The sequence below is a fragment of the Simochromis diagramma genome, unplaced genomic scaffold, assembly GCF_900408965.1.
Source record: "Simochromis diagramma unplaced genomic scaffold, fSimDia1.1 OVJJ01000631.1, whole genome shotgun sequence".
Classification (NCBI taxonomy): domain Eukaryota; kingdom Metazoa; phylum Chordata; class Actinopteri; order Cichliformes; family Cichlidae; genus Simochromis; species Simochromis diagramma.
Genome location: NW_024387500.1, coordinates 9,358 through 139,509, shown reverse-complemented (window position 1 = coordinate 139,509; position 130,152 = coordinate 9,358). Strand labels below are relative to the sequence as shown.

At 42.1% G+C, this 130,152-nt stretch overlaps 1 protein-coding gene, 3 long non-coding RNA genes and 1 pseudogene across 6 annotated transcripts; 1 reads left to right on the top strand and 4 right to left on the bottom strand.

The window, feature by feature from the left end:
• Positions 1 to 882: 882 nt before the first annotated feature.
• LOC120725672 lies at positions 883 to 1,298 on the top strand. The gene is made up of 2 exons (XR_005694172.1): positions 883 to 980; positions 1,074 to 1,298. It is a non-coding gene; the product is annotated as an uncharacterized LOC120725672 (long non-coding RNA).
• A 7,283-nt stretch (positions 1,299 to 8,581) lies between these two features.
• On the bottom strand, positions 8,582 to 22,157 carry LOC120725671 (annotated as a pseudogene).
• A 6,180-nt stretch (positions 22,158 to 28,337) lies between these two features.
• Positions 28,338 to 32,092, bottom strand: LOC120725664. Its single transcript, XR_005694170.1, has 3 exons — positions 31,796 to 32,092; positions 30,071 to 31,676; positions 28,338 to 29,969 (listed from the first exon to the last, which is right to left on the bottom strand). It is a non-coding gene; the product is annotated as an uncharacterized LOC120725664 (long non-coding RNA).
• Positions 32,093 to 34,740: 2,648 nt separating this feature from the next.
• LOC120725684 lies at positions 34,741 to 38,225 on the bottom strand. Its single transcript, XR_005694180.1, has 3 exons — positions 37,603 to 38,225; positions 37,219 to 37,273; positions 34,741 to 35,939 (listed from the first exon to the last, which is right to left on the bottom strand). It is a non-coding gene; the product is annotated as an uncharacterized LOC120725684 (long non-coding RNA).
• Positions 38,226 to 45,816: 7,591 nt separating this feature from the next.
• On the bottom strand, positions 45,817 to 110,299 carry LOC120725670 (SRC kinase signaling inhibitor 1-like). Of its 3 annotated transcripts, none has more exons than XM_040018651.1 (23): positions 110,066 to 110,299; positions 104,313 to 104,511; positions 98,907 to 99,105; positions 94,955 to 95,048; positions 90,065 to 90,341; positions 89,242 to 89,518; positions 84,015 to 84,335; positions 82,913 to 83,008; positions 82,640 to 82,677; positions 82,379 to 82,548; positions 79,799 to 79,974; positions 76,110 to 76,246; positions 73,440 to 73,587; positions 73,049 to 73,367; positions 71,307 to 71,429; positions 65,488 to 65,779; positions 64,474 to 64,569; positions 62,846 to 63,050; positions 62,671 to 62,755; positions 53,701 to 53,913; positions 50,455 to 52,365; positions 49,474 to 49,596; positions 45,817 to 47,624 (listed from the first exon to the last, which is right to left on the bottom strand). In XM_040018651.1, the coding sequence occupies exons 2-23, from the start codon at positions 104,422 to 104,424 to the stop codon at positions 47,598 to 47,600; spliced, it is 5,439 nt and encodes a 1,812-aa protein (XP_039874585.1). In that variant the 5' UTR covers positions 104,425 to 104,511; positions 110,066 to 110,299; the 3' UTR covers positions 45,817 to 47,597. The 3 variants fall into 3 exon arrangements, with proteins under 3 accessions (XP_039874585.1, XP_039874587.1, XP_039874588.1); XM_040018653.1 differs by having other exon boundaries at positions 53,701 to 53,910; XM_040018654.1 differs by lacking the exon at positions 50,455 to 52,365 and having other exon boundaries at positions 110,066 to 110,294.
• Positions 110,300 to 130,152: the final 19,853 nt, after the last annotated feature.

Sequence of the window (130,152 nt, the reverse complement as noted above, 5' to 3'; positions counted from 1 at the left end):
CAGAAAATGACGAGTATCTCGCCTTCCACACAGTGAGCCTTTTCTCTTCATTCAGATTGTATCATGGACTTAAGATCTGTTGTTTGATCTTTTCCTTCCACCTCTCCTGGTTCATTTCTCACTGATCTCACTTGCTACAGTGACTACAATAAAAACATCCTGTTTGTGGAACAGCACGTGTGTCTGATCACTCTGCACTGCACGCTCAATACAAATCTCACCGCCAGTATGGACCTCAGTCCACAAGAGAAAACCTCAACACATACTACACACATACATGAATCCCAGCTGTCATGATGTGCACCAAAAAGGGATTAATCCTGTTTTTTCTCAGTCCTTGCAGCGCTTTCTGTCACCTAGAGCCAGTTAATGTCTCCAGATCAGCCCTAAAGAAGTGCTGATCTTTGAAAATGAATCCACTGTGAGTGAGTGGACAAATGTCATTGTTTTTAAGCCCCACCGATACAATCATAGTCTAACTGTACAATGCAATGTAGTCCAAATAATCCAGCACATATACAGCAGTGAAGAGACAGAGGGGTCAGTGAGCAGGGACCTTTCACAATGCTACATTTTAGGTTTTATCTTTGGCAGAATCACACTCTTACTTTTCTGTGTTCGTGTATTTGAAGTGAAATTAAAGCTAATTAGAGCTTAATGGCATGAAAGTGAAAGTGGAAAGTGCTAAAAATACAGAATTATCCTTTCAAGTGAATCTAAATATTTTCCTTCCTCTGTCTAAAAGAAGCTTCATCTCCTCTCTCTGTTTATACCAACTCTACTGTCTGACTGGCTTCTGGAGACTCAGATTTGAAGTTTGCCAAACAGAAAAATTGATATTGTTCACTGAATGTTTTCTAACAGTAAACATTTTTCTAACATTTGTTCCCAGTTTCTGTCTTTCCATGTGTTGTCCCATAATCTGAACTGGAACCCAATGAAGCAGAGTGTAATCACCTCCTACGAGCCATCCTGCCACAGTGAGTGGAAGCTACAGTATCTCTTTGTCATTTACAATGTGAGCTATTCATGGTGGCCTAAAACAAACTGTGTGCATGCTCTTGTTGTTAAAGGGAATCATCCTGCAAAGCCACAAGTCAGCGTCACCTCTGTTTCCTGCTTGTCCAAAGTGAACCGTGATGAAAAGATCAAGTCATACAGAAGTGAAGCAGCAGGATCAGTCATGGACGCACGAGTTTGTTTGTTTTGTGGCACCACAAGGGAGCCTGGAGTGACTGGAGCTCCACTGGATCATCACCAGTAGGAAGAAAAAAAACAACCACGTGGAACATTTTTGTAGAATCGTTGCAAATTTTCCAGCACACACTGGATGTGATCTGGGAATGCAGTTTCTTCCAACGTGTACTCAGATATTTATGCAATACTTCTGTAAGAATGCTGTTTGTTGACTTCAGCTCAGCATTCAGTACAGTCATTCCCTCCAAGCTGATCACCAAACTTGTGGATTTTGGACTCAGCAACTCCAGGCGACCGTGGTTCAGGGGATTGGGAAGCTCATCTATAACCGAAAGGTTGCCGGTTTGATCCCCCTGGTCGTTGTGTCCTTGGGCAAGACGCTATATAAATGCAATCCATTATTATTATTATTATTATCTGTACCTGGATCATGGACTTTCTGACCAACAGACCCTGGCATGTAAGGTCAGGCCATAACTGCTCTACCACCATCACACTCAACACTGGCACTCCACAGGGCTGTGTGCTGAGCCCGTTCCTCTATGACTGCAGACCTCGGTCCGGATCCAACTCCATCATCCAGTCTGCAGATGACACCGCGGTGACTGTCTCATCAGAGACAATGATGAGTCTGCTACTGGGAAGAGTAAAGCACCTAGCTGTGTGGTGCTGACAATAACCTGCTCCTGAATACCAGCAAAACCAAAGAGCTCATTGTGGATTTCAGGAGGGAGAACAGAGACCCCCATGTCCCCATCTACATAAATGGCACAGCTGTTGAACAGGTCTCCAGCTTCAAGTTCTTGGGGACTCACATCTCTGAGAATCTCACCTGGTAAACTAACACCTCCAGCCTGGTCAAGAAGGCCCCTCAGCGCCTCTTTTTCTTGAGGACACTGAAGAAGAACCACCTGTCTGCTGACATACTGGTTAACTTCTACCACTATGTGATAGAGAGCATCCTGACCTACTGTGTCACAGTGTGGTATGGGAACTGCTCTGTTGCTGGCCACAAGGCACTGGTTGGGCAGTTTTCACCACAGGGACTCCACTTCCTGCCATTGAGGATGTCCACAAGAAGAGATGTCTATGCCGAGCATGCATCATTCTCAGGGACTCCTCTCATCCTGCCAATAAACTCTTCCAGCTCCTCTCCTCCAGAAGGTGTTACAGGAGCCTTCAGACTAAAGCCAGCAGGTTTAGGAAGAGCTCCTCCCCCACAGCTGTCACCCTACTGAACTCAGTTCACTCACTGAACCCTTCTACACTCCTCCTCCCAGTGACCATGATCATTTCATTCTCAACATTCACCACATGCTCACATTGGTTACTGCTATAGTTTTAGGACACTGACAGAGTCTCTGTTATAGTGCCTACACTGTTCACTGTTACAGTCTGTTCAGAGAGCTATGCTTCCACTGCTGTAGATATATTCATAGCACTCTGTAGATCTGTTTACCTCACACCGATACATCTGTATATATGTAGCACATCTGTATATTTGTTCACAGTACACCTGTATATCTGCCCATCTGTACAGCAATACAGAACATCTGTATGCTACACCATCTGTATGTCTGTACATATGTATACAACAGTACATCTGTATATCTGCTCTCTACTGAACTTATACATAATCTGCTCTTATTGCACTTACTGATTAGATGCAAACTGTATTTTGTTACCCTGTATTTAGACATGTGTAATGACAAACGTTGAATTCTAAATGCTATCCTAAACATTTAAACAGCTACAGGAGAAGTTTTTAGAAGACCAGTAAAGAGAGCATGGAGGCAGATGGAGGAAGCCAAGTCCACTGAATCTACACACTTCCTGTTTCCACCTCATCCTTCCAGTGCTTTACTACTATGGGCTCAATTGTGGTCATAAATATTTTGTACTTGTAAATCAGGATTTGTGTGTGTAAAAAAGATTTGTGTGTGGACTTATCCAAAAAATATGTGTGAAAGTCTGCACTAAACTTTCAAGTTACAAGTACGAATTTTGACCCTACTTTTCTTCCTCTCATCTGATTGGCCAATGTCATGTCAATCACAAATTAAACTATCCAATCAGAGAACGCGATTGCGTGTCCCGCGAAAATTTGGAAGCAGATTTGTATCGCGAAAACGTGTGAAACGGGCATCAGTGTACCGCGTCTGGCACGTTTGGCTCGCGAATAAAACCACGCGCGTCAGTTTTTGTGTTGCATTTTGTGCATACGCGCGTTTCGCGTCTACTGCTCAAGTTGGAAAAATCTGAACTCCAGCGTCAAATCGCACCGTGACAACCAATCAGGAGCCTGGTGACGTGGCTCTGACCTAGGTCAAAGGGGCAGATCCAGCCAAAGCCCTTCATTCTTCATTCAGTATGGAGGAAAAGCTCATCACTGCCGTGGACCCTAGCAAACAGTCGTTTTCTGATGAGGCAGCAGCTCTCCAGGGCAGAAACAATGCTGTTATTTTTCTCCTCCTTCTCCCTGAGGCTCTTCCACTCCAAGCTGGGTCCTTTTTATTCCTGTCTCTCTGTAAATAGTTACATTTTATATATTTATGTTTAATGTTTTTGTTACTGAATTTATATATTTTTTCCAATAAACATTTGTAATGACTAATGTCTCAGTTCTACTACACAGCAAATATTATACTAATGACAAAACATTCTAATACAGTGGGAGGCAAAAGTTTGGGCAACCTTGTGAAAAGTCATTATTTTCCTGTACAAATCGTTGGTTGTTACAATAAAAATTGTCAGTTAAATACATCATATAGGAGACACACACGGTGATATTTGAGAAGTGAAATGAAGTTCACTGGATTTACAGAAAGTGTGCAATAATTGTTTAAACAAAATCAAGCAGGTGCATAAATTGGCAACACAAAAAAAGAGAAATGAAATGAATATTTAATGTATATCAATGTGTGTGTCTCCTATATGATATATGCAAGTGACATTTTTTACTGTAACAGCGATTCATACAGGAAAATAATGACTATTAATAAGGTTGCCCAAACGGTTGCATCACACTGGTTATAGGAACATAGTGAAGACAAGTTATTTAAGAGTAAAAAGAGGTTAGTTTATTTTGGAGTAGAGCTGCATTTATTAAGAAAAACTAAAAAAGACAGGAACACTCTTTAGAGGTTTGTGGGTGGCTCTTAAAAGAGCCGTTGTAGGGAAGTCACTCAGACTTCAAACAGGCTACTCCTTTGGTTGCCAAGACACGGCTCCCTCCGCCGAGAAGTGAGCCATGAACTTCTCCCCCACCAGGACAGCCTCTCTGGAGGAGTTGTTTGCTGCTACACGACCCAGGCCTTGCAACGGCTCCACCACAGCAGGTGCCACACCCCTCACAGCAGGTGCCACACCCGTCACAGCAGGTGCCACACCCCTCACAGCAGGTGCCCTCTCTCGTTCAAACAGCGCAGAAAATTGTGGAGAACACACGTTGCCTTCGCACACTTCTCCGCAATTTCAGGACGGAGCTCCATGGAGCGCAGATACAACCTCTACTGTGAGGGAGAGAGGGAAGTTCCAGCGCTCCTGGAATCCCTCTGCAATGCACCGCCAGTCTGCAGTTGAAGGCACAGCCATGAAGTCGTCCACTAGACAGTCCCAGATGGACGTCGCTACCTGGGGGGTGATCTGGCTCACCGTGGACACACCAGCTCGAAAACTGAATGTGATGGTCCTGAAGGAGTCCCCGGTGGCAAGGAACCTGGACAAAATGCTGCAGTTACAAAATACATTATTCAATTCCAAAATACTTTTGTGATGTCAGATTTAAATTACAAAACATAAATCTTACATAAAACCTTTTGTAATTTATAAGGATAATTACATGATATATATTAGATATAATCTAAAAACAGTCTGCTGGGATTATATACAAATATTCAACTATCCCAGAATTAAACCAGGTCTAATAAAAAGAAAGGAGTGAGTATCACTACAAAGATTAACCCACAGTGGTCCTCATACCACAGTTTGATATCAGCAAACAGCGAGAGCATACACTGATATGACACCACAGCCATGCTATCATTCAAACAACTGATAACGGCATAAATCGAATTAAATCGGGACTTGATGAGACCTGAGTATCACTAGAAATATATAAACAGTCGTCTCCGTTACCACAGCTTGCTATCAGTAAACACCGACAGCATTCCATTGATAGCATTAGCACATCCATGTAGCACAGTATCAATAAAGGACTACCGTAATTAAACACTACTACCTCAGGCAGATGGACAGGCGCTCTGCAGGTGGGATTGAGCGTCTGTAGTTGGTGTCTAGGGCGGCGATGCTGGGACCAACCGCGGGACAGCAGGTCCTCAAACTGGGCGAGTGAAAGACGGTGGTATTGCTGGAATCGGCCGTCTCCAGGCGCAGCTCCTGGAGCAATGGTGAAACTCACCAAATGCTCACGCGTCTGGGGACCTGATGGACCCAGCCCCCCCCCCCCCCCCCCTGCAGGGTGTTTTTGGTGACGTGGAGGTTTGCACAGTTGTTGCCTGTGGTGTGTGTAGAAATGTTCATGTTCTAGTCCCACTGTGAAGCACATAGACGTGTCCTGACTTCCTGTCTGTCCCACACTCTGTTGTCTCTGTTTGTTGCTGCCAACAGTCCAAATCATCTTTGCAGATTTTACTGGATTAACAAAAACATGTTTACTGAAAGACTTATTCAGTAAACATGTTTGTTACACTTAGACTGAAAAGGAGATCCCTGTTTACGCTCATAGAAAACGAGCCTCTGTTTTACTTTATTGAAATCATTTCTAATCACAGACAGGATCAGCAGCGTGCAGCTGCAGTGAGGTGTTAGTAGAGGAGCTGTGTTTGTGAGCTGTAGTCTGTATCAGGTCTCTGTGGGAGACTCGGTTACAGTACTTCTGAATATCCACGTGTCGACCTCACACAGCACATTTCTTCAGAATGGGTTGCTGTTTGCTAACATTTGACCTTTGCCCTTTTAGGCTGCCCTTCTGGCGCCTGTCGATTAGGACTTGGGATCTGACAAGAAGCAAACTGGGGGAAGCAGCAGAGTACCAGACTTCCCTCCTCCAGCAGGCCGGGAGATCTTGTTGCGCACCTGTGTGCCGCGACCAGCAGCGTACTCCAAGGCGCTGCCTCAGCGGCTCTTCTGTGTCCTGATGAGGGAGGAGTTTAGGTTGGCCGGAGCCTTTTCCACAGACACGTCCTTCTTTTAAGTCCTGTGAACAATTCACACCTGGGATAAAGATAAGTGAAGGACACAGGATGGAGACTTTCACATGTATGAACGTGGCCATGGAGTAAGATCATAGAAATACACTTCTTCATTTATTTGCTTTATTTGTAAGAACGGTGCAATATTTCAGCATCTACGGCTCGCCCAAGCTTAAAAGCAGGAAGCAGTATATTACTGGCATTGATTAAGAAGCATTTCTGGCTTTGTCTGGAAATATGTGAAACTACATCCTTCTGTGTATTCATAAAGCTGCAGCTTCCTGCAGCTGTGATAAAATAGTTTCACACTAAAACCTTCATTTTACCTTCAAAGCTTCTCTTGATGCCTTTTTAAGGAAATGAAATTTGTCGTTAGGATGGAGTTCCCCATCCTGCACTCACCACACGCTAAAACAACCTTCTCAACTCTGATATTTAGTAGATTATATTTCAGTTGCAGGGATTGGTCCTGATGGTAAACATGAGAGTCGGTGAGGACTTCATGGGTCGTTTCAGCTGAGCTCCATCCTCCAGCATGTCCTGCTGCTGCTGCTGGATTAACACACAGCTGTTTGTTTGCATCCAACCAGAACCAGACCGTGCAGTTCTTATTCCTGTTCATAACCTGATTGTTCAAACATGAAGCTCTTTGACGTTGTATAAAAACTGAAACGACACTTTACAGCTGACTGTGATGTTTTAAATCGAGCTGGTTCCACGAGGCCGTCGGCGCGTCCGACAGCATGAGGGGAAAATTGGTTTTGTAATATTTTCTTTGTTTTGTAAAGGGTGTATCTATCCCATGATACAGACACTTTTAACGACAGGGCGTTTTCTGATTTGCTTTCAGTGTTCATTTGATTTGTTACTAGAGTAGCAGTCAGTGCTTTACAGTTGGTTCACTGTCGTCTTGTTTCCTCCCTCGTCCCGCTGACCACCCCACACGCCGCCTCCTGTTGAAGGCTAACATGAGTCCTTCCACCCACAGCTGCAGCGCACACGCAGGATTTTTGATTTGGGGAATGTTCTCTGTAAGATTGTAGAGCTGACTGCTGTTGTTGGCACTGTAAAACAATAAAGCTGAATTGAACTAAAGTGAATAATTTGAAAATGACTCAGTGTTTTATCAGCGACACGTTACCGCAGCCTTTTAAGATCACTGAACCTGTTACTTCAAAAAACAACATGTAATGTTGAAGGGGACAAAGAGTTAGTTCATGTTTGACACTGATGTTAATCAAAACTTCTAAGATCCAGGTTGAATCAAACAGCATTAGGTGTGTGATTTCACTCTGCTCCACACACCTGCGTGCTCCAATCAGAGACACCAGAGGAACAGGTGATGAATGTGATGGGGAAGTATACGCAGATGTGACATACAGAGCCGTGGGAATTACAGGACATTATTACTGTTGATATATTCTCAGCGATCAGCTGTTAGTGAAGAGCATGAAAACCTTACTGCACGTCGGTCCGCTCAACTTAGTTCGCTGGATAATTTACTCGTCAGCTTGAAAACATTTAACTTTAACAAAATGTTCACCAACATAGGGGTCAGTGCAGGTCACCGAGTCATCCTGCACACTAGCCCTGCCCCGCCCACCTGTTTATACACCTCTGCAGCCCCTCCTCTTTCAGACATTTCTTCTAAATCCTTTAAAGGAGCCTTCACTCACAAACTCGTGGTGGAATAAACTCGGCTTTCTAACATGCAGCTAAAGTTCAGTCTGCATGCTCGACCCACATACTCCTGGCAGCTGAAGTGAAATACTGCTGTGCGTAAGGGTCGAGTGGGTGACCACGTCACCTGGTCATGGGGTAAATGCCGCGGCCGGGTTCAACTCTGACCTGAGGCCCTTTATTTCTCCCTCCCTGCTTTGCTGTCTTGTCTTCATTGTGCTATTAAATACAGATGACAAAGTTTGTTGTTGTTCTCCTTCCATCACCACCTTTGTTGCATGTAGAAAAGTGTCATATAGAACCAGTCCAGTTACTTTAATGGGCCAACAGGATTTGTGTTTCAGTCCCTGATAAACAGACCCATCCTCTAAAAAACAAAACCCAAAAACTATATTTCCAAGATAAATGATCAGAAATAGTAACGACAACAAAAGCACAGGAATCATAGATCCAACGGGACAGGCTCGTTACAATGAAGGAAAACACTGAGCGACTGTTGAGGCCTTTATTAGTCCTACAAAACATAACAGAAATATTACAATAAAACACAGAGGCCTTTATTGTCACGTCCATCGTACTGTGACTCCTCAGCACATTCATCTCCAATCAGCAGCTTCCTTCACTGACCCAATCACAGGTCTCAGGCCAGCTGTTGTACTCAGGTTTGGATTATTTGCTGAGGTTTTAGATCTCTGGACCAAAGCCTTTAAAAGGAAACAGTCTCTCAGAGGTTATATCAGTAAATATGATCTCACTGTTACAGTGATCATTCACCATCTCTGATTAACCTCTGAAGAGACACATTTGGTCCTTAGCGACGCCTCTGTCACAGGCGTCTGTCAGAACAACAGCGTGTGTTTGATACAGTCCATCATGAAGAGAAGCAGTTTTTCTTCTGAATTAGTGAAATAACTGGTCTGTAAATTACAGTAACACGAGTGTCATTGTTAAAACACAGTTTATGAAACACTTAATTTGTTGTTAACTTATTGACAACGTAAACATTTGCTGGTTGCCACAGTAACTGATGAATGTGTGGTCACATGACTGAAAAGTAAACAAATGTCACAAAATAAAGAAATGCCTCCAACTTGTGTTACGAGTAGTTAGTGTGCAGAAACACGGCTGCAGGGTCAGCCCTCCACAGTCGCTCATCAGGCTGGTCGCAGCGCGTTTGCCTGTCTACTGATGTCTGCATGAGCAGAAACACCAATTTAAGTGATGTTATGTAATTCAGGATTCAATCAATGTGTCAGTGTTTGTTACTTTGTTACATTCATTTTTTAACCACGTTATTTTGTTGTGGGATGAACTTCTGCAAACAACAACATATGGCAACAAAAAACAAAACTTGCAGTTGGAATCGATGGAGCTGTGAGATGATGGGATGTCGACTGGTTCACTAACCATTAACATTTGGGATATTAGGATAACAGTAGCGTGTAAACATAAGCAGTGCAAAGACTTCCTATAACGACACATTTACAGTCTAGTTTGAGGAATTAGGGTGAAGAGACGGTTGATGTTTAACCCTCCCTTGGTTTGACAGCTCGCTCAGCCAGTGAGTTATGAATGATGTTCTTGATAGACTCCGCCCCTGCGCCTTCTAGGAAAGTGCGGTGATCTCCCTCGATGACGTGGACCGACACCTCGCCATCACAGACCTGAAGAAAGACGCAGTACACAGTTTGAACATTGGAAGGCTCAGACTGAGAGTTTATAGAAAAACACGCACAGTGAAGATAAGTACTACAGACTGATGTAAATGTGCATCGTTACCTCGCTGAGCTTATAGTCAGCTCCCAGGTTTTGCTCATATTCGCTGCTGGTTTCGGCGCGCAGCAGCTTCACGCTGCCGTGGTGGTTTGCAGTAGGTACATATGCATCAGCAGCCTTTAGCTTGTAGTAGAAGGCCGAGGCTGCAAAGTGCAGTGAGTCTCGGTCGATGTCCTTGTGAGTGGAGGTGATTAGGTCCACGGCCACACTGACGCGTGCATTCAGGTCTGACAGCGGGAGCAGAGTCTCCAAAAGCTGTAGGATGTAACCATGGAGACGACTGTAAGTTCATAGCAAACGTTACCGCGTGCTCGCGGAGATATTATTGTTTTCAGAAAAGTAAGTGACACATAATTAATGAACATCACAGATCTTATATATATGAAAATGCAAAATGAAGATGTTTTGATATTCAGGAGTTACAAATGTCAGCTTTCAGTGAGAAACTGTACGAAGCTTTGATTTAACCGCATGCTTTACTTTAGTCTCCATAACAGCTCCAAACATCACATCATTGTTGAGTCAAACCTGCACCACACACAGACTGTGCTGGAACAGCAGCTCCAGACTGTGTTACAGTCACCATCTTTACCTTACAGGCGCCGTGAGGCAAAAGCTCAGGTTGTGTGGCCTTTAACGCTGATGCCACATAAAGGAATACTTGTGTGTGAACCTGTGGGTCAGAGACAGTATACCTTGTTGTATTCAATGCCAGTGAACTGCTGGATGAAGGCACACAAGGCTTCAGTCTCAGCCTCAGACTCGTTGCCGGGTGTTAGCTTGGCTCTGTAGCTCTGCAAATCAAAAACACAGTTAAACCTGTTCACATGCAGATCATGTGACCAGAGCTCATCCTTCAAAACCAACATCACACACGCTATACAGCATATACATGAAATAAAGATGCGCGAGTGTTTCTCTGACCTGTGTGTACGCCGCCACATATGAATGTGAGCCATCAAAGAGAAACAGGAACTCCACAGGCTGATTCTGGGTCTGCAGCTGAGAGCACATTTCAAATGCTACACAGGCACCAGAAGAATATCCAGCGACTCTGTGCAGGCCGTCCGGCTGCACCTGCCTGACGCAGCTCACATAGTAGGCAGCCAGGGACTCAATGCTATCCAGAGGAGCAGCTGCAAAGGAAACACATGAGGGGAGTTAGTTTGGCTGCACAGTGACATAAACAGCTGATGCACAACATGTGAGTGACAAAGGTCTGAGAACAGAACCACAAACTTTTAAACTGTGACTGTGAAACAAAGAAAACATGAAATCACATCAGGTCTTTGATTTTCCTCAGGCCATTATGGAGGGAGCTGTACATGTACAAGTGTTTGTAGTTTCACCTTTGAACAGTCAGACTTTCAGCTTTAACACATTTTGCTGTTTAACAGTTACACACGTTTTGATACACATGATTGTGACACCTGGTGAGGACGCACACTCATCATTTGATGACGATGGTTCAAAGTGTTGATTTTGTATTTTAAAGTTTTTCTCTGTGACTGTAAAGTCATTTTAATATGAGCCCCATTATGCTGACAAACCCACACAGACGATGCACACAGCTCAGCAACACCAACAAGCCTGAAACTCAAACGACATGAAAAGTTATCCATGAGGCGCCAAAAAACAACAACAGCTGCAGCAAAGGCTCTTTGTACTGTAAGATGAAGATCCTACAAAAGTAGGAAGCCTCACAAACCACATGTAGACTGGTTGTGCAAACGCCCACAGACCCTGCAGTCGAGAGGATAACAAGCTGCTCCAGTGATCATGACCAGGACACAAACTGCTTCCTCCTGAATCAGAGGCCTGACTGACAGACACACCCTGGCATAGAGGAGGCTGAGGAGTGTGACAGTTGGAGCACACGCTCAGGTCTAGGTCTTTAAACAGGGGAACCACCACCCCAGTGTGCCAGTCCAGAGGCAGCATCCCAGAGCTTTACGCAGCGCCGTGTCAGCCAGGACGGCCCTGCAACACCCAGATCCTTCTCATCAGCCTCAGGTCTGTCCTAAACCCTAGCAGGAGCTACCACGACGCGTACCACAAAATGCATCGCACTGGTTCTTCCCAGTAGTTCAACTCCTTGGAACTGGTTGTCTGCTTGCCAATGAATCCTGCTTATTGGTTCCACTTGTGCTACAATCAGGACGAATTGTAGTGGCGCAGTCTAAAGCTGGATATGAATATTACTTTTATGTTTATTGCACAAAAGGACGCGAGTGCTAAGGTGCAAACTGCGCCTGGACAGACAGCATGCTAGCTCCAAGCTAGAGCTCAGAGCGATGAGGAAGCTGAGCTTCAGCAGGTAACAGAGGCGGTGATGATCAGTCGAGCTGTCGCCTCTGATCATGTTTCTACGGCACCAGCACAAACACACAGTGTGTTTGTGTGACTGCAGGTTTATATTGTGAAATGTAATCATGAGACAGCGCGCTTCACAAAGAAAGCACTGTAACAAGTAACTAATAGACAAGTAACTAATTACTTTGTCTTGGGAGTAATTAAGATAGAACACTTCTAAAAAGTAATGCAGTATGTAACAGAGTACACCCATGACCCAAACACTGATCACACCTCCAACATACACAAACATTTGACATCATATAACTGATTCATAATGAATGTGTTTGACTGTTCTCTCACAGTGGAGCCGATAAGAATCAATAATAGAATCAATAAAGGAATTGATTCCATGAGTGACGTCAATAATGGAGTCCGTTTCCATCCGCAGACACACTGCAACACTATCAGCCCAGAACCCGGACCTGGACCCGGCAGTGTGGGATCCTGCTGAGCTGTGGACGTCCTGAAGGATTCTAGATTTGATTGACTTCAATCACAAAAAGCTTCCTCAGAGTCGAGGCTGTGCTGAGGAAGGCGGACACACCAAATACTGACTGAAGTCTACAAACTGTTCCTGACTGCATCCACCTGAGTCTGCACACGTTTCATAAACGACTCTGCATATTTCCTTTCAAAATGCAAAGTGCACAGTAGCTCCTGCCTGTTGTGCAGGACTCGGTATTTTCATTGTCTTTAAAGTATAACAAACCTTTGGTGCACTGCAAGCCGTAGCAAGGCACGCTGAGCTTAGAAGCAAGTGTCTTAAAGGCTGCGATGGAGCCCTCGATGGGATGTACCAGGAACAGCGGCCCGTCCTGGCTCTTCACCTTGTTCAGTGACATCACAGTAGGGCTGCTGGGGCTGACCATCAGCTTGGTCAGATCAGACTCCAACACAGAGCGAACGCCGTCCTTCTTAGCTGTGGTGTGTGGAGATGTACTCAGTTATGTTTGTACACATGATAACACATTTCATACTAACAAGAGTCTTAACAGCTCGATTTAAACAAATACATAAGTGCTTTTTTACAACCTGAAACCTTTTCAAAGATCTTTCTGCATTTAAAAAGCAGCTCTTCATACCGCTTTGTCCTTCTGGCTTGCTATTGGCCAGCTCTCACAACTTGTTAATGGTGAGCTGGCGGATATCCCTCATGGCCATGACGATGTCATAGTCGCGTTCCAGAGTCTGGCGAACCTCAACGCCCATCAAAGAGTCCAGACCCAAATCAGCCAATGAGGTGTCAGCATTCAGACTGCTGACATCCCGCACACCTGTGATTGAGAAGAAGTTAAAAACAACGAAGAAATGAGTCGATGTCTGTGATACAAAGTAACCTCAAAGATCACCAAAGCGACTCAGGACGGCGGTCTTTTCTTATATAACACCTTTATGAACGCTAGTTTGGTATAACCTGACGCTTACCTAGAATGTGAGCTACAGCGTCCACCAAGTCTTTCCGGTTTCCTGCTTCACTCTTTACGACCGTCCTCTCCGCCAGCACAAAGCTGGACACCACTGGGTGCTGCTGGCACAGGAAGAAGTCCAGCACTTCCAGACAGGAGGCCATGCGCTGCGGGAGGCTGCCACCGATCACAACGTCATTCCCACCCATGGTCTCTAGAACCACCCCAACATCACCAATGGCACCCCACTGGACTGCAAGTCCAGGCAGGCCATCATAGCGGCGCTTCTCACACACGCGCTCAATCGCAGAGTTGGCGTAGCCATAATTACTTTGGCCAGCGTTGCCACGGCCACAGCTGACTGAAGAGAAGGCCACAAAGTGTCTGAGCTCTGGACACAGTTTCCTTGTTACTCTAGAGAGGGGATGGAAACATCCAGAGATCAGCTCATGATGGTGCCCAGTGACACACAGAGGGAGGAGCCACTCTTCTCACTTACCTGTCCAGGTTGATGGTGCCGTCATTTTTAGGTTTGTTAACTTTGAGATAAAGCTGAGGAGTTAAATTCTCCAACATACCGTCTTTCAACACCTGAATGCAAACAAACATCAACAAACGGTCACTTTAAACGTTAACTGGCAGTAGTTTAGCTGTTAGCATGTTAGCATCTGATAATTGAGAAAATTGAGTCGACATTGTTAGCATCGTTCTTGCTTTTGTTTTCGTTGCATGTCATGTGACACTGCAGCTACTGAAGTCCAACAAAGGGATCTGACCATCATTCTAGTTTGCAGTAATAATGCAGTAATAATGCAGGATCCAAACACTGACAGCAACGTCAGCATTAGACAGCGAGTGAGGCGGCTGCTGGAAGGTGGACAACGTCGTAAATGTAAACAAACCGTCTTGACAGAGAAGTTACTTTAGAAAATAAAACTCTGAATGTATTGTTTCAAAATAAAAGTAAAGAAAGAAAGCTACTGTTAGGTACTAGCACTGGTACAAACATGAAAGGTAGCACTCTCCCCTGCTCGATGTAAAAAGTCACTGCTGCCTCTAACACATCCACGGCTTGTTTCTGGGAGGGGCAGTTACCCCCCCCATGGTTAGTTAGTGACACTGAAGAGCAAAAGTATGGAGGGCTCGGCTCAGTGACAGCTGCAGCAGCCAAAGTGCACGAACCAGATACTGTATATGTAGTCCAAATTTAGGAAGGACCATAAAACCTGTGAAACATGATTTTTCCAAGGTGACACATATAAATAACTAAAGGGACTCTGACCATGGCTAGGTGAAAGTGAAACTGTGCACATCAGTAGGAGCACCGTGTCATCGTGCATTACCGTTTCTCACGCCTGATCTAGAAGTCAGCACCAGTTTGCGGGCTCCCCTCTCCATCAGCCACTGAGCAAGCTCCAAACCAAACCCCCCGAGCCCCCCAGTTATAATGTAGGAGTGGGACAAGTGGCAGAAGGTGCGACAGATAGCTGGCAGAGACAGAGGGGAAGCAGCCTGTACAGCTGCTCCCTGTTCCTCACAACGGACCTGTGAGAAAAGAAAAGCTGGTCAGAAGATAAGCAGCAGTCCAGCCACTCTGCAGTCACAGTAACATACCAACCACATGCATGTAGGGATGGGCAGGTCCAGTACAAACACCTCACTCACCTGAACCAGGACCTTGCCGATGTGCTTGCCCTGAGCCATGTATCTGAATGCTTGCTCCACTTGGTCCTTATCGAACACTGTGGTTCTCAGAGGCTGAACTACTCCTCCCACAATGCCCTGCTGCAGACACTGGGACACCTCCTCCCACTCTTGGTTGCCCTCTTCAAAGAGAGCATCCAGCAGGATACCATGGAAAGCCACATTCTTAAGGAATAACGCCATGCCTGAAGGAATCACAGCAACGTGACAGCGTTTGTCAAGGCTTCAAGAATCATTTATGACAACAAAACTCTGGTTAACACCTGCAGGAACCTTAAAAAAACTAATAAAACATGTTTATATATTTATCTATCCTGTTGTCAATAAACACCACATCCACTGACCCAGAGGAGTGTTGTTGGAAAGGTCATATTTGCCGATCTCCAGGAATCGTGCGTGTCGAGCGAGGCAGCGAACACTGGCCTGCAGCTTCTCCTCGGCCAGAGAATTCAGCACCACATCCACGCCTGAAACACACGCAGCAAACACGACGCCACATACAGTCAGTGTATAACATGGAAGTATAACTGAGTGGGGATTACTCAGTTCACACAACTGTTACTTGTTAAACTCAAAAACCTGCTAAAGCTTTGTGTGCATAAGTCTTGTTCCAGGACATTCTTGAGTTCCTCAACATGGAGCAAAGTGTCTGCAGTACACGTGCCGTGTTCCACACCGGCTTTAAAGTCCCACAGAGGAAACATCAAACATGTTAGAGGAGGCGGAGCTGACAACGACGAACAGCACCAGTGCTCACACAGAAGCACACACAGTCATCGATGCAGCACTGGGAGGAAACACACTGGCACCGGTGCACGATGCACATTTCACCAATGAGTTTACAGTGCTGCTGAGCAGCAGCACTGTGACCGGACGGGGAAAATTACTACTGAAAGAAAGACGAGAGATTCTGGACTTAATGTCCGTCTCTGGATCCAGGACCTCGACACAGGAAGTCTGGACCGGCTCTCTGTTCAAACAGTCCAGCCTCTGATCCTTTGAGTATAATCCATAAGGCGGTGCAGAGCCTGGATGGAGCCGACGGGTGGGGGCACTGCCTCTGGCCTTCACATATCTCGCCTGCCTACTCAAGCCGGGCCCCGAGCAGCTTTGCAGGCCCAGCTTTCATCAGCCACTCACAGCAGCTCCTCTGCTCTTGGAATACGACTGTGTTCAAAGGCTGGAGTAACCTGTAAGTGCCATTTATACTAATGTATATCAATACTCAGGGAATATTGTTTGGAAGAATGGTCTTCCATCCCTGCAGCAGAGCACAGGGAATGATTGCTGACTGCTAATCCAAGATATCTGATGTCATGTCAATCGTCCCCTGAAGCACTGAGCAGCTACCTTTGCCTTGTGTGGGGAGCAGAATGTGCCGTTCAAAGGAAGTATCTCTGGAGTTGGTGAAAGCCTCTGCTGATAGCTGAGGGAATCTCTTCTGCAGGTACGTCCGCTTCCCCATTGAGCCTAGACAAGAGGCCCCGCCCCCAAAGTTGGGGTAAAAAGACATGAGATATAATTACAACTTATTAGCAAGAGGCTTTAAAAGAATCTATAATAAGAGTTTGATGTTGTTACTGTGAGTCTGTGTGCGAGTGTTACATACTCACCGACTGTAGTGAACACTCTGCACTTCTTACTGAGCGCTATGGCGATGGCAGCCTGGCCCACGCCTCCTGACCCCGAGTGGATGAGCACGGTCTCTCCAGGGCGTAATCTGCCACGCACTACCAGGGAGTAATACGCTGTGGCATAAACCACTGGCACAGAAGCTGCTTGCTCCAGTGTCCTGCAAACACACACACACACACACACAATAAGTGTGTGGTTTATGTAGCAGGATGTAACTGTGCTGTATGCTGGAGAAACTGCACAGCAGCAGCTTCATGAATGAGACTAATGAATAAATGAATCCTGTGTCAGTGCTCCGCCTTCAGGCTTGGACACTGAAGACTGTCTCACCTAATAATCGAGTACTTACACAACGCCTGTCTGCTCATTCACACACACATTCATACAGTGATTCTTTTATCTAAAACACGGACACACACGGACGCACACACACACACGTCACCATATCAGCAGGTGTCTGTGAGGGTTCAGCTAAAGAGGATCTTTGTGTTACAGATGTGTAGGACGTGCTGTTACTGTGTATCTGCAGAGTTGATACAATGTTTCTGATCACGCGTTTAGTTTGAACTTTCAGCACAAACAGCTTCATGTGTGCAAACAGACTGAGGACCACTGCCAGTTAAACTAGTAACTACTGGCATCAGGTGAGCTTCTATGAAGGCTGCTGATGATTAAAAAAAAGATTTCTTGTATTTTAATGTTCATGTTAAACCTGCTGAGAACGTTCAGAGTTCTCCGCACACTGACCAGCTGTGGGGAACCTCCCAGAGGAACCTTCTGTCAGCGTCCACGACCGTCGCCAGGCCTTTGGCAGGCAACAGCCCCATCACACGACGCCCGCTGGGGTCGCAACCAGAAAACTCCATACCCAGCATGCACTGCTTTAAAGCCTGGTCCCCTTTACAACAAATAACAAATGGAAAAGGTTTGTCATGTGACTGTGAATGTTCAACAACAGCATCACACACTACGACCCAGCAGAGTGTGGCATTACTTGGTGTGTACAGACACACTACCTGGGATGGCGTCAGGCGGCAGCTTGCCAGTGGCCAGCATGATGTCTCTGAAGTTGAGCGAGCTGTAGTAGACGTGGCACAGCTGCACAGCAGGGCTGCTGCTCACAAAGTGGCGAAGCGGGGACGCGATCCAGGGCAGAGACGACAGGTCACCGCGTGTCAGCACGTTGACGTAAGCGGCCTCGGTCGGCGCTTCATTTACATCTGAAACAGCAAGCAGACAAGCCTCAGTGAGCGCGGGAACCAAGAGGGAACCAAGAGGGAACGAGGCAGTACTGTCTAACTCACTGCTGGGTTCAAACACCTGCAGCAGGTGCGCCTTACAGAGCTTTGTGAGAGAGCACAGCTCTACAATTAAAAGTCATTCTGACGACTGTTTGTTCCATGTAAAATTACAGTTTTGCAGATTTTACGGGTTCATTTTTGTAAAAGTGCAGCTGAATCTCAACTCTCAGAGTGTTGCAGCGTCTTGAAATAGAAGTGTAAATAACAAAGTCATTATTATTCTTTATGTTTGTGATGTCATTCATAGGAAGTGCGTCCTCCACACGTTTAGAGCGCAGGCCGAGACATGTAAAGTGACCTGGACCAAACATGAGTGGATCCTGACACGTGACCATCTACAGCTCATTCGCCTCCTTAAATACGCCGTATGAGTGCGAGTCGAACCATGAGTGATGAGCTGGTGTCTGAAGGTGCCCCAGCGTCCATCCCTGAACATGTTCATGACCAGATCCTTCTGCAGTACTGACTGGATGGACTGGTGCTGCTGAAGACTCGTTTAGATTGGACACAAACACACAGCTGGTGGCAAAGCGAGAGAAGAAACACAAACAGGCATAAAGACACGTTTGTCCTGCTGTAACACATGAATAATACAACAGTGAACCCAAAGTGTTGAACCAGGGCAGACTGAGCGTGACAGACTTTAGCTGGCCTGAAAGCAGAGAACGAGTCCTCAGAGGTTTGAGCCTCTGACTGAGGCCTGTGGGAAAAACTGATCCTTATCATTTGACTTTACACAGAAATATAAGCAACAGAAAGGATCCACTATGTTTCCACTGTACAATGAAGTGTTAACGTCTGAGGAAGCCTCACTGATTACACTCGTGCTGAGTCTATTAGAAACCTGTGCTCTGGCACATTAGTGATCATCAGTAAGACCCAGCAGTGCTAACATGGACTCTAAATCCTGACTGAAAGTCCTGGTGTGATCCTTTCTACATAAAAGCTGCAGTGTGAGAACAACGAGCTGTTAACGATGTCGTACCATATCCGGTTGCCACCAGGCTCTTGCCGTAAACAGTTGACAATTCCCACAATCCCACACTCTGCCTGAGAAGCAGTCAGCCACACTGGATGGTCTGAGGACTCTGACATCACTTCCTGCTGCAGAGCAGAGTCCCCACAGTTAGACTTTTAAACAGCTCAGATCTCTCTCATATATACTTTATGATAACACAGAGAAAACAGCCAATCAGACGAGCCCGATGAGCGAGCTGTGAGTGTTCGGGGACAACGACAGACAGAGAGACGAAAGTGGGACTGACCTTGAGCGTTTCCACCCACTGATAGTCTTTGCTGTCCACAGGCAGGAAAACCGGCTGTTTGCTCACAGACTGACGGCGACACAGAAAGAGGGCGGAGCCGTAGAAAGACTTCCTGACAGCCACCAGGTTAAGAGAAGCCTCTGAGAGCACTTCCTCCCACTCAGCCTTCCAACAAGATCAGAATAATCAAAACTCAGCTGACAGCACGTCACAGCAGGGTGGAAAAATGTTCTGTTTAAACACACCTGTGTGAGGAGTCCCTGCTGGCTGCTGCTCTGAGCAGTGCTGGACAGGAGCGTGCGGAGGAGAACAAACCCACTTTCTTTGGCTCCAGATGCCAGATTTGCTACCAGCAGCCTGGGCTCTGTCCTCACTGGACCCCATGCATGGTTACACAGCACCAGGTCCGCCCCCACAGCAACGTCTCCAGCAGCTGGGCCGGTCAGAGGATCCCACTGAGCCGCAGCAACACCGAGCTCCTCCAGGGGAGCCTGGTGGGGGGCCAGAAGCTCCAGACTGGCCGCAGTCGCAGTGTAGTCCACACGGAGCATGGGCTGGATGTTGAGCAGGGGCACGACGCGACAGAAGAGCTGGCCGTCGTCTGAGAGAGCCTGCAGGAGTCAGAGACGTGAAAATGATGAGTGTGTGGAAATAATCCAGCTAAATCCAGCTGTTTGAGAGTCTTACCTCCAACACTTTGATCCTGCCAGGTGTGCTGTTTTCCACCGTGATGTCGAGGCAATGTCTCAGGGCGTCGTCGACCAGCAGACCCTAGAGCAGGTCGTCTTTAAGCAGGCACAGCCGCTCCTTCTGCACCACCTGCTCCAGCTCAGAGTGGAGGTTCCCATTGAACTCGAGGCCACAGAGCAGGGTTAGCAGCCGCAGCAGGCTGGGCTCAGAAGGCTCACCGCTGGGAGGAGGTGCATCAGAGCCCCCCTGTAACCCCGGGATGGAGAGCTTGACACCATGAGGGGCCATCTTCTGCTGCAGTGTGTGGATCAAAACTGGACACGGAGGACAGGAGAGAAGACGGACTTTAGCACAATGTTTGGTTTGATGTTCGTCATCTCCTCACAAGGAGATCAAAACAAGTCTAACAGGTAACAGCTCTTAAATACATACAGGGAGAAAGATGTGAACAACCAGACAATCCCATCATATCCGTCTCCTCACACAGTTTGGATCAGATCACACGTGCAAACATTATTTTGATCCAGTTATCACTCATATGTTTACTGCATGTGAGTGATGGAGAGATTGTCTGTACCTTTGCAAAGCCTCAGCTGCTCTGCCAGCTTCCCATTGGCTGTAAGGCAGTCCGTCTCCACATCAGGAACAAACAGGAACTCCTCCAGTGTGGGCGGGCTCTGCAGCTGCTGCCGGCGAGGGGCTACTGTGGCGTGCAGGCCACAGATCTGGACTCCACCAGCAGTGATGTTGTCAAGGTAACGGCTTACGTGGACATCAACCGCTGCAGGAATCAAACAGAGTCAAACATCGAGCTGAAGGGGACCAAACGCTGAGAGCGAACAGCAGCCGGTGTTTTACACATAAAACAGTCACATCATGTTGACATGACAGCCACAAACCGCTAAGTAACGATCAGGAGGATCACTGCTGCTGATCTGAAGTGAGAGAGGCAAACACACCTTGCTTTCCTTCAGCGTGCTCGCTGACTTTTTCCAGGTGTGCAGCAGGATGGACGCACACGGAGCGGATTCTGGTCGGCAAACGCAAACCTCCACCCGGCAGCCCCAAGACGATCATCTGCAACATGGTGTCCAGAAACGTCACCCAGTTTCCTGTCCATTCCAGCTTCCCACGGTCTCCTAGAAACAGCCAATCAGATTATTAGAAAAACAGTCCTACCAACATTTATCTGAGTGTAACTAGAATCATGTCCTTTTATGTCCCAGCAGGACAATAAGCCACAGCTCCAGCGTACCTGCTGTGTTTGACTCCAAGATGCCCTGAAAGGTTTTTCCATAGTCGTAACCTCGCAGTCTGAGCTCCTTGTAGATCTCGTGTGCGTTAAGCTTCATCGAGGCGTCGCTCCTGTCGGCAGCTTCCCGGCTGATCTCACTGTTGAATGAATCGAGTGCCGAATCCTCCAGGATGCTCACCTTACCTGAAAACCAGCGATTCTAAATATTCACGAGTTCATACTGAAAGTCAAAAGTCTGCAGATGAGTTTTACTCTGTCGCTGGAAACACTAACAGACCTCTGAGGTTTTGTTGCTCTGGTCACAGAGCTTCACCTCAGCCTGATGGATGCAGCTCGGTGTCATGTGACCTGAGCTACAGCCGGCCTGTGCTGAACCAATCAGCAGCCGAGCGACACGGGAAACCCGTTTAAACGATGCTGCACTAAATAATAAACAATATGTTTGTGGATATAATGTTGTGTGATATTCAGCTACAAATGTAAATGATGTGTAAACTTTGGGATCATTATCAGCAGCTCAGCCTGAACAGTCTGTGTGCTGATGATGACGTACCGCTGACAGTCAGGCTCCCGTTCTCCGAAACCTCAAACCTGCTGGTGGCGGGCATGAGACGCACCTCCAACTGGACCGCACCTGTGACAAACAGTCAACAGCTTCATCCACTGTAACAATAACAATAATAATAACAATAATAATGCACTTATCAAAATCAGGGTTTTTCACAATAAAAATCACAAAAAAAACAATTAAATGTAAAAGATGTTGCTGTTGATTATTTTAGTAATGAAGTCGTCTGTCAGTGACTCCATCGAGTCTGAAACAAAATACTTTTGTCTTATTAATGAAGAAAAATAATTATTCAGAAGAAAATCAGACTGAGCTGCTGGTGCGAGCAGCGTCTAACCCTCATGTGACACAGTGAAGCTCGTTTGTTAAAGACAACATCTGTAAAATGATCTCAAAGGTCAAATTCAACTAGAATAACATCGATATGCAACCGAAACAAAGATGTACATCAGTCTCCTTGAAGGTTTCTGAATTTAATACGGTGGAAGGAAGGAAGGAAGGAAGATTTTCAAACATTAATGCCAATATTGATATTATTTCACTTTCAATCTGAAAAATGTTACAAAAGCCTCGTTTGACGTGGTTTAACACGTCGGTGCGCCGCAGAGTGCCGGCGTGTTAAACGAAGCATGGCAGCCAATAACGAGCGTCGAGGATTTCATCATCCAATCACGCAGTGAGTTCAGGGATTTAAACGTGTGAAATCGTCAGTGTGGCGTAACTAAGACGCTCGGCGGGTCTTACAGAGCTGTAACAATCTCACCGCCTCCACATCTCTTACTGGTTAAAGTGGGACTGACAGGATAGGCACTGGGCCGATCACATGACCTCACCTGCTCGACGAGGTCAGGTGAGGTCCAATAATAGACCAATGCGTTTCGGCTTGTGGCCTTCATCAGGGCCACAAGCCGAAACGCATTGGTCTATTATTAAAGTTGTTCATCTTCCCTCAAGTGTTGCTGGAGTTCCTGCTTTGTGAATTCTTTTATCCTCTCCATGCACCTTGGAAGCAGGTGAAGTTGTGCCAGAAAACTTTTTTTTTTGCTACTTCTAACATTACACAAAGCAAAGGTCTCCATCAGTGTTCATGAAATGCTGGATTCATCCTTCTTGTGAGGGAGTTGCTGGTGAAGATCACGAGCCCTGCTTGATCCCGGCGATGAGTTTCAGTCTTCCTGGTGTTTCTGAAATGATGCCTCTCACTGTGGGTCAACAGAACATCTGGCACAGGACAGCTGTAATGAAATAAATTGAAGAAGTTTTGAAAAAAAATCTTGGAAATGCCCTATATGTGAGAAGCAGATTTTGTAGATAACTAACAAGATAACTAAAAGTATAATTTTCACCATACATTTACTAACCTTGTCATCTCCTGCACTGTCTGTTTTGGGGCGTGTCTTTCCCAGCGCTCATGAGACTGCTTTGCTGCACTGTGGTATGAGGTGCTAACCTGTTGACAGTGTTAATTTTAAAATGTATTCCACCAAAGATTACAGAAGTAACGTATTCTGAATACTTTACAACTACATGAATGTACTATTGCTGTGTGATTTATTACTATTACTGAAGGTTACTCTCCATACCAACACCAACTAGATGTTTAAATCTTAATATAAATGAGTAACAGTAGGTGCACATCAGGTAAGGCTGCACTTTTTGCAGCAATCTCGTATATAAAACAGGTCGCGGCTCCGAACCGTAGTAAAGGGACCTCTGGCTAATACGTCGGGGTCTTTTTTTTTTCCTGGATCACCTGTTGAGAAAGAAAAAAGAAAACAAGCAGAAGAAGACTAGAGCAATAAAATAAACAACACCATGATGATCTATGGGAATATAACAGTAAATACTAAATGTTAAACATTATTGTGCAGCACGTAAGATCGACAGCGCACAGTGTGCTTTAAGGTAGGAGCCAAAAAGGAGCAGAGCAGCGGCGTTAAGGACGTCCTGGCCGTACCTGGGTCCATCAGGTCCTCCAGACGCGTGAGCAGTTTGGTGAGTTTCACCATTTGCTCCAGGAGCTGCGCCTGGATGACGGCCGATCCCAGCAATACCACCGTCTTTCACTCGCCCAGTTTGAGGACCTGCTGTCCCGCGTTGGTCCCAGCATTGCCCGCCTAGACACCAACTACAGACGCTCAATCCCACCTGCAGAGCGCCTGTCCATCTGCTTGAGGTTAGTGTTTAATACGGTAGTCCTTTATTGATACCTGTGCTAACATGGATGTGCTATGCTATCAATGAATGCTGTCGGTGTTTACTGATAGCAAGCTGTGGTACGGAGACGACTGTTTATAATATTTCTAGTGATACTCAGGTCTCATCAAGTCCCGATTTAATTCGATTTATGCCGTTATCAGTGTTTGAATGATAGCATGGCTGTGGTGTCATATCAGTGTATGCTCTCGCTGTTTGCTGATATCAAACTGTGGTATGAGGACCACTGTGGGTTAATCTTTGTAGTGATACTCACTCCTTTCTTTTTATTTAGACCTGGTTTAATTCTGGGATAGTTGAATATTTGTATATAATCCCAGCAGACTGTTTTAGATTATATCTAATATATATCATGTAATTATCCTTATAATTACAAAAGGTTTTATGTAAGATTTATGTTTTGTAATTTAAATCTGACATCACAAAAGTATTTTGGAATTTGAATAATGTATTTTGTAACTGCAGCATTTTGTCCAGGTTCCTTGCCACCAAGGACTCCTTCAGGACCATCGCATTCAGTTTTCGAGTTGGCGTGTCCTTGGTGAGCCAGATCACCCCCCAGGTAGCGACGTCCATCTGGGACTGTCTAGTGGACGACTTCATGGCTGTGCCTTCAACTGCAGACTGGCGGTGCATTGCAGAGGGATTCCAGGAGCGCTGGAACTTCCCTCTCTCCCTCACAGTAGAGGTTGTATCTGCGCTCCATGGAGCTCCGTCCTGAAATTGCGGAGAAGTGTGTGAAGGCAACGTGTGTTCTCCACAATTTTCTGCGCTGTTTGGACAAGAGAGGGGCACCTGCTGTGAGGGGTGTGGCACCTGCTGTGGTGGAGCCGTTGCAAGGCCTGGGTCGTGTAGCAGCAAACAACTCCTCCAGAGAGGCTGTCCTGGTGGGGGAGAAGTTCATGGCCCACTTCTCGGCGGAGGGAGCCGTGTCTTGGCAACCAAAGGAGTAGCCTGTTTGAAGTCTGAGTGACTTCCCCACAACGGCTCTTTTAAGAGCCACCCACAAACCTCTAAAGAGTGTTCCTGTCTTTTTAAAATTTTCTTAATAAATGCAGCTCTACTCCAAAATAAAATAACATCTTTTTACTCTTAAATAACTTGTCTTCACTATGTTCCTATAACCAGTGTGATGCAACCATTTGGGCAACCTTATTAATAGTCATTATTTTCCTGTATGAATCGCTGTTACAGTAAAAAATGTCACTTGCATATATCATATAGGAGACACACACATTGATATATACACTAAATATTCATTTCATTTCTCTATTTTTGTGTTGCCAATTTATGCACCTGCTTGATTTTGTTTAAACAATTATTGCACACTTTCTGTAAATCCAGTGAACTTCATTTCACTTCTCAAATATCACTGTGTGTGTCTCCTATATGATGTATTTAACTGACAATTTTTATTGTGACAACCAACGATTTGTACAGGAAAATAATGACTTTTCACAAGGTTGCCCAAACTTTTGCCTCCCACTGTATTAGAATGTTTTGTCATTAGTATAATATTTGCTGTGTAGTAGAACTGAGACATTAGTCATTACAAATGTTTATTGGAAAAAATATATAAATTCACTAACAAAAACATTAAACATAAATATATAAAATGTAACTATTTACAGAGAGACAGGAATAAAAAGGACTCAGCTTGGAGTGGAAGAGCCTCAGGGAGAAGGAGGAGAAAAATAACAGCATTGTTTCTGCCCTGGAGAGCTGCTGCCTCATCAGACAACGACTGATTGCTAGGGTCCACGGCAGTGATGAGCTTTTCCTCCATACTGAATGAAGAATGAAGGGCTTTGGCTGGATCTGCCCCTTTGACCTAGGTCAGAGCCACGTCACCAGGCTCCTGATTGGTTGTCACGGTGCGATTTGACGCTGGAGTTCAGATTTTTCCAACTTGAGCAGTAGACGCGAAACGCGCGTATGCACAAAATGCAACACAAAAACAGACGCGCGTGGTTTTATTCGTGAGCCAAACGTGCCAGACGCGCTACACTGATGCCCGTTTCACACGTTTTCGCGATACAAATCTGCTTCCAAATTTTCGCGGGACACGCAATCGCGTTCTCTGATTGGATAGTTAAATTTGTGATTGACATGATCTTGGCCAATCAGATGAGAGGAAGAAAAATAGGGTCAAAATTCGTACTTGTAACTTGAAAGTTTAGTGCAGACTTTCACACGTATTTTTTGGATAAGTCCACACACAAATCTTTTTTACACACACAAATCCTGATTTACAAGTACAAAATATTTATGACCACAATTGAGCCCATAGTAGTAAAGCACTGGAAGGATGAGGTGGAAACAGGAAGTGTGTAGATTCAGTGGACTTGGCATCCTCCATCTGCCTCCATGCTCTCTTTACTGGTCTTCTAAAAACTTCTCCTGTAGCTGTTTAAATGTTTAGGATAGCATTTAGAATTCAACGTTTGTCATTACACATGTCTAAATACAGGGTAACAAAATACAGTTTGCATCTAATCAGTAAGTGCAATAAGAGCAGATCATGTATAAGTTCAGTAGAGAGCAGATATACAGATGTACTGTTGTATACATATGTACAGATATACAGATGGTGTAGCATACAGATGTTCTGTATTGCTGTACAGATGGGCAGATCGTCACAGACGTGCCTTCATCTCCTCAACATCAATCACTCACTTGGCACAGAATCGGGAATATGTTAAATGTCTTCAGACTACAGCTCTGCATTAACCCATATCCCTCACTCACCACCAGCTGGAGCATGGGACTAGCGCATTATTGTTCAGTGGATTCAACTCCTACTAGACCACGGAGAAGTGGGTCAGCTCAGCCCCACCACTCTCGCAGGCCCCCGGGTGTGTTCTGAGCCCCTGCTGTACTCTTTGTACACTATGACTGTGTGCCATACCAGCTCCACCACTATCAGTTGCTGACGACCCGTCGTGGGGGCTGATCTCTATCAGAGACGGCTACCTGAAGAGATTAGGTCTGAGAACTGGTGCCGGAAAACCTTTCTAAACGCAGTAGACAAAGGAGTGATAGTGGACTTCAGCACTAAGCAGGAGAGGAACTACCAGACCCCCGTCATCAACGAGTGCCCAGTGGAGAGAGTGGACAGCTTCAAATACCTCGGAGTTCACATCACGCAGGACCTGTCATGGTCCTGTCACATCAACACCGTGGTGAAAAAGGCCCGACAGCGTCTCTACCACCTCAGACGCTTGAGAGACTTCCAACTGCCCTCCAAGGTGCTCAGGAACTTTTACTCGTGCACCATAGAGAGCATCCTGGCGGGAAACATCTTAACCTGGTTCGGGAACAGCACCATGCAGGACAGACGAGCTCTACAGAGGGTTGTGCGGTCAGCTGAGCGCACCATCCGCTCCGAGCTCCCTGACCTGCACTCAATCTACAGCAGGCGGTGCTGGACCAAGGCCAGGAAGATCGTGAAGGACCTCAGCCATCCCAACAACGGACTGTTCTCTCTGTTGAGGTCAGGAAAGCGATTCCGCTCCCTGAAGACCAACACAGAGAGACTGAGGAGGAGCTTCTTCCCGCAGGCGATACGGTCTCTCAATCACACCACCACACAGTACTGACCCACACATACAGTTCTTACACACACTGGACTTTCTGGACTTTGTTTTTGCACAACACTGGTCACTATATTCTTCATTTCCGGTTAATACTTGTACAGCTGCTGTTATTGTGTATATATTTATTTATATTTAGATTTCTTCATACATTCTTATATAGTTCTATATTGTGTATTGTGTATTTTGTTGTACAGTTATTTTATTTTCAACTTTAATTTATATATTTTATCTTATTCTTCCCAGTTAAATTTACCCTTCATTCTAATTTGTGTTGTACAGTTATTTCATTTTTAACCTTAATTTATATTTTATTCCTTCCTAGTTAAATTTACCCTTTTTAATTTTTCATATTTATTTCCTATCTTATTCATAGCCTTTTCCTTTTTGTTTTCTTTAGGTCACGAGCAGTTGTCCAAGCATTTCACTACATATCGTACTGTGTATGACTACAGGTACTGTGAACAAATATACAGATGTGCTACATATATGCAGATGTATCGGTGTGAGGTAAACAGATCTACAGAGTGCTATGAATATATCTACAGCAGTGGAAGCGTAGCTCTCTGAACAGACTGTAACAGTGAACAGTGTAGGCACTATAACAGAGACTCTGTCAGTGTCCTAAAACTATAGCAGTAACCAATGTGAGCATGTGGTGAATGTTGAGAATGAAATGATCATGGTCACTGGGAGGAGGAGTGTAGAAGGGTTCAGTGAGTGTGGATGGAAAGGCTCAGCGGGGGCTGAGTTCAGTAGGGTGACAGCTGTGGGGGAGGAGCTCTTCCTAAACCTGCTGGTTTTAGTCTGAAGGCTCCTGTAGCACCTTCTAGGGGGGAGGAGCTGGAGGAGTTTATTGGCAGGATGAGAGGAGTCCCTGAGAATGATGCGTGCTCGGCATAGACATCTCTTCTTGTGGACATCCTCAATGGCAGGAAGTGGAGTCCCTGTGGTGAAAACTGCCCAACCCGCTGCAGTGCCTTGTGGCCAGCAACAGAGCAGTTCCCATACCACACTGTGACACAGTTGGTCAGGATGCTCTCTATCACATAGTGGTAGAAGTTAACCAGTATGTCAGCAGACATGTGGTTCTTCAGTGTCCTCAAGAAAAAGAGGTGCTGATGGGCCTTCTTGACCAGGCTGGAGGTGTTAGTTTACCAGGTGAGATTCTCAGAGATGTGGATCCCCAAGAACTTGAAGCTGGAGACCCGTTCAACAGCTGTGCCATTTATGTAGGTGGGGACATGGGGGTCTCTGTTCTCCCTCCTGAAGTCCACAATGAGCTCTTTGGTTTTGCTGGTATTCAGGAGCAGGTTATTGTCAGCACCACACAGCTAGGTGCTTTACTCTTCCCAGTAGCAGACTCATCATTGTCTCTGATGAGACAGTCACCGCGGTGTCATCTGCAGACTGGATGATGGAGTTGGATCCGGACCGAGGTCTGCAGTCATAGAGGAACGGGCTCAGCACACAGCCCTGTGGAGTGCCAGTGTTGAGTGTGATGGTGGTAGAGCAGTTATGGCCTGACCTTACATGCTGGGGTCTGTTGGTCAGAAAGTCCATGATCCAGGTACAGATAATAATAATAATAATGGATTGCATTTATATAGTGTCTTGCCCAAGGACACAACGACCAGGGGGATCAAATCGGCAACTTTCCGGTTATAGATGAGCTTCCCAATCCCCTGAACCACGGTCGCCTGGAGTTGCTGAGTCCAAAATCCACAAGTTTGGTGATCAGCTTGGAGGGAATGACTGTACTGAATGCTGAGCTGAAGTCAACAAACAGCATTCTTACAGAAGTATTGCATAAATATCTGAGTACACGTTGGAAGAAACTGCATTCCCAGATCACATCCAGTGTGTGCTGGAAAATTTGCAACGATTCTACAAAAATGTTCCACGTGGTTGTTTTTTTTCTTCCTACTGGTGATGATCCAGTGGAGCTCCAGTCACTCCAGGCTCCCTTGTGGTGCCACAAAACAAACAAACTCGTGCGTTCATGACTGATCCTGCTGCTTCACTTCTGTATGACTTGATCTTTTCATCACGGTTCACTTTGGACAAGCAGGAAACAGAGGTGACGCTGACTTGTGGCTTTGCAGGATGATTCCCTTTAACAACAAGAGCATGCACACAGTTTGTTTTAGGCCACCATGAATAGCTCACATTGTAAATGACAGAGCCAGTATATTATACTGCAGCTTCCACTCACTGTGACAGGATGGCTCGTAGGAGGTGATTACACTCTGCTTCATTGGGTTCCAGTTCAGATTACGGGACAACACATGGAAAGACAGAAACTGGGAACAAATGTTAGAAAAATGTTTACTGTTAGAAAACATTCAGTGAACAATATCAATTTTTCTGTTTGGCAAACTTCAAATCTGAGTCTCCAGAAGCCAGTCAGACAGTAGAGTTGGTATAAACAGAGAGAGGAGATGAAGCTTCTTTTAGACAGAGGAAGGAAAATATTTAGATTCACTTGAAAGGATAATTCTGTATTTTTAGCACTTTCCACTTTCACTTTCATGCCATTAAGCTCTAATTAGCTTTAATTTCACTTCAAATACACGAACACAGAAAAGTAAGAGTGTGATTCTGCCAAAGATAAAACCTAAAATGTAGCATTTTGAAAGGTCCCTGCTCACTGACCCCTCTGTCTCTTCACTGCTGTATATGTGCTGGATTATTTGGACTACATTGCATTGTACAGTTAGACTATGATTGTATCGGTGGGGCTTAAAAACAATGACATTTGTCCACTCACTCACAGTGGATTCATTTTCAAAGATCAGCACTTCTTTAGGGCTGATCTGGAGACATTAACTGGCTCTAGGTGACAGAAAGCGCTGCAAGGACTGAGAAAAAACAGGATTAATCCCTTTTTGGTGCACATCATGACAGCTGGGATTCATGTATTGTGTATATTATGTGTTGAGGTTTTCTCTTTGTGACTGAGGTCCATACTGGCGGTGAGATTTGTATTGAGCGTGCAGTGCAGAGTGATCAGACACACGTGCTGTTCCACAAACAGGATGTTTTTATTATAGTCACTGTAGCAAGTGAGATCAGTGAGAAATAAACCAGGAGAGGTGGAAGGAAAAGATCAAACAACAGATCTTAAGTCCATGATACAATCTGAATGAAGAGAAAAGGCTCACTGTGTGGAAGGCTGAGATACTCGTCACTTCTGCAGACGAGCAGCAGAGACAGTTCAACAGGCCACAGAGTATTTTCCCAAAAGTTTTGGGGATCATCGCGATGCTTTCTGGCAGAACTGAGAGCAGCCTTTGTTCCTTTTGCTCAGCAAGGTTTTCATCTTACAGTGTGATTTAGCAGGTGGGGGAACCTAAAATCAGCTGCAGGGGCTCTTTGTAGAAACTGAAATCAACAACATGTAAGCAGGTATTTCTGTCCTGGCTGATTTCCACCCTCTACACTGACAGTTCACTGTTTACACCATCTTTTTTCTACATTTAAGCATCACCAGCTGAAATTCATATTCATCTCTGTTACACTTGATGTAACAGACCACGAGCACCACAGCCATTGAGCATCAGTCACACAGTTCTTTACTGTAAACTAACCTGATTATCCTGCACTAACCTGCAGAGGACTTTCATGTGCTCTTTAAGTAACACAGTTAGTTTGCTTTACAGCGTGTTTCACAATATGAGAACATGAAGACTTCCATGTAAGCTTTCAGTTTATATCAAATGCCACTGAGCAGTCCTTACCTTTAAATATAAGCTCTCCTCTTCCTGTCCTGTATTCTTTCTCCATCTCTGCGTGAAGTTATTTCAAACTCGTTTCTGTCCCTGTGAAATACAGCAGCGGGACCTTTAGCTGCAACACACTGTGAGAGAAACTACACAAAAACAGCTTGTGTGTTTGCTGATGTTTGTTGGGCTGATAGAAACGTTGCGTTTGAAATTACCTGCCACAACATGTTACTCCCTTTATGCTTGATAGTCTTCTGTAGGGCTCGTTAGATGGCCCACTTGGACCTGTTACTGTGGCACACGTCATCTCTTTGTATGTAACGTCCCCTGGTGATTATTTCAAAGAGGACTGTACGCTCAGAGTGACAGAAACAATAACCCCCTGCAAATTTGTTAAATCAAAAGTAAAAACAAAATGTAAGAAGTCCAAAGTACAGTTATTTGTTTACAATGTAATGAGGAAAAGTAAAAAATACTCCAGTAAAGCACAGATATCTGAAAGTTCTACTTTAGTACAGTAGAGTACAAAGTATTTGTACTTTGTTACTTCCCGTTTGTGACGAACCTTTACTGAGGCGAGTGAGTCTCAGCTCTTTGTTCTGGGCTGTTTGGTGACCTCTTGGATGCGTCGTGGCTGGATGCCCGGCCGCTCCGAGGAAGGTTCACCTCTGTTCCGTGTTTTCCATTTGTGGATAATGGCTCTCACTGTGGTTTGGTGGAGTCCCATAGCTTTAGACATGGCTTTATAACCCTGTCCACACTGACAGGTCTCAATTCACTTGTTTCTGAATCTCTTAGGATGCTGGCATGATGTCTGTCTTTGGAGGATCTTCTGGTCTGTGACACGCCACAGTTAATTTATCTTAATAATAAACACTTTCATTTAGAAAGTGCATTTTGTGTTGACTTGTGTTGTTGTTGTGTAATATTTAAATGTGATGATCTGAAACATTTAAGTGTGACACTTTTTCACACCACTGTATGTTAAGTTATTTTTTATATATTTCTGTCTTTTTCTGGAGTGATCATGATCGGCCACCTAGACCAAAACTGCCAGGGCCGATTTCCTCCCAGTCCAGCCCTGATTCCTCAATCATTCTTGTGGGCTACATCTCTCAGACCATGAAGATTTATACTCATTTTACATAGCGGGCCACATACAGCCCACTGTATGCCAGACCAGTGAAACTCCCCTTACTGTGTAAAGAAGTGACATATTTAACTGTTTTTCTACATGATAAAGAAAAAGCTGCTGTGACAAAGACAGAAATCTGTTGGCACGGCTCTTTGTGCTTAAATCATAAGAAATAAACGTGTAAAAGCCCTGACAGCTCATTGCCCACACTGCACAGTTTTTTCCTTTCGTTTTTTAAACTGTAGTCGTGAAAAAAACAGAAATTTCTGTAGTAAAAACTTTTAATTGTCATTTGCTTGATGATTTTGTGTAGTGTTAAATATCAACACTTCACCGAGTTCCTTTGATTCCTCCGAGGCATCCGATGGAAGACAAAACACTGCTCAGTAGACCATTTAGCTCTTTATTACATCTAGGAGGGAGATGCGTCCTGCACGACACGTTGATCTCAAAATGCTGGTGCGCCCCTGACAGTTTTATTACAGACGCTCTCTCACTCTAGTCTAAACAACAGTGTGTCAGTAACTTTCCACCAGAGATGGTCCCGTCTTATCTACTTTTTCCCAGGCAAGCGTGAGTGAGAGTCTGCAGCGTTTGACTTCCAGGGACACTTGTCTAATGCCTTTATTTTTTAGGGCCGTGTCCAGTTAACACTACACTATATGGTTATATGGCAGAATTGAGGCACTTCAAATAATTTAATCCCAGCAGTAGCATGAATTACAATAGAGGTTTTTATCACTAGGAAAGCTGTAAAACTTCTCGGGGGCCAAATATAATTGTATGAAACAGTTGTGGTTTCGAGCCTGTTTCTACCCAATAAACCGTCACACAGACCCACTGAAAGCTTCACACATGTCTCAGGTTATCTGTGTGCAGTTACCTGGAGCGTCAGAAGCTTGAAACTTGCTCCACTCTGTCTTCATCGCTGTGCTCTGCACACTGGTTGCTCACCGCATCATGTGCATGTTCTCAGGTGCTTTTGGCTAGAATTCATAGGATGGACAGACAGGGTTCATGAATTATTGCCTGTATCATAAAATAATGGAACGGGCAGAATACATATATTCTCAAAATCATTCATATTTCCTGCTTTTCAGGAATTGAGGTGATAATTAGCCTTTGGCGCAGTTTTTGACCCATAACCAATGATGAGCAGCTTACATCACTGTCACTGGCACAGTGCTGCACTGATGCCTTCCTGAGAGCCAATGCAAGCACAGAGAGTTAAGTCAGGAGTTTTTTCATGCGCTTTCATTATTTCTTTTAACTAAGGGGGAGTGAGGTCAAATTTGACCTCAGGCATGTCATGAATACTGAAACCTGGGCTGACTGAACTGACCACAGCTTCTGACTTCAGCATCACTGTGTACTTTACACAAGAGGCCGACTATATTATATTATATATATTATAGTCTATTTCTATGCAAAACAAGAGGAACTTCAATACACAGCAGTATATTCACAGTTTAAACCACACTGTAAAATAACTTGTTTCAACTTAAAAATATCAGGTAAAGGGCTGCCTTAAAATTTTAAGTTAAGTCAAGAAAGAGTTTGTTCTTGTAACACAACCAAATGTTATGTTGATGAAAAATCACATGTTGTCTAAACTTCCGTCTTAGTTTAGTTGACTGAGATTTGTTAGCCAGTTCAACTCCTTTAATTGTCATTTTTACTTGGGAAAACCCTTTCAGCTAAATTAAAATAATCTATTGTTTAAACTCTTGTCCTAGTTCAGTTGACTTGGGTTTTTTAGTTAATTCAAATACTTTAGTTCTTTTAACTTAGGAATCTATTTTAGCTTAACTAACATAATCTGTTAGCTAAGTTGATTTAAGTTTATTAATTAACCGAGCTCCATAAGGTAGCTGAGTGAACTTGTAAATCAGTTTCATTTTAATTATCAGAGTTGACTGACTGGATGTAAAGAAAAATGTGTATTGAACATCTTAAGTTTTTTTTTAAGCTTTCTAACATCCATTTCAGCAAAACTACCTGTTAGGTTTAAATATCTACATTCCTTTAAATTAATTTTCTGTTGTTTACAGAAAAAAAAATAAAAACCCACAGATTCCATTAAAGTGTATCTGATCAATTCAGGTAGAAAGTTTGTTTTAGGAACATGACAAGACAATTACTCATGAGCACGCAACATTCAACATTTATTGTGCCATCTTAGTCATCTGAGAAACAGAAATCAGTGACGTAGCTCATCAGGCTCACAATCCATCAAAACTCAAGGGTTGCTCCCTGTGAAACAATAAATTTGAACTTGGTCTTGAGCCCAGTTTGGGGGAAGATTAAATTCTGACCAATACTCTAGGAGCAGTAGTGATTCTTGTGAAGTAACAACATAAAGTCTGCATTATTGTAATGTATCAACGGGACACTTGCTATTTTAGAAAAGTTATTCTTTACATTTGCAAAATTTTTAAACTTCATTGTGCTCAGTCACACCTGTTAGCATAAAACTTGAAATATTAAAATGGTACAAAACCTTTGATAAGTGACAGTAAAGATCAGTTTATAACAACTAAGACATCAAACTCTTCCATTTGTCTTCGTTTACAATTGCAACAAATTCCACCAATATCTCTGAAAATGAGTGCATGCTTCTGAAACATTTGATAATATGAATATGTCAGAAACAGTGAGTCTGCTCAATTGCAAAACAAAGGAAAAACTACTGACTTGATGAGATAAGCATCTGCAGAGTCCACCATTATATTGTTGTTCACATAAGTTTCTTAAACCATGAACAAATGAGTAATTGTCTAATCTGGAATGTAAAGTGTAGTCATTTAGTGACATACAAAAGTGAGAATGAGAACTTGCAAGAATAAAAACAAACAAACAGTAAAATAAAAACTGTCCTTAACACTAAGGCAATTGTATGCTGTGAGCATACAATTACAGTTCTGCATGGCTTTCTGCAAGAGTCTGTTTCTTAGACCATGCACTAGTGAGACGCACTGCCTTCCACCAATGTTCATTAGGATGTTCTGAATGACTTCAAAGATGCCCTTAAGTTCCGTTGGATAGTCTATGTTGAGGGCAAAGAGAAGGCCCATCAGCATGGAAATGGCACTTGAGACATCCCTCAGATTAGACAGGATTACTGCCGCCTCAAGGACAACCAACACATCGACGATGTCTTCTTCTTTCACCATCACAATGGCAACTTTCATCCTCTTAGAAAACGTGTCTTCAGTACCTGTCGGCTATAAAAGGGTTCAAAGACAAAAAATAAAATAAAATTACACAATATCCCTCGTGCTTAAGAATTCATGTCTTTCCAAAGAAGAGCCATACCGATGCCTTGGATGATGGTGATTGGCTTTGGGTAACACTTATTAGTTGTTAACGTTTTTTCAGAATGAGATATGCACCCCCATGTTACAAATCCATTTCTTGCTTTAAATAAATGACCATGTTCATAAATAACTGAGCATGTCTTCAATTGCAGAATTCAAACAAAATTTTCCATTTAAATGGTAAATGGCCTGTATTTGTAAAGCGCTTTATTAGTACCTTAAGGACTCAAAAGCGCTTTACACATCCAGTCATTCACACACATGGGTGGATGACTGAATCGTGGCTCAAGAGTTGACATTTCGTCTTATAATCGGAAGGTTGCCAGTTCGAGCCCCGGCTCCAACAGTTTCAGTCGTTGTGTCCTTGGGCAAGACACTTCACCTGTTGCTTACTGGTGGTGGTCAGAGGGCCCGGTGGTGCCAGTGTCCGGCAGCCTCGCCTCTGTCAGTGCGCCCCAGGGTGGCTGTGGCTACAACGTAAATTGCCATCATCAGTGTGTGTGAATTTAAATCTACTTATGCTAAATATTGGCTGTGCTCTAAACCAAATCTGTCTGAGAATACATGAACTGTGCAAACTGCAGCTACACTACAGGATCAGATTGTGGCTCCATAGACAATGCTTCTTTAATCAGTTTATTGATTAAAGTTTATTTTTTCTCCCGATGTTAACAGCATAAAAAGAGCACATAGACATGGCTGAACAGGTTGCATAATTGGCACTGAATATCAACATCCACCTTTACCCAGCTGCCCAATGACTCTGGGCCAGTAACCTTTAATTGCTTACCCAGTCTACACAGTCTCTTTTCCAGGGTCCAGGACATTTCACCAAAGTATTGCCCCCCACAGCTGTAGCAGCCACTGCAGGCCCTTAAATATCCTAATATCTCTCCCATTACAATATACAATGTGAGAAATCAAACGTAAAGCTGAAGTGAACAGTACAGCAGCGAAATGTCAAAGACCCTGGTGAAGACACGAATAAACACAAGACACTAATAATATCAATGCTAGCTTGCCAGTTTGTTTCTCTGAAACCCAGACCATCTGCAGTGTCAAAGATCTTGTAATAATACATTTGGTGAGGAAGAAGTACACATGTTATCATGTGGCATCTATTGTTTCATTTAAAATCCACTGTGGTGCTGTCATTATTAAATTTACTAAAAGAAACAATGCTAACCTTCACAGTCTTGAGAGTGTGTGAGGTCCTCTGTCCTCTTCCTTTGTGTAGGGCTCTGGTCAAAGAAGTCAAAAAGAAAACAAAAACACTTTAAACAGTGTTTATGAAGCATGCAGACAGCTCCAAATTCACAGCTTTTTGATACATAACTCCATCAATATATGATTATCATTAGAGATTTTGAATCAGGCTTATCAGGACATTCAAGTAGAATATGATATCCAACCTACCACCAATATACACAGTAAAAGTTACCACACTAAATGTCCAGTTGTGAAATATGATGACAGACTTTACTTATCAGCTTTCTTTCAATGAGTTCATCAGTTGAACTGGATAACCTAAAACTTAAACAAGGACTAGATTTCGCAGTTGAACACTTACATCATCACCGAAGCATTTTATGAGCCTAGTTAGCCCTCCTATGCCGCTCTTGATTTTGTACAGCTCCACGAACCTCTCCATAATGGTCAAGCACAGCAAAAAGGAACCCTTTCAGGTCAACAGATGTAAGACGGTCAAGTCCTGCTTCAACCTGAGCAACAGAAGAAGAGGGGTGGGGAGTACAGGCAGAATAAAAAAAAAAGGATTCTTTGAGACCCAAATTTAAGCAAACCGTCATCTGAGACCTATTAGAGAAAACACAAACACACAAAAGCAAACAAACAAAAAGATGCACTTTACCTGCCGTTCAGCGAACAAGGAAGTTCAGAGAACAATAAGCTCTGTCTTGCAATCTTTTAAAGTAGAATGATTGTGAAAATGACTTATGTGATGTAAAACTTTAGTAAATGTGCGATTAAAAGAACACTGAGTAAAAGGACAAGTAACAATTTCCTTATTCCTCAGATGTTTACCTTGATGAGCAATACTGCTTTAGTCCAACTGTCTCATTAAAGTTACACAACAGGATTTTTACATTAAAGCCAGCAAGTCCATTACATACTCCCTTTTTATATCTGAAATACTGTGCACATTCTGTGTATATGTAGTGGACAGCAATTTACCCAAAAGAGTCCAAAGTTTGCAAGTCCACCTCATTTAAATGACAAAGTCAGATGTGATCATCTAGACCTGTGAAAATAAATTAATGACAAACCTGCAGTTATGGATGTTATTACAACCACAAGAACCTAAACAGTCTGCTCCATTGCTTTGTTAATGAATCATGTGTTGGTAGCACGTCTGAATATTTAGTTTATGCCACCTGCATGCGATCATCAATAGTGCAATATTACTTCTTAAGAAGGACCCTGACACCACAATCTTTATATCATTTGTTCTACAGAGCTATTAAGTTACAATATAATCTGTGGTGTTTCCAATATGACAAAATGCACAAATTGTAACTTACCATTTGACTCCACTGACAAAAATAAATCCCCAGCATCAAGTTTGGCTTCACAGACCTAAAATAAGTAAAATAAAAATATATGTTATAATTATATTGTTTTCGCCATTTATTCATGTTTGCTAATTTTCTGACATATAAACAATGTTAGTTTTGTTACAATACAGGGAACGCAGTTTAATTAAAAGGTAAATTATGCAACAACAAAAAAAAACCCCAAAAAACCTTCTGCAGTATATCATGCCAAAAATCAGTGTCTCTTATGCCAATTATTTTATAACTACAGCTCTTTCAGTATGGAAACTCACACAATCTGGTCATACTGATCACAAGAGTTCAAAAATAAGTTAAAATAGCGAGCTGTTGTTAAGCATAAAGCATTTCAGGGTAACAAATAACTGCACAATATAATTAAAGCAAAAAATAAACACACTGGAGGACTATCTGATAAAAACTAATATAATGCTGGTTTGTGGACCATATTTTGTCTCAATCCTCAGTGCACTCTTGCAGCTTAGCATGCAGCAGTTAATAACAACTTAAGTGATTGCATAAGGGTAAACAGATGACAACAAGCATAGCAGTCCTGCCAAAAAGTTCTTTTTGAACCCAGTCAGTTATTGGAAATACTGCCAAAATGAACTTCCACCAAAATACAACAGCCTGTTGTTACAAGTACAGAGACAATATGAAATGAGCTTTATTAATTAGCTGAGTTAGCTTGCTAATATCGCAGCAGTGGTTGAGTGCACAACCTTAAAGCTAGCGGCACAATACTTGTGATTTGGTCAGTGCCACATTAAACCCATAAAAAGGCCATGTGTCAGTTTATTAGGTCAAGTTTGGTCATGACACAAGCTGGACCTTGTGGGCTAAAGTTACATTAGCTAAAGCAAACATTTCGCTAAAAGAGAAAACCCACGTCATGCCATAAATTCAAAACATGTTCCAACTTTCGTAGCTCTCTTTCCTTATAGTTATAACCAATGTTACTCACCGTGAAAGCAGATTCCAAAGAAGACGATTAGAAAACGTCCAAGTAAAGTGAGCATGTCGTTAACCGCCAATTCCCCATGATGCACCTCGATAGCAGTCACGTGGGACAGTTTTGAATCCTGCTGTGCTCAACTTCCCCACATTGTCAAGTTCACATAAGTTGCTGATTTAGCTGGACATGAGTTTTCAAGTTAGCTTTTTTTGGTGTAATTGGGACGTTTTTAACTTGTAATTCTATGTTATAACAACAACTTCAGTCATCTATCGTCAAACTGATATAGAATAATATGTTGAAATAACAAACATCTAGAATTAAGATAAGATAAGATAAGATAACCTTTATTAGTCCCACACGTGGGAAATTTGTTTTGTCACAGCAGGAAGTGGACAGTGCAAAAGTTATGAGGCAAAAATTTGAATACAATAAGAATAAATACAGTACACAACTGTACAGAATAGAATAAAATACTATATACAGTAGAATAAAATAAAATAAATATACAATAAGATAAAAATAGAATACAAATACAAATACTATATACACAACTGAGTAAAAAATACAACGATGACAGAAAGGATTATTGCACTTAGTATTATTGCACATGTATGGATGTGTGTGCTTGATCAGTTAAAGTCTTTATTATGGAGTCTGACAGCAGTGGGGAGGAAAGACCTGCGAAATCTCTCCGTCCCACACCGTGGGTGCCGCAGCCTGCCACTGAAGGAGCTGCTCAGTGCTGTCACAGTCTGCTGCATGGGGTGGGAGATGTTGTCCAACAGGGATGACAGCTTAGCCGCCGTTCTCCTGTCACTCACCACCTCCACTGGGTCCAGAGGGCATCCTAGAACAGAGCTGGCCCTGCGGATCAGCCTGTTCAGTCTCTTCCTGTCCCCAGCAGAGATGCTGCCGCCCCAGCAGACCACGCCATAAAAGATAGCAGAAGCCACAACAGAGTCATAGAAGGTCTTCAGGAGTGGGCCCTCCACTCCAAACGACCTGAGTCTCCGCAGCAGGTACAGCCTGCTCTGCCCTTTCCTGTAGAGGGCGTCTGAGTTATGAGTCCAGTCCAGTCTGTTGTTCAGATGAACACCAAGGTACCTGTAGCTGTCCACAGCCTCAATGTCCATACCTTGGATGTTCAGTGGTTGCAGTGGAGAATGCTTGTGCCTGCGGAAGTCTACCACCAGTTCCTTGGTTTTACTGGCGTTGATCTGGAGGTAGTTCAGCTGGCACCAGTCCACAAAGTCTTGGGTCAGACCTCTGTACTCCTTGTCGTCCCCATCAGTGATGAGGCCGACTATTGCAGAGTCATCAGAGAACTTCTGCAGGAAGCACTGGGTGGAATTGTGGGAGAAGTTTGCAGTGTAGATGGTGAAGAGGAACGGAGCCAGAACCGTTCCCTGTGGGGCCCCCGTACTGCAGACGACCCTGTCCGACACACAGCCCTGAGTCCTCACATACTGTGGTCGGTCGGTGAGGTAGTCCAGGATCCAGGTAGTGAGGTGATGGTCCACCAATTACATTTTACAGTGCACAAAGACATAAACACAAAGCGTTTATGGATCACGGATCAGGATCAGTGAGATGTGGCTTTCTCACCCGACAGCACGGACACGGTCGTGGCTGAAAGCCGACAGCTCGCTGATTCTGATCCGTCGGCCGGTCCGCGTTTTGTGTTTACGCCCTTTTTGCGCTGATTCTGAAGCTGCAGCTTTTATCTCTGTCCAAACAATATTGACTGAACTGTGGTGTAATCTATATGGATGTACATGCATGCGCCACTAGGCGGCAGTACTTACCCACAAACAGGAAATGGGTTGGCACATGAACAGCCACGAGAAAAACTGCATTAAAGATTGTTGTTGCTCCACGTTATCACTTGAGCAGGAGTTTTATTCAAGAGCCCAACACAACATGAAGCAGCAGCCAAAGAAGATCCAAACTACGCTTCACATAAACATCGTCATGAATTCACTCTGACTTTTGCTGTTTCGCTTCGAGCGCCATAAAAATCACACTTCATGCACAGCTCTCTCGCTCTCTCTCTCTCTCTCTCTCTCTGTGATGGATGCATGCAACCACACAACTGAGATACTTAGGTAATATTCATTTGGTCTTTTGTCTTATGTTTACATTATGCTCTAAAGCATAGGCGTCAAACTCTGGCCCGCGGGCCAATTTTGGCCCGCAGCCTAATTACATTTGGCCCGCAAAGCCAATACTAAATTATTATTAGAGCTGGCCTACTGGTATTATACAGCTAATATATATATTGTTTAGTATTAAGCTTTGCTTGTTCCATATTCAGTTTTTCAGCAAAACTTGTTTGAGTCCATAAGAAGAGATTCATTCTTAAATCTGGAGGAAGATTTTTTTTTCAATAAATATTAATGTTAGCCCGCGACCTTGTTCCAGTTTTGAATTTTGGCCCACTGGGTATTTGAGTTTGACACCCCTGCTCTAAAGCTTCCGTGATCATAAGTTAACTAATTTGATATTTTGAGTTTACCTGTAATGCATGACAGCACTAAGCTATAGCCCAAATGGTGGCATAGACTTTGCTTTGCATTGTTTGTTATTTTATATAGGTATGCTATATTGATTATATTTCTGCTCTTTCTGAGTTACCTGACCTCCACTCCAGTCCTTCCTGGTTTGGCTGAAAGAGGAGGCTGAGGGTGGAGCTGGTTTAAATGCAGAAGCCAATAAAGTGGACTGGACCATCTATTGTGATCATGCAGGGGGGATGGGGTTCTTCTTGAATGATGGTTAGCTGTTATCTCTTTAGTTTTCACCTTTGGTGTATATAATGGTTTATTCATTTGCTATATAACTGGAGCTGTTTCTCATTTGGGCAGGTCAGTTTGTTGGGTTATGTTTTTGTTAAGTGACTTTTCAGTAGTGTTCTGTTAAGTTAACCTCTTTTATGGGCCCACTTGGTTCTTAAAAACTTTATTTTTTGTTATTTTGAATTTTTGTAATCATCTTGTCCTTTTTGGGGGTATAATAAAACCCTTTTTTTGAAGATTACATTTGTGCCTGTGTTCCTGGCTGCTTGGATCATGACTCTCTCTCTGTACTTCAAGAACAGTTTCCCGTCTAAAAATCTGTTTTCTGCATTATTCGCTTGCTTGTTACGCACAAGTCTACCGTTGTTTACAGCCTGTCGGACGCTGTTTGTTTCCTTTCACTTACTTCCAAAGAGAAAGCCTAATTTCTACTGTTCAATACTGAACATATTTAAACTTTTTAAAAATTAAAAACTTTTGCTGTGTCTCTAATCCAACCTCTGTAACCTTGCTTCACTTCAGCAGCATCAGGTAATGTTCAGATGTTGATTCATGGTTTTCTTTTGTTTTTGATTTACTGCAGAATATTTTTATAAAATCCAGGCCAGGAAAATCACCTTCATGTTTTTCTGTTTTATCCTCAGCTACTTTGACACAAAGGCCTCTGCTGTGATGTTTACACCTTTGATAAAGTCTGGCAAGTGTCAGCTTTCTTTTTTATAGATATAAAAAATATGGATATGTAGTGATGCATGATCAGAATCCAATCGTGGAATCGATTCTAGAAATCAGTGACGATACCGAGCCCTAACAGTTACACAATCATATCAAAACTCTGTCCTGATAGTTTCCACTTTCTCTTTTGTATCAGACACACTGAGAAAATATTCGGGATAAATAACCATGAAAAGAACGTATATATTCAGTTTAGAGGTTTACACATCACATCATTATAATCACAGAGCCTGTTTCACTAGAATCGTCCACTTGATGGCGCAGTAGAGCAAATGAATCATCACAATGCTTCAAACCATAAATCGACCAGTTGGATAGAAGCTTCAGTTTATCACGAGGCTTCATCTCACCAACACTACTCACCAAGTCCCGTTCAGTTATGTTCTTATTATAGTTATAATAAGAGTCTGAACACATATTTTACCTGAATTAACACGAAAACACAGTGAAGCCACAAGTTTTTTAACCTTTAACATGTCTGGGCCTCTTTGCTTAGGCTGCTGCCCCCGCGACCCGGCCTCGGATAAAGCGGATGAAGATGGATGGATGTTTTTAAACACAAATGAAACACTATACCATGAATTGCATCATTGTTGTTGTTTTTTAATTAGTTTTTTAACCATTATGATCTATTTATTGATTATTTATCACCTGTAATATATTTCTTATGACTGTTTTTACTAGCAGGCTTTATTTATTGACAGCTATGTTTACCAGGGTTACATAGAGCTGCTCAAAGCTCATTCCTGTCTGCAGAGCTCAGTGCAGGAGGCCACTAGAGGGCGCTGTTACACAGGCACACACTCACATTTAAACATTCAAACATTTAACAGAAAAGTGTGAGCGACAGAGACTTTAAACGAGAACCTGAACATGAAAACAGAAACACTGTGACCACAAACACCGATGACACACTGTGGATGTGACGTCACAGTGGGCAGTTACACACTCTTTAACACACACCTCTCTGATTTCACCTGAACTCACACTTTAATAAATTCACCTGCTGATCTTTATTCACACACAAGATACACGGCTTGTAATTCCTTCCGCAATGAGAAATGAAGTGCTGGAAAAACTACACGAAGGAAATCAAGGTGTTGTAAAATGTAAAGCTCGTGTACGCCAAACAGTGTGGTGGCCCGGGCTGAGTCAACAAAACTCTGAGATGGTGATGCAGAACATGCATTCAAGAAAGACACAATCACAGTGAGCCACTCATGCCAACAGGATACCCTGCCCGCCCATGGCAGAGTGGGGGAAAACGTACCTTCTTGCTGTTGACTAGCACTCTAGATTTGTTGAGATTGCTTTGTTAAACAAAATCAAACAATGTCATTACTCACCTGAAATCTTTCTTCGCCCGTCATGGCATCCCAGAGGTCTTCATGTCTGGTAATAGGCGACAGTATTCAGGTCAAACCTTTGCAGACTTCACAGCAGCGTACGGCTTTAAGCACATCACAAGCAGTCCTAAGTTTCCGCAAAGTAATGGAGAAGCACAAGGTGCTGTACAGACTGAAAAAAAGCAGCTGATCCTTATCGAGCTCTTCTTGCCTATAAAGCTACACCACTGCACCACGTCTGCGAACCACACTGCCGATACTTCCATCGCAGCTGGAGCCGACACTGCCGGACGGCGCACTGCTCGCTCCAAAGGAAAGGGAGAAAAAAAATATTCAGTTTTTGTTTAAAAGGGGAGATGTGGTGTATTCATAATTGTCCCTGGTTGTGGCATCGCAAGAAATTAGTTGTTTTTATAAATATATGGGTATGCATAATAGTTATTATTCATAGATACCTACATCCCAAGTTCCTGTTATTCATCTGAAAGAAGCAGATAGAATGACTGTTGTTACAATGGTACTGCCAGGAGAGGCAGTATTGGTTCTGTGTTACATTAATGTTGTAAGAAAGAGGAAGAAGAGAGGGTCCTGTAGGACGCAGTAAAATGGACACTGATGTTCTGAACATGCACTGAAAAGAAGGTTCAGTAAACAAGTCGCAACGATACTCCGGTGTAAGGCTCAGTTATCTATTTTTGTTTTTGAAGATGCAACATTTGTTGTATGGGCTGTATGTGTTTATTGTTCGATTGTGTAATTACGTGTTGCACACTGGCAATGCATGCAGGCGGAAATAAAGTGAGTAAAGAGTTGGTCTTAGTGCACACAGTTGTCCCGCGTACTTATTCCGATTCAGAGTAAGAATCACACACAAACTATAACATGACAACACTGACTGGGTAGTTATCAGTGAAAGCAAAAACATTAACAACATTAAATGGAGTTAACAAGGAGCATATTACTGTTTTTAATGGTACAGTCACAGTAAGTGGGCAAAGAACTGCACATCAAAAATGACAGGAAGGTACCAATGGAAGCAACAGCTGAAGTCAATATGACATTAAAACACCGATCCTGTGGTAAATATCAGAGAGCAACACTGACCTCTGTATATTCTTTTTACTGTTTAAATTTGAAATGTTTTTGCTTTAGTTCTTCAACCACGTGGCGCGTCCGTGTGGTCATTCTTTACTTCTGCTTGAGCCGAGTGATTCTTCTCACTGGACTCCTATAATGGTCTAATGATCATACTTGAAAGTGCAATAAAAGCCATCATAAAACATTAAGTGCATTCATTTTGAGTCACTACAAACAAATGGAAATGAGCACAGTATGCACCAGCTACAGTACAGTGCAAGCAAAAAAAACCTACTCAGGGCATCAGTTTTTAACAGTTTAGTTTTAATACCTGAAACATTTGCACAGCACTTCATGTTAACAGTAGCTACATAAAAGCTCTATACTGACAGTTTTACACATTAAATTCTTAAACAGCTTACAGTCTGTATGGGATTGTCTTTTGGATAAACTCTGATAGTCACAACTTCAATATTCAGCAGTATTGAACCCGCAAAACAGAAAGCTCTCTGCTGTAACCTAAACAAACACCAGGAAAAGCTTCTGGAAAAATGGTTTTGAAAAATACTAAACCATGGCTCCATTATGATGACTACAGCAACTACAGTGTGTTATTTGATTCAATTTCTCTTCTGAAGAACTGACCAATGGGTGTAAATGTTGTGGGCATGTTGTGAAGTTAACTCATAGACGAAGATAATATGACAGGCAGAAAAAAAAAAACGGCGCCCAACCAATGGGCAATCCAGTCCAATGGATTTCAGCTGATTTATCAACGAATGGTAACTCAATGGAGCAGACTAAACCATAGCAACGTCTGTCTTTCACTGAAAGTCTCGTGAACTCTTTATGGACATCTTTGCAGTTCTTTCAGGAGGAAGAAGTGTTAGGATTTTTTTTAAACTAAGCATTTCAAATTTGCAGCAAAGAGGAAAAATATCTTAAAAATGTTTTCTACAGTAACAATCAAAATATTCACTGACAAACACCAGGGCTGAAAGAAGTATTTGGTTTAATAAATGCCCCAGCAGTATACAAACACTCCACTAGAAGTAAACCTTGCTAGGTTGTGAGCATCATTAATAAAGGTAATTACTCTGTTAAAAATATTCCCTGTGTTCCTGTTATATATTATGCTAATGAACTAAACTAGCCCTAGCATTTATATTCAGTTCATGAAATTACTTAAGCAATTTAGTGCAGTGGACGAGTGAAGCGAGTGATTTGAAGTCATTTACAATCTGCTGGGAAATATTTTCACTTGATTATCTGCAGTCGTTGAGCTCATGAGAACATCTGCATGGAGATCGTGTAAAAGAAATATCTATGGATTAAAGTTAATATACGGAGACAATTTTATTCAACATTACTGGTTACATTTTTGACATGCAGGTTGAAGACTGGTGAAGAATGTTAAATTTAACACACTGTTCTAACATCTGGACCTCTCTGTGAAGGACTGAAGAGCTAAAGAAATGCCGTCTTCACTGGACCTTAATTTCTTGTCATCTCACATTTTGATAACGGTGATTAGGGGATAAACACATGTTGAGAATAATTTGCTTGTTTATGTGCATGGATAAAATCATACATGTAGCACTTGGAAAGAAAGCAACTGGGCATCTTTATGACACTTTTATTTATTGTGTATCTTTGCATTTGGGATTTTTTAGACACATTTTTTTTCTCGGTTACTTTTTTGGCCTGTGTGGTCTTGTGTGGCATTTTCTCTCATAGTAATATTGTTCAGGGATTTTGTGTTTCCAGATGCCATTAAATGCCATCATACATGCATTATACACAATGATATGTCTGTATCCTTTGAAGCCATGACAGTGCCCGTCATGCACACGTACAGCTTGGCTCCCTGTGCGTTTCTTGCTACATCCTGCAGAGTTGGGGTTGGATGCTGGGGTTGGTACACTCTTTGCCCCTTGAGTCACTGTGATGGGGGGAGAAGAAAATGGGGAAGAAGTCGAGACAGAGGAGGAGGGTGAGGAGTAATATTAGCCGAGGTGGAGGTGAAGAAGAGGCGATGCCGACACTTGCCATTGCTGCGAAGCCCACGGTGGGCTGGACTCATGTTAAGGTGGTGTGCTGACAAGGCGTGGCTAGAAGAAGGGAGGAGACGACTCAGATTCAGAGATGGGATAAAAGTTTTGTGAGGACAAGGAAATGGAAGGAAATGAAGAGGACGGAGAGGGCGATCAAGGTGAAGAGCCTGATGGACAAACTGAAGGAGTTTTTCAGCAAAAAGTTCAGGAACGACAGGTAGGCACATCTGAAGGAGGCAGAGAAGGCTGAAAGTGAAGAAGCAGTGGAGGAGCAGGAAGAGGACAGGTTTGGAGGTCATCAGTGGCATCTGGGCAGTGAGAAGTGGACAGATGGGTGTTTCCTCGAGCTAGGCTTTAATCAGAGAAGCACGCAAAGCAACAAAACAATGCTTTACTGCTTCTGCTGACAGCCTGCAAACACACACCGCGGGTTACAACAAATCAGTGGCAGTGACATGCACACGACAGGAGAACATCACTTGATATATTTAAAAGTAGAATGGGAGGCAGAGCCTTCAGTTTTCAGGTCCATCTTTTATGGAACCAGCTTCCAGTTTGGATTCAGGAGACAGACACTATCTCTACTTTTAAGATTAGGCTTCTTTTTGACAAAGCTTATGACAAAGCTGGATCAGTTATGCTGCAGTAGACCGGTTGCTGGGGGCTTCTAATGATTCACTGAGCGTTTCTCCTTTTCTCACCCCTTTTCACTCACCATGTGTTTATAAATCACTCTGTTTTGGAGTTTGTAAGTGCTTTGTCTCTTTGTCTCTAGGGGCCACCGTAGATTTATGCAGTCAAACTAATTTCTAGAATAGAAACCAATGAGCAGTTTATTTGAAAGACTTGTGTTTTTTCTCTTTTGAATATTTATTATTTCTCATTAAGTACATACAAAATTATTTCCTATCGGATTAATCAATGGAATGATCAATAGATTATTTGATTACTAAAATAATCAATAGCTGCAGCCCTTTTTCAATGCATCACTAAACAAGAACGGTAAAACATCCATGCAGTGCTTAAAGGATGGGAAACCTCTTCATGCCATAAACATGAAGTGAATCAGTGGCAGATGTTTCCACAGAATTATTCATTTCTGTAAATGATGAATCCTGATGTGTTTGCGTCTAAAGAAATGGAGTTCTGAACTCAGAAAAACTCACTGCCAGATGAAGGATAGTTGTACAGGTTACATGCAGGTCAAGATTCACTCACTGATGTAGAAACTTCAGTGTCAAATTTGTCTAGTTTCAAGACATTACATGTTTAATTTCGATATAGGAGATGTCACTAAAGCTCTAATGTATACAGGGAGTGTATCTTGACAGTACAGGGTACATCTAGAAACTTTAGGACGACGCACATCTGAAAAAAGAAGAACAGGACAAAAATCCACTGCAGAACACACACAAGTGCAATCAAAACATCAAACTCAATTTAAGGTCATTTCCTTGTCCATTATTACACAGCACCCAGCTATCCTGCTCCATTTGGACCACTTTGTGGACTCTCTCTCTACACACACAGTAGGTAGATAGATGTGGTTGAAACAGCACCAGAGTCATGCAGTGCTTACATTTCTATCATGTAGAGCATGGTTTCTGCTTTTCTAATAGCACAGTTATATTGACTCTTGTCCCATATAGTTACAAGTATAGGTTTATTGACTTGAGTTAGAGACAACTGAATTGAATTGAAGCTTCAGTATATTTATTATAAAACTATCATTTATGTTTTTGCACTGCGAGGTGCAACTGTAGAAGAATATAATGATGGTTGACACAAAAAACCAAACAAAAAAACACCAAACAAGAATACAAATCCTTGAAACATTAGATGAACTCCTCTTTAGTCTACGATGACTCAGAGCTGTTAACCTCAGGTGTCCTCAAACTTCATTTACCTGGCTGGCCTGTTTCTGGGTGAACTGCTGCTGGCCCTTAGGAGTCTTTTCTGGTGATCCAGAGGCACGGTGAGATTTGGCATGAGATCGCAGAGCAGAAGAGCTGGAGGTGCTGCTGGAGGTCTGCCATTTACAAAAGTAAACAAAAGGTTAGTATGAGACAGTGGTGGATAAACTACATTTATATAGCCCTTTTACTAGTCAAAGCTAAAAACTATACTGTGTGTTGCTGAAAAACATGTAGGAGATACAGAATGTTTTTACAAGATTCAATTAGAAGCAGTCAAGAGCTTTAGATCAAAGCATAAATCAAGATTACAGATGACATCGGACATTTAATGACACTGTAGAAAAAATAAAAATGCATGAAAATCAATGCTGCTGCCAATCACTGACCCATCTCAGGGGAGCTGCCATTTTTTCTTTCTTTTTGGTTTTTACGATAAAAAAACAAGCAATGAAGCTGTGTATTCATACTGGCCTTTAGAGTAAAAAGAATTATAACTAATTTTTGGTATCTACTGAAGTAGTTTTAAAAGACTGAGTCATTTAAAGTGGAAAAAATCTTGACTTCTTCTTCTTCTTCTTCTAAAGCAGTAGAAGAGTCGGGATTTTTAAGGTTCATCTATGAGTTAAATAAGTCACCCTCTCACATAGTACTGTTTTCCTTTTCAAACATCAACAACAGCAGCAAAGAATTTCCCTAAAAGGCACACACGAAGAAGAAAAAGGCAAACAGCAATGCAGAACCCACACTTGTGTTCAGAAAACCTAGGTTATGGTAGGAAAACAACTTTCCATCAGAGATGTGATTAAATGCATCAGTTTTCTTGTTAATTTTGGGTAGTTTGAAGATTTGTCTGTGAGAGGAATTCAAAGCTGGTGAAAGACAAATTCAAAGAACACAGAGGTAGATGGTAACGCTGCCCACCACCATCCCAGCAAACTGCAGTGAAACAGCTGGGCAGAGGAATATCAGACCTGTTTCTTGATGCCGTTTCTTTCGCTGGCGCGTGCAGTCTGGGGTTTGGCTCTCTTACTCTCAGGTGGATTTGGACCCTTAGTGATCTGAGTCGCTGACCTTTTGGACGGACTTCTCTCTCGTTCTTGTTTGACTTTTCTTTTAAGCTGAGCTTTGTCAGCTGAGTCACATAAAGAAGCAGGGGCAGTTATACTCTCCACGCTGATTTCCAACTGTTTAATCGACTTCTCGAGACTGTCTATAGAGTCGAACGCATTTTTGCAGAGCTCCTCTACCCGGTTATGTGACTCTGAATGTCTGGTATTAATATAAGAGGAGATATTGTCTCTGTCGCAGGCATTGCTTTCGTCCAACTTCATTTGTTCCATTTTATTAATTTTAAACATCTGTGATTTATTTGTCTGGCTCTTGGTCTCCTTGACTGTTGTGCCACATGCTGCTACTTCCTCCTCATCAACAACAACTTCTTCCCTGTTTTGTTTGCCCCTGTTCGCTGTTTTGATAGCCTGGCTAAATGCTGTCAGTCTTTTTTTAGGGAACTTGAATTTGAATTTCCTTTTTGTCTCAGTTTTTTTAAGTGAAGGTGATTCAGTCTGGCCCTGGTTTTCAAGAGCGGAGCTTTTATCTGTTGAAGGTCCTTCATGCTGTATTTGTGGAGGATTCTGACCATCTCCTGTCGTGAGTGATCCCATATTAATATTCACGATACCACTTTTTCTAATACCCTGTTCCTCTTCCTCCTGGTTTGAAATGCTCTCTGGAGAAAAAATCCCACCAGTATCTTCCTCACTTTCAAAGATTGTAGACAGCCGCTTGTAGGCCGACTGAAAGTCCACGGGCTGGTTCAAGAAAACAATAATAGGTTTTCTGTCAAACTGATCATTACCGTCCTCAAAACCGTGGTTCTCATGTCCTACATAGGTGGGCTCACCAGCGGTGTCCCCAGATACTGTTTGTATTTGAGAGCCATTCATTTTGGCTGAGGTTTCCTCTTTGGACTGTGGTCTGACTCTGGTCTTGGAGATTATACGGCTATATTTACAAATCTGAGGCGGTGGAGGGGGCGGTCCCTCACCAGCCTCATCACAGCTCAGGCTACCTCCGTCTTCTGTGTATTGCAGCTGGTTACCAGATACTAGCACTGTTTGTTCCCGGTTCCCCTGCTTGCTACTACAATCTAAGATGGGTGACAATGGGGAAGGTTTTGTAACGGAGGTTGAAGTTACACACTCCTGGTCAGGCCTCAGTGACGCATTCTGCTGGACTGGTGGACCTGATGTCCTCTCTTTTTCTCTGGTTTCTAAAGTTACAACTACCATCACATTAGACTTCTTCTCTGACGCTTCTTTGGCGGTTTCATTCACGTCTTTGGGACTTTTGGCACATCCTTGAATGTTTTCTTTCTGTAGAGTAACAACTGTTGTAACCTTGACCTTCTTTTCTTTTGTGGCTGGCGACGATACCTGTCCAACAAACTCTTTCACTTGATTGGGAGTTCTAACATTTTCTTTCTGTGAAACTCTTCCTACTCTAAGTTCATCTAGTTTTATATCTTTGTCCTGACTTGATGTTGGCTCCTCCTCATCAGTCTGGAAACGTTTAACATCTTTTAAAGTTCCCAGTGGAAATATCTCCACATCCTTTACTGTTGGACAAGAAGGCACTTGATCAATTACAGTCTCCACTTTGTTCTCAGTGAGACTGTTTCCCCCACCTTCTCTGTTTGCTTTTAGTCCAGCTGCTGCTATGAGTTTAAGAGGGTAGTCATTTGTAAAGCACAGCTGAGGGTCTGACTGTTGGTCACATATTGCTAACTCATTAGCTACTTGTGAGTTTAGAGACGTCCTCTCCTTTTTTGCATTTTGTTTATTTCCAACTGATGAGTGATTCTTATTTGTCAGTTCTGTCACCTATGAACAGAAAAGGTAAAATGAAACAACAAAAGAAACAGTACATATTTCGCCTTTTCTGCACAATAATTACTTTAAATTTACATCCATGTTTTCTCAGTACAATCATTCATTATTTTACTTTAAATGTAATACAGCAATGATCAGAGCCGATATATGACAATGATGATTTTTTGAATAGCTCTTGAGACAGAATAAATGACTTTTTTTCCTTAGAGAAGGCTTTGGCACACTAATTCTCTATTGTGATGCATGGTGCTGCCACCACCATATTTAACCCATAAACTGATATGAAAAAACCCACAACTCTGTGTTTAGCAATAAATGGTTTAAGGGTGAAACAAAGTTTGATCCCAGTTTAAAAGGAAATGAATTATTTGAAGAGTCAAAGAACGCGAACAGCTACAGTTTATTTTTCCAAAAAGGTAGGTACAGAGCACGAACAGCACGGGCAGCATGTTTATGAAGAAAGGAACCTTCTCATATGGGCTAAGAAAAACTAAAACTTCATTTTACTCCTAATTCCTCACTGTAATCTTTTTCTTCTTCTTGTTTTTGTAATAGGAAATTAAAAAATCAAAGTGACAGGAATATAATGCAAACAGTTCATTTCAGCCACGATTTAAACAGAATTACATGAGAATGTAACAAACTTCCAGATGAGTTAAACCAGAGCTAACAAAAAACACATAAAGGTCAACCTCTATATTGCAACAATATTTCACACTGCACATAATGACAAATGGTAAAGTAAATGGACTGGTTCTTATAAAGAGCTTTTACTCTACCTGAGCACTGAAAACACAACATGCCTCATTGACCCATTCATACAAGCACGTTTTTAGGCTTAAGTGCTTTCAAGCTAACATTCACACTTGGAGGGATGCATCAGAGGAGTCAGGGACTGAACCACTGAATAGTAAATGATCTGCTCTACCTCCTGAGCTACAGCCACCCCATATGTTTACACAGTGTCCATCTCTAACTACAAAAATCAGTATCTTACAGCAAATACAGCAGAACACTGTCCAGTGATGCTCACTGGAAATTTATTTTTCTGAAACAGGTTTAATGTTTTTTTGTCATGACAAATTCATCATTAACAGGAAAACAAGTAAAGTTCAGCTTTTGTCAGTTAAAAGCAGAGAAAATCCTGAAATTATTAGTCAAAGCAGAAGCATGTTTAGTCCACTTAGGGCAGGCTAAACTAAAACACAAACCTGGATTTTTAACTGTTAGATTTAGCTTTCCACAGGCTCATCTCAGTATTAGCAACATGGTGTTTTTCTTCAGATTAAAAATTTTATCTTAAAAATAACTATTTATTTAGTATACCTGCAGTTCTTTCAAGACTTTCTCCTCTTCCTCTTCCTCCTCCTCCTCTTGTCTTTGTGCTGACACTGCAGCAGAGGCAGAGGTGGATATAGCCAGATGTGCAGCAGTGCACATCTGGGATTTGTGTTTGACCTCTGGTGGCTGTCGTGGAGGTTTGAGCTGAGGAACTAGAGGTAGCTCTTTTCCTTTATCAGCTTCATCCTGTGCAGACTGCTTGTGAAACACAGAACAGAATGAATTTAGGTGTCTTCTGTCACTGAGAAAGCTCATTGTCTAAAACCCCTGGAGTCACTTCATCTTTTTTAAACAAGAATGCGCTGTTGGCTGTTGTGAAAGGATGTGTAACATTAATTAAACTACAATTTGAAGTCATAGGTTTAACATTTTGTCACCCTGACCAGTTCGCCAAAGGGCTAACACAGACACTAGTAATAAACTACTACTAATAAAAACCATACAACTGTCGCTCTAACTTCAGGGTTTGTTGTACTAAAATTAATCTGTGGTTTGATTTATTTACTCAGTTACTCTTTTGAACATAGTGCAGTGTTTCAATGTTAAGTGTGAAGAACTAAAAAGAAAGTGCTTATTTGTTGCTTAGATTGTCTGATTGGGAGACAGACTGTTGGAGTCAAATTGTTAAATGCTGTCAGTGTGTTACTTAAATTTGTAAGTCTTGGTTCAAACTGTATGATCGAAGACCTTCCTTTGTTTCTGACCACCTCTCCAGCCAGTCTGTTGGTGGGGGAGGCTGCAGTGTTTTATTATAGGACATCCTATGTGAAGATTTTTTCTTGTTTAGTAAACTTCCTGCTTTTATGACCCTTTTGTGGGCAGGAGGTCACACAAACGCACCTCCAAACACAAACACACACTCACGTGCACCTACACATACACACACACACACACTCTCGCGCAAGCATACACACACACACACACACACACACGCACACACACACGTGCTTACACGTGCACACACATACACACATAGTATCTTATCTTTTAGAACCATAGGGGGGTTTACAATGGGTGGTGCTTGTGTGTACTGTAACTGTTTTCAGTTAAAGGCAGCAAGGAAGGCTGTTTATTTGATGCTGGCTAGGATGCGGGTGAGGAGCGTTCAGCTCCAAGAGCCTGGTTCCGACCAGCCTCCCTTGCTAGCAAGTAAAACCGGTTAAAGCTGTTCGTCTTGCTTCCTTGCTTCGTTAATGGGAATAAGTTTCTAAACCAGCGGGGCCTGTGGAAGTGCAGACCCAAGACAGACACCCTCTCTGCTTTTAAGACTAGGCTTAAGGCTTTCCTTTTTTTACAAAGCTTATAGTTCAGGCTGGATCAGGTGACCCTGAATCCTCCCTTAGTTATGCTACAATAGACTTAGGCTGCTGTGGGCTTTCCATGATGCACTGAGCATTTCTCCTTCTCTCACTCACACTGCATTTAATTATGAGTTATTATTAATCTCTGGCTCTCTTCCAGGGCACGTTTTATGACTTGTCTCCTTTCTCTCACCCCAACCAGTTGCGGCAGCTAGTTGCCCTTCCCTGAGCCTGGTTTCTTCCTGTTAAACTGGAGTTTTTCCTTCCTTGTTGGGGTTACATGTGTTTTCTTTGTGTTACCTTAGTCTTTACCTTACATTATAAACCACCCTGAGGCAACTGAATTGAATCGAACTCTTTTTTTATGGAGAATTTTGACTATTCTTTCAGAATTGCAGGTTAGACACTGACGTTGGATGAGAAGTCTCCGCTCTAATTCATCCCAAAGGTGTTCTATCGGGTTGAGGTCAGGATTCTGTGAGGCCACACATCAAACTTCTGCAGCCATGGCTTAATGGATGTTGCTTTGTGCACTGGTGTGCAGTCATGTTTGAACGGGAAGATGTTCCCACAAGTTTGGAGGATGAAAATGTCTTGGTATGCTGAAGCATTAAGACTTCCTGTCACGCGAACTAAGGGATTTAGCCCAGCACCTGAAAAACAACCCTTCACCAGACTTTACACTGTTCTCCTGGAAACCACCAAACCCAGGCTCCTCCATCAGATTGCCAGATGGAGAAGCGTGATTTGTCACTCCAGAGAACACGTCTGCTCAAGAGTACAGTGGTGGCGGGGGTTGACGTAGGAGCAGCGACATGTAAAGACGCGTGGCTGAGTTGCTCTGTGGGGATACGCTATTTTTTCATATAAATACTGTGACATTGGGCACTAACGCGTTATCGGTCATCAGCTGAGTTACCACTGCAAATGTGCGCATCGTCCCAAGGGAACTTTACAACAATGTCAGGGTCCAAAAACACCAGAAAGACTGATGGAGCCAAGGCAATTGATAGCAATGCTACATCCCCGGACACGGCTGCGCTAATGGCTGCCATAGCTAACTCGGAGAAGAATGTAGTCGCCAAAATTTCTACACTGGAAGCAAAAGTCGAGACCAAGTGCCAAGCTCTCAATGAGCTGATCGATTCGCTTTGCAGCAATGTTTCTGACCAAATAGATGAAGTGCGGACTGAACTTTGTGCTAAGATTGATGCTCTAGCAACTACCTGCACTGACCACCATAGCCGGCTAACTAGCCTGGAAGAAGATGCAAACACGTATTCGGACCGGGCTGTGGACTTGGAGAAGCAAGTTCACGATCTGAAAGAAATTGTGTCAGCTCTTTCGGACAACACCGAAGACCTTGAGGGGAGACAGCGCAGATGCAACATTCGAATATTTGGCGTGAGAGAGCACTTTGAGACTGGGACGCACCCTGTCAACTCTGTGGCCCAGCTACTAAAGGAGGTTTTGGCCCTGGATACCGCTCCGACACTGGATCGGGCACATCGCAGCCTCCAGCCCATCCCTGCGAGAGACCAGAGACCCAGGCCACTTATTGTCAAATTTCATTACGTTCAAGAAAAGGAGGAGGTAAACAGTCCCCTGACGCATGATGGAGTCAAAATCCTAATTTTCCCGGACCTGCCATCTGCAGTCGCAAAGAGACGGGGGGCCTTTAAAGAAGTTAAAGATCTACTGCGCGGATGTCGGGGTGTGAGATTCCAGATGCTGTACCCAGCGAAGCTGAGGATTTCTTCTCCTCTTGGTGAGGAAATATTCACCAATCCAACGGCTGCTAAAGACTATGTCAAGAATCGCATCTTGGCTGTGTGTGGGAATCAAGACACGGGCTGAGTGGACTGTGCGACCTCAGTTGCTTTTTGACTCTCTATTGTTCACTGACTCAGACTGCACTTTAGAGAGGTTTGAACTTTTGCTTCTTTCATAATTTAATAGGTCTGCAAATAATTGTTTATCACTGAGTGAAGTAATCGACCAAGAGAAGTCATGTGTGTCTTTCCAATCTGCCAGATGTCTAACAACTGGGTCATAGTTGGCGTTCCCTGCTAGGGGCAACTTTTGTATTTGGGGAGTGAAGAGACATGTTGGATATAAGCTCTTTTTGTTTTTGTTTTTGTCTGTCCCGTTTGGATCTTTTGCCATCACAATTATTGTCTAAAGGCAAAGAAAGATGCCCAACTGATTTACTGTACCAAATGGACCATCCCAGCCTTGCCGTAGTGGTCTATTTGATTCACCTTTGCTTTTATTGTTTATTTCATTTTCATTTTCTGAGCACGGGACAGACTTGACTGGGGAGAAGAAAAGGGAGAAAGAAGGAGGGAAAGAAAAAGAGCGGGGGATATAAGCTCTTTTGGGGGGCAGGGCGTAGTTTGCTCCCGATTTGTGGGAGTTACGTTTATAGTTACTCTGGGTTTTTACTTTTGCTCTTTTGTTTTTTAAATTTTTTAAATTTCTTTTTTTCTTGTTGGCTGCAGTTTTGTGTGTATACTTACCCCAAATTATTGTTTGGCTTGCCTGTCATGACTGTCTTGAAAGTGTGAATATGGCCAACTATGTAACCAAAAGTGCTGCAACTACACCTGATTCTACTAAATTTATTACATGGAATGTGAAAGGCCTAAATAATTTTAGAAAATGCAAAAGGATATTCACTCATGTGTCAACTTTCAAACCGGACATTGTCTTTCTACAGGAGACACATCTGTGTTCCACGCAAAGCAAGAGGCTGACACAAAGTTGGGTTTCCCAGGTCTACCATTCTGGATTTAAATCGCGGGGGTTGCCATTCTTGTTAGGAAAAATTTTCCCTTCATCACCTCAAATGTAAAATGTGATGTGAATGGTCTCTTTCTGATAGTTACTTGTAAGCTCCACAACACTCCAGTTATCTTGGTAAATACTTATGCACCAACTTGGGACAATCCACAATTTTTTATAAGACTAATTGGCCTGCTGCCAGACTTCAATACGCATCACCTGATTATGGGCGGGGATCTGAATCTGGTATTCGATCCCAACCTTGACAGGTCTAAGCCGCGTCAGTCTACTGGGACCTCCAGATCAGTGTCCGTTCTGAACACATTTCTTCAAAACTGTGGCATTTCAGATCCACTGCGTATCACTGAGCCCTTAGCAAAATACGATTCCTTCTTCTCCCCCGTGCATCATTCGTATTCCAGGATTGATTATTTCCTTCTGGATATTTTATTATTATCCCAAGGGTCACTATGTGTAAATATCATGTAATTGTAATTTCTGATCATGACCCAGCATTAATGTCAGATGAGGAGTTTTGCAACTTCATTGAACACCACATCGAGCTTTTTCTGGAAACAAATAACACTCCAGATGTTTCAAAATCTATAATTTGGGAGTCGCTAAAAGCATATCTGCGGGGCCAAATTATTTCTTTTTCGTCTTATAAGAATAAAAAGCAAAACAAACGGCTCTGAGAGCTGACAGAGCTCATAGCTAACATTGACACACAATATGCTACCTGTCCAACCGCTGATTTATATAAGCAGAAGGTACTGCTGCAGTCTGAATTTGACACCCTCTCAATTAAAGAAACTGAGAAGCTCCTACTTAGATCAAGACATCATAAATATGAGCATGGTGAAAAAGCAGGTAGATATCTTTCGCATCAGCTTCGTCAATCCGCCGCAGCTCAGTCTATACCCGACATACAGTTAGACTCCGGTCAGGTGGTAACACACCCTGACGGAATTAATGCTGCTTTCAAGTTATTTTATCAGGATCTCTATACTTCCTGCACTGATTATTCAGAGGCTGACTTGGATTCCTTTTTGAGGAACATAGATACTCCCACTATTAACCCAGACCAACGTGAGCTACTAGAAAGACCTATTACCTCTGTGGAAATATTGCAGGAAGTTAATTCCTTGTAAAATGGCAAGGCACCGGGCCCAGACGGCTTCTCGTGTGATTTCTATAAATGCTTTGCTGGCAAGTTAGTTTCTTTACTGTCTGAGGTTTTTTCAGAAATTCAGGCAACAAGCACGTTGCCTCAAACTCTGTCCCAAGCCACTGTCTCTGTAATACTCAAAAAAGACAAGGACCCTCAAAAATGTGGATCCTATCGCCCCATTAGTCTACTGAATGTGGATTATAAGATCCTCACAAAAGCTCTTGCACTTCGTATTGAGAAGGTAGTACCTTCTATTATACATGAGGACCAAACAGGCTTTATAGTGAACCACCAGTCATATTTCAATATCAGGCGGCTGTTAAATATCCTATATTCTGACCATTCAGTTGATCACTCCCGAGATAATAGTCTCACTGGATGTCGAGAAGGCTTTTGACTGCGTGGATTGGCAATATCTGTTCTCCGTTTTGAAAAATATTTGGCTTCGGTTCTAATTTTATTTCATGGATCAGGACTCTGTACTCAGCGCCCCTGTCTTCAGTCTGCACCAATAAGACTATTTCAGAATACTTTTCCGTACATAGAGGCACCCGACAGGGATGCTCCTTAAGCCCCCTGCTATTCAATCTGGCAATAGAGCCGCTGGCAGCAGCATTGAGAACGGACCCCAGAATAAGGGGGATCACTATTCATAAGTGCTCCTTGTATGCAGACGATCTCCTTCTGTATATTACAGATCCGGAGGCATCAATTCCTTCAGTTCTGGACCTCATTGGATCCTTTGGCTGCCTGTCTGGTTACAGTTTGAACCTGGCTAAAAGCACACTGTTCCCTATTAACAGTCTGGCAAAGGAGGCTGACTACTCAGCCTTTCAGTTTAGACTGGAACACTCCTCATTCACCTATTTGGGTATTCAAATCACAGACACTTATCAGGATCTTTTTAAATAAAATTTTACCCGTTTATTAGAGAAAACAAAATCGGATTTGGCACGCTGGTCAGCATTACCCATCTCTCTTGCTGGGCGGGTCAACACAATTAAAATGGTAGTCTTGCCTCGATACATGTACCTCTTCCAGATGATACCCCTTTTTCTTCCTAAAACCTTTTTCACCCAGTTAGACGGACTCATATCATCTTTTATTTGGGATAAAAAAGTTCCAAGAAAATCCCTGTTACAGTGTTCTAAGTCGGAAGGCGGCCTGGCCCTACCAAACTTTATGTATTATTGTTGGGCTGCCAATATTGTGAAACTATCCACCTGGATGTGGGCTTTTAGGGAGGGCAGAGGGCCGCCTTGGTCCACTATGGAGCTAGACGGTAATCTCACCATATGCACTGTTGCAATACTGTGTTCAGATCTACCAGTCAGTCGCAATGTTAATTTTAAAAATCCTGTGGTTAAGAACTCTCTCAATGTCTGGTTTCAGGGTCGACGACATTTCGGGCTGAGGCGGTCACTTGTCTGCTCCCCTATTGCGTCAAATCATCTTTTTTTACCAGCTCAGAGCGATGCAGGGTTCAAGGTTTGGTACAGCAGAGGAATTATCTGCTTCTCTGATCTGTTTGTTAAAGGGTCATTTTTATCCTTTGAAACATTATCTAAAGATTTTGGAGTGCTTTACCTTGTAAAGCACTTTGTGACATATGTCTGTGAAAGGTGCTATATAAATAAACTTTACTTACTTACTTACTAATTCCAAAGACTCACTTCTTTAGATACTTACAAGCGCGTAGCTTTGTAGTTAAAAACTTCATTTCTTATCCAAGTCTACCTAATGACTGTCCACTTGAGGATTGTCTGCAATTTCGATCTATTGCTAGAGGCCACATCTCTAAAATATATAGCACACAGCAGCATATAAAGGCAGACTGTGTCCACAGCCAGAAACGCCTGGGAGCTGGACTTAAACCTCCAGATCCCAGACGACCTATGGGACCTTAGTGTGAGCAGGATGCATGAATCCTCAATCTGTATACGGCATTGTATAATACAGTTTAAAATTCTTCACCGGGCGTACCTAACCAAAGCTAAACTAGCCAAAATATACAATACCTCTGATGATAGATGTCCGAGGTGCAAACAATCACCCACCACTATGAGCCATATGTTCTGGACCTGCTCTGATTTGAACCGGTTCTGGGAATTCGTTTGTAAGGTTCTTTCATATGTGTGTGGGAAAACAATTGATCCTAATCCGATGACAGCAGTCTTTGGTGTACTCCCAAACCAACACGGGATAACTTCTTATCAACTGAATGCAGTGGCTTTCTCATCTGTCCTGGCACGCAGGCTAATTCTTCTTAAATGGAAGGATTCAGGTCCGCCAGTGTTTGTTCAGTGGGTTCAAGGTTCAAGGTTCTTTATTTGTCACATGCATAGTTTATAGTGGGTGAGAGAGGTGATGAGGTGCTTGCAGATAGAGCATCTGAGATACAGTTTGAGAGGGTCTCAAAGTAAATACTACAAAACCTGGTCATCCTTTGTTGAATATGTGGAGAAGTTGTCATTTACTGAAGTATTACTGCCTTTATCTGTGTTTGTTTTGTTCTTTGGTGGGTTTTGTGGTGTGTTTGTTTTTTTTTTTTTTGGGGGGGGGGGGGGGGGGGTTGTTGTTTTTTTTTTTTTTTTTGCCTTGTTCACATGGTAGTTTTTTTTGTTTGTGCCCATAGATTATACATTTTCCTGCATCCAACTGGTTTGCACTGTGTGGCTGTCAATGGAAAATTGTATTTAGTAGTCAGTATAATCTTTTAGTGATATAAGTTTGCATATGGTAGAATACTGCATGTAGTGATTTGTATTAGGAAATATTCAACCATGTATACTTAGAGGCATATAATCAATTGTGTGTGATCTCTAACAGGCTGCAGGCTTGGCGTGCACCCCAGGAATGCACCCCCACGTCCTGGGAGAACGAGAGCTTGTACCTGGTTTTATTGTTTTATGGCAGGATTAACGTAGTTACGTTTGTTTTAGTCTAAGTGCTTTAACTGCTGGACTTCCTCACCCTTCTCCTGACCAAGGATGTACCTTTTATGACCCTTTGATCAGCAGGGCACACGCACACACGCGCACACACACACACACACACGTTCAATGGAGTATAAAATAAAGACCGGGGCAAAGCTCAGCGCGAGTCTCAGTCTGGAGGCTGCCCTTGCTAGCAAGAAGTTCTGTGTGTTTCTCTTCTCTGAGTCTTTACTGAAGAAGTGTTTTAGAACATTTTCCTTAACAGTGGCGCAACCGGTTTCACAATGGCTGTGTTTGTAATCGCAATTTGAGTTGTATTTTTCTGTACTTTTGTCATATTGGAAAATCATAAATAAAGTTGTCAAAAAAAAAGAGTACTGCATCCAACACTTTACATTGTACTTGTGATATAAAGCTTCAGAAATGTTCGTAGTGCTTTTGCACAAGTCTGCTTGGTGCTTGATTCTGTGTGTGATTGGAACACCTGAATTTAATGTGGATGAGTGAATCCCTCCAACAAAATAGTGTTCAGGGTGTTTTCATTCTTTTCTCCTAGCTTGTTCTTTATTGTGACTCTTCTTTATATAATGTAAAACATTTCAAAAACAAAAGATAGTATTTTAAGAAAGTATTTTTGTGGGAAAATGTATAATGTACTTCCACTTGGCAATAGTTAGCGTGTAAAGTTATTCATGTCAGGAGGGTGACGGGCCAGACTGGAAGTGTCCATGGTACACCTGTCTTAGCTGAAGGGACAACAAACCTGGGCTCCAACAGGCTCTTTCCTAGTTACAAAGACCACCTCTCCTGACCTTCCTGTTGTGAGACCTGAAGTGACAGCATGAATTCTGAGAAGACAATAAAACAAATATAAATATTAGGTGAATTGTGATTTTAACCAGTAGAAAGTCCTTCCCGATGCTCAGTGATCAACTGACCTCCGTGGAGGAGGAGGAGGAGGGCTCTTGCCTGCCCTGTCTGGACTGTGCTTCATCTCCTTGTCTAAGCTGGAGCGGCGTGGTTTTTCCACCTGTGGCCGGCTGCTGCACTTGGCACCAAGAGAAGCTGATGAGGTAGCTGAAAGACCAACCGATGACTGAAGGTCCACAGCGGCTGCAGGAAGCTGTGACACTGCTGCTGGAGCTAAACACATCACAATGCTGTCATTTAATAAATTGTCTTTCATATAAATGACAAAGAAAGTAGATTAATGTCTGCCTATTTTGAAATGTTTAATCAGCCTGGTTTCATCATGATGCCATTCAAGATGATCTTGAAACTGCTTTGAGAAGCTACTCTGCTCACTTAAAGGAACAATGAATGAAATTAACAACATGTGCACTAGAGGGACAACTGTGAGACAACTCCCAAAACAGGAAAGGTTTTATAGGTGGAAGCCACTGACATTTTTCCTCTCCTCATCTTTTCTGACTGTTGTTTCAGTAGTTTTGCATTTGGCTAGAGTCAGTGTGCCTACTGGTGCCACAAGGTGATACTTGGACCCTACAGAAGTCACAAAGGTAGTCCAACTCCTCCAGGATCGTCTTTCAGCAGAGTCTCAAGAGCATGGAGGGGATTCCATGAGACAGGCAGTTACCCTATGAGAGAAGGAGGGGGCCGTCGAAAATCCTTAACCCATCAGCAAGGTCAGCAAGGAATAGCGTGAGTGCTGACAAAGTTACAAAATGACCTCCATCAGGCCACTGGTGTGAATGTCTCTGATCAAACAATCAGAAACAGACCTCATGAAGGTGGCCTGAGGACCCGACATTCGCTACTGTGCTTATTGCCCAGCGCTGTGGAGCCCGACTGACATTTTCAAAAGAATAATAACTGGCAGCTGCACCACAGCTGCTTTTCACAGACGAGCAGGTTCACCCTGAGCACATGTGACAGATGCAAAAGGGTCACAGGGAGAAGCAAAGAAGAATGTTATGCTGCCTGTAACATCGCTCAACATGACCAGTTTTTTGGTGGGTCAGTGGCAGTCTGGGGAGGCATATCACACAGACCTCTACTGGCTAGGCAAGGCAGCCTGACTTTCATCAAGCATCAGGATGAAAACCTTGGACCCATTGTCAGACCATGTGCTGGTGCTGGGGTTTCTGGGTTCCTCATGGTGCCCAACAATGCCCAGCTTCATGTAAGAGTATGGTGGCAGTTCCTGAGTTTGAAGGAATTGATTGACCTGCCTCTGTGCCTGCCTGTCTTAAATCCTGTACAACATCTGTCTTCTCATTTGGAGCACCAATGTTGTCAATCATGTATATAAGCATGTGGGGACCATAATAACTATTGAGTACCATCTTGAGTTGCTGTAACTACTGTGCCAAATCATTTTTTGACTGTGATTTTCGAGGTGTCTTTGAATTCAGTCCTCTTTATATTGATTATTTTAATTTCCATCAAACACTGCAGCATCCTTTTGTTTCTAACACATTATATATCCATATCAGTACCTTTTTGAGCAGTGTAAATGACCTTGATAAGAATGAAAAGAGTTGTATTAACGTACTACAAGGAGGTGATATCTAAGGTGATATCTTTCTTCAAACTGGAGTCATACCTGTGTTTGGGGGTTTTAAATCAGTGGAGTCCCCTTGATCACTTTGTTTGGAAGGTGTGTCTTGCTGGGTGGCAAACACAAGTGCCTGATCCTCCCCTGAGATTTTAGCACAAACACAAAGTATCAGTATTAGCTGGTCACAACCACACTACCACTTTACCATTACTTTAGTGGTAATACTGTGAAAGTTATTATAGTTCACCATTAGAGACTGATTATTGAAGCCATAATGTTTCATATTGTTTGGGCAGCCAGACACGAGTCCCATGGTCAAATACAAAAATATTTCAAGTGAAAAGTTAAGAACTGTTGAATTTAAACACAACAACAAAGGGTTTCATGCATGCCTTAACATATTTATGACACTATACAGTGCTGATTGGCAAAAAACCCCAAAACAGTTTTCTTCAAATTTGAAGGGTTATAATAATAGACCAGCGGGGGAGCTGGCTCTAGCCCCTCCCTCACAGACACACACTATCTTGGTTGGCTGCTGCCTCTAAACATATTGTGCGTTGTCAGTCTTGTGTGCCGGTCAGTAACATTCAATATTTATTAGTTACTGTTACTGTGTTGTTCTCTTTTTGCTTGTTGTTTGTTTTTCAGCAGGCGATCAAACAGATTTTTAGTGTCGTTTCTCTCTGGCTCTCGTCTCCTGTCTTTTTCTTTCCCTCTCTTTCTGTTGAGTCTCTTTCCAACTTTTCTTCTCTTTGTCTTTCTCTTTCCCGTCTCCCAGTAATGTCCATTCTGATTGTAATAACTTAAAAGTAAAAAAATAAATACATCAACAATAAAGATCAAATAAACTATGATAATCAAGTGGACCAGTATAGCAAAAGCTGTATTGATCCACTTGGGAAAATAAATCTGTTGGGCATTTTTTGTGCCTATAGACAATAATTCTGATTGTTAGAGTGCTGGACAGGACCGCAACCCCCCCGAAAAAAACAAAACAAAACAAAAAACAAAACAAAACAAAGAACAAACTGCATGAGAAGCATTGTGGGACTCTACCTTGCAGTGTCAGGTTCAGAAGTGTGTTCTGTTCTGATTTCGATGCAAGTCGAGCTGTATGTTGTGAGGCAGAATTGTTCACTCTGAATTCTGACACATCCAAACTAGGGATAGACTCCATTACGCTGGCCTGGACCTCTTGTAGGACCTGGTTAAAGCCGATACTGGTGCTGGGAGGTTGAGTGTGGCTAGAATTGAAGGTGGCTGGTTGTTTCACTCGGCTGGGACTGGACTTACTCATACAGCTGGCTTTTCCACTGAGGCCGCCCCCTTGAGTTTGTTTCTCTGTTGTCTGTGGAGAATAGTGAAAGTTTGTTTCAAACTAGGCACAAAACTGAATGAGAGCTTTTTTAAAATACCACAAGAATGCAGTTTAGACAGACAATCGTGGTCTGAACCAGACTGACAACAATTACTCTAAAACAGATTGGAAACAATTTCTAAATACGACCTAAATATCCCCCAACCCCGGAAAAAAAAGCCAGTGCTTGTGATATCATGACAGTAGGGATAACACAGCCCGGGATGAGGCGAGGCGGGTCAGGTGGGTTGGAACTCTGCATTATCCCTGACATGTGTAGAAACCTCTAAAACTTTGAACATGCTGATGGCAACAGATATATGCAATTTTTTCCAGGATATATTTATTGAGCAATTGTCTGTATGACAATGGAATTTACAGCATGAGATAGTTGCTCTGTTTTTGTACATTAACATCACATAGCATAACAAAATATAACAAAACGTAACATAACATGGTACAATACCCTCCCACACGCCCACAACCCCAGTCCCAGCTGTCCAGCTAGCTTGTCATAATGAGAAGCCAAAAATCAGATTGCTGATTGTGCAAAGGCCTGTTTCCAAAGTCTAAATGTATTGTCTAGAATAGACGGTTTAAAAGATGGATTCCCTACAATAGGTGTAATAGGTGATAGAGACTTCAAATCAAAGTGTAGTTTAATCTGCTTAAGAATACGTCATATATATACTTATCAATGGGCAGGGGAGACAGCAGTATAGCTTCTATACAGTAATGCTGACAAGCTTCCAGCTCCAGTTGCAACCATGTGAGGGGGTTGCTGTTGTCAACTAACCAGTACGTCATGAATTTTATATGCGAAGCCCAGTAATAAAACAGGAGATTCGGAAGCGCTAACCCTCCTGCTTTTTAGACTTGCAAAGATGTTTCCCAGCAATTCTGTGTGTTTTATTGCCCCATTAAAAAGGTAAGATGAGTGAATTTAGGTTTTTAAAAAATGTTTTAGGAAGGAACACAGGGAGATTGGGAAATAAGTGCAACCACTTAGGCAAAACTATCATCTTTATAGCATTAACTCTGCCAATGAGTGATATAGGAAGCGTATTCCAGAACTGTATACTTGACTGAAGCTCAGATATTAAGGGAGAGAAGTTAGATTTTAATAGAGAGGAATTGCTTTTTGTAACCTGAATACCCAGATAAGTGAGCTTCTCATAAGCTATACTGAATGGGAGGTTTTGCAGCCATGATGGGTTACTCACATGTATAGCCATTAGTTCACTTTTATTCAGATTTATCCTGTATCCAAAGACCCAAAGAACTTAATTTTGTCTAATATGGCAGGAATAGTCTTTCCTGGTTGGGTGATATATAAAAATATAGAGTGAGATTTTATTAGTAGTTGTATCAGTATTACAACCAAAAATAGTTGGATCTTTGCGTATGCTTTCAGCAAAGGGCTCTATTGCCAAGGCAAATATCAGTGGGGAGAGGGCATCCCTGCTTTGTCCCTCTGCATAAGCCAAAGGATGGTGATAGAATCTGGTTGGTAAGAACGCGAGCATGAGGACTGACATAAAGCAACTCCACCATTGACATACATTTCTTACTCAATTTAAATCTTTCCAATATTTTGAACAAATAGGGCCATTCAATCTGGTCAAATGCCTTCTCAGCGTCGAGTGCCAAAACTGCCAACTCTTCTTTGGGTCTGGCAGTGGAGTAAATAATGTTGAATAGTCACCTGAGATTAAAAGATGAATTTCTCTGGGGTATAAATCCAGTTTGATCAGGGTGTACTAAAGGGGGCTTAATCTACTGGCAAATACTTTAGACAATAGTTTCCCATCCAGATTTAGCAAGGTGATGGGACGATAAGAACCTACATTCTCAGCATTCCTACCTTTTTTATAAATAACAGTTATAATTGCCTCTGTAAGGGTGGGAGGGAGGACTTTATCTGCTAGAGCTTGAGTGAATGTTTTATGCAGGTATGGGCACAAAATCTCACTAAATTCAAAGCTCAGAGTATTTCTGCTTGGTGCACAAAAAGGCTTTACTGATTTTTGCTGAGAGTAGATTATTATATTCATATTTTAAAGACAGTATTTTCTTAGGTAGCATTGTGGATGGCGTTTGGGCATTCTCTTTATCCAGATCTTTAATTTGTTTGTCCAAGTCAAGGAGCTTAGCCCGGTTTCTCTTCCTTCTGGCTGATTTAAAAGAGATAATAGTACCCCTTAAATAGGCTCCCAAAGTGTAGCAGGCTTAGTTTCTGAGTTGCCATTTCCATCAATACGGAGAGATCTGTGTTTCTAAATATTCATGAAAATCCTTCTCGCGTAACAATAGAGGGTTAAGCCTCCATATTTGCTGCGGCCTAGTTGCATTTTAGATGTTTTAGGTTAATGTGACAGGGGAGTGATCTGAGATGACATGATACAGTGGCTTGCAAAAGTATTCGGCCCCCTTGAACTTTCCCACATTTTGTCACATTACAGCCACAAACATGAATCAATGTTATTGGAATTCCAGGTGAAAGACCAACACAAAGTGGTGCACACGTGAGAAGTGGAATGAAAATCAGACATGATTCCAAACATTTTTTACAAATAAATAACTGCAAAGTGGGGTGTGTGTAATTATTCAGCCCCCTGAGTCAATACTTTGTAGAACCAGCTTTTGCTGCAGTTCCAGCTGCCAGTCTTTTAGGGTCTGTCTCTACCAGCTTTGCACATCTACAGACTGAAATCTTTGCCCATTCTTCTTTGCAAAACAACTCCAGCTCAGTCAGATTAGATGGACAGCGTTTGTGATAGAGATGGACTGATCCGATATTAAGTATCGGTATCGGTCTGATACTGACGCAAATTACTGAATCGGATATCGGAGAGAAATAGAAAATGTAATCCGATCCATTAAATATCAAAAAAGCACCTCAGAAAACTTGCGACATGGCCTAACTCGGCTCATAACCTCAGCACGTCGGAGCAGTATGCGTCACGTGATAGAGCGGCTGTGGCGTGAGAGACCTGTCGGCGGTCTGGTTGAGCATTTGGAGTCTCACTACCATTTCATCTCCGACAAAGTGATCCCAGAGAGAAGTAAAGCAAGTGTGTAAGTTCATCTCTGAATGTTTGTAAAGCATTCCAGCGTTACGTTTAACAACCGATATATGGAGCGACTGCCTCTTCTTGCTACTACTTCAACCATGAAACTGATCAATGATCAGCTGATCGGCTTTTCTGTCGCGAGTCCGTCTCTCTTGTTTGTTTATTGCTCACTTCCTGCCAGAAAGAGGAAACCAGCGGCTGAACAACAGCAGCACATTTAAGCTTGATCAGCTGTTGTTAGAATGCATTTAATATTACTTTCTACACCAGGATCTTTTTCTACAGCTGACGGCTGGTAACTGTTGTTTTGATTTGGTGCTGTATAAATAAAATTGAATTGAATTGACTATTGCTAACTTTATCTCATAATTAAAGCGTCTGTCCTCTCTTGTCTGTTTAATTGTATTCTTGAGCTCGGTTGTCTGTTTTCTTATCTTTTGTTCAGTTCTGTTGTTTTTATTTGTTGTTTTTATTTTTAATGGTGATGTTACTGTAAAAGATAAAGTTTAAAACTCAATAAAGACAACAAAAAAAAAAGAAGGCAAATCCAATCAAATTCAATTCAACATTATTTATAAAGCACTTTGTAATAGCCAGCATAGGACCAAAGTGCTGTACAGTATCTAGTTAGGAATAATAGATAAAACACTCGCGTCGGACAGCTTGGGTTGTGTCATTCAGCCAGGGATCAGATTGACTTTTAGGCTGCCTGGTTTTTAATGAAGCCACAGTGTCCAAAGCAGTCTGGCAGGTGGAATAAAACCATGAGCTCAGTTCCTCAGTCCGGCTGCATAAAAACTCCAGGATTATACAGTTTGGGTTAAAAACTGCTGAAAGCTGCTCAACAGTGGAGGAGTTAAAAACGCAACAGCAGCAGCGCTGCTACAGGCAAGAGGAACTTCAAAAATAACAATACTATGGTCAGAAAACACAGCATCACAAATCTCTACGTTGAAAACAGAAAAAACGAGATAAAACAAGATCAAGTGTGTTTCCACGTTCATGTGTGTGACAGGTCACACATTCCACAAGATTTAAAAAAATCGCTGAGGTTTAAAAAGCCCTTTGCCATGGGCATATCAGGGCAACACGTGAATATTAAAATCCCCAACAAGAAGAACACAATCATATTTTGGCATGCCAAGAAGTCATTCACAAAGTCTTTATTGTATTCTGGAGGACAATTGTTAGAGCCAATGCATAGAAAAATATTTTTGGTACCGTTTCAGTTATTATGTTACATGTTTGGTTTATATAAGACGTTATCAGAGAATATATGCTGCGTGTTTAATTTTTGTCTGGAAAGATAAAAATGATGGCGCATGTGTGGTAGCAGGTTAGAATGAGCCAGTACGGCAATGGAAATGTGCGCTGTAGCAGCAAAGAGCTTTTTGACTGTGACATCGTTTGTTTGTATGTACGAGTCAGAAGTGGAAGAATTATTTTTTCATGGCTTGGGACAGAAATTCGCCACTACAATGATAAACCACCGCGCACAACACTGTGTGAGAGCAGCCCTGCTCAAACAGCCAGTTCAAAGCTGCTGAATGGTGTGGATAACTGCTTACATTTAAAATGACCTTTAAAAATCATTGCAGCCCAACATCTGCGGTGAATTAAAATAGCAGCAATCGTCAGGTTGTTCAGAGAAGATGCTACATTTAACAGTGCTCAGACACGTCTCACACACGCACAGAAAATCCAGTCCTCGGGATATGAAGAGAGCCTTCAGAATAAAAGTTTTGTTTGCTAGGGACCTAGCATTTACCAGACCAATCTTGACAGTAAGCGGTGAATCTGCGTTGTTAGCCATCCTAGAAACCCGACACAGAGGCCACAGGTTCTGCAAATTCACTCCAAGCCAGCTGGGACAAGCAGAGCAGGGTTTTCGGGGCTGGAACGTCCCATCCAGACTGGCGACAGGTACCAGCCAGTCATCGACAGGTTCCAGTGAATGCAGAGAGATAGAGAAGCGAGGCACCGCTCCGTGTTTTTTGGATAAGGGAGTACAAGAGCACCTTAAAGAAACTTCCAGCTTCACCAGGCAGCCATTACAGCGCCCCCGGTGACGGGGCACTTACGCCGGAGAGGTAGAGCTGGGATATGGCACAGCGGAGTTGGGATCTCAAATTTTTATGTCCAGCTTGGTTCAACTTTGCCAGATCTTTGGCAGAAAGTCAAAAAGCATCCATGTGAGTGAAAACTGATGAAACCCATCTTTATATATTTTTAATTTCTTGATTTTATTAAATTTACAGAACTCAAGTAGCCTTGGGATCTGCCAACAATGATTCCTGCAACATTTTCAATCAATAACATGATAAATGATGCCAAAGTGACACAGATTGTTGACATTTACATTTCTGTAAAGAGGTCCAGAGGTTTATCTACAAGTGAATGAGAGTTTAGTGTTGACCTCTAACCTGTGTGTCTTTGTGTCTTACCACGGTCCGCTCACTGTGGGTGTGTTCTGCTGTTGTTGGTGCAAGTTGGTCCAGTTCGTCAGACTCCTGAAGACCTGTTCTCCTCTGCAGGGCGGGACTGCCCTCTCTGCTGCGAGGATGCACCTTCACAACATGACAACATGTCTTACAAACCGCAGACAAAAAAAGGTGCTCACATTTTGCTGCTTTACAGTTGTTACTGCCATACCGCTAGTTAATGTATTTTGTTTTGCACTATGCATATTTTATATGTCATCAGCAGAGATGGGCAGTAACGCATTACTTGTAACGCGTTACTGTAATCTGATTACTTTTTTCAGGTAATGAGTAAAGTAAGGGGTTACTATTGCAAAAACAGTAATTAGATTACCGTTACTTTCCCGTAGGAACGCTGCGTTACTGCGTCACTAAAACCGTGATTTTTTGCGAGAATGTCTCACGACAGTGACGTAAGCGAGTGCGCCGTTGGTGACAACAGCTGTGTGCAGATCAACAATGGATAATATAAGGAGTGTGGGAGAGAGTATGAGCGTGCGGCGTTTAAAGCGTGGAACTACTGACCTTACTTTGAGTTTGATTCCATAAAAAGTGACAAAAACATTAGTGTCCGTTGTGCGTGGGAAGAAAACTTCTTTTTACAGCGAAAAAACCCCTAAATTTCCGAGCAAGCACCGAGTAGCTACGACGTAATGGGAAACTCACAGAGAAACTCGCGGATTCTTCCACTGACCGCTGCGGCACACCTGCAACCTCCGCCTACCCCAGTCCTGCTTTACAGGTGAAAATAGAGCAACAGCAGCGCTGAGTCTTTGACTTTATTTATTTTCTGCTGTGTTTTACTTGCATCTATTTGAAAGAGTGAGTGTAAACACAAAAAAATATATATTTTCTGTGCTGGAATGTGCAGAAAATAGGTTTAAATGTTAAACAAATTTCTTCCAGTCAGAGAATGTTGCATATAATTTAATTTTTGCTTGATGCATAAAGTTAAAAGATTAAAAAGAGTTTTAAAAAGAGACTTTTCCATTTGATTACATTTTGTACGATGGATTATGCAGGAAAAGTAGAATTGGGCTGAAAGATCTATCGCTTTATCACCTATTCAGGTTGTAAATCGTGTTTTTAAAAAGTAACTAAGTAACTAAGTAATTAATTACTTTTGAAAATAAGTAATCAGTAAAGTAACAGGATTACTTTTTTGGGGAAGTAATCGGTAATTAGTTACTGATTACTTTTTTCAAGTAACTTGACCAACACTGGTCATCAGGTCATTTATTTTGGAAATTCTCATGTAGGAACTATTGTACTGCATGTTGTTTCCGCTGGAGCACCTGAGTGACATGCACGCCCATGTTGAAGTATGAACATGGCAAGTTGAAGCAGGAGAGGGCAACTTAAGTCAGCGGAAGTTAAAGTGTTCTTAAAAGTATCTGTAAAGTGCTCATTTCTGCCTCTAAGCATGGGTCAGCCTGCGAGGTATGTTGTATATGTTATATAGATCATTTTATGTCTGTGTTTTACTCGTCTTACTATCTCATTGAATTTTATGTTGGTTTTTTTTCAGCGGTGGCCTCGTTTGTGACCAAGGTGCTATAACAATATCAATCCCAAGATTGTACAATTCATATGAAAGCCACCTTCATGCCATCAGTAAAAAGAACTCTTAAAGAGTTCTTTAATGACTTTAAGAAGAGGTGGAAGTGATCAGTTATGCAGCCCAAGAACTATTATCCATATGGTACCTTAGCCACAGTGGGTGAGTGCCGTCCGGGGATGGGTTTCAGAGGGAGACCGGGGGAATGTTGGGAGGTCTGGACCACAGAAGGTGCTGTGCTCTTCGTTCCGTGGGCCACAATCAGAGACGGCAAGCCCACCAACCTGGTCTCAGCCTGGCTCCCAGAGAGAGAAGGAGTGAGCTGAGGCAGCCTGACTGAGGACCGAGGTTGGGGTTTTGGGGAGTTCTGAAGACTCTGGGTCTTTGCTGGTCCGTTGCCCAGTTCAACAGCTTCTACCGGCTCTAACTGGGCTGATCTGGGTGATGGGACCGACTCTGACACACACCTGGTGAAAACAGGAGCATTTTCAAGAGCGTTTTCTTGAGCAGTTTTAACTCTGAGTGAAAGTACTGAGTACCTGCGGAGAGAGCTGAGGGTGTCAGTCAGGGCTTTGACCCTCTTTAACATGGAGTCCATCTTAAGAGGCGCCTCCTTCAGGAAACGCATTGCCTCTACCTCCTGCCTCAACACCAAGCGCATCTTCATCTGCAGCTCTGGAAACTCACCTGGAAGATACCAAACATGGAAGGGAACTTTACTCTGAGTACACTACCAAAATCTACATGACATATCAGGTTAATTATTTATTTCATTATTTCAATAACTCCCAGAGGTGACTGATTGAATTTTTTGAGTTTTTAATTAATTAATTATTAAAATCACTATAATATTTATTAGAACATTACATGACCAAACCATTCATATATCAAAATACAGATCTAATGCACCTATTACATGTTGGCCAATAAAATGATTTGGTTCAACCTTTCACTGAGTCACCCTAAACCAGGTGTCGGCAACCTTTAACACCCAAACACCCGGGTGTCCAAATGAGCCATTTGGACACCCGGGTCCATGGAAAAGAAAATACTGGGAGCCGCAAATACTTTTTGACATCTTAAATGAAGATAACACTGCATATTGTTTTTTCATCTTTGCACTTTGTATAAAAGTGTGTTGCTTTTGAAATCCACGAGGTGCTACAGAGAAAGTTAAATTTTACTTACGTAATGAACACATTTTGAAGATAAATCAATAATAACAAAAACGAAACTTGTCGACTTGAAGGTGTTTTTCAAATGAGTTAAAAAGCTGAACTTAAATCATCCATGTAGCAAACAAAAAATTTCATGTCACAAAAAATGTCACAAAAATGTCATTTTTATATCGCCTTTGACCAGAAATGACCAGAATTTATAAAATATAATAGAAAAAAAAGGTCTATGTCACTAAACAATTAAAAATTAATGTCTGCAAAATATCAGCATAAATATTTATTTCACCTGGGTAATGTTCCTGAACATTTGCTCACAGCGTCTGCAAAGCAGGGCTGTGCGAGGTCACTTTCATCTTTATGCAGGACTGTAAGCTGTGGTCTGTGAGGTGTGAGCGGTGTTTGTGGAGAACATGTATACGTGGATCCGAAGATCGACCGGACTCCAAATGCATATTTCTTCGTGTTTATGTGTCGGGGATGGCATTCCATGTTTGTCCGGTCTTCAAAGGGTGTCAACATCACTCCATTTGTGATCCTGAACAAGAGTGGCCTTCTGATGGGCAACATCTTGACCCTCTGTCAAGCGTTTGAATTCGTACACCCACATATCTTTGTCAGCTATGTCAGCCAGCTCCAGATCAGGTTGACTTACACCTGCAAATGCAGGGAGGGAGGGATCGATGGTCAGGGGAGTGATAATGTGTTTTTTCCTCTCCGAACTCTTGGAATTGTTTCCCAAAACGATGCTTGCATCGTGGTGATTGCAGACTGCAAATATTCTGCATTTATTACCCTGTGACCTTGTTTAAACTCTCTTAAAGAGGGGAAGTGAGACAGTGTGTCTCTCTGTAAATCTCTGACTAAAACTGTCGGCTTGTGCTCAAGCCCTAACACCACCTCCAGCATGTGTAGCACTGTGCCTCCCCTGAAGAGTTGTATTCAGCTTGTTCAGGTTTGCTATCATGTCCACCGTCAAGTGCAGCCTTTCCAGCCACTCTGGCTGTTCAGAAAAGGCGAGCCCTTTGCTGCTCATGAAAGTTTTCACCTCTTCCAGACGTGCACCAAAGCGTTTCAGCACCTCTCCTCTGGACAGCCACCGGACTCTGTTATACATGAGGAGATCAGAGTACGTGCTCTGCATCTCATCCAATAACAAATGGAACTGATGGTGATTTAAACATTTTGCTATTATTTTATTGCTAATCTGAATGACAACATTCATGACCTCTGTGCATTCTGGAGGAAAGGTTTGCGTGCACAATGTCTCTTGGTGCAGGATGCAGTGAAATGTCAGCAGCTTTCTATCCAGTGACTTCTGCAGCAATGCCAAGAAGCCCCCGTGCACACCAATCAGACTTGGCGCCCCATCAGTAGCCACTGACACTAGGTGGGTTGTTTCCATTTCTTTAGCTCTTAAACAATCAAGCACAGCTTCACAGACGTCCTTCTCCAGTGTCTGGCATTTTAGTGGTATCATCTCAATCATTTCTTCCTGTGGTGGTGCGGCTTCCCATGCCTGACTATTTCCTGAGTGGTCACAAAATCTGCATGTATAGTTGAATTTGCCAATTTCATCCTTCTGCATCAGTTCCGAAACAGCTTTTTTTCTCTCTTCTCCCTCTGGATATTTATCAGCAAAGGTTGTGTGTTTAGTTTGGACACGTCTTGCGACATGTAAGCTTTTATTGTTAGCCAGTCTCTCTCCACAGATTAGGCATACTGGTAGGCCAGAATGAATCTGCCCAGGTATCATTAATTATTCTATTTCTTCAGATATTTTTCTTTTCTTACTTTTCTCCGGCTTCCGCAAGCGTGACGCTTGTTTAAAATAAAATATAATTTAATTTTAATATTTCACGATCACAATAATCTTCCAATTTGAACTACAATTTAAAAAAGAACTAACAAAAATAAAGTACACCTCAATTAAATACTTATAACTTATTTTCCCACGCCACGCAGAGCCGCAGTATAAGGATGAAAGAGCCGCATGCACTGCAGGTCGCTGACCCCTGCCCTAAACCCACTAACCTTTGAGAATGGCCAGAGTTTCCCCGACCCCCCGTAGGCTCATCGCTCCTTCCTCTACATCTCTCAGAGTTACACTCAGCTGGCTTGAACCGGTAATGGAGCTTCTTTGCAAATGGTCCACATAGTCCTCCAGTTCACTGCAAAGTAAAGAACACAGAAGACAGAAACATGGCATTAACAGTCACAGGCAGCAGAGTCAACTGTGTGACGGCCTGCTGTAGAAACAAGATGGCAGCAGAGAGCAGGTTTAAGGAGTCACAGTCACTGGTCCTGTGTGTGGCCCTAATATAAAGATACTAGAGATCCAGATCAGTGATTATTCTGTTAATTCTTTTTGTGAATAACTTGAAAACTGCTGCACCTAAAAGTCTGCTACATGAAATGTTCAAGTGACTGGAATGTTCTGACATGGCATCTTGTAGCTTTCCAGCACTTTACTAGCTAGACCAGTCTGACAACATAAACACACATAAACCATCATCAGACGTGATGTATATATAAAAGCTTGGGTGCTGCAAGGTTAGATTAGATTGAACTTCAATTTCATTGCACAGCTTACAAGTAATATAAAAGTACATATGCAGTTAGCCTCTAACCTCAAGGGTAGGAGCAATAAATGCATAGACACTATGCACATAAATATACATAATATAATAACCAGAGCTAAGTGAGCAACATCAAGCAGGTCTACAGAGTGACACAACACCCCCACCTGACATAATCTGACCACCTCTCACTGGTCCTCATCCCTGCCTACATCCCCTGCAGCAAACAGACCCATCCAGGCACCTGGGTTATTAAAACATGGCTAGATGGTGCTCTCCTCCAACTACAGGACTGTTTTGATATAACAGCCTGGTCCATCTTTGAACAACGGGACCTGGAGACCTTCAGTCAGTCCCTTTCTACATTAAGTGTTGTGTAGATGTGACAGCAACAGAAACCAAACGTGTTTATCTTAACCCAAAGCTTTATGGCTGTGGTTAAAGGCTGCGCAGATCCTCACAGGTGGAATGACTGTCTCACTGCGTCCCACATCAGCAGCGATGACGCGCTGTGAGAGACCCTGCTTATGCAGTTCAACAACGCGACCACGTTCACGTTGCCTTTGTCATCAGAACGTCATGGCAGCGTGACTACCTGACAGAAAATGACAATGAATCCACATTTTTGCCACAGATTTGGCCTTTTAAAGGCGTGTGATCCTAACCTTTTGATCAGCTGTAAAACAGCCTGTTTCCGTTTAAGTGCTGTTTTCAATAAATTGCATGTTCAAAAATGTTTTGTCTCACTCCCATTTCTTCTTGTTGCATGTTGAAGCTCTACTTGGAATCTTGTTAAGATCCAACCATGCAAAATATGATTTTTGGCCATTTTTGGTCTTAAACTTTTGATTGGGACTGTTTACTGAGTTTATTGTCTACTGAAGCATATTTTCAATATGGTTATATGCAATAAAATTCCAAAATAAATTAGGCAAGGAAAAAAGTATTCCTTTTGTTCTATGTTCCAGCCTCAGCTACTTTGACATAGTAACATCTCCTCTAATATTTCCACCTCTGATGAATCTCCCAAGTGTTAGCTTTATTATAGATACCAAGAGCACGAACCTCAGAAAGAACCTTGGGGCTTAAGAGAGTAGGCTGGCTTGATATGTTGGTATCTGGTTAAACGTGTGTTTGAATTCGCATAGAGAAACATAACTGTGTCCCAGTTATTCTGAAACTCCTACTCATGAACCTTCATAAATGCCAAACCATGTTAGCAGAGTACGTTGAAAAAAGAAGTTAATGTGTAGCATGTTATTATGTGAATGAATTATGATGTGTTTGGAAGACCATGCCATACCAAATCAAATCACTTCCCACCCCAACTCCTCTATTTTTAACAATTGCTTTTTAACATTAGGCCTACAAATGTTGATATGTCACGCCATGCATGCCACCAATGATTTGACTTCAGCTGCATTTTACACTATAAAGGGTCATGATGTCAGACCACGTCTGTGAATGTTGGAAGGACTAAATCATGGTCAGTCAGTGCTTTAACTTTAAATGAAAGAGGACAGCTGAAATCTTGACATCAGCATCTATTTAGGTCAGCAACTCTTAAAGTCTGATGTAAAGACACTACACATAACTACTCATTTATATAACAGCTGGAAGGGAACAGATCTAAACAAGGTTGGACAAGGGCTACCATGGGCTCAAGCAAAGGTAGGACTTTTGGAGTTGCAGTAAAAGCTTTCACTGGGAGTGGGGTGGCTCTGTCGGCCAACAGTGACGTTGAGTCACATCAGGGGATGATTCCTTTGGTTGCAAAAAGAAATCTATGGGAAATCGAACCTTCAGCAGCAGTTATGACCTCAACAAATATTTTGCTGATAAGTTTATGGTTTCAGTTGCTAGTTTCAAGTTTCATTGTAAAACCGCATTAGATAAATTTCAATTGAACATAATGTTAATTTTGTAAGTGATTATCCCAGTTATAGTCCAGCATGATGATAAAGCAAGTTATGTATCTCAGTTTCTGCATTAGATCCACTCCTCACTTGTTTGGATTAAAACCACCAAGATATTGATGCTTAGGATTGAAAATGGCATCTGAACAAACCGCAAGACTGCCAGAGCAATTTGCTTTAGAGATATGACACCAAAGTGATGTTTATCCATAATGCACAGCATAACGTTTGGAAAAAAAACCCTAATACAGCATAGCAGCACAAACACCTAACACCAACCGTCAGAACGGTGGTGGAAGGATGAAAATTCGGGCATCTTGCCGTTACCAAGTTCACTATGAACTCATCTGTTCACCTGTTCAGTATTCTAGAGTCAAATGTGAGGCCATCTATCTTACGGCTAAAGCTTGGATCAAACTTGGTCATCAACAAGACAATATGGAAATCTACAAGAGCTTATCATCTATAATAATGGCTGAAAAAGAAAAGAATCAAGGTGCTGTAGTGGTCCAAAGTGCAGACCTCAACCTGACTGAAATGCTGTGGTGGGCCATTCAAACAGCTGAGCACAGACCAAACTTAATGCTGTAAAGAGAAGGGGAAAATTTCTACAAGTTAATGCTGTGAAATGTGGTTCTACAAGCTACTGATTCATGGGGTGTCCTTAGTTATTAATAGCGTTACATCCCTGGATGGATCCTATCCACTGGATACTGTGGCTCACATAACTCACAGATGCAGGACTTGCAGCAGTTAACTCAGAAGGTGAAGAGGAAATGATGTCTCACTATGTTAACAGATCTTCATATAGGCTGCAAAAACTGCTTGTTTCTATATTTTAAAAAGGCCTTCGTAAAACTAGAACATTACTATTTGCCAATGATCGAGGAAAAACTAGATCATTTTAAAAGCCCTTAGTTAAACCCAGCTGTCTTAGTTAATTTTAAGTCAGTTTCAAGCCTTCTCTTTATCTCAGAAATTCTTGAAAGAGAAAGTTGTGAAACAGCTAAGTGATCATCTGCAGAGGAACAATTTATTTGAAAAGTTAACTCAGGTTTCAGAGTTCATCACAGCACAGAAACAGCATTAGTGAAGGTTACGAATGATCTTCTTGTGGCCTCTGACAGCAGGTCTGTCATAACAGACCAGCACAGTGTGGTTCATGGCTACTCCTTCAAAAGATTAGTATTTTTAAAAAATTCTTGAATTCTTAAATTCATTTTCTTACCTAAGCTGTGTGAGTATTCTCTCCTCTTCAGCGAGGTAGAGGCTCCTCTCCTCTTCCAATTCAGCTCTCTGTCTGAATGCTGCCTCCTCAAATCGAGCCAGCCGATCACACATCAACACCACTAGCTCGTGGCCTGCCATCTGCAGTGTAGAACTCACAGTCTCTTGGTTTGATAGCTGAAAAACATCCAGCAAGTCAGAAATCAGGAAAACGTTTTGGGGTTTTCAGAGCAAATATTGGTAATATGGCCATTTCAACACAACACTTAATCTATAATAGCTTGTTTTAGGCAAATGATGAACTGAGGTGTTGCACCAAGGCCCAGCATAAGATCATCTTCTCCTTCTGACTGCTCTCTTTAGGGATCACAACAAGTGATAATTTACCTCGATCTCACTATCCAGCCATCACAAGGATCCTCCACTGTGACACCTACCCTCTGCATGTCCTTCTTCACTATATCCATGAGGTCTTCTCCTTGTCCTCCTGGCGTTCAGCTGCATACTCAGAATTCTTTGCACAATATGTTGTTTACCCCTCCTTTGCACATCTCTAACTTTTACTCCAATGTAAGGCGGTAGTAAATTATTGCCACCATACAAAACACAAGTCGCAGCAGGTCTCACTACCATCCTATAAACCTTCCCTTTCAGTCTTGCTGCTTTCCTTCTGTCACAAATCATCACTGACACTCACACCACTGTGAGTGTCAGTGACACTGCACTCTTCTTCAGCTCTCTTGTGTCTGTTGCTTTGGATGATTGCCTCCAGATATTTAAACCTTGACTACCTCTACTCCTTGCATCTTCATTGTTACACCTGTCTTCCTCGTATTCACACATACATTATATTCTATCTTGCTTCTTACATTCCTGTTCTCTCCAGAGCCTACCTCCACCTCTCCAGGCTCTCTTCCACTGCTCTCTGATCTCACTACAGATCACAGTGTCGTCTGTAAACATCATAGTCCACAGAGACTCTGTCTAAACTCATGTGTCAGCCTGTCCATCAGCACTGCAAACAAGAAGGGGCTCAGAGCTGCTCCCTGGTGTAATTCCACCCACTTAACAGTTTGATACTGTTGACCATAATATTTTATTATAGCAATTAGAGCATTCTGTAGGTATTAATGTTCCACAGGGCTCTGTGCTAGGACCAATTCGGTTTACATTATACATGCTTCCCTTGGGCAGTATCATCAATCATAGCATACAGTTTCATTAATTTGCTATGCAGATGAAACCCAGCTCTATCTGTCCATGAAGCCAGATAACAGACATCAATGAGTTAAACTGCAGGAATGTCTTAAAGACATAAAGACCTGGATGTCCTCCAATTTCCTGCTTGTAAATTCAGATAAAACTGAGCTTTTTATACACAGCCCCAAAAATCTTACACAATGGTATCTAACCAGATGCTACTCATTACCTTGGCCTCCGGTAACACTGTGAGGAATCTTGGATTCCTTTTTGACCGGGACATGTCCTTCGATGTCAAATTAAACAAATATGTAGAACTGCATTTGTGCAGTATCTCATCCTGTCTCAGGCTGATGCTGAAAATGTAGTTCATGCATTTATTACTTCTAGGCTGGACTAGTGTAATTCATTATTATCAGGATTTCCTAAAAACTCCCTGAAAAGCCTTCAGTTAATCCAAAATGCTGCAGCAAGAGTCCTGACAGGGACTAGAAAGAGAGAGCATAGCTCTTCCATACTGGCCTCTCTTCTTTGGCTCACAGTTAAATCCAGAATCAATCATCTTTAGGCATGAAAAGACGAAAAAAATCCTGATTGAGGTTGTCATAATTCATGCATGACAGCGTTAAATAACAATAATTACAATGACAGTACAAGAAAACAGCCTTTGAACAGCACCAAAGCAGAATGGCTTCCAGGTCCTTCTCCGGTGAAATCGGCTTCCTGTTTGCATTCGGGAGACAGACACCCTCTCTACTTTTAAGGTTAGGCTTAAAATGTTTTGAGAAAGCATATAGCTGGGGTTGGATCAGGTGACCCTGAATTCTCCCTTAGAGACACTCCGATATTTCTAGGCTGCTAGGGGCTTTCCATGATGCTTTGCGTCTTCTTCAGTCAGATGTGTTTTTTTTCCCATCACTATGTGTTTATACACCACTTTGCATTTAATCATTAGTTATTATTAATCTCTGGGTCTATTCCACAGCATGACTTTGTCCCATCTTCTTCCCCTAACCCCCAGGGGGTCGCAGCAGATGGCCTCCCCTCCCTGAGCGTGGTTCTGCTGAAGGTTTCTTACTGTTAAAAGGGTTTTTTTCTTTCCTATTGTCACCAAAGCACATGCTCATGGGGGGTGGGGGGTCTGATTGTTGAGGTTTTCTCTGATTTCTCTGTATGTAAAGCACCTTAAGGCAACTATCGCTGTGATTTGACGCTATATAAATAAAACTAAATTGAAGTGAATTGATTTGGCTTGGAGCGTTTTGAGTTGTCAGTGAGACAACATAAGTAGTTAAAAAGTACACGTCAGTATTTACTACTATTATTAATAACTTTATTACTTGTGCTGCATTAACTGTAAATAGTGAGCAGAGTTGAGTACCTGTAACTGTCTGAGCTGGTTCAACTGGAGTCGCAGCTCACACACATTCCTCTTGGCTGACACTAAACGCTGTTGCACTCTGCTGTCAGAAGCAGGGGCCCGAGCAGCTGGATGGATGGAGGTAAAGCTGTCAGTCAGAGCAGCAGGATTCTGGGGCTCAGATGATACTCCTGAAGGGCAAAGAAATTGTTTTCTTTTCAGAATTTTCACACCATGAGACACACTCATAGTGGCAATATGTACATTTAAGAAACCTCTCACCAAGTCTGTTGTTTATAAGGTTGCATTCTGGACTCTCACTGAAAAACACAGACAGACAAAAGACCTAAAATGACTGTTTAACCCAGGTTTATATCGTATGCAGAAATAATCTTACTTTATGAGGCAAAGATCTGTTAGTCAAACTAATATTATATTTGATTAAATGAATTCTTGTTTTATACACATTGTTATTTTAAATACTACCAACAACAAACATAATAAATGTAAGAATAATTAATATAGTAATTGTTAATATCAGTAGATGTTACAGACCTGACAGCATCCTTGTCTCCGGGTCCTATGGACAAAGCGTGGTGCACTAGCCCTGCTAGACTGGCTATCTGCTCCTCCATGGCTTTGATTCTCTCACTGATAAATAGGAATACATACATTATATCCATCGCATAACACTTATATGAACCATGAGAACAGCTTGCCACCATGTAACTGTCATAATTTCGTTTAAGCACCATTTCCCAACCATTGGTCTCATGATTCTTTATATTGGAAGGGAAATACACTCCGATATTAGTGGATGAGAAATTTTGAGAGCATCCTGGTAGTTCACCCTGAGTCTACATCATCAGGAGGAAGAAAGGTTCACATGATCAGCCCTAACCATACACTTTATCAAAAGGAACAGTTGAAGCTTAATCTTAAAAACAACTCCCCTCTCCACTTCCTCACTGGTCACTTCCCCATTGACACTTAGTTTAGCTATGAATCTGAGCTCCCTGTACTGATCATACTTGAAAAAGCCTTAAAGGACAAAATAAGGTTAATCATTTTATGCATTTAGTGACTTAAGTGGGGTCAGTTTTGGAAGAGTCCAGCTGAACCAAGCACAACATTTGTTAATGGAGTTTTACTTTTATAACACATTTCTACTCTGAGCATTCAAAGCAAATCTCAAGAGGCCTATTTTTTTACTTTGCAGATATCATCACTGTGTGATATTTTGCAGTTACTGAGTGTCAGATTTTGAAACTTCTACCACGCAATTTCGACCTAGTAACAGAAATATCTCATAGGACAAATGTGAGATAAGTCGTTAGTTGTGTATTTAATTCAAAAAGGGCAACATGTCATGTTTTGTTCTTGTAGCAGAGTATATCTGGGCTGATTATCAGCTACTGGTATAATCTATCACTATAAGCATTCACTGAGTGTAATATAAGGACTATTTTTGTGATGCAACTGGCTAAACATGGAAAATAACCGAACCCACTGCTTAGTTATCTTTCTCATACATTATGAAAGACACAAGAAAAGTTGTTCTTTTTTGTCGTTTAAAAGAACATCTGTGATTTATGTTTCCTGTGGTTTCGTCATAGGCTGCAATGCAACAAGGCAATTACTCTGGCTATCAGCTCACCTTTGGGCATTGCTGGCATTCATATGGCCCTGAAACAGTCTCTCAGTTTGTCCCAGAGGACTGTCAGCAAAAACAGATGAGGTGGAGGATGAGGATCCACTTCCTCTGCTTCTGCTTATAATCTCTAGTGTAGCACTGTTATTGTCCTGCCCCAGGGACTGGCGAATCAGTGACTTCTTCTCAGGAGACACTAGGCCCACACCTCCGATGATTTGTCCACCATCAAACATCCTGACTTCACTGAGTCTGTGAGGGGAACTAGGCGGGATTTTGGTTCCCATTGGGGGAAGCTGACCGTCAGCATACTTCCTATTCTTCCGCCTAGAGAAAGAAAAAGCAGATGGAATAGAAAGTGAATGTATGTACAGCAGTGTAAAACCCACATACAATATGGTCCTTTGATAAATAGATGAAAAATCAAGTAATCAGTTTATCAAAGTCTCTAATTTCTATCGTAGTTTTCAGTATAATAGAGATGGATATAATAGCAACCAGTTAGTTATTACAAGTCATCGATTGATTTTCATGTCATTGATTGAAATAAATGTTCCCAATCTTGTAGTTGGTCACCAGGTTTGCACACATCTCAGGAGGAATTGTTGCCTACGTCTCTAACTAACTCTAAATCCTTTAGGTTTCTTGACTACTGCCAAGCAAGTTGAAGCTTCAGCTACCTTCACAGGCTTTCTACAGGATGGTCTGGAGGAAAGAGCTTACATAGAGCTCCAGACCACTGATGTTTTTTACATGACAAAAGTGATTTAGACAAACAAACAAACAAAAATTACAAACAACAATATAGTATACACAACTGCACCAAATTGTGGATTATTAAACATTATGTCTCTCCCTTCTGAGTCCCTGTCAGTACATACATTAGTAATTGATGAACAAATTGATTTAGTTTGCTTTAAAGAAACCTGGTTAGAGCAGAATAATTATGTTAGTTTAAATGAATCAATAGCCTTGAATCCTTGAACCACAAGCTACAGAGGGTGTGGCAGCAATCTTCCACTCCATCTTACAAATCATCCAAAGACCCACACAGAGTTTTAATTAATTTGAAAGCTTGATGCTTACCCTACCCTCACTGGAAAACTTAAAAAAACAAACAAACAAAAAAAACCCAAATCCTCTTTTGTCTGATCATTTCCTTATAATACTTAAATCTCCAATAGTGGGTTACAAAGCAGTGGAAAAGTACATTTCATCACAGTAGATCTCTTTCTCAAAGGACTGTAACTAAGTTTAAGGATATAATTTCCCCATGTGCCAACACAGTGCCGAGCAGGTACTTAAACTCTACCCCCTAATATTTTTTTTACAACTTCAATGCATATTTAATTTTCTGTAATATATTTATAATTAGAGCTATTTGCATTTTTTAGAGATATTTTGTTAAATTTTGTAGCTTTGTAATATATTCTTTTATTTAGTTCAGTTTAGTTCATTACTGTTCTTTTCATTTTGGAGCAATTGTCACCACATCATTTCCTCTTCGATTATTAAGGTATTCTGATTTTGATTTTGATTCAGATGATTCCTGGAAGAAATATAATCCAGTTCAGTTCAATTTTATTTATATAGTGCCAAATCGCAACAAGGTGCTTTAAACTGATAAAGACTCCACAACAATACAGAGAAAACAAATAAAATCCCAACAATCAGATGGTCCCCTATGAACAAGCACTTTGGTGACAGTGTAGAGGAACAAAAGCTCCCTTTAACAGTAAGAAACCTCCGGTTACTTACGTTCAGGGAGGGGCGGCTATATGTCACGACCGGCTGGGGATGAGGGAAGGAAGACAGGACAAAGACATGCCAGGGAAGAGACCCATAGATTAATAATAACTTAAGATTAAAAGCAGAGGAAAAAAAGCAGAAAAAAAGAGTGAAGAAGAAACGCTCGGTGATAATGGAAAGCCTACTGCAGTGTAACTAAGGGAGTATTCACAGTAACCTGATCCAGCCCTAACTATATTTTTTTATCAAAAAGGAAAGTTTTAAGATGAATCTTAAAAGTAAATCCAAATCCAAACTGGGAGCACATGGCTCTGCCTCCCATTCTACTTTTGAATACCCGAAGAACCAGAAGTAAACCAGAAGCCTGAGAGCAAAATGCTCTACTGGAGTGAGAAGATATTAAGCGGCCTTTAAGATAAGATGGGGCATGATTATTCAAGACCTTGTATGCAATGAGAAGGATTTTAAATTCAGTTCTGGATTTAGATATATATCTGAGCAATAAAGCTTATGAGTAGGAAACACTGTTGTATCCGGCCTGCTTTATGCACAAAAATAATCACGTGAGTAAATGACTAAATTAATACAATCCATGTAGAGATTTGTTTTCCTGTGCCAAGACTTGTTGATTATATGATTTTTGGCCAGGCCTGCCCTCAACAGCACACACAGGCTGTACATTCACTTTAAAATATTTGCTGTATAAAAGACTTACAGGATGGCTGTCTGATCTTGAGTGATATAACATCACCAGTGTTGGGTAGGTTAATTTTTCCAAAATGTATTTCGTAACGTATTCCGTTACGTTACTCAATAAGAGTAACATATTCTGAATACTTTGTATTACTTAATACATTATCATGCTTTTTACAACTACATGAATGTCCTATTGCTGTGTGATTTATTACTATTACTGAAGGTTACTCTCCACACCAACACCAACTAGATGTTTAAATCTTAATATAAATGAGTAACAGTAGGTGGACATTAGGTCAGGCTGCACTTTCTGCAGTGATCTCGTATAGAAAACTATTCCTCGCGTATATAAAACAGGTCTGCGGCTCCGAACCGTAGTAAAGGGACCTCTGGCTAATACGTCGGGTTCATGTCGGGCTCGTAGCTGAAAACTAGCTTTACTTTGTTGTCTGGGTCGACTTTGCTAGCAGAGACAGAGAGAGGCGTTGAAAGGCTGCTGCAACGGGACTTATTGTTTCAGAGGAAAACACGAACACAGCGTACAGTCGAGTCTTAATAGCTTACTTACAGCTGGGCTCGTCAGGCTCTCTTTTTGGCTGCAGTGGTTATTATTATATTTACATGCTTCATACATGCTATGCCTTTATCACACCGCCTATCGTCTTCATATTAAATAATTTGTTGAATAATACTATTTAAAAATATTTCTTCACGTCATTATGCGGGCCACAATAAGGGGTGACATGTGCCGCGAGGTTAAGTCACACGCATTAGAGCCTCTTAATGTGCGTTTTGTTTAGGTTTCCATCAGCGTGGAATTACCAGAAATAGAGCGGGCATAGCCTTATGAAACAGGAAAATACCGCCGTGTAATCCATTTATTTCAACAAAGTAACTATTCTGAATACCACCTTTTTAAATGGTAACTGTAACGGAATACAGTTACTCATATTTTGTCTTTTACATACGTAACGGTGGTACATGTATGCCATTACTCCCCAACACTTAACATCACACTCACATAGGCCTTGCCCAGTCAGCTCCTACTTGAATTCAATTCAGTTTTGTGCCAAATCACAACAATTGCCTCAAGGCACTTTAAACGTTCTACTATTGGATTGCAAAATGACATGCTGTAACTGTCAGGCCACACACCCAAAGTGACTTTTCTATTTCTTTGGTTTAGCTAACCAAAGAAACGGTGTGGCTGTAGCTCAGGTGGTAGTGCAGGTCATCTGCTAATGGGAAGGTTGGTGGTTTGATTCCTGGCTGCTCCAGTCTACATGTCAAATATCCCTGCAAGATACTAATGTCACGGCGGGGTGCGCCGGTGTGTTTTTTGAAACAGGACCCAAAAGCAGATGTGGACGAGGTGTTGCAAGTTTAAACAGAAAGTGATCCTTTATTTGGATGATTACAGGGGTTAACCAAGGAACCCTAAGCAAACTAAAAAACACTAAGAAACAAATACTACGAAGTTCTATGACTAAGACTATGGTGGGGATAACAGACGACCCGACAATGACATTCAGAAAACAGAGGACTTAAATACACACATGAGGTGATCAGGGGAAGTGGAGACACATGAGGAAACAGCTGACTAGGATAAACATAATGATGCACAGGCAAGAGTAAAACTAACCGCATGAGCACAGAACACAAGACCCTTTTCAAAATAAAACAGGAAACATGCAGACTTAGACACGACAACACAACTTAACAGGCCTAACACGCATGACAGACTAGACAAGGAACCAAACATAACCACACAGACATGACACATGAACCAGGGAAACTTAGTACAGGGGAGATGACATAACTAAGAAACAGGACTACACAGTAATCTAGAAATTAACTAGGTGCACTAAGCTAAGGCACAAAATAAATACAAAAGATACATAAACTCAAACACTGGGTCGCTTGACCCAGGACCATGACAACTAACCCCAAGTTGCTTTCGCATGCAGCTATCAAGAGTGTGAATGTTAGATAGAAATCACTATAATATAATCAGCTCATTTACCTACATTTGAATTACCGAAAAATGTCGAACTAATGATTACATTGACAAAAAAGTTTGTTTTTTGTGTGTTTAGATGTTTCTTTTATATGCTGCCCAATGACTGTAGAAAACTGTCGGGTAGTCCAGTTTACTGAAGAACACCTCAGGCTGTCAGGTTAAAACACTCGGTCGTGTTTTCGTAGCGTAAACGCTGGCCCTCCTCTCAGAGCCTACGCTCTATCTGCTATTCCCGAACAGAGATACGCAAGTTTCTCCGTGACTGCAGCTGCCAGTCAAAGCTGTTATGATGACGTTTCACCCCAATTTAACATCACTGTGGTAGGAATTAGGAATTAGAATCAAACTTATGGGAAAGGAGACCTCTTGGACATCAATCAGCGTGATGAGAACTATTGAAAAACAAAAGAAAGAATCTTTGGAAAAAATTTATCTTAGGAGAATTCATTTATTTTAGTCTGACCCCAGTCCCATCCGCTAACGTGGAGGTTTATGACCTATACTGCAGCCAGACACCAGGGGGCGATAGAGACGTTTTGGCTTCATTTTTGTGGAGCTGTCGCGTCGTCCATGTTTTCTACAGTCATTGATGCTGCCCAACTAAAAATGATCATTTTTAACCCATTATAAGAACTACATCTAACACATGTACCTAAACTGGTACAGACTGTTGCCTCCTGGCTGCTGCATACACCCAAATGGTGCAGAAATGAAGCATTAAACTTCAGACATTTCCTATTGCATATGTGTGTAAATAGGCAAGTATACCTGTGGAGGGAATGGGTCCCGTCCTCTAGATTATATTGGGTCTCTCCATAGCCCATCAGGGGTTTAATGGAGGCTCGGTACTGCTGCAGCCCTGCTGGGAGTCCTAGGACTCCAACATTCACCACATCTGTTGCGAGAGATGGAGGGGCACTGCACTGGGAGGAGATGCTGCGGCGACCTATTCCATCCTGCAGAGAAGCGCAGTAGGAGTCTGGATGTGGTCCTCCTTCACCACGCACCACCAAGGCCATGACCTTACTGCTGTCAACGTTCTCATCTGACACATACATGCATTTACACATAAACACACTGTCACTTTAGAATGTGGAGCAAACACACATAAAGAGTAAAAACACAGCCAGTGGTTATGTTTCCAAGAGTGTAGTGCAAGTAAAATCAGTTCAGCATTGTACACCGGGTTGCCATGTGGAACAAAAAACAAAAAAAATGCAAAAAGCTCAAATACACACACACACACACACACACACACACACACACACACACACACACACACACACAAACCCCAGACATTCAGACATTCTGCTTAAATGTGAAACTAAAGCTAGCTTACACAGCAGTAACGAGGTTTCTGGTTATCTGTGTGTATAGCAGCGGCAGACATTGACATACGGCATGTATGTATGTCCATGTCTGCCGCTGCTATACACACAGATAATGGGAGATGGCTTACATCATTACAACTAATCACAGCCCATAACTTCTTCCGTTATGTCACAGCAAAGGGGGAAAAAACACTTGCAGTAGTGACTCATTGTTCAGTAGGAATCAGCTAAAAAGCACATTCCTGCTGGAGGAATCTCACCAGGCTTGACATCTCTCCTCTCCAGGATGGCACTGCTGGTGCATATGGCACTGGATCGTCCTGCTCCCGAAAGGCGAAGTGTCTGTGCTGATGTAGTGCTGGGGTCCCGCACTCCCCCACTGCCCCCTCCACCATATGCCACCCTGGAAGGGGAGGAGGGCATAGACCGGGCCATGGGTGGAGACATGGAACCTTGCAGGCTTTGGAGGGTGCCACGACTGGATGATGACAAGGTGTGGACTGGACTGTGACTGCCATACAACACTTCTCTGGGGATCTGAAGAAAGTGAAAAAAGTGCTCTGAAACTGCACCATCACCACAACTTAGAACCACAGACGGGGGGATAGAGCACTTTCCATAACACTTCATTGACGGCTGGAGTCACATCAGCCTGTTTTAAATCAGCAGTGGTGGTACAATCGTGAAAAAGCCTGGACTCAGTTGACTCAGTTGCAAACTATAGACGCATGTCACATCTATCTTTGTTGTCCAAGATCTTTGAAAAAGTTGTTTCTATGCAGCTCACCGACCATCTGTCAACAATCAGTTTGAGCCATTTCAGTCTGCTTTCAGACCAAACCGCTCCACAGAACCAGCTTTAATCAAAGTGGTAAATGAGACAATGATCGCACTTCAGTTTTATTACTGCTAGATCTAAGCGCTGGTTTGACACTGTGGATCACTGTATTTTACTGGATAAGACTGAACGTTTTATCAGCATTTTTATCGGCATGTATCCTGGCTGAGATCCTACCTGTCTGGGAAATCTCAGAATGTTAGTTTTAAAAATGATCTCTCTGAGACCTGCGCTGTGAGGCATGGGGTCCCCTCAAGGGTCTGTACCTGGCCTATTACTGTTTCCTCTCTATCTGCTGCTTCTTGGTCTTCTTCTATGTTATTTTCATGTAACCTTTCACTGTTATGCTGATGCCTGCAACTATATGATCCTTTAACCACTGGAAACTGTGCTGACTTGTCCAAACTGGAAGCTTGTCTATCTGCAATTAGGGGCTGGTTATCTGATAATTTTCAGCTTCTTAATGCTGATAAGACAGATTTGATGGTCATTGGACCACAAAATGTTCACTTGTCTTCGCATATTGATTATTGTAATGGTCTCCTCTCTGGGTTGACGAAGAAAAGTTTTGTACAAAATGTGGCTGCCTGCATTTTAACCAAAATAGGGAAATACGAACACATTACTCTAGTACTGAAATCTCTTCACTAGTTGCCTTGTAGGGTTCGAGCAGATTTTAAGATCCTGTTGCTCACCTACAAGACTTTAAATGGTCTGGCGCCTTCATATCTCTCTGACCTTTTGCACCTTTATGTTCCATTCAGTGCTCTCCAATCTCAGGGGAGAGACATAGTCCCAGCAGAGTTTACTGGTTTCAGGTGCTGGATGCCAAGCACTGTTGTTCACTGGTGCACACTAGTACTGCTGGGTAACCCTCACAATTGCGACATGATACTTCTTTCTGCTCATTTAGTTTAATTTCATGTTTTTGTTCAATCACCTTTTATGAACAGCCCCGTTCTGAGTGAGTTGGGGATTCCTTCCTTTTCTGCTGTGGAGTCCTTTTTGGCCAGTTGTTGTTTAACAGGTCTGAATATGCATTTAATTCAAAAGTGTTTAGCTGATCCCAACAAGTCAGTTTCATCTTTCAGGCTTTGATCATAAAGCACATGTAATGTATTAATGAAACTCAGTCAACCTTCCAATGAAAATCAAGCGGAAATTTCATCATTTCACCAAACCCCAAGAAGTATATAGCTGAATTTTAAAAGTACTTCCATTTGATAAATGGAATTTTTATGTTTTTGTGAATTCTGAATACACCCTTACATAAAATATATATCACTCACTCAGACAAACAAAAACATTTCTGACTCTGGGTCTTACGAAAAAGAAATAATGTATAAGAAAGAATAAGTAATCTCAGCTAATTAAAAAAAATAATAATACAAACGATACAAAAATGTACCAAATACCAAACCACCACCCCAAAATGTCACATACAGACATTTACTGAAAATGTTGAAAGTATAATTGTGCCTCTTTGTCCTCAAGCGAGGTCAGAAGTGTAAATATAATATAAATGGCACTCAGAAACATAAGTGCAGAACATAAGTTCCTAGATATAAAAACATTATGGTGTTAGTCATCCTGTCAATTTCATTGCTATTGTCAATTACTGAATGGAGAATATGTCAGTGAACAAGTCATTTCTGAAACCAAATTATAAGCCAAATAATTGTGCAATGGGACAAATGAGTACAGATTCCTCCACCTCCATTTTTCTTTAATCCTACATATTAAATTTCTTTACAAATACTCAAATATGAATCTTCTCATGGTAAAGACTGGTTTGTTTGCTCCATTCTCCATTATTGTCTCAATTCTCCACACTACCAAGTGAAACAATAAATAATGTGTGCATATTTTGACTTAGCTCTGCATGACTACAGTTAATATTCCTATTGTTGTGCAAATAAGAGATGCATATTAGTCTATGTGACTGAGTAAACCTACAAAGAGCTGGCATGCCGAAAGAGATGAACTGCCAGAAGTTTAAAAATCCAACAGGTTGCTTTCCTTTTGTCCAGACCAGTTACACAAGGAGAGCAACCTGTCAAACAGATGATTGTTCGAGTACAAACTGAGTTGACACAAATTCCCAGCAACAACAAAATATTCTTCCAGCTATGACTCTGCCCTGACTGTCTTTCACTTCACCATTCAGACATCCAGTACTACTTACTTGACTTCCATTATTTCCCTCTACACTTTCTCCAACACAAACCCAAACCTAACGTTAGCTCACCCTACAATATAGGGACCTCAAACACATTTCTCTCTCATGAGTAATGCAAGTACAGACAGAAACAAATACTGTTGCAATAGTTCTCTTCTATCAATGTTAAGTTACTGAATTTTCTCAAATTATGAGCTGATTAGTAACATATATGTAGAGGGCAGGGTAGCAGAATCCCCATTCTATTAAGCAAATGTGGTTCAATATCCAGGCTCAAACTATATGATGAAATTAGCTCTCAAAAGTAGTGGCCCAGGAAAGGGAAACAAAGAGAAGAACCCTTCAGAGTCAACAGGCATCTCAGTGTGGTAGAGGTTGATGTTTACCAGTCAGGAGGTTAGTGGCATGTTACCAAGCCTGAGCATTTGTGAATGTAAGACAAACAAATCTTGGAATGGAAAAAAGTGTTTGTATGAATGTGTGTGTGCCTGGATGAATACGGCTTGTAGTAGGAAATGCTCAGTTAGAGTAGAAAAGCATCATATGAGTACTCGTCCACTTGGGGATTCAATCCTTGGCTTGGCCAAGATACTAACCCCAAGTTGTTCACTGATGCATCTGTGGGAGTATGAACATGTGTAAATGTTTATACACAGCAAAATCTCCGGTGTTAAATTAGACTAACACTGAGCAGTGCTGATTTTCTAACACTGGAAAATAACTCAAAATGTTAGAAATATTCCAGTGTTAGAAAATCAGCACTGCTCAGTGTTAGCCATTGTTAATCTTCAAAACTGACTAGGTTACTTTTAAACATATAACACTGTCAAAAGTGTTAATTTAACACTCAACAGTGTTGTATTTAACACTCAGAGGTGTGGACCCATATCAGAATCAGAATCAGAATCAGAATCAGAATGGGGTTTATTGCCAGATGTTGAGGTTTACAACATTAGCCATGTGGTATAAAGTGCTCCAGAAGAGTAGAAAAGCACTAGTAGCAGAACTCATGACCAAGTTCATCTGTGAGTTTTATCAGTGTACAAGATTCAATTATCCAGTCAGTTGGAAAATTAAATAGTTTTGTTGTAAATATTTTTACTCGGTAGCTGTAGGGCTGAGAAGCTATTTTCTCCTGTTTTTGGTTAGGGAGGCAGATAAGAGACCTGCATTTTCTTTTGGGTTTTCTCCGTGTAGGTGAGCCAGTTTCACTTCATTTATAGAGAGTTTTGTTTGTTGTTTTGTTGTTTCACCCTGACGCCCGCTACCTTTTGGAATTTAATAAACTGACTGGTTATGTAACTCTGTGGCAGTTTTTGGTTTGGTAGTGTAGCTGCAGTTTGCACATTTCATGTATTCTCAGCCAGATTTGGTTTAGAGAACAGCCAATATTTAGCATAAGTAGATTTAAATTTACACACACTGGTGATGGCAGCTACATTGTAGCCACAGCCGCCCTGGGGCGCACTGACAGAGGCGAGGCTGACGGACACTGGCGCCACCGGGCCCTCTGACCACCACCAGTAGGCAACGGGTGAAGTGTCTCGCCCAAGGACACAACGACCGAGACTGTCCAAGCCGGGGCTCGAACCGGCAACCTTCCGATTACAAGGCGAACTCCCAACTCTTGAGCCACGATCGCCCGGTGTGTTGTGCACCGGTTTCCCCTGGGCTGGGGTGTAACAAAGTTCACAGGTTTTAAACAGAGCTCTGTAAATGGGCCCCGTACTTGGATACATTTTGCTAATCCTTTATTCTGATGGACAGATTAACAACCTAACTAGAAGTTTCTGATCTTTATGTTTAGTTGGCCTGATCCACACCAGACACGGGTTCAGTGTCCAGGCTCTCATATAACTACTGTTAATATTTTTGCATTTTATATTCACTTTCAGTGCTGTGTCCTGAAATCAAAGCGATAGATGTTAATAGCTTTGCTCAAAATTCTAGTACTGCTGAAATGTAATGGGAAAATGTTGTTTGTAGTGTGTTTAACTATCCCTTTGACTAAAGATCTTGTATATACTGTAAATATTAACGACTTTTTGCATGTACCATTTTTTGTGGAGAAAATAAACCACAATGCATTAAATTGAAAAAACAAACCAAAACAAAAAAAGCGGACTGACTCACCTTTCCTCCTACAGTGGCAGACTTGGCATGATGTTTGAACACATGTTCAGGGTCTTTATGATACGCCTTCAAGAAGGAGTTGGGGGTGATGTTTCTAGAAGCAACAGATTTGCATGATGTGACAAATCAATGTGTGCAACAAGTTCTACAAAAGGTATACTGAATCAGTTTTGACACATGTGAAACGCATTATTAAATATTTAGCTTAAGTTGTGGTATGCTGAAATCACTGATAAGTCATTAAATGGATCAGACATGTTGTTTGGTCCAAAGAGGTCTCATGGCTGTGCAGCGTGTACTTTAAAATAAAGGGGTGGTCTAAATTTTGTTTGTGAGAACAGTTTTATTTAGTTTATCGTTGTGATGTTCAGCATGCAATTGTTAACATTTTGCTGTCTATTTCGATTCAGTTACTGTTGATATATGAGGCAAATTGATTTCCTTTTGCTGCCTAAACCTAAAACGCTGAGAAGTCGTTTTGTAGAAGGTGGGAGGCTCTGTAACTGAAAGGAGATGATATTGAGAGTGACATTATCTCTAGGTACAGCAGGGGATGGAGGATACAAACCATTTAGAGCACAACATGAAGTGTATGCTTTTTTTGAATGATGAAGCCTTTTAACCTCAGGGTTCTTAATCCTTTTGAATTTGACAAGAAGCAAAAAGTGTAGCTGCCAGACTGGGTATGTAAGGTTTAGTGCTAAAAACAAGATTAAGGAAAACTATGTATGAATTAAAGATGGCAAAAGTGAAAAAGATGTTTCCTCAATTTACAATTGACACCAAAATCTTTTCATATAACAAAACACACTGACAGATAATCTGAATTTGTTAATGAGTAAAAAGGACAGAGGGGATTGTGATTTGTTTATAAACAGTTGTGCTGGTAAGTTTACATACCGTGGCAGAATTTGTCATTTTTGGGCCATTTTCCAGAGAATATGATTGATAATACAAAACTTTTATTTCAATCATGATTAGTGGTTGGGAGAAACCATTTATTATCAAACATACCCTTTTTAAATCATAATGACAACAGAAACTACCAAAATGACCATGATCAATGTTTATATACCATGAAAGTTTTAATAATAAAGGTGACCAGTCCGTGATCTGTTTCCTTGTAATTAGTTTGTGTGTATAAAACGTCAGTGAGTTTCTGGGCTCCTGACAAACCCCCAGTGCTGCACTGAGGCAATTGACAGCATCAATCAGCAGTGTTCAAACAAAGAAGTGGAAAAATTCTGTTGTAATGGAAACAAACATTTCAGCCAAAACTGCCACAAAACTTGTTCGGGATGCAAGAAAAAACCCCACAAATAACTTCAGTTGACATACGGGACTCTCCGGGGAAAAAAAGTGGATTTCAAGATACATAATAGGAAGCACTTAAAGAAAAATGGACTGTGTGACATGAATGATGGACCACATAGTTGCAGTTTCGACACTTCATTATTTGGCTGCTCTTTTCTCTAACACTCGGCCGCAGCTTTTCAGCTGCTAGCCACACACAAAACAACAACGCATGTCCTAGTACATTCTTTAATAGGGGAGACGTAATTGGCTGATGGAGCTCCAGTGTGTCTCAGCCTCCCTGCAAGCCACACCCAGCCACATACTCCCATCGCCCAACCTAGCCCGGGGAGCCGTCTGGCCTAGCCTACTCCATCCCTCTGCGGACGGTAAGTGGGGACTGGCCATGACCATCTGTGTCCCAGCCCATGGACCAGCAGCAAGGATGAGTTGGATCAGGGGGCCGACCATGTACCCAGATCCTCCTTTTACAGAAATAACAGCCTCTAAATGCTTCCTGTGGCTTCCAATGAGAGTTGAAGGTATTTTGGACCATTCTTCTTTACAAAACATCTCCAGTTCAGTCAGGTTTGATGGTTTCCAAGCATGGACAGCCGCTTTAAGTCACACCATAAATTTTCAATAATATTCAGGTCTTGGGACTGAGATGGCCATTTCAGAATGTTGTACTTGTTCCTCTGCATGAATGCCTTAGTAGAGTTTGAGCAGTGTTGAGGTTCGTTGTCTTGTTGAAAAATCCGGGCCTGGCGCAACTTCAACTTCACTGATTGTGTGAATGCCGTGAGGCATTGTGTTCCTGTTCCTCTTTAAACTTTATTCTTCTACCTTATTCTAGTTGCTCCGTTTCTTTGCCGCTTAACTACTCCCTCAGTTTTCAGCCGATTGCCACCATTCAAATATTTAAACTGTTCTGCTATTTCTGCTAATGCCAGCTATGTCCTTTGGTGCTCACAACTTTTCTACTTTTTGAGATATTAAGCTTTTTATGCCACTTTTTGGCCCATTTGATGAAAGAGACCACATTTTCAGTGTGATCACCAGTTTAGCTTGCTGGGCTGAGCCATGTTTTAGCTCAGTGAGATAAGCAGCCATTTTCAGAGCGGGAGGCCAGGGTTAGAATCCCGCTTATGGCAACATTTTTTTCATTAAACAGTTCAAGTTTTTTAACTCTTTTCAACACAAATTCTACCTTCTTCACCCCTTTTCAGCAGTTTTCAGATTTTTCACCTCTTTTCAGCACAAATTCTAGATTCTTCAGCTGTTTTCAGCTCCTTTGCCTCTTTTTAGCACAATTTTCAGTTTCTTCACCTCTTTTCAGCACAAACTTCTGCTTCTTCACTTCTTTTCAGCACAATTCAGATTCTTCTGCACAGTGCACATTTTTTCTCTCATCATATCTTTGTTTGGGACTGGAACTGGTTTGGCTCAGTGGGATGAGCAGCTGCCGAGAGACCCAGTGATGAAGGTTCGAATCCTACCTGTGGCGGTTGCCGCACATCTTCCCTGCTTGCATGCACACTGCTTTCTTGACACTCTGCAGTGTACCCTTTCAAATACAGCCATCTTCAGCAAGCAGTTCAGCTTCTACACATCTGTTCAGCAGATAATTCTGCTTCTTCAGCTTTTTTCAGCAGATTCCACTACACGGCATTCACACTGCATTTTTGCAGGAAATGCAACTTTTTCTAATTCTTGATTCTGCCACTGATCTTCTGCATCACTTTCCCATACAGCATTTCCTTGTGCAAAGTGCACTGAATAGTTGAACGATGCACAGTGACACTATCTGCAGCAAGATGATGTTGTAGGTCTTTGGAGCTGGTTGGTGGCTTGACTATGACCATTCTCACCATCCCTCACCTCTGCTTATCTAAGATTTTTCTTGACCTGCCACTTCGGGTCTTAACTTGAACTGTGCCTGTGGTCTTCAACATCCTCACTATGTTCCTCACAGTGGAAACTGACAGCTGAAATCTCTGAGATAGCTTTTTGTATCCTTCCCCTGAACCATGATGTTGAACAATCTTTGTTTTCAGGTCATTTGAGAGTTGTTTTGAAGCTCCCATGTTGCCACTCTTCAGAGAAGATTGCAAAGAGGAGAAAAACGTGTAATTCAGTACAAAAGAAATTTCAGCTCTCACAAACTATTCCAAATTGCAAAACGCTTACCTATGTCTCTAACAAAACCACTCTAACTTTGTAAAAATAGGAAAAAATTCTGTTTTTCACTTTCTACTATAGAATTGATTTGTTTTTTAAACAACCTAACTCCAAAGAGTCTAACAGACACATTTCTCATTTTATCATATAAAAAAAAAAACAGTTAAATATGTAATGTTTTTTACACTGACAGGTAGTGTCACTGGTGCTGCCTGCTTAAGATCAAAGTGGGCTGCATGTGTACATGATGTAAAATTAGTTTAACACCCCTGATTGTTTGTGTTGTGATTATAAATACATTTTGATATAGATGGTTTCACCCAACCCCTAACCACGAGCGAGTAAAAAGTTTTTCCATTAGCATTCATATTCTCTAAAACAAAAAAATGGCCCAAAAAAGTCACAAATTCTGACAGGGTATGTAAACTTATGAGCACAACTATGTCATTGTGCATATCATTCTCAGTACCACCCTCACCTAATATCCTCCAGGTCATAGTAAACATTGCGGGTGGTATCTTTGATGTAGATGGCCATGTTTGGAGACTGCAGCATCTTCATAGTGAGCTGTTGAGGGAAAGCGGTAACAAACAAAGCCCGAAGAGCATCCTGACTGCTGATTTCTGTGGGCACCCAGACTTGCTTTGTTTCCTCCCCATACTGCAGGAACAGCACACCTGACACAACACAAACAGGCAGGAAGAGGGGCCATCAGTCTGTGTCAGAACCGTACAATGATGGTGCTGAAACATCTTCAAATCTTAATACGCAAACTGATGAGTGGCAGCTAAAATAAATATTTTTGATGTTTATTTTAATATGTTTAGCCATATACAACATAAGAATGCTAATCCACAACAAAATCTTTAAATTAAATAGAGTACAGGTGCTTGCTTCTCAATGGCTTATGAAGCAGACAGCTTATAAACTAAACCTTCAAGCTCCAACACAAGAGCTTGCAGGTGAAGTGTGAAGTAGGAATAGATTCATGTTGAGAGATTATTTAAATCCCAGTGATTCACGAGCTATCCTATGCACTCAATTTGTGTCATATGCATACTGTCATGGTCCACATGACCCAGCGTTTTGTGTTTCATCTTGGTATCATCTTATGTTTTGTATTAATTCTTATTTTTTATGAGTTCTTAGGGTTTGGTTCTTGTGTTTAGTGTTTTAGTGTGCTCCCTCCTGTGCTCTGTTCGTGTCCCTGAGTTAGTGTTGTAGAACAGTTTGTGAATTTCCTGTTTTACTTTGAAGGTCTGTGTCTCGTTGTGTCTATTAGGTTCAGCTGTGTTCCCCTCTGGTGTGTCATTCCCTAATTACCTTGTGTGTTTTTATAGTGTGTGCCTGCCTGTGATCCTTGTCGGTTCGTCTGTGTTATTCAGTCTTTCTCCGCGTCTCTCTGCCCTGCTTCCTCCGTGTCATCTCCGTGTATCATCCTGTGTCCTTATGTTTTCAGGGTTGTTTATTAGTTTTTCCCAGTCTAGGCTTTAGTAGCTCCCTGTTCCTTATTTCCTGTTTTTGTACTTCGCCGTCACTGTAAATAAACACTCACTCGCACCCCAGCCAGTTCGTGCATTTTGGGTCCTTTTCTCGTAACACCATACGACTGCTGCCCCAGCCGTGACACATACTTAGTTACGTCTGACTGTAATCAGCAATTAACCTGATATTTAACATACAGTTTTCAAACAGTGAGATAAGAAACTTGAAAGTATCAGGAACATAGAGAACATGCAAACTCCACAAAACCTGAGGAAGGTTCAGGCCTTTTAGCTGTGAGATGACTGAGCTAACCACTGCAACACTGTCCATCTAACAGAACTGCTACTAGGAGAAACCTCAGCAGTCAAATTAGCTGCCAGGATTAATGTTAATTCAGTTGGTAACTTGATAAAATGAAACTTGTTTTAAAGGGATTTCTGCAGCTACAACTCTAATGCCTCCAACTGTGTAATGCTTGACACGCTTGATTAGCAAGCAAAAGGTTGCTGGTTTGATTCCAGTGGGGGACACAAATGCCTTTATTTGTATTAGGAAGAAAATCGGATGTAAAGTTCTTCACCCTTGTGCAGAACTGTAGTATCAAACTTGTTCTTGAAAAGCAGTACACTCTTTCCCCCACTCTACAACACTGTGTTAAACAGTCTGGTTGAAGAATTAATACATATCCTGACTTCCACAGGTATATCATCTGAAACATCTGCCTTTCCATTTTTCATCCTCTTCATAGCTGCCCTCACTTCCCACTTACTAATCCTCTCCACTTCCTGATTTATTCATTTCTCCCTAGTGCAATAGCAGCATGAAACCCTGTGTGAGGGGGAAGGGGCGGAGCATGGACAGCGAGGTTAGGAGTCTCACGGTTTTCTGACCGTGTGCACAGGTAGTTCTGGATAACTGCTTATTTTTTGGAACTTTCATGCTTATTTAGGAAGGAGTTCATTGTTACATCTTCAGTTTGTAATACATAAACAGTCTTCAAATCATAATACAACTGGAAGCATTTCTTTTGGAAACCAGGAACACAAGACTCCTTTTTTTAACTTTGTTTATTGGAAATTACCCTACATAGAGTTTCAAAAGTTCTGTTAAGTCACGTGGCGCCAAACCATTGAGACTCTTAAAAACAAGTAATAACATTTTAAACTGGATACTGAAACGGACTTGAAGCCAGTGTTAGGATGCCAGTATAGGTGTAATGTGATCACACCTTTTCTTTCCTGTCAAAAGGCAAACATCTGCATTTTGAACACTGAAGTAAGAACTGATCAGAGCCAACATATAAAGAGTTACAGTAATTAAGATGAGAGGTAATAAAAGCGAGGCAGGCCTTCACCTTACTGAGGAGCCTTAGTTAAAAGAAACTTGTCTTAACAACTGAGCTGATCTGTTTATCAAATTTTAAAGCACTGTTGAAAGTCACACCAAGGTGCCTTGCAACCAGATGACAGTAAGACACTAAAGGACCAATAGCGCTGTAATACCCATGTAACAGATTGGGTTGCCCAAAAGTTTATTTCCCCACGACTGTACATCTCTGGGACAGTTCACTAGTGCCTGGTTAGAAATATGGCTGTTGGTTTGTATAGGTAAATACAATTAGTGTCCAAATGTATTTGGACACTGACACAAGTTTAGTTTTTTTTCTGTTTACTGAAACATATTCCAATTATAGTTATATAATGGGCATGGATATAATGTTTACACTCTCAGCTTTCATTTAAGTCTACACTCAGATTGGATGAAGAGTTTAGGAGTTTCAGCTCCTTAACATGTTCCACCCTCTTTTTAAAGGGACCAAAGTACAGTGGCCCCTCATTTATCGCGGGAGTTACATTCTAAAAGTAACCTGTGATACGTGAAATCCGCGAACTAGTCAGCTTTATTTTTTACAATTATTATAGATGTTTTAAGGGTTTAAAACCCCTCACTACACACTTCTCAGGCAAGCATGAACATTTTCTCTCTAGTTTAAACAGCCTCAAAGTTCAAACCTTCGTAGAAAAATAAGTCCAGTATTATAGAATGAAACCAAACATCAAACCCTGTTTTCAGGTCCAAAACATGGGAATAGAGCAACCATTGATTGACAATGGTCTATAGCCAATCAGGACGCAGAACACAATGCGCTGTAAAAAAAAAAAAAAAAAAAAAAAAAAAAAGGAATGCAAAATTTTAGAAAACTAATTTTGCAAGGCCGCAAAAGGTGAACTGCGTTACAGTGAGGGACCAATTGGAAAATTTACTTAAAGGCTATTTCATGGGCAGGTGTTGGCAATCCCTTCATTATGACATTATCAAATTATCAACTGAAAGCTGCTGCAGTAGAGGCCTGGGAGAGTCAGGAGGACATCTAGTGATGTCCATGAGTTCAAGACTTAAGGCTGTCATTGCCAGCAAAGGATTTTCAACCAAGTATTAGAAATGAACATTTTATTTTCAGTTATTTAATTGTCCAATTACATTTGAGCCCTTGAAATGAAGAGACTGTGTTAAAAAATACTTTAGTTCCTCACATTTTTATGACATCTTTTTCAACCCACAGAATAAAAGCTAAAGTCTGCACATCAACTCCGTCTGAGTTGTTTCATTTAAAGTTTATTGTGGTAATGTACAGAGCCATGCACACCACTGCATCCTCATGCTGTTGTGTTCCTCAAGGCTCTGTGCTTGGCCCAATGTTATTCTCATTATACATGCCCCTCTAGACTTAATCTTTGAAAAATATAACATTTGCTCCATCGTTGCACTGCTTTCTCAAGTGCATGAGAGAAGTCAGAGAATTGCTTTTGGGCAATTCCCTTATCCTGAATGAAAAGAAAACGGCAATTGTAGTGTTTGGCAACCATACCCCCTGGGACATATTGGCTGATACCCTCAGTTCCTTTGCCACTTCTCTCTCTGACTCAGTTAGTGACCTAGGTGTCCTGCTGGATAGCTCTTTTAAATTTAACAAACAAGTGTCCTCAGTAATCAAATCTAGCTTTTACCAACTGCGCCTTATTGCTAAGGCTAAGCACTATGTCCCTCATAAAGATCTTGTAAAGCTCATTCATGCTTTTGTGACATCTAGATTGGATTACTGTAATTCTCTCTACTTTGGTCTTCACTCTGCTCTCCTTCACAGACTTCAGCTTGTCCAGAATGCCGCAGCTCGCCTCCTGACTGGTACTAGAAAGCATGCCTCTATCACCCCTGTTCTTGCTGATTTGTATTGGTTACCCATAAAATATCATATTGAATTTAAAATATTGTTGCTCACCTTTAAAATTACAAATAATTTAGCCCCTAGCTATCTGGTCGATCTCCATAGTCGACATGTCCCTGGGCGAGCCCTCAGGTCTTCAGCCCAATTACTCCTGGCTCAGCCTAGATGTAGACTTAAATCTAGGGGTGACCATGCTTTTGCCCTGGTTGCACCTAACCTGTGGAACGACCTTCCCATTGCTATCCGTGTGTCAGACTCCATTTTATCTTTTAAATCCAGTTTAAAAAATTACTTATTTAACCTAGCTTTTCCATCTAGTTAGTGTCCCTATTTTATATTTGGCTCAATTTTTTTATCTATATACTTTATCTTTTAGCAATATCTGCTCTTGGTAACTTTATTCCTGTATAATTAGTGCACTCAACCTGCTGACATATGTGGTACTTTGTTAATAGTCTTTTATTTAACCATGTCTTTATTTTCCTGTTTCTATTGTAAAGCACTTTGGTGTACCGCTGGTTTTTTAAATGTGCTATATAAATAAAGTTGTACTGTATTGTATAAAATCAGAAAAAAATTGTCTCTGTTCAAATATTTTTGGTCCTAACTGTATATCTGGAGGTCATCTGCAAAGCAATGAAAGGACATTATGCTTTTTATAAATGGACCCCACGGGGAAGCAAATATAAAGCGAAAAGAATGGGCCCCAGTAGAAAACCCTGAGGTACTCCACAGTAGAGCAGGGCGATATGGCCAAAAATATTTATGCGATAACGATATAACTGATGATATAATTGATGTGAGACAAAATACAAAATACAACTCCACAACTTTACTAGCGCAAAAAACCCATCCATTTATTTTCTATGCTGTTTTTTTTAATGTGTGTGTGTGTGTGTGTGTGTGTGTGTGTGTGTGTGTGTGTGTGTGTGTGTGTGTGTGTTTGTGTGTTTATTGTATCATTATGTCTTCTAAAAGTAAATGTTTTAAAGAGAGATGGAAGTGATCTGGGAATATGGTATTTTATCATAAATTGGATCCTGACAGCATTTTCATGACCATATTTTCCATACAGCTTCTGCAGGATATTCATATGTGTTGTCCAAATCAGTTAAGAAGTAAACTGTTTCATACAGTGTTATTGAACAGATTTATTTAGATGTGTCTACATACCTAACGGCCAACCTCTTGTCTGACCACTTGAGCGGCCTACAGGTAGACTTGCTCTGGCCTTAGAGCCCCTTGTAAAGGCAGCAGATAGGGGTATCATCTCTCCACCAGACATGCTACTTGAAACCAGCCTGCTCTGCTCTTTCACCAAGTGTGGGACACCAGCACCTTGGGGACTGTCAACAAACCAGGGACTCCTTACCTGGATTGAAAGAAAAAGCAAAAAGATTATGATTATGGGAGAGAGGAGAAAATGGTAAAAAAAAATTATTAAAAGTGCTTCTACTACTAATCAAATCTTGTGTTAAGGGACATATATATCCATATATATTAGGGCTGTCAAAATTAACACGTTAACGCAGCTTAGTCCATCATCATGACTAATCTGATTACATTTTTTATCTTGGCACATGCGCAAATGGGCAGTTGATCTGGTAGTAACGGCCAGCACAACCAGTCAACTCAATATGGAAGATGATAAACAGCACATTGGCTCTTTTGATAGAAAATTTTAATTAAAACAACAAGACGGAACAGTTGACCGACATAAAGTACTATGCACATTGTGCAGGAAGGAATTTTCTTTTTCCGAAGCACTTCCAGGGTAAAAATATCACACAAAGCATATGCTACTCGGGGATGCTGCTAGCACTTTGGCTAACGTGTCGCCCAGCTTGCGGCAAACCACTCTCACTGAGCATTGGGGCCTCAGTAAGTCTACCTCAGACAAATTGACAGACACAACTGGCAAGTAGATTGCAACAAACTGCAGAACTATTAATATCGTCGAGGACACAGCCCTTACAAAGGTTTTGCAAGTTGCCTTTCGAGATGCATTGTACAAGGCTCTAACAACAAGCACAATAATGTCAAAAATTAATGGGCTCTATGACACTGAAAAGGAAAAAAACAAGAGAATTTAGCTGCAGCCAAACATGTCACCCTGTCAGGTGACTACTGGACAGTAACAGTAACTATCTTGACATTACTGCACAACTAATTACTGCGCATAGGAATTAAAGTCGCTTGCATTGAGAATAATGAAGACAGAGGAGCGTCACTTCGCAGAGGCATGTGCTGAACATTTCTTAACAATGGCATGTGAGTGGGAAATTGAAGGAAAAATCACAACTGTAGGGATTGATTGTCCACGAAACTCAACAGCTGCAGCTAAACCTTTGCCATTTGAGCTTATGCCTTGTTGCATCACTGTGAGTCTTGGTGACAGTGGATTTGTCAATTCAGTCAATTCAAACATATTCCAACCAACACCCCAGAGCTGGAAACATGACAAACAACCCTGGGGGAGCAGAAGGAGCCATTGATCCAGCAGAGCCACAAACTTGTGATGCTGATGCCACAAGAAAGAAATACATTTTTTTAAAATTAATTGATTAAAGAAAATCCATTTCTTGTTTTAATAACCATTTTGTTCTTCTTCCATCTCTTCCTCTGTCTGTGTGTTTTCACTACAGGTATGTAACTGAGATTCTGGGTGGGGAATCCTATATTTCCTGCTCAGTGGTACTGCCTGCCCTCTCCCACTTGCATCATGTGATGGAAACCTCTAATGATGACTCTGCATATGTAACTAGGTTTAAAACAGCATTCCAAGAACACCTAACCTCCCACCAAGAAAACTTTATCAACAATGAATGTCTCAAGATTGCCACAGCTTTGGATGCTCGATTGAAGTGCCTCCCCAAGAGTGACAGAGAGAGGTGTGGCCCACACTTGGAAGACTGCTGCATGATCAATCCCCACCTCAGACTTGTGAAGATAAGCCACCCAAGAAAATGAGTCCTTTACAGATGAATCAGATGAGGAGTTTCTGCCTGACAGAATCATGCACTTGATTATGTAGCTCATTCAGGAGCTGGTGACAAGCTGGCACTGCTGGCTTGCAAATATCTGGCCACTCCTGCAACCACTGTTCTGTGTGAGAGACTGTTCTCAGTTGCAGGCAACATTGTAAATAAGAAGCGGTCAGCTCTCCTCTTGGACATTGTCAACAAGTTAGTTTGTCTCAGTAACAGGGCCACATTGATGTTGATAAATGTTTGCAGAAAGTTTTTTGTAAACATGAATGTTAAGATGTTCAATAAACATGTTTTGTAGGGCTGTTCCATATAACGATATACAGGGTGGGCCTTTATATGGATACACCGTAATAACATGGGAATGGTTGGTGATATTAAAGTCCTGTTTGTGGCACATTAGTATATGTGAGGGGGCAAACTCCTCAAGATGGGCGGTGACCATGGTGGCCATTTAGAAGTCGGCCATCTTGGATACAACTTTTGTTTTTTCAATAGGAAGAGGGCCATGTGACACATCACACTTATTGGTTCACAAGAAAAACAATGGTGTGCTTGGTTTCAACGTAACTTTATTCTTTACCGTCGTTGTTGCTAACGACAACGCATAAAAACAGGCGCTTGTCCGTCCGTAGTGTGGTTATATTAAATATAAGAGAAAGAGAGAAGTTTAAGAAATGAATATAGTGACCATCAAAACCATGAAAAAATATTGCCGTAAAGAGTTTATTTTGCGACACCACGAAACAAACGACAGCGTAAAATGAAACGACAGACGTTTTTATATCGTCATCCGATATATATCGTTATATCGAACAGCCCTACTCCAGAGTTCACTTTTTAATTTACTCGATTACTTCTCCACACTCTGGACTCTTTGCTCAGTTCAGCTATGGTTCCCCTGTTGCTCTGTATGGACAGCAACCCATGCATTTCTCCATGTAATCTGCTCTGTCATGGCTCAATATTCCACCTGAGATCTGCTCAGCTTGCAGTACTTATTCATCTTTTATCTAGCTACAGTCCATTAGCTGCTACATTCACAATAATGGTGTGATGTTGTCTGGGCGGGCCTTCCCCACACCGGACCTACATGAAGACCGAAAACAAAGAAACAATGTATGTATGCACAATTAAGTTAATTCATAACTTAATGAATTAACAACATAATGAAACTTAAAGTAACATGTGACTGAATATTTGCTTTAATTTGCTGAATGTTTGATTTTGCTGGCAACATAGTGTTTACACAAAGAAACCTGGGATAGTCAGTGCAGCAATGTTATTCTGACAATAGAAATAAATATATGGAGAGAATAATGTGCTTAATGTGCAAAAAGTCAATACTTCTGGGACAAGTTGAAAGTTTTACGACTGCTCATCCACTTTGTCACACACCAGAACCATTGTCTCCTGTGGGCTGCAAGCTGGGGGCCTCTATGGATTGTGTGTTAGTTTATCCAGTAATTGCCAGATGACATTGGAATCTGGGAGTTTAGAGGCTGGGTCAGCTCAATGCCTCTCCTTTGTGTGCCACTAGCTGTTTCTGGGCAGGGTTTTTGGTGCACTGTGTCAAAGCAATCTGGGAAGCCATAGTTTACTCTACTGACTTATCTTAGGAGACAATAGCGATTATGTGGCAGTACCCAATGTATTTTCAGTTGAAAACATTGGAAGCCAACACTATCATGCCGCAGGTACTGGGAGTCTCCCTACAGCCTAGAAGCTAGCCTCTGGTACCTTCTCAGTTTCACCTGGACACAGGTCCCGGTTCCCCTCCAAAGCAGCACAAACAAAGTCATAACACAAAAGAGAAAAAAATATCAAAATTGACAAAGGCAGACAACATAAAACTACATTGTTGGCTACATACAGTTGTTATCTTATGTTAACCCACAATCGTCGAACTTCTTTCATCTACGTGAAATTCTCAGAGAGTGAGAAGAGGCTGCAGGTCAGACTCAAACCCTGAATGCATCTCTTAAAAATATGAGGAGGGGGGGGCAATGTTATTTTTGTATGACTGTGTTATGAATGACTATTCTATTTTAATAATCGGATGTGTCATGGTCTCCGTGCCTGCCCGGTCGGCCCCACAAGGCTACATTTGCTGTTTCTGTTCTCTCCCTCTCTGCCTGGGCGGAGCTCACTGTGGGCTCCCGCCCTTGGCCCACACACACACCTGACAAAGTCACCTGTCATCACCGGGAGCACTATTTGAGGCTGGAACACAGATCCTCTCGTCGCTGGATGATTGTACTACTGACGTTAGTGTTCTCACAGCTCCTGTGGACTTGTGCTTCATAATTCGTGATTTGTGATTAGTTGGTGGCTTTCCTTCTCTTCTGCCTCAGATCTTCTTCCCCCCCCCCCCCCCCCCCCCCCCCCCCCGGACCTGCGACCTCCCTGCCGTGTGAACGTGTGTGAGTGTGAGCAAAGAAGACGTGAGCGAGTGTGAGAGAGCTACCCTGTGATTCCCCGGAGTTTTGGATCCCTTCACTGTACATATATTGCACTGGCACTGTAAATAAACTACACCTTGGAGACACCTAACCGCTCTGCGTTTGAGTCCCTGTAACCAAATCGTGACAGGATGACTGCTCAAGATAGGAGATTAAAATTTTAGGGTCCACGAGAGAGAAAAGCACACCAGGACATCAGAGGAGACAGAATAAGAAATACATAAAACATCATTAAAAAGTCTTGTAAGGCAAGATTCCCTTTTGTGATGTAATTTAATGCTATTTTAGCATGTTTAAAATAATTTGGGACTGAACCTTTCCACAGAAAAGTGTTTATAATTATTAAAATTCAATAGAATAAAACTTATAATAAAATTCAATGCAAACAAAAGAGTAGTCTAGAAGGAAGGACATAATCAAGGTTTAACCATCAGTCTGTCTCTCTCACATTACAGGAAACAACCTGCATTCCAGCTGCATCATCAGCAGGGCACACAGCCAAAGACATAAATCACACAAAAACACACAAAGATAATAATTCAATATGACCAATAAGAGCTTGTGGCTTTGTGTTTTAAAATTTAAAGTAAAAAATGGCGGATATAATTGCTATGAGACTGTTAATATTCCAAAGTTGTGATATTTCGATAGCGAATAATTACACAATTATTTGTTTGAATATTAGTTCAAGTTTGAAGTTTGAATGGTATTAGATGAATATTAGTTTGTGCAGAGTCTCTAATGCCCATAGGTGTAAATTTGAAGAGAGACACATTTAAAACACACCGCAGCTTCTAAAAGTCTGAAAATAAAGTAGGTTGAGAGGACAGTAATGTCTTACTGCCCCTGTGCCCCCCACTTGCTGGAACAGAAAATAAAAATCTCCCCATACAGCTAACAGCACACTGCAATAATCATAATCCCGGCTCACTGCTTCAGCAGGCTGTTATGGCTATTATGACTCATCTGAGCGCAAACAGACATCCCTGTTGTCATTACAGATCAAACTTGTGAGGAATGCTCACCATTCCTGCGCAAATGTGTCATTTTTCTTAATGCCTACGTGTGGAAAATAGATATTAAGATACAGCGTCTTCAGTTCTTTTTGTTCTTTCACCTGGTGGACTCTTCGCCTACAACAGCAGTGCTGGGTCAGAACGGTGATTCCACCCGTTGAATCCCTTAAATGATGGTACCTTTCTGTTTGTGTTGGCTCTCGTCACATGCTGACGTAACAAACAGTGACAGACATCTGGCGCAGACGCTGAATAGCCCGCATAATGACGCGCTGATGGAGCAGCTTGTTGAGCCGGCTCCAAACACTCAGGAGCTTGTGTATCGCAAGTTGAAGGCTAATGTAAAGTTCATATCCTGCTAATCGCTTTGGCTACTTTTACACTAAGTTGTCTTTTAAGTAGTAGAAAAAGAGCGGCTCAGAGGAACTGTTGGTCTTTACAGATAAATTAGAGGAACTTACCTGGAGGAGATGCTTGGTGTCAGCAGTGCGGCTTTAGAGTTTTAGCACTTCCCAGGTAACTTAGCTCTAAGGGTCAAAATCAAGTCCTGCGGTTTCACGGCAGGTTTAAGGTTCTTTTCTCGGACTTTTGAGACGTCGCAGTTTCTACATGCCGCATGTTTCTCTGCTTGGATCAGGTGCACTGACAAACTCCACCCCTTTCCACCCGTTGCTGTTACAACACAACTCCACCTTAGCAAATAATGCTGGCTGTACCGGTCTAACTGGGAGATCAGTAGTACTACTCGTGAAATTTATGACAAGCTACAAGACACCTCATGCCCCTCCAGCATTACCACTATAACAACACACATACATCGTTTTAGAAAAGAAAATGCAAAACAGTAACTGATAAATGTCTGTCAGCAACTCATTGAAATCACAATGTGAAAAACATGTTGATAAAGCTTAGAAGATCATTGAAATGAAAACAGGTTGTTGCTGGCCTTAAAATGAATTAAAAAAAAAGTCATAAATTCGCTCCACATTTCATTTTTCAAACACTGCTAATGATGAACAAATCTTACCTGCTCGTTTGTGCAGTCCTGATGTCCTATGATAATGGTTTTATGTTGAGGATATTTTTGCCTCACATGGTCCAGGACCTCTTTCTTCCTCTCCACATGTGTGTGCTGCATTATGAAGCTGTCCATCTGGCTGTGTCTGCTGCTGCTGTTATTGGTGGGGTAGCTTCGAGGTAAGGTATTGGGAGAGCATCGATATGGACTGTAGGAGAAGTCAGGGTTAGACAACAGGCTTCTGGAGGTGCGTTCTTTCTTCTGTAGCAGACAGTCTATGCTGTTGTCCCCCACAGCAGAGGCAGAAGAGGCTCTCGAAGGGGAGATACTTGGATCTAAGTTGGAAGGATGAGAGGAAAAAGGAGTGATGGTAGAAGGAAGTGCAGAGAGAACGAAGATTTACAGGAGAAAAAAACTTATATGACAGGATGACTTTTTTCAGTTCTCAACTTTGAATTTTCAGTGTATCAGAGTTGATCGCTACCATTCTCAATCTAACGCTCTTCTGTAGATTCTTGCGTGGTGGTGTCTCTGTGGTCTTTTTATGTCTTTCCTCAAATCTCTGTTGTGGGAATGGCTGTAGCTCAGGAAGTTGAACAGGGCATCTATTAATCAAATCCCTGGCTATTCCAGTCTGAAAGCTAAGTATTTTGGACCTTTTTTCAGGTTCAGTGCCCTAAATTGAACACAGAGAACCAGCTGCACCTTGTAATTTTTTAAATGTTTGAAACACTATTATTTCTCACATTTTGTTCATTCAACTAATAGTCCTAATAGAATGTAATATTTAAATTATAGTTATCCATTATACCCTGCTGCTTCCTTATGTTCCATCCTCTCAAAATCTTTCCAGAAATAGGCAAACAGTCTCACTGAACTAATATATGATGGAGCTAAAGGCGCCATATGAGCGCATAAATTGTTGACTTCAGTCAAGTTTTTTAGTCTTAAATTGTGATTAGCTTCACTGATGACCTATGATGCCTCTATGAAATTTGTTTACCAATATGACAAGAGGTCAAGACTAGAGGAGATTCAGCAGAGACCTTAATTCAAGTTCAAATTTTATTTGTCATATACACAATCATACATAATACAATATAAAATGAAATGCTTGTTGCTGTGCAAAGCCTGACCTTAAAAAAACTAAACATAGACATAAAAGTAAACAAAACTAAACTAGAAATGAAACTAAACTAACTAGAAATTTGCATAATATACAAATTTAAAATTCCAAAATTAACAGTAAAAAATTACAGTAAAATTGAAGGTAAAAAAAAATATTTAAAAAAAATAGAACGTGCAAAAAAAAATAAATTTAAGAAAATATAAAAGTGTGCAAGTTGAGAGTGTGCAAATAAACAGTGTGCAGTGTAACAGTTTGAGGTGGAATAAACTGTTGCTGATGTATAGTAATGAGAGAGAGAGAGTCCAGTCCTACACCTGATTCAGGGACCGAATAGCCTGAGGGAAGAAGCTCCTCCTCCTCTCTCTGTTTGGCCTCCTCACTGTTGAGGTCTGGGAGTACTTCAGGCGAGCAGGTGGAACAGACAGAAGGGAAGCTGAAAACGAGTGGCGTGTATGAGGGGGTGAGCACGCATGGAGAAGATCAGATAAATATGGAGGAGCGAGGTTATGAAGTGTTTTGAAAGTAAGAAGCAGGATCTTGAAATTGATATGGAGGTGAACTGGAGCAGATGGTGATCTGTGAGTAAGTAGTTAAGCAAACCAGAGAGATAAGAGGTTAACCAAGTGAGTGGTATGTTACTGATGCCAAAAGATGTTAATCTATGAGGAAGGATGCAGTGACAGATAGTATCAAAAGCTGCTGTAAGGTCAAGGAGAAAGAGGATAGTGATGAGTCCAGAGTCAGCTGCAAGCAAAACAATCATTTGTGGTTTTTACGAGAGCTATTTCTGTACTATGAAATGAATGATCACCAGATAGAAACTGTTCATACAATTTATTTCTAGTGAGGTGTCTATGAACCTGTGCAGCTACTATATTTTTGTGAATTTTGGCAAATTTGAGGAAAGGCAAATTTAAAATTGCTCTAAAATTATTCAAATGGGCAGTGGATTGAGTTTACGCTATGATAACTTTTACTTACTAATAATAGAAGATATTTGAATTATTATAGGAAGTTCAAAACTGGATAGAGAGATAACAGTTGAGTAGGAGAAAACATGCAAATAGAACAATTGACCACAAGAAGAGGGCAACTGTCGGTGAAGATTAACAATTTTGGTATTTAAAAAAGTCCATACATTTGTTACAGACTGCAGCAGAGTGGGTATGTATGGCAAAGGTATCTGGAGATTTAACAATATTATGTAATATAGAAAACAAAGTACGAGTATTTTCATCAGTGCACTTAATAATAGAAGTGTTGTAAGATGATTTAGCATGATAAATGGCTTCTTCATAATGTTGTATATGACTGAGATAGATATCCTTAAGTCTTAAGAATAGTACGTCCATTTTTGCTGAAGACACATTCCAGGTGGCGGCCAACGGCTTTGAGTTGGTGAAGTTCAGATGAATATTAGGAGGCAGAACGGGAAAAGGAAGTTCTTCGACTTGAAAAATATAGTAGCTGTGCAGGTTCATAGACACCTCGCTAGAAATAACTTCAGAATGGAGGAATGCAAGAGGTTTAGTCATCTGTGGAAGCTGAGGCATTTAAGGTTGGTAAATGACTAATGCAAACGCCTTACCTAGCAGACAATTTAAATACAGGTATAGGTTCAGAGAATAAAACAAACTTCTCTAACTATATTAAGCAATAAGTATAGAGAGAGAGCAGCAGCAGCAGCCAAAATGCGCCAGCGTCCACTCAACGCTCTCGTGTCTCCACAGAAGATCCAAGCGGTCAAGGAATGACCATTTCCCACATCCTGAAAACAGCTTCAACGCTTCCTTGGCTTTGCTCATTTTTATCGCTGTTTCATACGAAACTACAGCCAGGTAGCTGCACCACTCACCACTTTCACCTCCACCAAAAAACTTTTCCACTGGAGACCTGAAGCTGAATCAGCTTTCAAAAAGCTCAAACATCTGTTCCCCTCACCTCCTGTTCAGATTCATCCTGTCAACACTAAATCATTTGTTGTTGATGTGTCTGATGTTGGAGTCGGAGCGATGCTTTTGCATCACTCTGGACCCCGAGCTACAACCCTGTGCATTGTTTTCATGCTGTCTCTCCCCCGCGGAGCAAAATTATAATGTAGGAGACAGAACTGTTAACTATAAAACTGGCCTTAGAAGAGTGGCATCATCTGCTAGAGCGGGCTGAACTTCCATTCACTGACAATAAGAACCTCACTTACCTCAAGACAGTTAAACGCCTGGATGCCCACCAGGCCTTGTGGTCCTTATTCTTTGACTGTTTCAAGTTTGCTATGTCCTTCCATCCAGAGTCCAAGAACACCAAGGCAGATGCCTTGTCCCACTAGTACGCCCCTGACGCAGATCCCTCAGAGCTGTCAACTGTGCTACCTGCCTTCTGCCGCGTGGGCCTCATCTCTTGGGGGATTGAGGAAATGATTCGGCAGGCTCTGCCAGATCCAGGAACTGGGCCCCTGGGCTGGCGACATGTCCCCTCAGCAGCATTAGCTTTGGTACTAAGCTGGGCCTACAGGTTTTCATGTCATCATGAGGTAGGTTGGACCATCCCTCTGCTGAAGCCTCACTTCTGGTGGGGAATGACAGAGAAGGATGTGCAGGACTAGTGCTGGTCTTTGCTGGCAGCAAGACCAAAACTCAGAAGCCATTGGGCCTGCTTCAGCCTCTATCCATACCTTCTTGGCCATTGTGGCAGGACGTAGGCGGTGGTGCCGCGGCAATCATGCCTCACCAGCTTAAGAGTGGTGTAGGGTCCTGTCATGTTGTTGTTGTTGTTGGTGTGTGGCTGGCAGTTGGAATGCTGCAGCCTAGTCGCGTGAACAAGCTACCGTGTTAATAAAGAGATGCTTAAAAGCATAAACATGCCGTGGTTTATCACACCCCTGTTCCCATATTTCTCTCGTTTTTGTCACTGACTTACCTGTCTCCACAGGAAAATCAGTAATCCCTTCTGTACTTGACAGATTCTCTAAGGCAGCACACTTCATTGGCCTGGACAAACGCCCCACAGCCACAGAAACAGTGAAGCTTGTGGTATATCACATCTTCAAACCTCATGGAATCACCTCGGAGATCACCTCGGACAGAGGCCCCCAGTTCACCTCATAGGTTTAGAAATCTTTCTGTTCTAGGGGCCCAAGTCAACCTCAGCTCCAGTTACCACCCACAGACCAACAGCCAGACAGAACGGCTGAATCAGGAGTTGGAATCCACTCTCCGCTGTGTCATCACTCACAACCTGTCCACCTGTACCTCAAATCTCCCGTCGGTAGAGTAGGCGCACAATGCACACACCTCATCAACCGCCGGTCTCTATTTGAAGCGTCACTCAGCTTGCTTCCCAAGGAGGAGGCTGACATCACTAATCCTTCACTCCAGCACCACCTCCGGCACTGGCGCAACGTTTCGGTCACAACTCTGGAAGCCTTGCATAAAGCTCCAGCACCACTACTCGGATCAGCTCTGGACACCAGCAACCCAGTACACCCCTGGAAAGAAGGTATGGCTATTCCTCTCAAGTCAAACTCCCGTAAACTGAACCATGGTGCAAGATGGTTCATTGGGCCCTATGATATCGACACCATCATCTCTGCCACAGTTCTGGGTCATTTTGACCCAGCATTTTCAGTTTCTTGTATTTTGGTATTTTTCTGTATTATGGTTTATTTTCAGATTCTTTAGTTGTCCTGTTTTGAATATTATAGTCCTACGTTTCCGTGTTATTCTGAGTTTGTTCTTAGATTTAGTTCAGTGCCTGTCATGTTTCCTGTTTTACTTTGAAGGTCTGTGTCTCATATTAGTGTGTCCGGTGTTACTCTCCGATGTGTTGTCATTATGTTTTATTCGAGTCAGCTGTGTCCTCATGTGTCGCCACTTCTCCTGATCACCTCATGTGTGTATTTCTGTTTGCTCAATTATCTTAGTTTTTCCCAGTGTAGGTTTTCAGTTAGCTCTTACCCATGTTTGCTTCCATTTGAGTAGAATTCATGTCAGCCACAATAAAGGCTCGTTTTTGGTTTGTAACTGAAGTTCAGTCTCCTCGCCTCTGTCTGCTCCTGGGTCCACTCACTCACTTCACTCGACCGTAAAAATCTCACCATCCGCTGTCAAACTCAAACTCCCTACATCTCTAAAGCTTCATCCCGTGTATCACAGGTCATGCCAGTACTCAGCCCATTACTTTCTTTTCTTTGTGCTACAGCTCTCTGGTCATGCAACTGCTCCACTCCTCAGTTAAGCTTAGACATCAGATCACACTTCCAGCATTTGCCACCCAGCTTCACGCGCCGTCTCCCGGAATGGGGTTTCAATATCGCACCTACCTGCCCTCTTGTTACTACTCCACACAGCATCACAGACTCTTCCTTCAAACTAAGCCATTCACACTTCACTCCTGGATAAGTAGTTAACAGTTCCCCGCTACCCACCTCTCCTCTGTTCACAGTTCACTGCATTAGACCATTACACCCTTGCCATGTCTAGTCACCAAGCCACGAGTCCCTTGTTGAATTTACTCTTGCATTCACGTTCTGTAAATAAAGCTTGTGTGTCTGCTGTGTCTGCATCGGGCTCTGCCTTTGAGTCCACCATCACATACAGGCGCCTTTTGACAGATGCTAAAAATACTCCATGTATAGTTAAAAGACTTCACAAAGCCTGCAGCTATTAACCTCTGCTCCTCTGCTCCTCTTTGTACTTTTCACAGTTTGCTAAGATGAAACAATATCTTTTACTTGTACATGTAACTTCCCTCCAGTAACTGTAACTTCACTGTAACTTGATTGCATGACTTTAATAAGCTTTGGCATTACACAGGCCAAGGATTGTTAGTGTAGTTTAAATGTCACTGATTCAGCCCTAACTCCAACCTACTCCCATAGCTGCTGAGAATGATGCCATCAGTATAGATGTGTGGCATTTCCATCCACTCCTCACATCTACAGGCTCCGACATACACACATATTGTGTCGGATCGGTAGTCCTCTGCGGCCGACCTGCCCGTTGTGCTCGTGTGTGCTGTTTTTTGTTAGTGTCTCCTTGTGTTTTTGTTTTTCTCTCGCTCCTGGATGTTTTGGTCGCCGATGCAACTTCTCAATCTGGAAGTGTCCAGTGCTGGAGGTAGCCGGACCAGCTGCTCGTCACCCCTCATCAGCTGTGCTGACTGAGTCAGAAGAGCAACCTATTTAGCAGTGCAGCCAGGCTCCAGTTAACGCTGGATCATTGAGTTAATCCTCATCAGTACGGCCGTGATTAATCATGTCTGAACCTCGCTTATTGTTTATCTGTCAACGTGTGTGTGTTTTTGATGTCAGGAATTGGGAGCAGAGAGTGTCTTTCACGAGAGCGGATTCACGGGAGAGAGGAGCCACGGGTCGGAGCACGGTAAAGGATTGTAAATAGGAGCATGGATTGTTTGAAACTGTTTTTCACTGACATGGACACTCGCACAGTGGAGAGAACTTTCTGGGAGCTGCTTCGAAGGAGCCACAGAGTAATTGAACTGTATATATTATTCTTACAGTTCACTGTAAATAAATCCACTGTTCTTCCCCCACCAACCCTCGACACATATAGACCCAGAATAACCTGTTTAAAAAAACAACAACAAAACAAAACCAACAACGACAGCACAGCTGATTTACAACACAGGTGAAACATAAGAAACACACTGATTCTGACTGTACTCACTGCTACTTATAAATACTTCGTACAGGTATACCTATTTATCTTCATGTTTCGATGGAAAATATTACAATTATATAATTATAATTTATATAATATATAATTTCAAAATGAACTGTTTTCTATTTACCAGTTTTCTTCATTATGATTTCAGTTATCCCATGACAACTGTAAGTAATCTTGATCAGACTTTCAGGTAGCACAGAAGGAGACTGGCAGGTTAAAACAATGTCAACTGACAACCGTAACAGTTCAGTGCACTAGCATGAGGATATATGTTTATTCAGGAGTGTTTATACACTCCTCAAAATTTATAGGAACAGTTTTTATTAGAGTATATCATCAAGTCATTTACACTTGTGGGATATTAATGTGGTCAGTTAAGTAGCTGAGGGGATTGTTAATCACTAATCAGCTGCTTTGGTGTTAATGAAATTAACAACAGGTGCACTAGAGGGTGGGGCAACCGTGGCTCAGGGGGTTGGGAAGCATATCTGTAGCCGGAAGGTCGCCGGTTCGATCCCCAGGCTCTCTGTCCTGGTTGTTGTGTCCTTTGGGAAGACACTTCACCTACTGGTGCTGGCCAGAGGGGCCGATGGCGCGATATGGCAGCCTCGCTTCTGTCAGTCTGCCCCAGGGCAGCTGTGGCTACAACCGTAGCTTGCCTCCACCAGTGTGTGAATGTGAGAGTGAATGAATAGTGGCATTGTAAAGCGCTTTGGGTGCCTTGAAAAGCGCTATATAAATCCAATCCATTATCATTAGAGGGGGGAAAATAAGACAGCCCCCTCCACTCCCCCAAACAGGAAAGGTTTTACATATGGAGGACACTGATATTTTTCCCTTCTGGTCTTTTCTGACTGTACTTTTGCATTTGGCTCAGTGTCACTATTGATAGCTTGGCCTGGACACTCCAGAAGTTGCACAGTGGTCCAACTCCTCCAAGGTGGCACATCAACATGTGCCATTGCCAGAAGGTTTGCTGTGTCTTCCAGAACAGTCTCAACACCATAGAGGAGAGATAGGAGATATGAGGTTCCTCAAGAAGAGCTGGACAGGATCATAGAAGGTCCTTAACCTATCTGCAGGACTGCTCTCAGCTCCTTTGTGAAGGAGGAATAGGATGAGCACTGACAGATCCCTACAAAATGACCTTCTGCATGCCACTGGTGTGAATGTCTGACCAAAAATGTGTTTTCAAAGTGCTCCTTTAGTATTTTTGAGCAGTGTACATTGCTGCTTGATAGTTCAAATATGAAATTGTCATATTTCAAACAGCTCTATAGTCTGTCCTGTATTAGGAGAAATATGCAAATTAACCAGCGCACATTAACGCATCACATCTACACATCGTAGGTTACATTAAAACACGTATTAGTGTGTATATTGTGTCATCATGTATGTTTTATAAGTTTTTAGAAGTGGTAGAAATGGAAACTTATGTTTAAAATATTTCAATGTTTATTTTGTCTTTTACCTTGTCATGAGTTACCACAGTAAACCAACTCGTAAATCTCCAGTTAAATAGTAAAAATCACAGTTTATCACAGTTATTGCAGTCCTTTCAAGGATTTCAAGGACTGCAATAACTTCCATGTAGAAATATACAAGTAAATACAGTATCTTGTTTAATAACTTTGATCCCTGGCTGCTCTAGTTTGCATGTCAAATATCCTTGGGCAAGATTCTATTTTTTGTTGCTTGTATGGCCAAAAATCATTGAATAATAATGGACACCAGTACTTAACGAGCATAAGTTTTAAATTCACCCATTTCTTGTAGTGTACAGATACAGAGTATATTTACATCATCTTCTTGACATTTAAACCTGTCCTGGAGCATTGTCTGAAATAAGGACATTTTTTCTGGTTGGATGGAAAATCATTTTCTAACATAGCTGGAAGGATTTGTTTTTTTATTGTGAGTGGACAAAAACATGTTCTTTAAATGTAAACACTATGATACCTGAACTTTCTTTGTGTAAAAACTAAAAATGAAACTAACACATTCATATGTGATCAAGTTTGGATTTGTCACCTTGCTCAGTTTTCTTAATATAATAGCACTACAAAATAAAAATAAATACACGCACAACATCGTATATCACCTTCACACATGCAGTTTAAACAAAAGTAAAAATTCTGTTAATCAGCAGTATTGATCTACAGTGCTATGAAAAAGCATTCATCTCCGTCCTGATTCCTTGTTTTTTCACATTTTATCATGCTTGAATGTTTCAGTATACCAAACAAATTTTATTATTAGACAAAAATAATCAGAGTAAATACAAAATGCAGATTTGATTGAAATGGTTATTTCATTAATTAAGCTATCTCAAAGTACCTGGCACCTACCGCTGACATATCTATAAGTCTGGAATGGGTAATTCCTAATGCTTTGGGACTACAGCAAACCATAGTGACAGCCATTATCCCACAAATAGAAGAAAATTTAAAATAGTGATGAACCTAGGAGTGTCCAGCCTACCAAAATTGCTCCAAGACAACACCAATGTCTCATCTAGGAGATCTCCAAAGAACCCAGAACCAAGAAGAATTGCAGGTTTCACTTGCCTCAGTTAGGTTCAGAGTTCATGATTCAACAGCATGAAAAAGAATGGGCAACAATGGCATCCATGGGAAACCACGAAGGCAAAAAACCACTCCTGACCAAAAAGAACATAAGGGCTTTTCCTATATTTGCCAACATCATCTTGGTGATCTCCAAGAAAATATTTTGTGTACCGAGGAGACAACCTTTTGGAAGGTTTGGATTACATCTGGTGTAAAACAAACACAGCATTTCATATAAAGGTTATAATACTAACAATCAAACATGGTGGTGGTTGTATGACAGTCTGATGCTGTTTTGCTGCTTCAGGACCTTAATGAATTGCCATAAATAACGGAACCGGGGATTCAGCTCTCTACCAGAAGATCCTGTAGAAGAATGTCTGCACATTAATTCAGCATGCATAGGTTATTCAGCAGGACAATGATCTAAAACCAGCAAATAGACTAAATGGTTCAAAAATGCACAGGCATGACCTTAAATAGCTCATTCATGCTTGAAAACCTACCAAAATGGCTCAATTAAAACAATTCAGCAACGAGTACTGGGCGAAAAATTCCTCCGCAGTGATGTGAAAGACTTACCAGATTATCACAAATGGTTTGTTGCCACTCTTGATGCCAAAGGTGGCACAACTAGGTCTTAGGTTTAGGTTTATTTTCTCACACAGGGTTAAGCAGGTTTGGATAGCTTATATCCCATAATAAATTAAGTCATCATTTAAAAACTACATTTTGTGGTAACTAATGTTGTCTTTGTCCAATATTAAATTAGTGTGATGATCCAAAACATATAAAATATGCCAAAATATGCAAATACATACATACATTGGGGTTTCTCATAGTGGACGAGAGCGTTTATTCCCTGTGCCTTCGGGTCAGGGAACCAGCCTTCTTGGAGTACCTGGGTGGGGTGCTTGAGGGTGCTCCGCCTGGGGACACTGTTGTCCTACTGGGAGACTTCAGTGCTCATGTGGGCAACGACAGTGAGACCTGGAGGGGCATGATTGGCAGAACGGCCTCCCGGATCTGTTCTGGTCACTGACATATGTTCTGGTCACTCAGGAAAAGAGAGAGACTGAGCTGTTAACTGATCACCACCTGGTGGTGAGTTGGATCAGGTGGCAGGGGAGGATGCTGGACAGACCTGGTGTACCTAAACGTATAGTGAGGGTGCGCTGGGAATGCCTGGCAGAGGGCACAAAAGCATTCTGAGGGAGACTGGGGACTGGTCCAAACCATGTTCAGCACCTCCGTTGCACTGAGCGGCTGCAAGGTGGTTGGTGTCTGTCATGGTGGTAACCCCTGAACCAAACGGTGGACACCAGAAGTGAAGGGAGCCACCAGGCTGAAGAAGGAATCCTTTCGGGCTTGATTAGCCTGTGAGACTTTGGAGGGAGCTAATAGGTATTGACAGGACAAGCGGAACGCAGCTTGGGCAGATGCTGAGTCAAAAACTTGGGTGTGGGAGGAGTTCAGAGATGCCATGGAAAAAGACTTTCAGACTGCCTCGAAGAGATTCTAGCAAATCATCAGGCAACTCAGGACTGTGTATAGTGCAGGTGGAACGCTGACTTCAACTGAGGAAATTGTCAGGTGGTGGAAGGAATACTACAAGGACGTCCTTAATCCCACCAAAATGTCTTCCAAGGAGGGATCAGAGTCTAGGGACAAGGGGGATGACTGGCCAATCTCTGGAGGCAGTTAAACAATTCCTTGGTGGCATAGCCTCTGGGGTACATAATAATAATGTTAATGTATACTGCTGATAGATGAGATGCATCTGGAATGCTGTATGCCAGGAGGGAACGAGACTTCGATTCACTGAACCACACCAGGATCTACAGCAAAGACTTTGGAATGCCAGTCAGAGTGGAAAAGTGTAGTCGGATGGTAACAAAGAGAAGGATGGTAGTCAGAACAGAGGGAATTACATACCAGAAGGCAACAATTGCACACAATGTGGATAGCTATGAAGAGGCCGCTAGGAAAGCTGCACCAAATACCTACAGACAGTCCTAGTCCTGAGGGGTCAGCTGAATGGGAAGAACAAGATCTGAATGCTACATCCTTCCTGATATCAGATAAAGGAGGAAATAGAAGCCACTGAGATCAAAACCAGAAAACTCCTTACCATGCAGGGAGGGTTTCAAACAAAGTCCAGCACGCTGAAATTCTACACTAATTGTAGAAGGAGGCTGAGGACTAGTAAGTATCAGATCCACAATCCAGGGTGAAAAGATAAAGATCCATGAGTACATCAGGAATATAGCCAGAAAGCACAGAGGCACTAATCATGGCAGAAGAAGCTCTAAGCCCAAGATCGATAGAAGCTAGGGTCTACCACACCAGGCACGACCCCATGTGCAGGCTGTGCAAAGATGACCCTGGGTCAATCCAGCACATAACAGGAGTGTGCAAGATGCTAATAGGCAGGGCATGCATGAAATGCTTACAGGAATATCATCAGGAAGAAGGAACACAAGAAGCTCAAGAAATGCCAATGACTGAAAGAGAAAATCGAGAAGATGTGGAGGATGAAGGCAACAGTGGTCTCCCATAATCAGAACACTGACCATGCAGTGACCCCCAAACTACTTGAGTGGCTCCAAGATGACATTATTTACACGGTGGAGATTCTCCTCAACCTGTGGCTGGATCACCCTCTGAAGGAGCTTCGCTGCGCAGTTGAAAGCCGGCTACAGCGGCTCTTTTCCAGCCTTCCATGGCTACTGGGATTGCTTCCTCCGATCGCACAGGACTTCATCTTTAACACACCAAACCTTCATCCAGCCACTACTGCTTCGCTGCCCGGCCTGCCGGAGGATGTTCTGTCCGGCCCGTTGGTCCAGCCTTCGAAAAGGAAGTGGCGCTCACGCCGTCGATGCCCCTCGCTGTCAGTGCCCCTCGCTGTCGATGCCCCTCGCCACAGTCAGACCCCGGGATTTCAGATCGGCTGGCTGTGGTGAGTAAAAAGGACAATTTTTCTGTTTCGGACTTAAATCCCACACGGCTTGCCCCGTAAATCGTGACAGTTTTGCATTTTTTTAAATGTTTGAATGAAAAATGTTATATACACTGATGTTGGTCCACTCTTCGAGTACTTTCATCTAACACAATGAGAAAAACACAGTGAAGTGGAAAGGGAGTTTTTTCAATTTTACTCAAACAAGTCTGACTTTTAGACCATCAGGATGAAGGATTTTAAAATGACGGTTTATATATCCTTTCAAAACAAGTCAACATTCAGCAATATCTTATCAATAATAACAACTTATGATACAAGCTGCTCTACTGGGAAAGTGCGTGCATGTGTTTGGTTGGACATGCAGTTACTTAGCTCAATGACTGGAGAAAACTGTGACAACCCATGATCTTTAAGAACCATAGACTCAGATTACACCATCAGCATGAAGAGACATTTACGTTGTACTTTATACAGGACAAACAGCTTGTGCTGTTGGGAAGCAGTGATCTTTTATGTAGAAAACCCCACCTCATTCCCACCCCAGCTCTGATTTTCCTTGCATTTGATCAATGATATCTGACTCTCAGTGAATTAAAAGCATTTTGTATACAAGCCTTATATTCAGAGCTTCAAATATAATTGAACAAATCAGAAATCAGAAATAAACTGGTCAAAATTACCGTGTTAATGCAAATGAATCTGCCATCACAGTCAATGCGATTAAAATTTTTAATGCAATTAATGCATCTGAAGTGCAGAATAACTCAAAATCCCTGAATTTTTTCTGTCAACGCATTTCGGGCAGTTTGTTCAAGTAGAGTTACCATTGCACATGCGCAAATGGGCAGTTGATCTGGTAGTGATGGGCAGCTGCACCAATCATTTCAATATGGAAGATGATAAACGCACATTGGCCCTTGATGGGAAATTTGAGTATTGAAAAAATAACAAGATGGAACAGTTGACCAACATAAAGTATTATGCACATTGTGCAAGAAGGAATTCTCTTTTTACTGAAGCACTTCCAGCTTAAAATATCACATTGACGTATGCTTCTAGCCCTTTGGCCAATGCGTCACCCAGCTTGTGACAAACCACTCACGGAGCATCGGGGACTCAGTAAGGCTACGTCGGAAATATTGACAGACACAATTGAGAAGTGCATTACAACAAACTGCAGACCTATTAATATCGTTGCGCCTACATAGCTTTGGTTCCTCGTTTAAAGTGCCTCCCCAAGAGTGGCAGAGAGAGTGGATAAATGTATCCAGAGTTTTTTGTTAACATGGACGTGCAAGATGTTCAATAAACATGTTAAGTGCGTATATTTTCCCTTTTTTCTCAAGTCTGTTTGGTCATGCAAAATGAAATGCAATTAATATAGAATAAAAAATTAATGATATTTAATTGTGATTAATCAAAATTAATCCACTGTAACCGATTAAATATTTTAATTATTTGACAGCACTAATATATATTATATAGTATATAATGTATGTATGTATACTGTACTAGTATACAGGTTTTTTTTTTTAAAAGTTGTATTTCACAGGAGAGAACCTGTGCTAAAAGACTGAAAACTATTCAAAGTCTCTTTGAATGTAAGCATACATTCTTTGTGTTTATTCTGCATTTACTTCATTATATTGCATAAATGTCTGTTACAAGGTTAAATATAACATTGAAAAAATGTAATTGCAACCAGGCTATTGATCAAGTAATTGCAATTAATCGCGATTAATTACAGAAAATTGTGAGATTAATTAGTCAATTTTTTAATCTATTGACAGCACTAAAATAAACATAAATTATTTTTCAGATCCAAATCTCTGGAACCCTTAGATTTCAACTTTTCCTTTTTAGGTTTTTAACAGCAACCGTCTTCAGGTGTTTGCTCATTAGTCTTTACCTTACAACATAAAGCACCTCGAGGCTGTTGTGAATTGGTTCTATGTAACTAAAACTTATTTGAATTGAATTGTTCTGTCTTTAGACAAAGCCATCCCACTGGGATGGGTGTAGCTCAGGAGGTAGAGCAGGTCATTTGCTAATTAGAAGGTTGGATGCCTGACTGCTCCAGTCTACATGCCAAATATCCTTGGCCAAGATACTAACTAGTGATGTGTCGGTCACGAACAAAAGCGAACGACAGGAGCCGGCTGTGTTTTTCTCTCTCTCACCCCCTCTCTCACACAACACGTGAGCCTTGGTGCTTGTGCTGAGCAGAGGGGGAAGGGTGGTAGTTACACTTGCAGTAGTACACAAACAGAGCATGAGTAAGAGAGAGAATGAGAGCCAGGGGCAACAACAAGAGACAACACATTAGAAAGGTATAGTAAAGAAAATCAGTGACATCAAGAAAAGAAGCAAAATCTGGAACCATTCAATTTTACTGACACTACACTAGGCAGAGTGTAGAGTCTGCCAAGGAAAACAGGCACCTGAGAACTGTCCACCCATCAGTGCAATGGGAAGATAAAACAGTTAGTTGAGTGTGATATTAATGAAGGTGCAGCCAGTTGTGTCCTGCAACTGTTGCTGCTGCTGCATCTACAGCATCCTTGCAGTATATCACACAACCACCTGGGACAAACAATGCTAGCATGCTGCATCAGGCCAGTTGATGTCCTGGGCCTAGAGCACCGTTCGTCTGACATTCAATGCCAGTATTATAACAGTGGCCGAAACTGCACCACCAGTTCAGTCAATTTCAGCAGGAAGTCCAGTCGGAACGCTGGAGCATCAGCCATGTTGGGAGGTGCAGCAGGTGATGCTGGAATGCTCGTGAGCCCCACAAACAAACTGTTCAAAGTAGTGCACAGCTGCAGCTGATGCCCCCAAAAAAGGACATGACAGGAAAACCCAGTTCAGTCTCTGTGATGGTGGGTTAAGTCAGGGGGGTGGGAATGGAAATAGAACTAAAGGCCCTAAACAAAGTTTTCCAATAATAGGCAAGTAGCAATGTTAGACCATTTTAAACTGAGACCATTTAAATGCCCTTAGTATGTCATTCTTGTGGGCAGACAGGTCCTTTTGGCAAGTCAGTAAGACTGCCTCTTTTCAACACCCGCTAGTGCGCTGTAGTGATCAGGAGCCCACCATCTGTATTTTATTAAGGGAAAGCCGTGTGCTGCCCTATTGGATTCATGCAGTAGACACACACTTGTCAGGCAAGGTTGTCTTCCCAGAGACACCACATTTTGTGGTAAGGTTAAAGTCTGCTGTGTTCATGCTGATTATGCTGATTATCCTATTGCCAGTCTTCGCCTTCAAGTTATTGGACAGGAGTATTTTCTTACAGTTGAAGTAATGTTGGGCCGGGACATGCCAATGCCATTTATCAGCAAAGGAGAGAAGAATCTCCATGTTTCATGTAAAGGTCTGCTCATAGGCACTAGGTCTAGCTATAAAGAGCCACAGTCAGAGCCAGGTCTGAGTAAGTTACCTTTTGAAAACAGCAAAATTCCTGAGTTTGAAGGATTAAGAATGCCGCACTGAAAGAAAAGCAAAATCCAGAGGAGACAGGAGAAACTGAAGAGGACAGAAATTGCAGAGTCACTTCCTGAACCAGAGATTGATGAGCTACTGGTTGTCCCGAGCAATATTGTCCAACTCCGAAGGGAGGACCCCTCTTTAGCACCCCTTTTTGCTAAATGTGCTGAAGAAACAACACATATTACAGACTGCGTACGTTGTAAAGGTAGAGGATCATTAGGGGGTCCATTGTCCCTCTCAGTGGGATACTCCCACACGGCTTACTTAATCTGGACTCTCCACCATTTGACCCTAGACCTGAAGAAGCTTCTCGGAATGAGAGGTGAAATGTTCTTTAAGCAACTTAAAGAAGTCCAGACGCTTTTCTTTCCAAGCTCCTAAGACTACAATGACCTGGAATGACTGAGAACCTTCACAGACATATTCATTGTAAAGAACGAACGACTGTATGTATTGTAAGAGCTTAAGGCCTGTAAGTTTTCAGTTCAGTTTCCTTGGGCAAGGTCGTTTCGGGCATCTGAAAACCTCCTGAATGGCTACTCTCTTTTTGGCCACAGCAATTTTCAGAGACTCTCCAGTGTTGTAACATCATACACACAGGGTCGTTGACAGCCCCAAGTAGGAAAGGAGACAGAGCCCACTTATCCCTGTGCCTGTGATAGACACCCACTTTTCTTGTGTTGCCATGGACATTGTTAGCCCATTGGTGAGAAGTAGTTCAGGACATGGTACACTTTGGAGTCGTGCAACTATGCAACGCGGTATCCTGAAGCTTTCCCAGTGAGAGCTGTTAAAGCCTGCTAAATTGATAATTATCTGATACAGATGTTTTCACGGGTGGGTTCCAAAGAAATCCCGACCAGACCAAGGATCAAACTTCACTTCCAACCTGTTGAAGGAAATCTATAAATCTTTGGAACTTACTGGAGCCAAAACAAGTCCCTACCATACGCTAACAGATGCACTTCTTGAGAGGTTTAACAAAACCCTGAAATCAATGTTGAGGAAGTTTGAAAAAAGCTCAGGAAAAGACAATGTCAGAGGTCCACTGGACATACACGAGGAGGTTTGGGGGGGGCCAGATCTGAAGTGCTCTTCCCTCTCTTATGGGTTGAAAATAAGGGTTTGAACAGTTTCAGGAACTTGATGCATTCTCAATCATCCAGGTAAGTAAATCGTAACGTTTTGAAAAACGCTACGTCCAGATGAACAGAATCAACTTTTGGAGTTTCAGTAACTGGCTCATAGGCTCATAGGATGTGATGGCTGCCTTTTTATCCATTTGTGGATGCACCTTCCTGCCTCTTTGTGGTACCACAAATATTGCGCCTCCCTCCATCAAACCGCATATTTCTTATCTCTGAAAATAGCTTGTGTCAGGGTCCTGGGTCTCCTGATCCAGCGTTTTCAGTTCTTTGTGATTTTTGTATTATGTAAAGTTCATTTATGATTTATTCTACGGTTCCTAGGTTTTGATCCCTTGCCCCTCATGTTTCTCTGTGCCCTCTGTTCTGTGTTTAGTCTTCTACCCTGCTGGAGGGTCCGATGGGCCGCTTCAGCCGCCGTCTGTCTTCGCTGGAGGGTCTGAGGGATCCATCCGGCCTGCAATATCACTATCTGCAGCTGCCACGCTGCCGTCTGGTCCTGCGGTTGCCACGTCACTTCCTCGTCCACGTCTAGCATGGCTGGCTTTTCCACAGTCATCTCCTCAGCATCACTGGCCACTTTCCAGGCCGCTGGCTGGACGCCCTCGCCATCGTGGAAGGCCTCCAGAACGGTTTCCACGTTGCCGCCGTTGCTGCCCGCACGGTCGGCCTCCAGAACTGCCCTGTCACCCCTGTTGCCGTCCGCACGGTCGGACTCCTGTGTTTCCGTCCTCCAGGTCGGCCCCCTGAATTATTTATGAACTGCTCCCTGCACGGCACTGTTTTTTGTGGACGTTTTGTTTTTTGGACTTCTCTCCCTCTCTCTCTCCAGGCTGTCTCTTTGTACTTCCTGTGTTACGTTTAAGGTTCACGTCTTGGTGTCAGCGTTTTCAGTTTCGTGTCCTCCCCGTCCTGTCAACTGTAATTGTCCTCAGCTGTGTTCCCTGTGTGCTTTCACTTCCCTCATTACCTTCTGTGTATTTATGTCAGTTTCCCTCAGTTCCATGTTGCGTCTCCCACTGTGTTTCCCACTGTCTTCTCGTATGCATTAGTTCTATCAGTTTCCCAGTTTAGTTTAGTTTAGTATCCTTTTCCCCTGCCCGCCAATACAGCTGTGGCTTTTTGAGTTTATTCCTTGTGTCAGTGAGTTTGCGTTTGGGTCCAATCCCTGCACATAGCCGTAACATGACAGCTTGAGCCTAGCCCCCTTCTTTGGACAGGAGCTGCTGCTGTTCCTGGGCCTAGAGCAAATCCTCCCATAATAACTTTCTCAATTTCTGTAGCTTTGCTCTCAGGTCCAGAACATAATACATTTTATTTTTCCCTGGGCTTGAGCGTTATAAGCAGTTTTCTTTAATAATGTCCAGTATGCTCTGCGGCTTCCTACTGATCAATAACTCAAAGGGGAAGACCCCGTGGAGGCCTGTGGCACTTCACCAGCCTGTCAGTCTGAGGTTGGCAGATGCTGGTCCAAAGACATTTAATGCCCAGTAATTCATACAGGTCCTTTAGTGTGCAAGACATGAAGGCTGTGCCCTCATGCACTGAAAACAAAAGCAGCAATCCTTATTGTGTTCATTCTCATGAATGAACATACGAATCATGGTCTTATTCAGCTTCCAAACATATTTAATGCCCAGTAATTTCTACAGTTTAAGTGTGGGAGACATGAACAATGTGCTCTGGTCAATCAGTAACACTTACGGGATGCTTACTGAAAGATGAGATGACCTGAAACAGCACCACACTTTTCGCAGAAATGGTGCACACCAGCACTACTTTGGGATATCGTGTTGCATGATCCACCAGAACTAATACAAAGAAATGCACTCCTGTGAAATGGCACAATGAGCTCCATTCCAATGCACTCAAAGACGACCTCTGGGGCTAAGGGGATCATCGGCGATGATGGGCGGTTCCTGCAGCCGGTTGAGTTGTTGCTGCTCCACTGACGCCTGCTCCCAATACATAAACAATTTTGCCAGTTCCAGTACTGACTGTGTCGATCATGGGTCCATTGTCCCACAACTGGGTTTTGGCATGACTGTGACATCGCCGTTGAATTCCTGATGAAGGTTCTCAGGGCCTTGTTGGTATACAGTTCTATAGCTCTAGTTCTTCCAGTAGGTGTTTTGCCCCTGTGGTATTTCTGCCAATTCATTTCTGTGCCTCTCCCATGTGCCCTGCCATGTGACTGTTATGCCAGTAGATAAGCAGCAGCATGCTGGATCATTTGAAACGTAACAGTAAATGTAACATAAACTGCATTACAATATTTAAGACGAGTGATCACAAATATATGTAAATCTCTCTCTGTTGTGAAAAGAGATCGAAGGTTTGACTTTAGATAGCTGCCTAAGCTGAACAAAAGATATTTCCCTTCACCATACTTATTTGCTTTGTCCTTTTTAGGCACTGGTTCAATTTTCACCCCAAAGTTGTTCCATCTGCTTTGACACAGGATGTGAGAGGCTCCAAGTCCAGGCCCCAAATACAATGACCTCTGTTTTGCTATCACTAAAGACTAATGAAATCAGAGCCAGAA

Bases quoted from the DNA above. Each gene is read 5' to 3' on its own strand.
- LOC120725670 (XM_040018651.1), bottom strand. From the start codon at position 104,424: ATGTCTGGTGGAGAGATGATACCCCTATCTGCTGCCTTTACAAGGGGC. The intron at 73,368-73,439 runs GTACTCAGTACT...TGTTTTCACCAG, and splicing joins ACCCTCAGCTCTCTCCGCAG to GTGTGTGTCAGAGTCGGTCC. The intron at 71,430-73,048 runs GTACCATATGGA...CATGTTGTGAAG, and splicing joins ACTCACCCACTGTGGCTAAG to GTGCATCCTCGCAGCAGAGA.